Raw genomic sequence first — 107,833 nt, 5'->3', positions numbered from 1 at the left:
GTATGGTATGTGTAACACCCTTGTTCTGGTGGATATGCAAATTCACAGGAATGGTGCACATGCATAGCAAGAAATTCTGTTGGGTCATCACTAATAGTGCCACCCACCAGCAGATCATGCAAATCACCCTGAGGAAACTGAAGCTTCTTTGGAAATTCAACCTTCCATTCCTCTGCACTACCCCCCCTTCCCCAACATAGCAGCACACAGCCCTTTCTGCCCACAGATCCTTCTGGGTCGGCAGTTTACCCCTTTAGCAATTATAATGTTTGGGCACGTTCCATGACATCACAGAGATCAAGAAGCAAAGCCTGCCATAGTTTTTCTTTGAATTCCACCCAGAATGTTTTATAGCTAAGACTTGATTAATTTCAGTGTCAAAGCCCAAAAATAGGTGGTTTTCAACAGTGGCCTAAGTTCATTTCATTGCACAGACATCCTAAAGAGCTGGTGTAGTGAGGGGGATAAGAGACTGAGCTGGACTGTCCTGGTATGAACTTCACCTCTGCCATGAACTCACTAGGTGGCCTTAGGCAAGCTAGTTTTTCTCAGCCTCAGCTGCAACAGAAGGATAATGTTATTTAACTTCTGTTTCCATAAGAACTGTATCAAGTGAATACATGTGTACACTTAGTACTGTCAGAAAGTGCTGTCTATTTAAGTACTGTTCTTAAGTACATATTATCCCAAGCAACCATGGTCACACCCTTAATTTTTCCAAGCTATAGCAACATTCTAACAAAGTTTCCTTTCTACAGTGAGAAGGAAATTACTATTTATTACCCTTAACTGCAATATTCTGCAATACAGTTGCAGAATATAGATCCTACTTTCAAACAACACCAATTTGGAAGTACAAACCTCCGGTGCAACTCATTTCTAACAGCCCCCCTCCCCCCCCAAAAAAGCCAAATGCACGCACACACAGGGGGAGAGAGAGAGAGAGAGATTGTAAATACCAATTACAAGGTCAAATTTATAAGCTGTAGTGTATTGGAATATATTTGCACTTTGCTAAAGGAAAAATAAATCAAGAATCTGGATTTCAATCAAGTTGCGTATGTTTAGGACTGCTCTGAAATGCTGCAAAACTTGAGAAAGACAAAAGAAAGTCAAAGAAACTAATTCGAGGAGGAGACAATATACAGTCAGTTCTCTTTATAAGCGAATTCACTATCTGCAAACTCATTTATCCATGAGGGGCAGAACTGATAACCCCTGCTAATTGGGTAAGAGGCACTTTTTCAAGTGGGTGCTCCTTTTTTTAGCAGGGGGAGAGTAACTGGCCCACCTCACCCCAGCACTGTCTGTTCTAGTGGCTGTCTGCTGGTATTCTTTTTTGCATCTTTTTAGATTGTGAGCCCTTTTGGGACAGGGAGCCATTTAGTTATTTGATTTTTCTCTGTAAACCACTTTGTGAACTTTTAGTTGAAAAGCGGTATATAAATGTTGTTGTTGTTGTTGTTGTTGTTGTTGATACCTTCTCTCGTTATCCATACCTCTGGAAAGCTATGCAGAGACCTTCTGGAGGCTGTAGGGACCTTCAGAATAGTGCCTGTTCAGAAGCTTCTGCATGTCATTTTAAAAAGGTCTGCACTGGTTGCAGGCGCCATTCTGAAGATCCCTGCAGCCTCCGGAAGGTCTCTGTAGCATTCAGAGATATTTTGGCACTTTCTGCAACACTCTGCTGGCTTCCTGAGGGTCTCTGCTGGATTCTTCTGATGGTACCCCTTCCCCCCTTAAGAGTACCCCTTGTACCTAACCCCACTGATCCCATAGGATCAATGGTTCATTATCTGCAAATTCGCTATCCACTGATTTTCTAGGAACCTAATCCTAGCGAATAACAAGAACTTACTATATACAAAAGTCATGGCTGAGTAAAACTACAACCTTATACACACTTTCCTGGGAGTAAGCCTCATCAAATACAAGGGAACTTAGGGTCCAATCCTATGTCCAATCCTTTTAATAAATAAATTAGAGATGGAACTTAGATGAATTAATAAATGAATGAGTGGGCTCATTCACTCAGCCTCTCCGGCCCTCAGAACTTCCTCCAGATGCAATCAGAGCACAGCTCTGGTCATGTTCAGTCAAGAGGGCCAGAGGCTTTCAAGGAACAAGAGGCTTGCTGCGGGCTGCATCTGGCCCCCGGGACGGGGTTTGGAGACCCCTGGTTTAGAGCAGTGACTTTCCAACAGTGACTTTCCAGGGAAGTATGAGGGTTTGTAAGCTTGTGGGCTTCTCCAGAAAGATCAGTGACAACTCACAAGTTTCTCCCCCTTTACAGAACCTCACCAGAAATGTGCGGTTGCACAAGAATATGAACAATTTCTGGGTCTCATTCCCAGGGCCCCAAACTATTTGTTAAAAGTAATTGTTTGCATTAAACTCTGACAGCTACTTCTATAGAAAAACAAGGGCCAGTTGGGAGTGGAAAATTAGCAGACGTTTCCTTCTTAAAACTGCACATGGCCTGCGCAAGAAGAACATGGAGAAAGTCAAAAAAGGGCACCCACAACACTTGCCTATTTTTAGCAAGCTGGTGTTTGCAACATCCTTATTTAGCAATCCAGCATAACAAGGGCTTCGCTGTATGTGTACATCACTGTGTGTATGAGTTTGGAGAGGATTGTGACAAGAGATGGATGCATGGAACAGACTGCTTTGCTTTGCACCAAGAAGGCACTGACAACTGCTTCCCTTATCCTCTGCAAAGGCTTAAGGGGAGCAATAAATAGTATCACTCCAACAGGACTTTTCCTCCCTCCCACCCCTATGGATATCCATGATCTTCTCACGCCCTTGGCAACAGCAGAACAGATAAAGTGTAAGTTACCAACATAGATTGATTTCCACTGCCAGTCCTTTGCAGTCCGCTGGCCTGGAGAAATAGCTGGGAAACCTCATATTTCACAGACAAGATGGGCTGACCAAATCTTATCTTCGAAGTCCTCTTAACACTATTACCCCCCCCCCAATACTTCAAGTATATTGAAGCCATTGTACATTTGCTCACAAGCATCACAGCCATCTGTCAAGACTGAATAATGCTGGCTGACCAGATATAGTTCTGGAAGCCCTGACCCACAAGGCAGAGGCTGAGCAACAAGCAGGGCAGTCAAAGCTCTTCTAAGCATACAACTCCCATCCCTACTCCGAAAAGTCAATGTGTCAAAATGGTTGAAAGCCTTTTGTATAATTATTCAGTAGAAGTTGTGACGTGGGACAAAAATTATACCTGTTGAGCACTTTGTTATTCTGCCTAAAGGGACAGGTCTACCTTTTAGGTTCAGGTATTCTTCCAGATTTATGCATGACTTAAAATACTTTATTTATTGGTAACCAACTGAGAGGGTAAAATACATATTTAAGAACTGCTCTGATTATGCGCTGTCAAAGCAGTTATTGACAGGTCTTATAGCAAAGTACAGCCCTCAGCTTCATCTACAAGCACCACTGTCTCAGCTTCTTTGGGCCCAGATCTAGCTTCTTTGGAACAGGGCAGTGTTCTACCAAATGCTGTCATATGCCTGCACTCTGGAATCCAAATGGACCTTTCCAACAATCTCAGGAATTGTATGACTGATTTCAGAGTATGGGTTGCTATTTTTTTCCCACCTGCCACCAGCCCTTACATTAACAGGCACTGTTATTCCATAATCAGTAATTGATAATTGTTGTTTTCCACAGCAATAAAAAAATAAGTGACTTAAATTGGCTTGATAATCCAATGTTGATATTCAGATGGCAAGCTGTGAAAGATTTGCGTGCATTTCTCTCCTTCCTTAACCACCAAACCAATCTGTTTGTTCTGTTTCTATGCAAATAGGTGACCGGTCCTCCTCTTGCAAAAACCGCAGTACCTCATCAGGTGCTCTTTCCTGTAAATGGAAAGCTCACCTAATTAGATCAGTAGACTATTGCAGACCATTTATTTATGCAATTAACTCTTGTCCAATGTGTGCAAGTATTTTCTATTAACTTGATATAATTTCCCAGAGATTATTGAATTATGAGTAGCCAAACAAACATTTAGTTCATGCACTGTATTGCGCCACCTAATTAGAAGACAACTTGAATTTACACAAGTTCAATGCATCCAGGGAGAATTCCATCCCCCTACACAGTGGCGTTGCTAGGGGGTGCGGGTGGTGCGGGCCGCACCGGGTGACGTGCACGGGGAGGTGATGCGCACGGGGGGGGTGACATGCTAAAATCATGGTGGTTAGGAGTAATACCATCATGTTATATGCTGTTGGATGTGGAATTTCCAGCAGAATGCAATGCAGAAAACCAGAGTGAAATATCTCATTTCTATCAAAAGTTATGGCCAAAAAACCAGAGAACAAAAAATGCATAGAGCCCTATGGAAAGTGAAACTGAGCTGTATCACGCATTTACTCATGAGTAGGCAAACTTGCCTTAGTCCATCAGAAAGGGCAGGCTGAGAGGAATCTAACGACACCAGAATGGACCAGATCCAATGAATACAACCCTCAAAACCACCTGAGAAGGAAGTCCCTCCCTCCAAGCAGACGAATGTATTGAGCCCTATGGAAAGTGAAACTAAGCCTCATGGTCGTGTTTACTCGCGAATAAGCAAATGTGTCTTGGCTGGTGGTCAGGCCAGGAAAGGGGAATGTGAAGCCACAAGAATGGTCCTGAGCTGATGGAACTGGAGCTCAACAAATGCTCCAGTAGGCAGCCTTCCCCCCCCCCCCCCAAGAATCAAAACAGAGGCTTCCAACTTTTTGAGACTTGCGAAGCCAGGTGGATCCTGACAGTGATCTGGTTTAAACAGAAGTTCTTAAATTGAACTGAGCACTGGGTAGGGCTAAAAACCTTACTGATTTTGGAGGGGAAGGGTGTTATTGCAGGCAGGCTACAGAGGAAATTCACTTGGTGGAACAGAGCTGGCTTCTGTTTATTTAATTATTTGTACTTATTTATTTTAATTTGCCTGACGATGTCACTTCCACCATGACATAACTTCTGGTGAGTCTTGGACAGATTGTCATTCTAAAAAGTGGGTCCCAGTGCTAAACGTTTGAGAACAGCAGCAATAAGGTGTTACTAAGTTGACACTCGGGTGTGTGTGTGTGTGTGTGTGTGTGTGTGTGTGTGTGTGTGTGTGTGTGTGTGACACCACTAGTGACCAAAATCACTAAAAATCACAATTTGGAATAATAATACCATCAAGTTATATAGCAATCAATGTGTAATTTCATGCACAATGTGTTCTATCTTTGTTCTATCAAAAGGTACAACCAAAAAAACCAGTGGGGGCAGAGTGATGCCCCGCCCACTGCATGGGGTGATGCGCTGGCATCCTGCACAGGGTGACACAAACCCTAGTGACGCCACTGCCCCTACATAGCAAGGTTAGCTACAGATCCTCTTTGCTTCTTGAATGATGTTTATGGTCTTATGCAAGGGTCTCCAAACCCCAGTCTGGGGGTCAGATGCAGCCCGCGGCAAGCCTCCTTCCAGTCCGCAGCCAGCCTCTATCCCTGAGAGCCTCTGGCCCAGCTGACCAAAAACAACCAGAGTTGTGCTTGTGGCGTGCGGGAATGGGGGTCCACTTAAGTGTGTGCTTTATTTCTTGGGCTGTGTTCGTGCTTGGAGAAGTCCTGGACATTTGAGGCCATTCATTTATTCATTCATCTAAGTTCCCTGTCTAATGTATTTATTTAAATTTTATATTTAATTTTTTTTTACGGCCCTCGACACTGTGCCAGATATTTGATGCGGACCTTCAGCCGAAAAGTTTTGAGGCCCCTGGTCTTAAGGGAAGAAAGGAAGTGCCTGCCATCACACAAACAGATCTTCACACCCCACAGAATTCTTGCTAAGGATACCACACTAGAAAGACTCACCTCTTCCTATTTTGCCATATTTAAAAACAAGCAAATTTTGACAGGTTAGGAAAAAAAAAGTATCTCTCTCTAGACCACTGCATGAATATTCTAGAGCAGGGGTCTATAAACTTTTTGGCCAAAGGGCCGCATCAAATATCTGGCGCGGTGTCAAGGGCCGGAAAAAAGAATTAAATATAACATTTAAATAAATACATAATCGATGGAACTTAGATAAATGTCTGAAATGAATGAATGAATGGGCTCAAATGTCCAGGATTTCTCCAAGGACCAACATAGCCCAAGAAATAAAGCGCACACATGTAAATGTACACCCATTCCCCCGCCCCACAAGCACAACTCTGGTTGTGTTTGGCCAACTGGGCCAGAGGCTCTCAGGGGATCAGAGGCTGGCTGTGGGTCGGATAGAGGCTCTCCGCAGGCACATCGGTCCCCCGGGCCTGGGTTTGGAGACCCCTGTTCTAGAGAATGAATGGAACAGAATGCAAGGGGGACACGAAGAGTACACTACAAAATGTTCTCCATATTCTGCAGGACTGGAAGAAGTGAAGCCTGCACATGTTTCACTTCTGAATTTCTGACAGAGACTTCTGCAGAAAAGCAGAACCATGTGGTTTGCTCACTTCTGACTTGGAACGCACAATATGGGAATTCTAAACTTGGCATCACAGCAAGTTCCCATTTATTCACCAGTCCTGGGAAGTTCTAGGAACTGAATCACAGTTCATATGGCAAGTGTCTTTGGGAAAAGATAGCTCTCCAGAACTTGAGTCCAATAATTCTCTAACTTTCCTTCAAAGAGCTGACAGCAGTGAATGAATGGCTTCTCCTGCACAGCTCAGGAGTAGACTGCTTAGTTTCAGCACAGGATCTTCCTCCAGACAATTCTCAAGAAGCATCATGGGACAGAAAAGAACCAAAATTGGCAGGTACAGTTGCAGCAGCTTCTATTGTGAGCTATGTAAGGCAGTCTGTCCAGAGACTGTTGTAAATGGTTATATGGCAGAACGCACAGCTTGCCACCAGTGACCATTTTGGATCTGCCACTGCAAATGGCAACAGTGTTGGTGGCCCGCTCTCCAGCCAGCGACTGCAGAAGTGCAGGTATGCTGGAACAGGCAGTGAGAGGAATGGGGCGGGATGGGCAAGCATCTGCACGAGAAGTGACAGGAGGCAGGAGGGGTAAATTTTGGTGGCACCGACATGCACCAGAATCCTATCCCCATTCCCTCTCCTGTTCCCTCTCTCTTACTCTCCTCAGTTTTGTGGCAGCAAAATGTGTAATACATGTTGAGTTGTGTTTTCTGAGTATGGTGCTGTGTTCACATGAAAAGTGGCTCTGATCTGGAATGGTGGATGGGATTACAGCTAACAAGGTTGCTCCTCCACCTCCCCCCCCCCCCCCCACTTCTATAGGCAAAGTGAAAAATGCTCAGATATGATAGTGGGTGCATGCACTATCTATTTTGTACCATTGGGTAGACAAACGTAGAAATAACAGCTATGACCTTCAATGAGAAAGGCACATGAAACATGCTTTCTTTACATTGCCCCTAAAACAGCAATTAGTGTCAATGTTGCGATTTGTCATTTTTTCACAAATAAGACACAGATGCCTCAGACAGCGTACTGTTTCTGGAGTTGCTAGGAACTGAGCCTGGGAAATTTTGCATGCAAAGCTCTACCGACTGACCTGCAGGCCTGCCTCCAGGACAGAGGGGGAAAAGGTATAAGGAGCAAGGAGTGACCTTTGTTTTAGCTTATGTAGTTCATATGTACTTTAACTTCAAAGGCAGGAGAAAAGTTGAGAACAAGTAACTGCACAGAGAGCAGTTTATAGCAGCCAAAGATGAGACTGGGAACACTGGACTATGTCAAGGACAATAGAGCAAGATCGTGGAAACAAGTAGAAGCTCTTTTCACATTGGTGATAAGATTCTTGCAGCTGCAGAGCATTTGTTTAAAGATAAAATTGTGAAAGTCGCCAGATAGCAGAGTGTATTTACATTAAGCAGAAATAACACTCTGTGGTTAGAATAGGCGTCTTGTGATGTCACCCTGGTGTCCACATCTGCTAAAATTCTCCACTCAGGTTAGGACTGCCTCACCTGTGATGAAAAAGCCAAGATCCTGTTTGTACGCTTTCCACAACATATACTGTATAGGAACTCTGATGTGTTGGCCAAGCAGCCCAATCAGAATGTGCACTTACAGAGGTGGAATTCCCATGCCACCACCAAAAGTGCCTCTGTGGTGTTGTAAAAAGCGTGCTGCTGCCGGGGCTGTGGGCGCAAATGGCCAGAGACCCCACATGCACACCAGCAGCTTCCAGATGTTGTGCCAGTTCAGGTAAGGTGGAGGGGCATTTTGAGAGTGGGAGGGAGTGGGTCTCAGTGGCAGTAGTGCATACTGGATTCTATCCCCATTGTTCCAGCCAGACATGCCCCCTGCCTCTTCTCAGACTTACACCAGCAGAAGAGGTGGCATAGATCTGAGGACACACATTGACGGCCAGTCGTCCTATGAAGAGGAAAGTAAAAATCCTTACCTCTCCCAGGCTGTCTGGTCTCATAAGAACAGCCCCGCTGGATCAGGCCATAGGCCCATCTAGTCCAGCTTCCTGTATCTCACAGAGGCCCACCAAATGCCCCAGGGAGCACACCAGATAACAAGAGACCTCATCCTGGTGCCCTCCCTTGCATCTGGCATTCTGACATTGTATTGGCAACCTTCAGTCTCGAAAGACTATGGTATCGCGCTCTGAAAGGTGGTTCTGGCACAGCGTCTAGTGTGGCTGAAAAGGCCAATCCGGGAGTGACAATCCCTTCCACACCGGGAGCAAGTGCAGTCTGTCCCTGGTCTGTCTCCCTGGCTATGGGCCTTCCTTCTTTGCCTCTTAGCCTCAGACTGTTGGCAAAGTGTCTCTTCAAACTGGGAAAGGCCATGCTGCACAGCCTGCCTCCAAGCGGGCCGCTCAGAGGCCAGGGTCTCCCACTTGTTGAGGTCCATCCCTAAGGCCTTCAGATCCCTCTTGCAGATGTCCTTGTATCGCAGCTGTGGTCTACCTGTAGGGCGCTTTCCTTGCACGAGTTCTCCATAGAGGAGATCCTTTGGGATCCGGCCATCATCCATTCTCACGACATGACCAAGCCAACGCAGGCGTCTCTGTTTCAGCAGTGAATACATGCTAGGGATTCCAGCACGTTCCAGGACTGTGTTGTTTGGAACTTTGTCCTGCCAGGTGATGCCGAGGATGCGTCGGAGGCAGCGCATGTGGAAAGCGCTCAGTTTCCTCTCCTGTTGTGAGCGAAGAGTCCATGACTCGCTGCAGTACAGAAGTGTACTCAGGACGCAAGCTCTGTAGACCTGGATCTTGGTATGTTCCGTCAGCTTCTTGTTGGACCAGACTCTCTTTGTGAGTCTGGAAAACGTGGTAGCTGCTTTACCAATGCGCTTGTTTAGCTCGGTATCGAGAGAATGAGTGTCGGAGATCGTTGAGCCAAGGTACACAAAGTCATGGACAACCTCCAGTTCATGCTCAGAGATTGTAATGCAGGGAGGTGAGTCCACATCCTGAACCATGACCTGTGTTTTCTTCAGGCTGATTGTCAGTCCAAAATCTTGGCAGGCCTTGCTAAAACGATCCATGAGCTGCTGGAGATCTTTGGCAGAGTGGGTAGTGACAGCTGCATCGTCGGCAAAGAGGAAGTCACGCAGACATTTCAGCTGGACTTTGGATTTTGCTCTCAGTCTGGAGAGGTTGAAGAGCTTTCCGTCTGATCTGGTCCGGAGATAGATGCCTTCTGTTGCAGTTCCAAAGGCCTGCTTCAGCAGGACAGCAAAGAAAATCCCAAACAAGGTTGGTGCAAGAACACAGCCCTGCTTCACTCCACTTCGGATGTCAAAAGGGTCTGATGTGGAGCCATTGAAGACAACAGTGCCCTTCATGTCCTTGTGGAAAGATCTGATGATGCTGAGGAGCCTGGGTGGACATCCAATCTTGGGGAGAATCTTGAAGAGGCCGTCTCTGCTGACCAGGTCGAAAGCCTTTGTGAGATCTATGAAGGCTATAAAGAGTGGCTGTCGTTGTTCCCTGCATTTCTCCTGCAGTTGTCTAAGGGAGAATACCATATCAGTGGTGGACCTGTTGGCTCGGAATCCACACTGCGATTCTGGATAGACACTCTCTGCAAGTACCTGGAGCCTCTTTAGTACAACTCAGGCAAGCAGCTTTCCTACAACGCTAAGGAGAGAGATGCCGCGGTAGTTGTTGCAGTCACCCCTGTCACCTTTGTGACACCCCTGTCACCCTTTACCCTGGGGGCTGGGGGCTAAGAATAGGCCCTCAGTTTGGCTGTACTTGTCGTAAGAGGCGACTAAACAGCCACCGGGTAGATGGGACTCGTCAGCCTAGGAAGGCAGCTCATCTAAGAGAAGGAAACTCTGACCTCAAACCTCCACTGCCTTGTGGCTACATCCAGTTCTGGAAAAGGCTTCAGGAGTCAACCTCGAGGCAAAATCAGGAGCCGGAGTCCCTTAGGCAGTTCATGGCTGAACACAGTCACGTTCTGGCAACTCCTGCGATGCCGCTGGAACCAACCGTATTGGCTTCTGCCTTTCCATTGGACCATTCCAGCGACGTGGAGAGGGGGGATTTGCTGCATGGGTAACAGCCTATCCTCCATACCTTCTTTACCCAGGCTTCGCGCACTGGAGAGGACACTCCAACTTCGCCATACGGCGTCGGCACAACACGGGAAGCAGCAGTTTACCGGTTATAAGTCTTTGCTCGATTGGTGTAGAGCATGACGCCAGGGGCTGCTTCCGATGGTGGGAGAGATCATTGCATCTCATTGGGCAGCTACCGCCCGCCTTAAGCTGGGCAGTCCCCAGCCAGTAAGGTGTTGCCTCGCCACGGTCCGTTAACCTCATGGGGTGCGTGGGGTTTAGGGTGAAAACCGACAAGCGGATCGACAACTCTGCACCATGCAACAGAAAACAGAAAACTACTGCCCTAAAGCTGGGCACCTGGAACGTTAGGACAATGACACCTGGCTTCTCTGATGACCTGCAAGAAATAGACGACGCACGCAAAACAGCTGTCATCGACATGGAGCTGAGCAGACTGCAGATGGACATCGTCACCCTTCAAGAGACTAGGCTGCCAGATTCCGGATCTGTCAAGGAGAGAAATTTCTCATTTTTCTGGCAGGGAAAACCACCAAACGAAACCAGGGAACATGGCGTTGGCTTTGCGGTCAGAAATACCCTGCTGAAATCCATCATCCCACCTACTGTGGGAAGTGAAAGAATTTTGTCCCTGCAGCTCCAGTCATCAGCAGGACCTATCACTCTCATCAGTGCTTATGCACCGACTCTGTCGTCTCCAGCAGAAGCCAAAGACAAATTCTATGATGACCTGGCCACCACTGTCAAGAAAATCCCTGTAAAAGAGCCATTGTTCATCCTCGGCGATTTCAATGCTAGAGTTGGTGCTGATAACAGTTCATGGCCCACTTGCTTAGGTCAGTTTGGCACTGGGAGGATGAACGAAAATGGCCAACGCCTGCTAGAGTTTTGCTGTCATCATGGTCTCTGTGTCAGCAACACGTTCTTCAACACAAAGCCCCAACATAGAGTCTCTTGGAGACATCCAAGATCAAAGCACTGGCACCAGCTCGACCTGATCCTCACCAGACGCTCCAGCCTTCCCAGCATCAAGATCACACGCAGTTATCATGGTGCTGCCTGCGACACTGACCACTCCCTGGTGTGCAGCAGAGTGAAACTGCAAACAAAGCGACTGTATCACACGAAAAAGGAAGGAAGACCTCGCATTGATACCAGCAAGACCCGGGATCAGAGAAAAGTGGAGGAATTTGCACAAGCGCTTGAGGAATCTCTTCCAGGCCCGGCCGACGCAAACGCATCCAACAGATGGGAACATTTCAAGAATACCGTTTACAATACCGCCTTGTCCATATTCGGCAAGACGACCAACAAGGCGGCAGACTGGTTTGAAGCCCACTCTGAGGAGTTGACACCAGTCATTGAGGAAAAGAGGAGAGCTCAAGCAGCATACAAGGCCTGTCCCAGTAAGCGCAACCTGCAGGTCCTCCGAACTGCTCGCAGCAAAGTCCAACAGACTGCCAGGAGATGTGCTAACGACTACTGGCTCCAGCTCTGTTCCGAGATACAGATAGCAGCTGACACGGGCAACATCAAGGGGATGTATGATGGTATCAAGCAGGCCCTAGGTCCAACACAGAAGAAAATTGCCCCTCTGAAGTCTGCCACAGGCGAGGTCATCCAGGATCGGGCGCAGCAGATGGAACGCTGGGTGCAGCACTACTCTGAGCTATATTCCAGAGAAAATGTAGTCACCGAAGAAGCACTGAACAACATTGAGTGCCTGCCTGTGCTGGAAGAGCTTGACAGTGAACCAACCCTAGAAGAACTTCACGTGGCCCTGGACTCCCTTGCCTTTGGCAAGGCACCTGGAAAAGACAGCATCCCTGCTGAAGTCCTAAAATGCTGCAAAGAGATCATCGTCACTGAGCTGCATGAAATCCTCTGTCTCTGCTGGAGAGAAGGTGGAGTACCTCAAGACATGAGGGATGCAAACATTCTGACATAACCCATTTCTAAAATCAGGAGGTTGCGCATACACATCATGGCTTGTAACTTGTAATAGATTTTTCCTCCAGAAACTTGTCCAATCCCCTTTTAAAGGCGTCTAGGCTAGACGCCAGCACCACATCCTGTGGCAAGGAGTTCCACAGACCGACCACATGCTGAGTAAAGAAATATTTCCTTTTGTCTGTCCTAACCCGCCCAACACTCAATTTTAGTGAATGTCCCCTGGTTCTGGTATTATGTGAGAGTGTAAAGAGCATCTCCCTATCCACTCTGTCCATCCCCTGCATAATTTTGTATGTCTCAATCATGTCCCCCCTCAGGCGTCTCTTTTCTAGGCTGAAGAGGCCCAAACGCTGTAGCCTTTCCTCATAAGGAAGGTGCCCCAGCCCCGTAATCATCTTAGTCGCTCTCTTTTGCACCTTTTCCATTTCCACTATGTCTTTTTTGAGATGTGGCAACCAGAACTGGACACAATACTCCAGGTGTGGCCTTACCATAGATTTGTACAACGGCATTATAATATTAGCCGTTTTGTTCTCAATACCCTTCCTAATGATCCCAAGCATAGAATTGGCCTTCTTCACTGCCGCTGCACATTGGGTCGACACTTTCATCGACCTGTCCACCACCACCCCAAGATCTCTCTCCTGATCTGTCACTGACAGCTCAGAACCCATCAGCCTATATCTAAAGTTTTGATTTTTTGCCCCAATGTGCATGACTTTACACTTACTGACATTGAAGCGCATCTGCCATTTTGCTGCCCATTCTGCCAGTCTGGAGAGATCTTTCTGGAGCTCCTCACAATCACTTCTGGTCTTCACCACTCGGAAAAGTCTCTCTCTCTCTCTCTCTCTCTCTCTCTCTCTCTCTCTCTCTCTCTCTCTCTCACACACACACACACACACCCCTGATGTAATCTATGCTCCAACAGCACAGTTGCATCACGTAGGATGGTGGGGGATAGGATGGGACCTTGAGACTCTTCCAGTTAGTGTGCATGATTTAGCATTAGCACTTTCTGGTATATAGGTCCCTCTCTGAACCTAGGACAGTTCACATTATCTGTGCATATGGTTGCCAGAGAAGCTCAGTGGAACCATGGACCAAGTTATGGAAGCAGCAGTAAAACACCAGAAATGGTTTTGCAGTTTGGTGACTGCAACTAGGTAAAGTTCTGTATGAGAAAATTCCACAGAGTTAGCTTTAGAACTAGCATGAACAGTGTTAATAAATGAACCAGTGCAATTAGTCATCCTTTATACTACTATTGGGCTGTATTTGGTAAAAACCCAGCCATCTAGACTCTTCCACTGCTGTCAAGCCCTGATTGTTTTCCTTGTGTGGGTGCCTGCCTCTTTAAAGGAAGACTACAACAACCCTCTTCCTGTTTCTACCTTGTCCTGCCCGCACTGAGGCCGACTGCTGTTAAGAATAGGCTGAATGGTGGATTAAAGTGCTGTGTTTCCTATTGCAGACTCTCAAGCTTACAGTACACTTTCAGTTTTGCCAGGTGCAGCCTGTGAGAAAACAGATGCTGGCACTTCCTCCCTAAAAAGGGTAGTTAACATTGCTGACTGAAGCAGAGACCCCATTTTGACAAGGTTTAATGTGGCTCCTGCTTCTCATGGTCACTGTGTTCCTGAAATCAGTTTGTTTCCTTTGGGCTGCTAGACTCAGGCCTTTCACTTTCTGGTATTTTTTTTGCAGCCATAGCAATTGTTTGCTGGTTTATTTTGTTTTTTGGTAGCACAACAATTGCACTTTAGTGAAAAAATAAACTGATTTTTAAATGAATAAGCCTTGGTTCAGGTAGGAAAAGGAACATGAATAATGAAAGCACAATGCAAAAAAAAAATGCAAGTGGGCAATACGGAAAGGCAGTGGCATCTTCACCAACTACCTCATGGCATACCCCCCACTCCATCAAATGTATGAACAATGCTTTGTCAGTTCACTCTGGAAAGGATAACACTGCAATTGCACTGAAGTCAGAAAGTCATCACAGACAAGGTCTGCAAATGAAAGGTACACCATCTGGATTTTCTGTAATACCTGAAAGAACAGGTATCAATTCTATAGAAAATATCTAGTGTGAAGCAACTCCCCATCTCCTTTTCCCAGCCCCAAAAGGCAGAACCCATCCATCCATGAGGCCAGCTGAAGTAGTTACTTCAAGCCAGCAGATTAGAGGGAAGCTCATATCTGTGCCTGTCCACTCAGCTCCACTTCTCCTCCTTCTCCCCCCATTTCCTATATTGGAAAAGGAAGAGGGAGACAGAGAAGAAGAGGAGGGACGAAGAGTGCTGCCTCAGGTATCAGGAGGCCTTGGGCTGGCCCTGCAAACAGAAATGCACTTCCACTTTCTATCCAGCAGGTGGGGATCTATATCCCAGAATGCTCAAGTAGGTGCTTATGGAGGAATGTATACAGGCTAGCCAACTCTCTGCCCCATTCAATGCACAGCAATTCAGGTGACCTGCACTGGGGCTGCAAGGTGGCCATTATTTTAAGGACATGATTATTCCCAATTTTCATAATTTATTTATAGAATTCATTTCCAACAATCACAAAAGTCACTTAAGCTTAAACAAACTAACCACTCATGAAATATACACAGAGCCATGATAGTTAAGGAGGGATTCTCATATTCAGAGGCAAAACACTTTCACTTATAGATATTGGGGCCTGTAACAGAAGATATCTACCTCCATCATGCTTTGTGATGTTCACTAGGGACATCTGGTTGACCACTGCTAGAGACAAAGTGCTGTGCTAGATAGACCTTTGGTGTGATCGATTCTGATATGCCTACATTTTAAACATCACAGTCTATCCAGGCACAAGATAAAAACTTTATTTCAACATATCGCTCATAAGAACATAAGAACAGCCCCACTGGATCAGGCCATAGGCCCATCTAGTCCAGCTTCCTATATCTCACAGCGGCCCACCAAATGCCCCAGGGAGCACACCAGATAACAAGAGACCTGCATCCTGGTGCCCTCCCTTGCATCTGACATAGCCCATTTCTAAAATCAGGAGGTTGCACATGCACATCATGGCTTGTAAGCCATAATGGATTTTTCCTCCAGAAACTTGCCCAATCCCTTTTTAAAGGCATCCAGGCCAGACGCCATCACCACATCCTGTGGCAAGGAGTTCCACAGACCAACCACATGCTGAGTAAAGAAATATTTTCTTTTGTCTGTTCTAACTCTCCCAACACTCAATTTTAGTGGCTGTCCGCTCATTCTGGTGTTATGTGAGTGTAAAGAGCATCTCTCTATCCACTCTGTCCATACCCTGCATAATTTTGTATGCCTCAATCATGTTCCCCCTCAGGTGCCTCTTTTCTAGGCTGAAGAGGCCCAAACCCCATAATCTTTCCTCATAAGGAAGGCGCCCCAGCCCAGTAATCATCTTAGTTTTTCTCTTTTGCACCTTTTCCATTTTCACTATATCTTTTTTGAGATGTGGTGACCAGAACTGGACACTCACTCATTCACCTAATGGATGCACTTATTCTTTCAGACACAATATTTTTGAAATTCCCACCTGGTCTCCTTTTACATGTGCTCAAGCCATGGCAATGACAGACATTAAGCTGTGTAGTTTGCATAGAAGGTATTGTGCTAAGAAGCATAACTTTTTTCAATGTTACTTGCTTTGTTTCTCCTTCCAGCTAATCTAGTTTAGTGTGCAAGTTACCACAATACCCAAAGGTAGGGAAAGCTGCTAACAGGATATACATACCATTTATGTTTATACCTACTTGCAATACAGATACCTTTCACTTTGGAGGATACGCTACCTTGCCACAGTCCCAACAGGCTGAAGCAGGTGCAAGTGACATGGGGAGGAAAAAAGAATATGGTAGGGGCAGAGAGCTTTTCCTGTTAATCAGTTTCCAGGAGTCAGAGGCCTTCTTGTAAGTAAGAGCACTTCATAATTAAGTCTCATGAATGCCTGCTCATGAGCAAGATAAAGCAGGCTAGAAAACTATATACGAAAAACAGAGGATGCTTTGGGGCTCTCTGATTTTTTGAAAGCTAACCACCTATGCTAAGGAAGAGACCAAATGGGGTAGGAGGAATCCCATTTCCTCTGCCTGCAGCCAAAGATAACATTTTGTTTTAGCCATAATCTGAGCAACCTAGAAAACAAAACCAACTAGAGTGCATTTGTTTAAACAGCAGTTATATGGCTGGAGACCAGGAGTCCCAGTTTCAGTTTAGTGGGCCAGGCTGTGGGAGAAAGCACCATGACCCTCAAGAAAGACACTATATTCCCACACAGGAGAAACTATGGAAGCTTAAATGCTTCTGAAATTATTTACAGCCAGCTAATTTAACAAACTTCTTCTTTAGGAGGCAACAAACGTACACATTTAGCCAGATTCCTCCCAGGCAGGCATTTGCCATTCTTCTTGCTGAGGGAAGGGCCTTAAGGGATGTAACCTAATCTGGCCTAGGGCCCCCTGATTTAAATGGCAACATTTTAAAAACAAACATGTGCTGTAACTCAAGTCTGTAACCACAACACTCCCTGCCATGCTGCTACCCAGAAAGCAGGAAGCCAGCCCTATCAACATACCTAACATGGTTATCGTATTACAGCTAATACTGGGCTGCTCGGAGTAGAAGAGACCACAGCATGAAATGGGGAGCCATTAGCAGCACAGTCAAACTCACACATACCGCAAAACCAGTGGCAGTGCTGCCCTCAAATTCTCTATCACATAGCCCTCCAAGGCCTGCCTGCAACACAATTCAGGCAGACGAGGAGAAGGGATCTATGCAGTATAGAATGTTCCTGACATCTCACTTACATATGGCCTGTGGTCACTTCATGTGCAATGATAACATGTCAATGAAGCATCTGCCCAGACCACAGTTCTCTGGTGAGTTAACAGTGGGCAGGGAGTATCTGAGAACTTGTTTCCCCCTGGTGGCTGTACGGAAGAGTTGAGACAGTGAGGCCTCCTCAGTTGGCTCAGCTGGGACCTGTGCCATTTGGCTTCTCCTCTCCCTCAGCAACCACTCCACCTGTTCACTATATTATGTAACATTATGTAAGGACAGGCATGTTAAGTTGATTTCCTCTTCCCATTTGCATGGTGCCTATTTAAGGGGGCTGCCTCTAGCCGAGGACTGTATGGCATTTTCTTACAAGATTTGAAAAGGACCTGGAACATTTTCAGTGCTCTCTAAGGCAAGAAAGAAGCTACATGCATGCAATGCTAAGTGCTCTTGTTGCCTGCTCATGTTTTGTTTGACACAGAGAGATCAGCATGGCAGGTGAAGGGCATCAGTCCACAACTGACACTAGGCATCATCCTGAATGTACAGCCAATGGCACAAAAAAGACAGAATCTCAAGGGACATTATAACACAGATGTCCTTAACTCACTGCCTTGATTTATTTTCCCCAAAATATGCATTCTTTACAAAGGGCAAGAACAAACATCCATTTCAGCACAGAGCTACCCAAAGCAGTGGCAGAACTGGTGATCTGAAGACAAGCCAGGAAACAGCTGATCAGTTCAGTCAGTGGTCTTATACAGATATTTCCACCCTACTCTGGGCATCTGCTGGCAACATCCCCAGATGTTCCCTACGCATTCAGCACTAGTGAGAAGGGGATTCTCCACAAGCAGACACCTGGGCCTGTACATATAAAGGGTCCTTTTGCATGAATACTGAACACACAGGTGCTGGGGGTGGCAACATCAGGGATACCACCAGCAGGTCCAGTCCTGTTCCTCCACCATCATGCATTTGGGGTATGCATCAGTTCAAGTCTTATACCTGACAGATTGCCCCAAATGAAGAGCCGATCTCCAGTCAGCAACAGGATAGAACCAGGTGAACATTAGCAGATTCTCCTCATGCTGTGAAACTGCTGGTCTTGATACATTAAGGCCCAAATCCTAACCCACTTTCCAGTACTGGCATAGCTGTACCAATGGGACATGTGCTGCATACTGCAGTTGGGCAGCACTCATGGAGTCCTCTTCAAAGTAAGGGAATGTTTGTTTCCTTATCTAGGAGCTGCATTGCCCTTATGTCAGTGTGCCATAAGTTGCTGTTAAAAGACAGGAGAGCAGACCAAGCTGCTTTTCCTTCTGATCTTTTGGCAACATCTTCTATTCAAGCCTTATTCAGAGGAAGAGAGGTTTTGCGGTGGTTATGAGTGGTTTGTGCACTACCAGCCCAATCTGATGTGTGCTTTGGAAGCAAGTCCCAGTTACTCCCATTTCAAAGTCCATAAAACATAAATAAATATTGGTAATAATAAGAAAATTGTGGCTTATATGATTGTGGGATTGTGTGTGTGTACAGTATATAACTTATATATGTTATATACATAACACATACATGTTATATATACACATACATGTGTTATATACATATAATATGTATGTAAATATAATACAGGTCGTGCCTAGTAATCCACTGGAACCCCACATGGGATAAAAAAAAATCAGTGGATACCAAATCAGTGGAAAAATAGCTTTAAGTCATTTCTGTCCAACACTGCACATACAGAACAGGGATCAAATGTGGGGCTGGGCAGACCCACTTCCAGGTTTCTCGCTCCTCTGTTTTTAAATGCATACACACTATACCGCATTCAGATGGGGTGAATAATGGGATCTAGTGAAATGAAAGTTTGCAGTAATTATTTAACAGCCTGAAGGTAGGAAATTGGATTTTGGTACTTTTCTTTCTTGTTACAAGGCATTTAAAGGTGGACCAGTGGTGATACCAGTGGTATCAGTGGTGAGTCAAATCAGTGGATACTGGTTGTATGTATATGTACATATGTATGTCCACATGTATATACATATACTGTGTGTGTATATATATATACACACACACACACACACATATCTATAATGTGTGTGTAATATATATTGCACATACGTAATACAAGCTTGATGTATATTTTCTGCATATGGAAGCATCTCTTTGAGGTGGTGATGTGATGTGTATGTGTCCCGCTGAGCTCCTTGTGAGTGAGAAGGGTCATTTGAATGCAACCAGTCTGGACTCACACCAGGAGACCAGTGGCCGCGGATTCTCCGGCTCCCTCTTGTGGCCACAGGAGCGCTGCGAAGCTCCCTCCCCTCGCCAGCTGGGGTTTCAAAAAAAGGAGGAGGAAGTTTTTGGTGAGGGGCTTCTCTTCGGATACTTACGCCGCGCGGCTGCCTGAGCATGAAGTTCAAGCTGGCTGTTTGCAGGTTCAGTGCTGGGGTATCGTAGGAGGGCAGCGCAGGGGATGGAGCCCTCCCAGTCCTGCGGCGGCTCTTAGCTGCCGGGATTCCGCGGGGCTGCCCTGACCGCGGATGAAGAGGGATGGGCTGCAAAGGAAGCAAAATGGGCTGCTGTGAAGGCAAAAGAAAGGTAAAGGGGGGAGGAGAAGAGAGCCCAAGTTTGGGCAGGAGTTTGCAGGGCTGCTTTCTTGCGCGCGGAGCAAGGCAAGGGACGTGGAGTGCTGCAGGCGTCCGGTCCCCTCGATCACCCCCCGCCCGCCCCATATCTAACCAGTGCGTGGCTCAGAGGAGAGAGTAGCCCCGACGCTACACTCCTGCGTCCGGGAAGCAGAGGGGAAGCGGCTCTTGAGCAACAAAGCCGCAGCACAGCAGGGACGCGGTGACACGCTCGGTGGAGGAAGCTGCGGAGGAGAGCAAGCGCTCTCTCGGGCTACGATCCTATCCACACTTACCTGGGAGTAAGCCCCTTTGACTCTAATGGACTTACTTCTGAGGAGACATGCATAGGATAGGGCACTAGGGCTGCAATCCTATCCATACTTACCTGGGAGTAAGACCCATTGACGATAATGGGACTTACTTCTGAGTAGACAGGCATAGGATTGGGCTCTCAGTTCCACCGAGCGCTGGAGCACGCCCCTTTGGAAAGGCTGGGGAAGCCCATCGGTTCTCCCTCCCCTCCTCCCTTTCCCTCTATGATCAGAAAGTGAGTGCAGCAGGGAGAGGGCCCTGCAAACTTTGGTCCCAGGCTGCTGGCTGGAAATGGAGACACTTTGCACCTGGGCTGTAGCACAGCCCCAGGTGGTTGTGTGAAATGCATGCCGTTGATCCTGAGCTGGAGTACGCGCTCCAGCTCGCTTCGTGCAGCTGGATGATGGCCCGTTATCATTCCTTGCAATAGGACAAGTGTAGCTAAAGTTATCGCTCAGGAGTGATTGACCATATGTGTTCAATGGAGCTAACTCCCTGTTTACTCGGAAGTAAGCCTGCGATTCTTTAAAGCACTTACTCCCATAGAACCGTGCATAGATTGCAGCCTTAGTCATAGAACCACATCCTACGCATGTCTACTCAGAAGTAAGTCCCATTATAGTCAATGGGGCTTGCTCCCAGGTAAATGTGGATAGGATTGCAGCCATACTCTTCTCATGACTTGCATCTAGCACTGTGATTCTAATTTGCATTGATTGCTAACCACAGTGCCAGGAAATGGTAGCTATTCTTCCTGGCTTAGAGGATGGACCCTTCTGTATGCCTAACTTGCTTCTGTTTGCTGATGTCATATGCTGAGTTCTTAAAGCAATAATATATATGTGGTAATCAAAGGAATCTGGTCATATATAATCCTTAAATATTCCTTCTGGTGAATGCATGGAAATTTCATTCTTTTAAAGAAGTGTAAAGACAGGGAAAATGGCACCAGTATTCACCTTCAGTTTAAACACAAAACTTCCTATGAATATCCAGAACCAGGAAGATGCCTAGTGAACCAGGCCATTGATCCATGACACTCAGAGTTGTCAATATGAACTGGCAGCACTTTATTTATTTATTTATTTATTTAAAATTGCCTTCCCTGCCACATTGGGTCACCCAAGGCAAAGTACAATGTAAATACAATAAAATCACAATAAAAATACAGAACAATGATTAAAACCAATACAGGCAGTGCATATGAAAAAATAACACTCATAAAAACAGCAACATAAATAGTAATAGCAACATGTAAATGATTATCCCCACCCCAAAACCCAGACAATATTTTTTTCTGCATACTCAGAGATTGAATGTATTGTGAATCTCTGCATACTCAGAGATTGAATGCACCTTCTGCATACAAAAAATGTGTTCTACCACTGAGATGTGGCTCCTCCCCAATCAATGACTCTAGAATTAAGAATTCTTAAACAGTTCTTGCTGAGGTCAGGACAAATCTGAAATGAGTGACCCCTGCAGTGCTTATTTTGGAGGTAGGATGCACTTGCACAATTTCAGGCTGTTAGCAATTTATCTGGGGAAAGGGGTGGAACTTGTAGCCCATTGCAGAGATACATCCCGTTGTGTTCTGTAGAGCTAAACTGGGAGAATAGGCAATTGCCTTGAAGATTTGTGGCTTCTTGAATTCCAAATGTCATAAGATAAGAAAAATCCTGACATCATTCCTGAAAAGATTATAGTTGCTGATCCTCCAAGCCATTGATGGTTGACATTTTTGAAATCTCACTCAGTAATCTCATGCAAAGTTTGATATTGACTATTTTCTAACACACACATCCTAATTTGAAGTGAGTGGATGGATATTGAAAAATTGGTATGATCTGAGTGATGTTTAGGCCTCAATATTCCCATTTTAAAACATCCTTTATTGTTCTGCAAGTGTCAGACATGTCGGTTGGATTATTAGGCCATTGAGGCTATATAGGTCAAGAGTGTTGAGCAAAGAAATAATTTCATTCAGTCCATCAGTGCAGCTTTTTCTTTCTGTGCCCAGATAAGCTACAGCAAAACACAGCATTTCAGGAGCATTTTACATAACCAATATGAATCCCTTTGTGAATCTTGTACTTTGAGTGCTGCTAATTGACCATAGTGTTAAGCACAACTGTTTCTACTCTCTGGTGACTAAATATTGCTAAAACTGAAGGAGGAGGGAACCCATTATAAAGTTCAATTGTTATAGGCATCCCATCCCAAATCTGCTTGGAAGCCAGGATTGGTGAAATCCTGTTCACCAATCAGAATGGCTCATAGTAAGCGAATGGCAAGGAAAAACACTCTGCATACGTTTTATAAGTCATGCACTTGTTTCTACTCGATCAACATGCTTAATCGTATTATAAAGTACATTGGTCCTCTGGATGCAAGGTCAGATACTTCCATATCAGTTCAGTCAAACCTTTGACAACAATTTCTCTCAATTCAAAAGGAACAGTACATTTTCAAGACATAGTGTACAAGAGGTCCCAGACAAAAAGGAGGGTGAAGAGCCATGTAAGTGTGAAGAGTAAATAAAATAGTGGCTATATTTGGTGCTGTGCCTCTCACTAGTTCCAATCTATTGAAACCTTGGCTAGTGAACATTTTCTGTTCTCCTTATTGACACAGGCACATCAACTCTCTGTTAGATCATATTCAAGAAGCAGATGGTTGTCTGTGTGAGAGTCATTTCACATATTATGTAGCCTTGAGGTGACAGAACTATGAGCTGTACAACTCAGATAGCAGGTGAGGTGCAGGCAAGTAGTTGTAAGGAAGTGGAACTCCAGAACTTCTTCCCCAGCAGGGGTGGTGATGTCATCCACAGGAGTGCCCAGGTGCTGCCTTTGAAGCTCCTTCTTAGGCAAGAAGAAGCATCTGAAGGAGGTAAATTTGCCTAGGGGCATATGTTACAGTCTAGGGCTAGGCCAGGGCTGTCAAACTCATTTCATACAGCAGGCCAAATAGCATTCAGGGTGCCTGCTGAGGGCCAGAAGTGATGTCATTAGACAGGAAGTGATGTCATTAGACAGGTCATAACCAGAAATAAGCACTTTTTTCTCACTTAGCTGCAAATGACAGAAGAAAAAATATGCAAATTTTGATTATATTCCAAGATATAGTAGAGTCCAATTATCATGCGTGCCACCTTTTCAGCAGTGACAGCTTAGCAAGGTTCAGCAGCTGAGAGCCCAAGGGCCGAATAAAAAACCTCTGTGGGCTGCATTCAGCGCCTGCCCTGGCCTTCTGTTTGACACTCTGGTCTAGACCACACTCTTTCCCAAGGGCTATCAGAGAGATAGTATGTAACTCATGTTACATCAATGCTACAATCTTATGCAGATTTGCCTGGGAGTAAGTCCTGTTGAACAAACTGGGACTTATTTATAAGTAAGCGTGCCTAGGCTAACATTGAAATATACCTTTAATATTTATTTTAAAAGAATTTAAGATACTTTCTAATCTCATGTTTCCATTTTTAAACATTTGTTTTAAAGCTGTTGCAATCTATTCCAAAAGTTTGGGATGAAATGTAGTAAGTTTCAAAGTAAAACTAAGTGGCAGGAGAAGAGAACATGAATGAAGAAATGGACAGTTGGTTTTTGTTGTTATTGTGTAGTCTTAGTAGGGTGTGGCTATGGAGGTGTCATGAGAAGCTCTTGCACTTTAATATTTAAATGACGCCACTGGCGAGGAGGTAATTTTGAATGTTCCCCCACCATGTCACTACTAGCAAGCACATCATGGACTTCATTTGTATTGGCAACCTTCAGTCTCGAAAGACTATGGTATCGCGCTCTGAAAGGTGGTTCTGGCACAGCGTCTAGTGTGGCTGAAAAGGCCAATCCGGGAGTGACAATCCCTTCCACACCGGGAGCAAGTGCAGTCTGTCCCTGGTCTGTCTCCCTGGCTATGGGCCTTCCTTCTTTGCCTCTTAGCCTCAGACTGTTGGCAAAGTGTCTCTTCAAACTGGGAAAGGCCATGCTGCACAGCCTGCCTCCAAGCGGGCCGCTCAGAGGCCAGGGTTTCCCACTTGTTGAGGTCCATCCCTAAGGCCTTCAGATCCCTCTTGCAGATGTCCTTGTATCGCAGCTGTGGTCTACCTGTAGGGCGCTTTCCTTGCACGAGTTCTCCATAGAGGAGATCCTTTGGGATCCGGCCATCATCCATTCTCACGACATGACCAAGCCAACGCAGGCGTCTCTGTTTCAGCAGTGAATACATGCTAGGGATTCCAGCACGTTCCAGGACTGTGTTGTTTGGAACTTTGTCCTGCCAGGTGATGCCGAGGATGCGTCGGAGGCAGCGCATGTGGAAAGCGCTCAGTTTCCTCTCCTGTTGTGAACGAAGAGTCCATGACTCGCTGCAGTACAGAAGTGTACTCAGGACGCAAGCTCTGTAGACCTGGATCTTGGTATGTTCCGTCAGCTTCTTGTTGGACCAGACTCTCTTTGTGAGTCTGGAAAACGTGGTAGCTGCTTTACCAATGCGCTTGTTTAGCTCGGTATCGAGAGAAAGAGTGTCGGAGATCGTTGAGCCAAGGTACACAAAGTCATGGACAACCTCCAGTTCATGCTCAGAGATTGTAATGCAGGGAGGTGAGTCCACATCCTGAACCATGACCTGTGTTTTCTTCAGGCTGATTGTCAGTCCAAAATCTTGGCAGGCCTTGTTAAAATGATCCATGAGCTGCTGGAGATCTTTGGCAGAGTGGGTAGTGACAGCTGCATTGTCGGCAAAGAGGAAGTCACGCAGACATTTCAGCTGGACTTTGGATTTTGCTCTCAGTCTGGAGAGGTTGAAGAGCTTTCCGTCTGATCTGGTCCAGAGATAGATGCCTTCTGTTGCAGTTCCAAAGGCCTGCTTCAGCAGGACAGCGAAGAAAATCCCAAACAAGGTTGGTGCAAGAACACAGCCCTGCTTCACTCCGCTTCGGATGTCAAAAGGGTCTGATGTGGAGCCATCGAAGACAACAGTGCCCTTCATGTCCTTGTGGAAAGATCTGATGATGCTGAGGAGCCTGGGTGGACATCCAATCTTGGGGAGAATCTTGAAGAGGCCGTCTCTGCTGACCAGGTCGAAAGCCTTTGTGAGATCTATGAAGGCTATAAAGAGTGGCTGTCGTTGTTCCCTGCATTTCTCCTGCAGTTGTCTAAGGGAGAATACCATATCAGTGGTGGACCTGTTGGCTCGGAATCCACACTGCGATTCTGGATAGACGCTCTCTGCAAGTACCTGGAGCCTCTTTAGTACAACTCGGGCAAACAGCTTTCCTACAACGCTAAGGAGAGAGATGCCGCGGTAGTTGTTGCAGTCACCCCTGTCACCTTTGTTCTTGTACAGCGTGATGATGTTTGCATCCCTCATGTCTTGAGGTACTCCACCTTCTCTCCAGCAGAGGCAGAGGATTTCATGCAGCTCAGTGACGATGATCTCTTTGCAGCATTTTAGGACTTCAGCAGGGATGCTGTCTTTTCCAGGTGCCTTGCCAAAGGCAAGGGAGTCCAGGGCCACGTGAAGTTCTTCTAGGGTTGGTTCACTGTCAAGCTCTTCCAGCACAGGCAGGCACTCAATGTTGTTCAGTGCTTCTTCGGTGACTACATTTTCTCTGGAATATAGCTCAGAGTAGTGCTGCACCCAGCGTTCCATCTGCTGCGCCCGATCCTGGATGACCTCGCCTGTGGCAGACTTCAGAGGGGCAATTTTCCTCTGTGTTGGACCTAGGGCCTGCTTGATACCATCATACATCCCCTTGATGTTGCCCGTGTCAGCTGCTATCTGTATCTCGGAACAGAGCTGGAGCCAGTAGTCGTTAGCACATCTCCTGGCAGTCTGTTGGACTTTGCTGCGAGCAGTTTGGAGGACCTGCAGGTTGCGCTCACTGGGACAGGCCTTGTATGCTGCTTGAGCTCTCCTCTTTTCCTCAATGACTTCACTATGCAGAAGCTTTCTCCCTGATCATACAGGGAGGCTTGTGTGTCTATGTGCAAGAGCATTAGAAAAAAAAAATACACCCAGCTACAGTCTGAAGTTTGTGTAGCCCAAAATTCTGCCACCTCATTCTGTATACGAACGGCTCTTTCCATTCCAGCATTGAGTCTTCAGAGTCTTCAACCTTTTTCTGCCCATATCTGTAGAGGAACAATAATATCATAACTGGATTTTTAATTGTAATACTTCAGTGCATGTATCTAAATGCAAGAATTCAGATTGAGAAACAATGTTTTTTTCCTCCTTGACCCCATACAGTTCTCAAAGAAGAAACAATTATCCTTAGAATGGAGAGGGTTTAGTTGTGAGCTACAAGCCTAAAATTATCTGATCAGGTAGATGTGTTCATTTCACATGCATCCTGCCTCTTGCTGGCATGGTTTCTGGTAGGCCTCAGCCTTTCCTGTCATCTATTTTTGTTCTTTAGAAGAGCTGAAAAGATAAGAAAGCGATTGTGTTGGTGTCACACAGAAGAAGCCTCCAGGGATCTGTAGCAGTAAGAATGTTGGACTAGGCTGCCAGGAGGCTGCAGTGTTACATTTTATCAGGAGTGGAATTCAGATGCTTGGCACAGTAGTTACCGTTTGTGTTTATAGTTTGATCTCTGGTGAGGAGAAGGGCTAAGAGAAACTATCCCATCTTGAAAGATCAGGGCTGAACCCTGGCTTCCTTCCACATCTGGATTAAATATATTGCAAGACCAGGGAAGAATACGTCAACAACCTACAGTTACATAAAGTGTAAGCAGGCAGAACCTGATCAGCAGGCTAAAATATTGCACAGGAAAGAGGAAACACTGGACACAATTATGTGGGAACAGAGGGTGTTTAGAAGGGACTTTTCATGCATTCTTGAGTTACAGTTAAATATCTCTTTGCTGGTTCCTTTGTGATCTGCTCTGACTTTAAACTGGCCACAACCTCTTCCCTGACAAAGACTGTTTGTAAAATGCAGGTGATGAGTCTTCATGGTCTGCCCAGGTATACTTTAAATCAGGGGTCTCCAAACCCCAGCCCGGGGGCCAGTTGTGGCCCACCGCAAGCCTCTTTCCAGCCCGCAGCCAACCTCTTGTCCCCTGAAAGCCTCTGGCCCACTCAACTGAACATGACCAGAACTGTGCTCTGATTGTGTTTGGAGGGTGTTCTGAGGGCCAGAGAGGTTGAATGAATGAGCCCATTCATTCATTTATTCACTCATCTAAGTTCCATCTCTAATTTATTTAAATTTTATATTTAAATGTTTTTTCCGGCCTTCCACACCTTGCCAGATATTTGATGCAGCCCTCTGGCCAAAAAGTTTGGAGACCCCTGCTTTAAAGGACTGATGCAGACTGGCCAGTTAATGTGGATGAGGTCCAGCTGCAAGATTTTTCCATTACTGAAAATAATTACAGTACCGCTGTAATTTTCACCAGTGTGGAACCAGTGTGTTGCAGAGTGGGAAGTAGTGTCTTTCTGCTAATGAGGAAGCTGACCAGGAGTGAAGTCCTAGCTTGGTTCTCCTTGCTATCTGTGGCTGAGCTAAAAGCTTCAGCTTTTAGGGGCAGAGACATGCTACCTTGAAGATTTGCTTAGTCTCTTACTATGGGGTTGGAGGGGCTCCTTGTACATACACATGGTAAGGGCAATGGAATTGCTTATGACTGATGAGCAGGGTAGAAGAAAAAAACAAAGATTGGAAACAACTGAGATATATATAATACACATCTTTGCACTTTGATATCATAAAGCACATTAAACATATGCCCACTGCCCACAGTCTTTTCTAAGACAGAGCTTACTTATTTGGCTCTGGGTTGGATTATATTGGGGCACCTACTGCACACTAGCCAACAGCTGACAAAATCAAATTCTAGATATGCTGATGTGAGTAGGATTGCTGACATTTTACCAGGAGAATCTCTTGCACCTTTTAACAACTGTCAGATAAACAGAAATACCAGCAAGCAGATGCAGTGATGAAAAGAGTTCTCCTGCCACACTGCTTTGCTCTGCAACAGTTGACGACTCAGTAACCTACTCAGTAAAAAGTTGGCAACCAGAAAGAATAGATGGAGACTGTGCAGCTCTTGGTTTGCCAGCAAGACACCAACGCTTTAAGAGAAGCTGCGGTATAAACCTGGACATTTCAGACCTTGATTCCATTAGTCAGATCTCTCTTTTCTGCTGAGGGTGAAAGCAGTCAGGGCCCAATCCTATCCAACTTTCCAGCTCCGGTGTAGCCATAATGCAGCCCCATGGTAAGGGAACAAATGTTCCTATCCCTTGAGAAGCCCCCAGTGGAGAAGCCCTCCACCATAGGATGCAGCCCATATCCCAGTGGCACAATTGCACCAGCACTAGAAAATTAGATAGGATTTGGGCCCTCAGTTCTGTACAGACCAGTGCTGTGCAGTAGTAATGGGGTACCCTGCAGAAAGAGCACATGCTTGCTTGCAGAAGGTTCAATACCTAGTACACTATCTTTGTGTTAGGCTGGGAAAGGCCACCCTGCCTGAAACTCTGGCGAGCCATTGCCAGAGACAATAGTGATCAAAATGGAGCCATGGTCTGACTTGGCATAAGGCCCCTTCATATGTTCCTCCACCCTCTGAACAACTATGGTCCCTATTGACTTCTTATATTCCCTTTTCCATGCTTTGATTGTTTTTCTGTGTGTAGACTGATATGAAACCTGCCTGGAAGAGATTATTCTTCTTTGCTGGAAAAAAAAAGAGGAATCCACAGTTTCGTCCTTTGTAAGAACTGCAGTGAAGACTGATGCCAGAACTAGAGTTTAAAATAATGTCTCCTGAAAGGCTTCTCCTAGGGTTGGGTGGAACAAAAAATGGTTGAGACAGCAACTCAGGGTAGTGAGTCTTCATGATGTGTATGCATTGTGAAATCTCCATGCAGCCCAAATTAATCGATCCTTATGTAGCACCTGCAGTCAATTTGGTGCATGAAATTAGTTGCATCATAATCTTTATGTAGCCAATACCATAATGAAATGGTCCAGGGAGCTTTGTATGTTGGAGCAAAGTCATCCCCACTGGATCAGGCCATAGGCCCATCTAGTCCAGCTTCCTGTATCTCACAGCGGCCCACCAAATGCCCCAGGGAGCACACCAGATAACAACAGACCTGCATCCTGGTGCCCTCCCTTGCATCTGGCATTCTGATATAGCCCATTTCTAAAATCAGGAGGTTGAACATACACATTATGGCTTGTACCCCATAATGGATTTTTCCTCCAGAAACTTGTCCAATCCCCTTTTAAAGGCATCCAGGCCAGATGCTGTCACCACATCCTGCGACAAGGAGTTCCACAGACTGACCACACGCTGAGTAAAGAAATATTTTCTTTTGTCTGTCCTAACCCTCCCAACACTCAATTTTAGTGGATGTCCGCTGGTTCTGGTGTTATGTGAGAGTGTGAAGAGCACCTCTCTATCCACTTTATCCTTCCCGTGCATCATTTTGCATGTCTCAATCATGTACCCCCTCAGGTGTCTCTTTTCTAGGCTGAAGAGGCCCAAACGCCGTAGCCTTTCCTCATAAAGAAGGTGCCCCAGCCCCGTAATCATCTTAGTCACTCTCTTTTGCACCTTTTCCATTTCCACTATGTCCTTTTTGAGATGCGGCAACCTGAACTGGACACAATACTCCAGGAGTGGCCTTACCATCGATTTGTACAATGGCAGTATAATATTAGCTGTTTTGTTCTCAGTACCTTTTCTAATGATTCCAAGCATAGAATTGGCCTTCTTTACTAACGCCGCACATTGGGTCGACACTTTCATCAACCTGTCCACCACCACCCCAAGATCCGATCTGTCACAGACAGCTCAGAACTTTCAGGTCAGAAAGAAAGCTACCTTTTAACCAGCCTGTTTGGCCTGACACTCACATAATATTCTCCTTCTGCAGAAAAATATCCACAGAGGAATATTTGTGAACAAAGGCCTCCTATACTGTAAAAATCTACATAGATTTTGCACGTATTCTCTTGGAGAGTTTCATGGAGGGAAAACATATGCATAAACAGATTTATGTTCTGAGCAGCCAGAAATGCTAGCCCAAGGACGACCTCCTCTACTGTTGCTCCTTCATTTGGATAATCTTTCCATCTGCAGCCAGGGACAGATCCTCATTCTGTATCTGTCATAAAAGAGTTAACAGTCACTAAGGGGCAGGGAAAAAATGGAAAATGATTATTAGCATGTGTGACACAGTCATATCCCACATTTTCTGCAACCTTTTCTTGCTCTCCATCAATGCTGTAAAATGATTGCAGTGCAGCTGTAGGACAAAAAGAAGTTCCAGCAAATGAACTTTGACAGCCACTTGTGTTTGTTATGACTTGTGCTTTGTGCTTTGTGCACTAGAAAACTTGACTGGAGCATGATGTGATCAGGTGTGTACATATGTATACACATTGCAGATTCTCCCTCAGGGCACCCAATAAAATTGTTGCCTCAAAACGTGCATAAAAATGTTTTAAGCACATGTGCAGAGCCAAATGTACAGCACATGCCTGTGGCAAACATTCTTATCCACAAAACCTTCATGGTGATTTTCACAAACAGCAAATGAGGTGCCCAATATGTCTTTTAGTTAGCATTTCAGACTGCATGTGAACATTTGCATGCTGCAGTGTTTGCACATACACCCACATCCAGCACATAGAAAAGTGGCATGTTGGGGAGAAGGAGGTCTAACCATTTCCTTGCCATAATTTTATGTCACGTTTTCAGTGGGGGAATGTCCCCTTGTGTAGCATCAGGCAATAAACTACTTCTTAAGTAGTTAAATTGTCATTTCAAGTGGTCTATGACAAGTAGTTCAAACTACTACTTGTAGTAGTTCAAACTACAACAACAAAAGTAGTTTAACTACTAGCAATAATAATTTCACTATCCACTAGATGAACAATGCCTGTTCTAATAATTCATTATTTACTAACATTAGTGAAAGCTCTGCAGATCACTAGGCAATGAATCAGTCAACAAGAAGAAGAAGACTGGAAGGTCTGTGATTACTAGAAGAGAATGGCAGTTCTCTTTCTATGCCTTTGGACAGCCCCCAGATTTGCACACAACCCCTTCCTCTTAAGGTATAGCACCAGTAGCATGCACACCTCTTGCATTATGGGGGTGAGATATTGTGCCACTGGCATTGATTCTGGGCTGGTTATTTTCTCTATCATATGCCCATAGTAGCAAAAGAGCTAATGTGAAGTTTCCCTAGCACTTCTCCCCCCCCCCAGTCTTCCTCTTCTCTTTAGAAGCAGCAAACCAACTATAAGCAGGTGCTGCAAGAAGAAAATGCCTCTACAGCAGTGGTTCTCACACATTTAGCGCTGGGACCCACTTTTTAGAATAAGAATCTGTCAGGACCCACCGGAAGTGATGTCATGACCGGAAATGATATCATTAAGCAGGAAAATTTTTATAATCCTAGGCTGCAGTCCTACCCACACTTATCCAGGAGTAAGTCCCAATGACTATTATTGTTAAAAGTATATACAGAGTAGCTTGTTAAAAGTACAGGTCTGTATCATTTCCCCAAATACAGTCACATGCCATGGTAGCATCAAGTCTAATATATTAAAAATAAAATATTGAAATGAATGGGGACCCATCTGAAATTGGCTCATGATCCACCTAGTGGGTCCCAACCGACAGTTTGAGAAACTGCTCTACAGAATAGGAGAGTAGGAAAATGACTTTATAGGCTTCTGCTTTGGCTGTTTGACACCAATAGGAGCATTCAATCCAGAGCAAGTTGGAACTGGGCAAGAGAGAGGGCTGCTTTAGGTCAGGAGTGCAGTGAAGCCAAAGCTCCCCTTCCCTTATCCAAATTGCACTAACCTTGCTATTCTTTATTGAGACAAATGTGAGCTTTCAGCCCTAATCATGGCCTTAGTTTGGATTCTCATATGGTGTCTCCGATATTCTGCCAAGCTGGTGATTAAGTGAAGCTTCCATACGGCTTCCCAAACCACAGTAGTAAAGCAAAGGAAGTGACTGGGAGCATTCCAGCTTTAACAGAATCTTGACAGATAGAACATACAGCTTATGGGATAAGACCATCTCCCTCCTTTTAAAATTGCCAGATGTGCTTCATTTTGCAAAGTTATGCATCTTCTACCAGAAGATGACTGCTCCATGAAAGACAAACCCTTTGTCTTGCTCCAAATAAGCCATTGTACCACCTGTCCTTGCTTTTTAATCCATACCACCAAGCCCCGTGGCATAGAAAATAATTTCCCTGTAAAACAGGTGTACTTATACATTGCATAGGTCTCAGTTACAGTAAATAGGATTGACAAATCCCAGTGCTAGATCCTCAGGGTGAGGCCTCCTGAATCAGCAGGTGCAAATGGCAGGCTGGAGGAGGCAGCAAACTGGTGGGGAGGATGTTCTGAACCCTGTGTGTGCCCCCCACCTGCCTTGACCTGTTGCCTGTCCAGTTGCTCCAGCTGGCTGCTGCCCTATCCTCTTATCATGCACTCTCCTTAGAGAGCAAATGAGAGAAGGATGGGGGAGACAGTTTTCCTCCTCCTCCTCCAGCCATGCTGCCAAGGCACACAGAAGAGGAGCTGGGACAATGAAGGAAAGACCATTGCCGCCACTGGACTGCTATAGCCTTTGTTGCTTCCTTTCTTCCTCTGCTGCTTCTTGTAAGCTGGTCAGGTGGGAAGAATGCTGGGAGCAGAGATGTTCCACTCCCAAGGTCCTCTCGGCTGGCCAGTCTACAAGAAGTGGAAGCGAAGGGGGTGCCCTGGCTGCAGTGATGGTGGTGGGTGTGAATGCAGTGGGTGGCAGAGTTTGGCACTGCTTTGGGTACCAGTTGGACTTGAACTGAGCCTAAATATTTGTGTGAAAGAGACAAATATAGGTTTGGAAAGCTGTGCTTCATATCAGTGTACTTCTATGAGCCAGGGTTGTCTGCAGTTTCCTGGTGTGTGTGGCAAGCCTGGATTTGTTGCCATGCAATTTGTGGAACGGCCCTGATACTCCCGTAAATTGCTTGATCTTTTCCTGACCTACTAAACATCTCTGCAGCTACTCCTCAACATCCATCTCATACACAGGAACAAAGCCCAGTGTCCTTTACTGCCCTCTAAACTTGGACACTACCTTTTGATTATAAGCAGACATGATACAACTCATGTATCTCTTGAAACATCTTTCAGCCTGTGCCACATGCACAGTGTTCTACAAAGAGAAAATCTGGCACAGAGAGACTCAAGTAGTTATTGCTCCAAATGTAGGCCAGTGCAATTGTGTCCAGAACAGGCAGTACCCAAAACATTCTGCTTTGTCTTGCTGGGCATCTCTGCTCACATCATTGTGTTTTCAATCCTTTCCTAGCCTGTAGTTTCTTGAAAGTGTTTTGTTCTCCCTTTAGTAACCTAGAAGGGGGGCAGCAAATGCCTCTAATCTGTTTTACTGTGAGCTGGTTGGAAAATAATTTGGGGGATATTCAGGACAATCCCAGCACCAGGTGCTGAACTAATTCCTGCCTGTTGCACTTGGCTTCTCTTCTTGTTCTGTATGTTGTGATGACAAAAGTTCTGGTAGCCCAGGGGCAGGCTGTAATGCCTTTGGCAGCCCAGGAAGGAAGCCAAAGAAGCCCACCTTTCTGGGACCTCTCTGACCTCAGCTTTGGACAGCCATGGCAGGATTCGCCAGTATATGCTCCCTTAAGCTCTAGACATTTGAAATTTTTTTGTCAAACAGGATGCTTGTAATCCATGTCAGAAAAAGTAGGGGTTTTGTAACAAGATTTGGGGAACTATAATCTGACTGGTGCTACTTATGTTGGTCCTTTGGTCCCGGTTTGGCATTTGCACTCATGCAGATGAGTGTGGACATCAGCAGTCAATGATGATGATGATGATAATAATAATAATAATAATAATAATAATTTTTATACCACCCTGCCCCAACTTTCCAGGAGCTCAGAGTGACATACATGGTCCTCCCTCCACTTTTTCTTCTTAGCAACCCTGCAAGGTAGATTAGGCTGAGATGGAGACAGACCTAAAATCACCAAGTGAGCTTCTTGGCTAAGTGAGGACTTCAATCTGGATTTTTCTGTTTCTAGTCTACACTGGTGTCCATTTTGTCTCTTATGTGGATGACACCTCACAAAATCCTTTCTGACAATGCTCTAGTCTCCTTTACAGTATCTTTCACCCCAAAATGAAGAACAGCAAGATGGTTGCTCACCTTTCTGGATCACAGGCAGAGTGCAAAGGTTTTGAAGGACGTGCCTTGATTTTGAAATGACACACGAAAGCTAGCAAGGGGCTGAATCTTCCTTGAAAGGGTGTCTTTGTTCCTCCAGGTTATACCCTAAGAGTTAAGCTACACATTTCAGGAATATGTGTTTTTGCCTCTTATTTTAGGGGCGCTTTTCTTAAAATAGTGTACAGGGTTCCACAAAACCCTGGCAGCAGGAGCAGAGGACGTTAATACTTTGCTTCCACTGTCATTTCAATCAGGATCGTGGCCCCTGCATGTTATTTCCAGATGTAAAAAGCTCCCATTGAAGCTTTTTCCAGATGTATTTCCAGATGTAAAAAAAGGCTTCCATAACACACAAGGGAGGGGTGTACTCCCACTTGGAACCACAACAGGAGCAACGTTATTGATGACCCCTGTTCTCTACCCTGTTCCTGCTACACCCCATGCCTTCTTTTTAGGAGGGATGGGAACATGACCAAAACTTGCAACACACCTAATGTGTAGTTTGACCCTAAAACAAGCAACCCTCTCGGTTCTAATTGCATAAACAAATCCTGAGATAAGCAAGACAAGCTTTGCAAGAACATAGCTGGAAGTCAATGAAAATTTGATCTGCATTGCATTTGCAGTTCTGTCTTAAGCCTACTTACTTGGAAGCAAGTCCCAGTTGAGTTCAATGAGATATACTCTCCAGTAAACATGTTTAGGAGTGCAGCCTGGAAAAAGGAAACAATCATTCATTTCTGTTCCTCTTTACTGCCAGCAGTGTGCTAGAGATAGTTCACCTGGAAAAATCTTATCTCCTGGGTATATTATTGTAATAATGGTAATCGTCTGTTCTAGAAGTGAGTTTGATGTTTCTTTGAGAGAAATGCCCAGTACACATATGCATGCATAAAGTCCCAGGTTCAATCTCCAGCATCTCCAAGAAAGGCAGAGAAAATTTATCTCTGAAACCGTGGAAAGCCACTGCCAGTCAGTGTTGACAAGAGAGGGCAAGATGGCCCAATTGTCTGACTCGGTAAGGCAGCTTCTTAGGAACCGTTAAAGTTCTGTTAAGAGGTCATACCAATGTTCATGTTATCTGCCTGGGATTATGCAGGTTTCCTGTGGGGCTTGAAGGGATCAGGAGGCATCTTTGCACTGAGGAAGCGTTTGGGCCCACGTAGGACTGCAGCCACCCCTTATGTAGCATCTATATGAGTGTCCTCATACACATAAGTCGCCTTCAGGCTGTTACCTCATGTGCAAGCTGTCATGGAGCACTGAATGGGCACAATGTCTGCTAGAGCCTAGGGAAAGGGGCCCTGCTTCCTTGGTAATTTAGCAATAACTAAGTATAGTTTTTGTTCTCTTTCATTGTTATGAGTTCAGATAAGCTTTCCAGTCCAGGGGCTGGAAGGAGGCCTGCCAACGCTAGCCTACCAAGCATGGTCCCAAATCCAATTTTAACATAAATCCCCATTAAAACCAAGGCTGGGATGGAAAATCTGACAGGAGTGCTCCGCTCAAGTGGGGCTGGTAGCAACAGTTGACGTTCTAACAAAGCATTCCTGAAGTGATGATGTCAGAGTTTGAACTGCAGCCTGAACAAGTTTTGCTGGTGCCAGATATTTGGAGGAGTTATTAGGACTGGGCTTTATCCTTGTAATTGCCTCTGATTTATTGCCTTTAAAAAAAAAAGGCCTCATTCCCATACACACGCTCCGTGCCCTGGAACTGGCTATATCTAGGTCTGGAACTGGCTATAAAAAGCAGCATCGGAGCAGTAGGATTGTGGGAGTCACAAGCTCAGGCTTCACCCAGTTGTCTTGCTGGCTGTCCAGCTGCTGTAATAGAACGGGCATGTGTGGTGTGAAGCTTGGGTTAAGGGGAGGTGCATGGCAAGGCTGTTGGAAAGTGTGTCCCACACCCGAGCAGCACCGAGGCGCTGGATACCAAACACACTCCTTGTTTGTCAGTTCTTTAAGCCTCCTTCATATTTTCCAGCTGTTCTTTCCCAGACACCCCTTGAGGGAGTGAGGGGCCTGATTCGCTTAGCTCTGCAAAGGTGAAGGGTGGAGTCAGAATTCCAGCTGCAAGGACGCAGAGCAGAAAGTTAGATACAAGAAGGCAAGGGGGAGGTTAATAAATCTTCCAGCCCCCTCAAGGGAGTAGGCTGGTGCATTGATCTATGGGTGTTTTGAAATATGTCGTGATTTTTAAAAACTCTATATGTCAGTCAGGAGCAAGAAGGAGGATTGTGAACACGTCCTCCAGGACCAAACAGGGGAGATGCAATGTGTGGTGGCAGTGGTGGTGAACATTGTGAATGCATGCCTTTCCCCTGACGGCCGCATATTCATTAGGGCTATTCACATGTGTTTCGTTGTACACATGTGCAAGTATCCATGTGAATGTGTGTGTTTTGCAGATGGTTGTACAGGTGCTCTGGACCCCTTGAAAATATAAAATGCATGCTGCTGTATATGTGTCAAATGTAATGTGTGTACATAGCTCAATGGTCATTTGTACAGTGATTGTATGACAATTGAACAGAATGTGTGAAAAACGATGATTGACGTTTATAATTGCTCCAAGCTTACCGTGGCTGTTTAAGCCATTTTTGCCCAGCATTGTATATAAGCAACAGGGACCAAATGTGTACACACCTGTAGGCCACGCAAAAATGTGTTAAGAGCTGGGGTGCAGGGCCAGAGGCAACTGAATGGCTGTGTTTTTCTGAGCTCTTGAAAGCTCTTGGGAAAGCATGCTGTTTCCTCCCAAAAAACCATGGGTCTGAGGAGATCCAAGGATCTGTGATTAGAAGAGATTTGAACCTACAGATGGTGTACAGTTTCGGAGAAGAAGGGTCCAGCCAGGGGCTGTTTTTCTCCAAGGGAACCTAGCCATCAATGTCGGTGTTGGTGAGGATTCCTCTTGAAACTAAGCTGAAGGCCCCAGGCATAAGAACATAAGAACAGCCCCACTGGATCAGGCCATAGGCCCATCTAGTCCAGCTTCCTGTATCTCACAGCGGCCCTCCAAATGCCCCAGGGAGCACACCAGATAACCTCATCCTGGTGCCCTCCCTTGCATCTGGCATTCTGACATAGCCCATTTCTAAAATCAGGAGGTTGCGCATACACATTATGGCTTGTAACCCATAAAGGATTTTTCCTCCAGAAACTTGTCCAATCCCCTTTTAAAGGCATCCAGGCCAGTTGCCATCACCACATCCTGTGGCAAGGAGTTCCACAGACCAACCACACGCTGAGTGAAGAAATATTACTGAGTAAATATTTTCTTTTGTCTGTCCTAACCCTCCCAACACTCAATTTTAGTGGATGTCCCTTGGTTCTGGTGTTATGTGAGAGTGTAAAGAGCATCTCTCCATCCACTTTATCCTTCCCATGCATAATTTTGTATGTCTCAATCATGTCCCCCCTCAGGCGCCTCTTTTCTAGGCTGAAGAGGCCCAACGGCCGTAGCCTTTCCTCATAAGAAAGGTGCCCCAGTAATCATCTTAGTCACTCTCTTTTGCACCTTTTCCATTTCCACTATGTCTTTTTTGAGATGCAGCGACCAGAACCTGGACACAATACTCCAGGTGTGGCCTTACCATCGATTTGTACAACGGCATTATAATATTAGCCGTTTTGTTCTCAATACCTTTTCTAATGATCCGAAGAATAGAATTGGCCTTCTTTACTGCCGCCGCACATTGGGTCGACACTTTCATCGACCTGTCCACCACCACCCCAAGATCTCTCTCCTGATCACAGACAGCTCAGAACCTCAGACCCATCAGCCTATATCTAAAGTTTTGATTTTTTGCCCCAGTGTGCATGACTTTACACTTACTGACATTGAAGCGCATCTGCTATTTTGTTGCCCATTCTGCCAGTCTGGAGAGATCCTTCTGGCGCTCCTCACAATCACTTCTGGTCTTCACCACTCGGAAAAGTTTGGTGTCGTCCACAAACTTTGCAACCTCACTGCTCAACCCCGTCTCCAGGTCATTTATGAAGAGGGAAAGGGAAAGACATTGGAAGAACTAAATTTGGGTCGTCATGGTGGTGCTGACAACTCACTCCATAGAGAGGGGATATGTGAAGGAGATTATCCAATAGGAGAATTCATAGTACTGAACTGTGCTAAAGAATAATGATTTAAGATCAAGACAAGAATTAACTACCCATCTCACCAATCAGTGGCCTTCCCCAGGAGCTCTGGATATTAATGCTGTTGCCTTGGATACGCAACTTTATGGAAAGCAAAATAAGTAATGGGATGAAAAGAGCTTTCACAGCCTGGATCAACTATCTGCAGATGTTAGCCTGTCTCAGACATCTTTGGATCCAAGTCATTCACATGATGGTGGTGGAAAGCAGGATGTGTTAAACTTACTTAGTGAAGGTAAAGAAGATACTCCTTCATTACTTGGCCTGTGTGGTTCTCTGACTTCAGTAGTAACTTAAAAAATCTCTCACAAATTTGAAATCAAGTGAGTATCTTGCAAGTCCTACAACAGAGATGACAAGTCCTGGACTGACTCCTTTTTGAGCTGAATTATACAGAGAAGATGACCCTTGTGTTCAAATTCACTTGGCATTCCAGAATTGATCTACTGAGACTCTTAAAGGGCAAGTTAAAAAATGCTACTTTGTCCTTTTTAGCAACACCTAAAACCCAGAGACTTGCAGTTGCTTGGGGGAGGAAGATTGTCATTACACTTGTACAATATTCGTAATTTTCAGACAATTGTTGAATTAAGTTACAGATAACTTAAGAAAAAATGTAATCCTTTTAACAGCCAAAATCTGTCTTCTCCGCAAGAGTTGTTCATCTCCAGCTCAGAATATTTTACTGCACTTGTTTAGATATGCTAATCTTTGCAAAGATTACTTATCTTGGCAAAATTTAAGTTTAAAAATAGCCTTCAAATTTTTTGTAAATAGCAAAATACTTGATTTGTATTCTATTATGATGGATTTTTAAAATCAAACTAGAATAATAACCATTTGAATTTGCATTCTACTACATATCTAGTTTTCGTTTCCCTAGGTTACAAATTACTGTCCAGGTACATCTGAGTTACCCACATATTTGGCATCCTGACATACTGAATCAGTTGCAACATATAAAAGGAAAACATTTTGAGATGGCATCTAAATGGCTAAACTAATGGTACAACTTAACAAAAGTAGGGGAGATTTGTAGAGGAAGGTATTGTGACTGTGGTAGTCCCTTTAAAAATTTACCCTCCAAAAATCATAAGTCTTTCTTCTAAACTTTTTTGTTTAATAACTCTGAATAGAACTACTTGCTCTTGTTATTTCCTGTGTCATAAAATTTTTAAATCTGTAAAGTTTTTCAGTGAACATTACTTGATTTGAAGCTGATCTAAACCATGTTAGCCACAGGTTTATCAGCTAAGGCTTTACAGCAGGGGTGCTTAATAGGTGGATCGCGATCTACTGGTAGATCGCGAGGCAAAATGAGTAGATCGCGGAGTGCCGACCCCCCCTTCAGGTGCCTCTGGGAGGAAACGCCGGGAGTAAGGCCCATTGTACTCAATGGGGCTTACTCCCAGGTAAGTGTGGCTAGGATTGCAGCCTCACAGCCTAATCCTAGGCATGTCTACTCAGGAGTAAGTCCTGTTATACTCAGTGGGGCTCAAGATACACCAACATACATTGTACACATAAATGTTATATGTTATGATGGCGCGAACATTGTAAAAAATACTCTGGTAGATCTCCGGGCCTTGCTGGGTTTCAAAGTAGCTCTCGAGCCAAAAAAGTGTGAGCACCCCTGCTTTACAGATTAATTTGTGAAGTGCAAACCTTTTTACTGTGCAGTGAATTGTTTAAGCATTACTAGGAATGGTTACATGTATAATCACAGACAACTTTATAAAAGCAGGGATACACATAGGGCCCCTGAATTTGATGATTATTGTGCCAAAGAAATTCCATACATTGTTTACTACGTGCAGCCATGTAAGTGCGAATCTGTATTTATTGCTTATTTTTAGACTGTCCATTTGATCATTTATTTTGTCAAACAGATGTGCCTCTTGTAAGATTTGATGTAATCTTTGATTTGGATGAGGTGGAAGCAAAAATGGCAACCTGTTCTTTCCCCGTTCCTGTGAAGAAAATTCCTGTTCACTGTATTACATATGCGCAGGCTAAATTTTGAAATAAAATGAGACAACAGTTTTTCTCGTGTACAGCCAGAAGTTGTACACTGGCTACCTGATAAAGTAATTTAATGCATGTAAATGATCACCTATGAAATACGTACTTTAAGAAAATGAAGGGAAAAAATGGAAGTTTTTGATTAAGTTTCCAAAGATATATAATATTTGCAGGTTTATATTTGAATATTTAAACTTTTCCCTTGGGCCAGTATATACTGATATGGAAACTATAATTAGTCACACCAGTTAATGACTGGTTGAAGAAGCTGGGATAAAAATCTTTAGACAACTAAATCTTTTTGGGCATGCATGAAAGCAGTTTAGTCAATATTTGTGCATGAAAAGTTTACCATGTCATGATTCTGAAGTCTTGCCAAGCTTTCAGAATTAATTTTCAAAAACCAAAATTGTATATATTTGTTGCCCTGCTGTATCAAATGTTGCATGTGTATTAAACATTTTGTACCATTAAAAAAAAAAATGTGTAAAGAGCTAATGTGGTGTAGTGGCTGAAGATGGGAGTACACATTACAGGGAAACCCAATGCCACGTTTCCTATGCTGTCCCCACAAGAACGTAAGAACAGCCCCACTGGATCAGGCCAATCTAGTCCAGCTTCCTGTATCTCACAGTGGCCCACCAAATGCCCCAGGAAGTACACAAGACAACAGACACAACCTGGATCCTGGTGCCCTCCCCTGCATCTGGCAACCAGAGGCAGCCTGTCTCTAAAACCAAGAGCTTGCATATACCTACTATGACTTGTAACCTGTAATGAACTTTTCCTCCAGAAATGTGTCCAATCCCCTCTTAAAGGCATCCAGACAAGATGCCATCACTACTTCCTGTGGCAATGAGTTACACAGACTAATTACACGCTGGGTAAAGAAATATTTTCTTCTGTCTGTCCTAACTCTCCCAACCAGGAAAGGACCCTTAGGGGAGTATGGACTGGTGGGTGGTTCTACTTAACCCTTCTTCTGACTGATTTTCCTCTGCAAATCTCAGGTGGTTTATCCCCAGCTGAGAACTGAAACTAGAAACGGCCTTGACTAGGAGGAAAAACTGCTAGGCGGCATTTACAAGCAAGAATCAGGTGTAGCATCCCTCTCTCTTGTTAAAACCCCTCTACCTGCCCTGCTTTCCCATTATTTTTGGGTTAGGAGGACTTTAATTAGAACTGGAACTAGAAAACAGCTTTGTCATTTCTGGCCAGTATTAGGGAATGTTCCACCTGGACCCACACTGAGGCTGCAATCTATGCCTGCTTACCTGACATTTGCTTCCAAATAGATGTGCATAGGATGTACTAACTCAACTGTTGTATCATTTCTTTTGAAGAATGAATTGTGTTTCTGTTTGTGTCTCCTGCACAGAAACAACTCAAAGCTCAGCATGAAAGAGGACAAACATTCTGTGAACTGAAAGCCTTGAAAACAGATAATGGTAAATGAGGCTAAACCATTTTGAATATCTCCATTTTAAAAGCCTTTTGATGTTAGGCTGGTAGCTCTTGGAGAGAGGAACTTCTCAGTGGTGGGGTGGAACATCTCTTTTCATGAGTTTAGCTCTCCCCTTTGCTGTTCTCTCAGGCACCTCTTGACTCTAAATTTGTGTTGCTTTTTATCAGCTTCTGAGTTTTTGTATTTATTTTTTTAAGGGCTTTATTATTATTATTATTATTATTATTATTATTATTATTATTATTATTAACAGTATTTATATACCGCTTTTCAACTGAAGTTCACAAAGCGGTTTACAGAGAAAAATCAAATAACTAAATGGCTCCCTGTCCCAAAAGGGCTCACAATCTAAAAAGATGAAAAGGAATACCAGCAGACAGCCACTAGCCACTTTATTGTTTTAAATATGTATTTCTCACTAACTTGAAACATTGATGAGAAGGCAGAATAGAAATCCTCAATAACTAAAGCAAAAGTATGGAGAAGAGTAACTGTAGAAAGGTAATTGTGTATTTACATGCATAAGAAGGAGCTTGAGAATTCTGGCTATGCCATACTCTGGTGCAGGGGTGCCCAAACCCCGGCCCTGGGGCCATTTGCAGCCCTTGAGGACTCCCAATCTGGCCCTCAGGGAGCCCCTGGTCTCCAATGAGCCCCTGGCCCTCCAGAGACTTGCTGGAGCCCACACTGGCCTGATGCAACTGCTCTCACTGTGATGGCCAACTGTTTGACCTCTTGCGTAAGCTGTAGGACAAGGGCTCCCTTCACTGCTTGCTGTTCACATCTGTGATGCAGCAGTGAAAGCAAAGGAAAGACTGGCCTTGCTTTGTGCAAGGCCTTTTATAGGCCTTGAGCTATTGCAAGACCTTTGTTCATTCATATAAGTTCCATCTCTAATATATTCATTTATGTAAATTTATTCAAATTTGAAGAGTAAATTAATTCTTTTTTTCTCGGCCCCCAACACACTGTTAGAGAGTTGATGCGGCCCTCCTGCCAAAAAGTTTGGACACCCTTGCTCTGGTGGATAGAGGCCCCTTGAGCCAAATACTTGAACTGCATTGGTAAGGCTTATCCTGCCAAAACATAGATGGATAATTAGCATGAGAAATTGTGATTCAAATCAGTATGACCTGGAGGAAAAGAATCAACCAGTCCTAAGGAAAGCCTTCTATGTACATTTTCAAACAATGACTTTGTTCTTCTCCCTCCTTGAACAATACATAGCCAATACAGCCCATTCCCATGAGGAACCAGAGAAGGCAGAGCAGCAGGAGAAGCAGAGAAATGAAATCACAAGACTCCTGCAACAGCACCAGGAGGAGAAAGAGTATCTGAAGGAGGCTCACCAAGTGGAGACCAAGAGACTTAGCCAAGACATTAAAATCCAGGTTGGAGCTGTGATGATCAGTATTGCTCTTATATTTGCCTCACCATGTCTCACTGGTTTTCAGTTACATTCTGCTAGCCTGCTGGTACTCATCAGTATTGTATTGGCTCAGAGTTGCAGAAGATAGTACTGTACTGCAGTGTTTCCCAAACTGTGAGCCATGGCTCCCTGGGGAACTGTGAAAATCAGTCAGGGGAGCTGCAGAATCCTTGCAAATAAACTGCCACCCTATACAATGTATAGGATTGTAGCCCTAATGGGGAGCTGGGGCCAATGGTCCAGTAGATCAAGGAGCCCCATTCAAAAAAGTATGGGAACCACTGTTGTACTGTATAGCGGTTGTTGTTGGCAACAACTCGAGAGACTCGAGAGACTATGGTATCGCGCTCTGAAAGGTGGTTTTGGAACATCGTCTAGTGTGGCTGAAAAGGCCAATTCGGGAGTGACAATCCCTTCCACACCGGGAGCAAGTGCAGTCTGTCCCTGGTCTGTCTCCCTGGCTGTGGGCCTTCCTTCTTTGCCTCTTAGCCTCAGACTGTTGGCCAAGTGTCTCTTCAAACTGGAAAAGGCCATGCTGCACAGCCTGCCTCCAAGCGGACCGCTCAGAGGCCAGGGTTTCCCACTTGTTGAGGTCCACTCCTAAGGCCTTCAGATCCCTCTTGCAGATGTCCTTGTATCGCAGCTGTGGTCTACCTGTAGGGCGCTTTCCTTGCACGAGTTCTCCATAGAGGAGATCCTTTGGGATCCGCCCATCATCCATTCTCACGATATGACCGAGCCAACGCAGGCGTCTCTGTTTCAGCAGTGCATACATGCTAGGGATTCCAGCACGTTCCAGGACTGTGTTGTTTGGAACTTTGTCCTGCCAGGTGATGCCGAGAATGCGTGGCATTCCACTGGCAGCGCATGTGGAAAGCGTTCAGTTTCCTCTCCTGTTGTGAACGAAGAGTCCATGACTCGCTGCAGTACAGAAGTGTACTCAGGACGAAAGCTCTGTAGACCTGTATCCTGATACTTACCTAATACTCTTTAGGAACACTACACACCATCAGGCCATTTGTATATCACATTTTTTGTGTCTCCAAAAGGCAGGTGTGTTCTGAGTGACATTTGGGGGGGGCGGGTCTTCCACCCACTACTTCTTGCATGCAGTTTTATACATTTGAGAGTGACTGTTTTTTCCCCATTTTTATTTCTCCCTGTATGTTCACATTGGAGAAAAGACTTGTTGGCTTCACCAGTGCAGATTTCCTTTACTGCCACCCTTCCCTGTTTTGCAGTGTTTGGCAACATTTGATGTACATGTCCTTGAATGTCTCCCCTTTGCTGTCCGGAAAAATGGATATGTTCAAAGGGTCACCCCCACCCCTTCTCCATCACATTGGACAAGTGGGTGCTTCTCCTCTCTGAGCTCCTAACAAATGAGTCACTCAGACTAACAGAGATCAAACGTTCTCCTCCCCCAACTTACTGTGGGCTGCGAAATATTTAACTTTGTTTTGATGTTATCAAGGAACCTGACAGGAGTAGTAGTACCCACTTGGTCACTCTATTCCACCCCTTGACCTAATAGAGGGGTTTGACTGCCCATTCACTCCTATCGCTTATGAATCCTGGAAGGGGGCTAGCTGTCCCAGACAGAAAGAGAAGGCTGAATGCTCATCCAGCACATGGCTATCTCAGAATGGTGTTTTGCAAACAAAGTCTGCCTGCAAGAGGATGCCTTGCAGTTTTTAGTTGCTGAATTTCACAGGGGTGAAGAGTGAAGGCTTTTAGGGACTTAAAAATATTCAAAAATACAGAAAAATAGGCAAAAAATAGAGGGAAAGACTGGAGATTCATCATATGCTGCTCACTCACTCTTCAGCAGGAAGATGATCAAAGAGCCAAGAGCAGGAAGAGGATCAAAGAGCCAACTGAACAGGATGGAGCAATGGGATGGAGGGAGTGGCAGATAGGTCTGGGGTGTGGCATACCTCTCATCAGTTCACTACTTCCCCCCAACTTGATGCTGTATGTGAACTGTTTAACCCCATTGTGAGCAGGCTGACCCTGCCTGCAGAGGATCCAAGCAATTGTGCCAGTGTTGTTTGTCTGCTATTTGAATCACAGCATCAAAAGACAACTTAGTCCCAGACCCTGCTGCAAGTTAGATCTCTTCCTGCATATACCAGCACACCCTGTGTCTGCTACAGTACACTTTGTGCAGTACACTTTGTGCAATGTGTGTCAGTCGGAATTGGAGATTAGCTCCACCACAGAAAAGCACCTGGAGAAAAAAATAGGTTGACTGCCTCACCAATATGGGGTGTGGCAGCTATTCTTTGTCTCAGTTGTGGTTATGGAGCCAACACACAGCTTTGATGCATGCATCCAGAGACAGAAATGAGTGAGTAAAATAAAGAATTGCTCTGTGCTGTTAAATTTTACTCATATTCATGCATTCAGTTATTATGTTGAAATTCATGCCGAAGTAGACCATAGCTCTAATAAAGGTCACCATTACCTGGAGCCAGATATTGCAATCTTGATAGTGCATACAGAATTTTGATAAGCCTCAGTGCATATATTTGGAAGTGCGATTTCTTTTCTTAAGTTATTAAAAAATAGTCATCTCTTTCTGACATTTAAATAACCTTCTAGGTTGCAGGAAATGGCATGTTTCAATTGTTAACAGTTGAAAGGTTGTCTTTATAGGGAGAGAGAATTGTGCCAGGATATAATTGGTCATATTTTGAACGCTTTTGTTGTATCTGTTCCTTTGGGTGTTACGTTTGGCCAAAACAAGAGTAAATTATATTGAATGCAATGGGAGTGACTTGTTTCTAAGTGAACAATACACAGAAACTTAAGAACATAAGAACATAAGAACAGCCCCACTGGATCAGGCCATAGGCCCATCTAGTCCAGCTTCCTGTATCTCACAGCGGCCCACCAAATGCCCCAGGGAGCACACCAGATAACAAGAGACCTCATCCTGGTGCTCTCCCCTACATCTGGCATTCTGACTTAACCCATTCCTAAAATCAGGAGGTTGCGCATACACATCATGGCTTGTACCCCATAATGGATTTTTCCTCCAGAAACTCGTCCAATCCCCTTTTAAAGGCGTCTAGGCTAGACGCCAGCACCACATCCTGTGGCAAGGAGTTCCACAGACCGACCACACGCTGAGTAAAGAAATATTTTCTTTTGTCTGTCCTAACCCGCCCAACACTCAATTTTAGTGGATGTCCCCTGGTTCTGGTATTATGTGAGAGTGTAAAGAGCATCTCCCTATCCACTCTGTCCATCCCCTGCATAATTTTGTATGTCTCAATCATGTCCCCCCTCAAGCGTCTCTTTTCTAGGCTGAAGAGGCCCAAACGCCGTAGCCTTTCCTCATAAGGAAGGTGCCCCAGCCCCGTAATCATCTTAGTCGCTCTCTTTTGCACCTTTTCCATTTCCACTATGTCTTTTTTGAGATGTGGCGACCAGAACTGGACACAATACTCCAGGTGTGGCCTTACCATCGATTTGTACAACGGCATTATAATACTAACCGTTTTGTTCTCAATACCCTTCCTAATGATCCCAAGCATAGAATTGGCCTTCTTCACTGCCGCTGCACATTGGGTCGACACTTTCATCGACCTGTCCACCACCACCCCAAGATCTCTCTCCTGATCTGTCACAGACAGCTCAGAACCCATCAGCCTATATCTAAAGTTTTGATTTTTTGCCCCAATGTGCATGACTTTACACTTACTGACATTGAAGCGCATCTGCCATTTTGCTGCCCATTCTGCCAGTCTGGAGAGATCCTTCTGGAGCTCCTCACAATCACTTCTGGTCTTTACCACTCGGAAAAGTTTGGTGTTGTCTGCAAACTTAGCCACTTCACTGCTCAACCCTGTCTCCAGGTCATTTATGAAGAGGTTGAAAAGCACCGGTCCCAGGACAGATCCTTGGGGCACACCGCTTTTCACCTCTCTCCATTGTGAAAATTGCCCATTGACACCCACTCTCTGCTTCCTGGCCTCCAACCAGTTCTCAATCCACGAGAGGACCTGTCCTCTAATTCCCTGACTGTGGAGTTTTTTCAGTAGCCTTTGGTGAGGGACCGTGTCAAACGCCTTCTGAAAGTCCAGATATATAATGTCCACGGGTTCTCCCGCATCCACATGCCTGTTGACTTTTTCAAAGAATTCTATAAGGTTTGTGAGGCAAGACTTACCCTTACAGAAGCCATGCTGACTCTCCCTCAGCAAGGCCTGTTCGTCTATGTGTTTTGAGATCCTATCTTTGATGAGGCATTCCACCATCTTACCCGGTATGGATGTTAGGCTGACCGGCCTATAGTTTCCCGGGTCCCCCCTCTTTCCCTTTTTAAAAATAGGCGTGACATTTGCTATCCTCCAATCTTCTGGCACCATGGCCGTTTTGAGGGACAAGTTGCATACCTTAGTCAAGAGATCTGCAACTTCATTCTTCAATTCCTTAATAACCCTTGGGTGTATGCCATCAGGGCCCGGTGACTTATTGATCTTTAATTTATCAATGAGGTCTGAAACATCTTCTCTTTTAACCTCTATCTGACTTAACTCCTTGGTTAGGAGGGGCCGTTCGGGCAGCGGTATCTGCCCGAGGTCTTCTGCCGTGAAGACAGATGCAAAGAACTCATTTAATTTCTCTGCCATCTCTAAGTCTCCTTTTATCTCCCCTTTCCCTCCCTCACCATCCAGAGGGCCAACCGCTTCTCTGGCGGGTTTCCTGCTTCTAACATATTTGAAGAAGCTTTTATTATTCCCCTTAATGTTGCTGGCCATGCGTTCCTCATAGTCTCGCTTGGCCTCCCGTATCACCTTCTTACATTTCTTTTGCCACAGTTTATGTTCCTTTTTATTCTCTTCATTAGGGCAAGACTTCCATTTACGGAAGGAAGCTTCCTTGCCCTTCACAGCCTCTCTAACTTGGCTGGTTAGCCATGCGGGCACCCTCCTGGATTTAGTGGAACCCTTCTTTCTTTGCGGTATACACCTCTGCTGGGCCTCTATTACTGTTGTTTTAAGCAGCCTCCATGCACTCTGGAGAGACTGGACTCTTTTTACCCTCCCTTTCAACCTCCTTCTAACCAGCCTCCTCATTTGAGGGAAGTCCGCCCGTCGGAAGTCAAGGGTTTTTGTTAGAGATTTGCCTGGTATTCTTCCCCCAACGTGCACGTCAAAACGGATCGCAGCATGATCACTGTTCCCCAATGGCTCAGTAACGTTTACATCTCTAACCAGGTCCTGCGTACCGCACAAAATTAAATCCAGAGTCACCTGTCCTCTGGTGGGCTCCGTGACTAGCTGATCCAAGCCACAGTCATTTAGCACGTCAAGAAATCCGGTTTCCTTATCGTGACCAGAACACAAATTGACCCAGTCAATATGAGGATAATTGAAGTCCCCCATGATTACAACCCTGTCCCTCCTTGTCACCTCCCTGATCTGTTTCCTCATTTCAAGGTCCCCATCAGATTTCTGGTCTGGAGGACGATAGCACGCCCCCAGTATTACATCGCTGCACAAGCCTGGTAATTTAACCCACAGAGATTCTACGGTGGAGTCGGACCCACCTTCAATCTCTACTTTGCTGGATTCTATCCCTTCCTTAACATAAAGGGCCACCCCACCTCCAACACGCCCCTGCCTGTCCCTCCTGTAGAGTTTATAGCCCGGGATTGCGGTATCCCACTGATTCTCCGCATTCCACCAGGTTTCCGTTATGCCCACTATGTCAATATTTTCCCTTGTCACCAGACATTCCAGTTCTCCCACCTTTGCTCGTAGACTTCGGGCATTCGCATAAAAGCATTATACACGGAATGCCCCAGGATGGGCTGCTTATTCGCTCCTTTGTCCCCGCATCCTCTCATTGTCCCAAACCGTCTATCACATCCCATCACCCTACCTTTCCCAATTTCTTCTCCTACCCTGCCTTTGTCTTGTTGTTCTCTAACCTCCCCATCCTCATCCCATAGGGATGAGGAGTCCCGAACCGGATGCCCCTCGGCTCCTGTCGGCCTTCCCCCAGGGATCAGTTTAAAAGCTGCTCTGCCACCTTTTTAATGTTATGCGCCAGCAGTCTGCTTCCATTCTGGTTCAAATGGAGCCCGTCCCTCTTGTACAGGCCCCGCTTGTCCCAAAACGTTCCCCAGTGCCTAACGAATCTAAACCCCTCCTCCCTACACCACCATCTCATCCACGCATTGAGACCCCTGATCTCCGCCTGCCTAGCTGGCCCTGCGCGTTGAACAGGTAGCACTTCAGAGAACGCTACCTTTGAGGTCCTGGCTTTCAGCTTCCTGCCTAAAAGCCTAAATTTGGCCTCCAGGACCTCCCAGCTACACTTGCCCACATCGTTGGTGCCGACATGCACCACAGCCGCTACCTCTCCCCCAGCACTGTCTACCAGCCTGTCTAGACGAGAAGTGATGTCCGCAACCTTCGCACCAGGCAGGCAAGTCACCATGCGGTCCTCACATCCGTCGCAAACCCCCCTCTCTATGTTTCTAATAATCGAATCCCCCACTACAAGAAGCCCACGACCCCCCTCCCGCCGAGGAGTATCCTGAGTGCGCTCGGATACGGGCCCATCCCCTGGAGAAGGGATCCCCCCTAGGGGATTGTTTCCGTCCTCTCCAGGATGACGTCCTCCAGTCCCGAGACTTCCCACCCGGGCAGCCGAGGAGCTGCACGCCTGAGGTTGGGACGAAGCCTGATCGTCCCCAGAAGTCTCCCCACGGTCCTCCTCTGGCTGCCTGCGCTTCTCCAGGTCGGCCACCAAGGCTTCAAGGGAGCGGACGCGTTCCCTGAGAGCCTGGAGCTCCTTGCATCGAGGACACACCCATGACTTATGCCCCAGAGGCATATAATCATACATGTGGCACTCGATGCAGAACACTGGATAGCCCCCACCCTGCTGCTGGCTGTCTGACTGCATAGCTTTTTTGTTGTTGTTGTTGTTGTTTTATTTAGGGGTACTTTTAAAAACCGTACACTGGATAGCAGCCCTCTTCTCAAGGGAAGAGGAAGGGCAGCGTATGGGGCCCTGGCCTCCTCGCCCTGCTGCTGAACTCGCCCAGATGCTAAACTCTTGTGCCTTACCTGGCACTTAGTTCCCCAGGCACTGGGTTCCCAGAGGCCACACGCGTCTGCAGAGAGCCTCACGCGATGGCCTGCCTAGCTTTATACTCCTGGCTGGCTCCTCCCCCCTCCTTCCTTCCTGATTGAAAGGGGGCTGGCCTTCCCAGGTGAGTTTACAAAAGCTCAGGAAGGCAAATGGCTGCTGATGGGCGTGACCTACTCTGCAGGCTCCTGAATGGACTGCTTGGATTAGCCTAATGGGGCTCTTAATGGGTTGGGAACTGGCCCTTCCTAGGTCCTTTCCCTCCTAGTTCTGTTCTCTTAGGCTGGACTGTTTTTGTAACCTCAAGCTAGTTTTTATTTGGGTTTGTTTAATTATTTATTGCTCTCTAGATCCTGTGTCCCACTTTACTGACCTGTTTAGGTTATGTTCTAACTTAGATTAGGTTTAACCTGGGTTAAGTATAGGTTTAATTTAAACAAGTAGAAAAAACCTGCTTTCCACTTTATCCTCCTCCCTTCCTTCGATTAAGTGCTACCTTAGGCACAGCTAACTTTCAACTTTGATTTAAATGCCTGACCCTTGGGCTCTTACTCACGAGTAAGACTCTGCTCTTACTCACGAGTAGGACTCTGCTCCTGCTCAGAGTAGCCCTATGTACCTCCCTTAGGTGCTAACTTTCAATTTTGATTTAAGGCTGCTTTAAAGGTAAGGTTAAGGTTAGAAGACAGGGAGTTAGAAAGACAAAGCGTTAGAATGAGTACACTTACCTCCTCCTCCTGCTGCTCCTCCTCCTCTCCTTCTCCAAAACTCAGAGGTCTCCTTGCCTTCTCCTCGCCCAGATGCTAAACTCTTGTGCCTTACCTGGCACTTAGTTCCCCAGGCACTTGGTTCCCAGAGGCCACACGCGTCTGCAGAGTGTAGACTTGACTGTAAATACTGCGAACTTGACTGTAAATACTGTATAGTTTGACATCATTCAGTTTCAGACAATAGGAGTGTGATGGACAAAGTGTATAACGCCTCAGTCAGTTCTGAAAAGGAGCTAGTTACTTTCAGGAGATTTTGTAGTTCTACCTACTTGTCGGAGGGTTGACAGTAACGTATACAATGAGGATCACACTAGTCTTTAAAAATGTATTTGGTTTACTTAAGTTAAATTCAAGATCTAATTGTGTTCCTTCTAGGCTGACTGATTGCCTGTGTGAGTGTGGTGACCCTTATGGAAGAATTCACAGCCCATTTAAAGAAACAAGGCACTATTTTTAGAATCTGTTGTTCAAGTTCTGACTTCCTCTTCACCAGTGACCTGTACAATGGAGCATATCAGTTATAAAAGAGACATAAGCACAAACTTAGAATTTCCTCCCCAAACACCTACAGCAGCGGTTCTCAAACTCTCTGGGAGAGTTTGAGTCACAATAAGTCTTGGTGGGGGTGGGGGGAGGTGGTTACACCATCCCTAGGATTGCCTCACTAAGGGGGGGGTGCAGGGACTGGCATGCACTTACCAGTCCCTGCAGCAGCCTCCTGGGAGGTGTGGGGAGCCCTGCATGACCCTCTGCAAGGCTTCTTGGCCTCCAGAAACTGAAAGCAAAGCAATCACGCCATGCTTATGCAAAACCGGAAGTGGAGCTCTGCTTTCACTTTTAGAAGGCTGGGGTGCCATATGGAGGGTCATGCACGGCTCCTCGCACCCCCAGGAGGCTGCAGCAGGGACTGGTAAGTGCATGCCAGTCCCTGCACCCATCTTAGTGATGTGATCCTGGGGATTGTGTTACTGCCTCCCCCCTGCCCCCACTCCTTAAGGGGGCAGAGACCAGGGCCCTCAGGCTGGAGTTTTGCGATGCCCTGGTTTGAGAAGGTCTGACCTACAGTTTAACTCTGTTCACCTGTCACATGTTGCTCCTAGGCTTGTAAAGCTGTGTGTATCTAGGACCTTTAATAGGGTTTGGCACCTGAATCATGCAGTTTCAGATCATATAGAAGTCCCAATGTGCATACAGCTGTATATGCAAGGGGCACTTCTGTTATCTGCTGAATGCATGGAAATTGAGAGAGGCAGCTGGCACAGTAATCATGGGGATAACAGAATTGGAACCAGTGTGCTACCAGCTGCCATCAATGGCTACTAGTCATAATTGATGCGTGCAACCTCTGGTTCAGAGGTAATATTGCCTCTGAGTACCAGTTTCTTGGGAACAACAGCAACTCCTCCTGTTCTCTTCCTCCGATTCATGAGATTCCCAGAGGTTGGCCCCTGTGTGGGGGGGGGGGGAGGACATGTTGAACTAGATAGATCTCTGGGCTGGTCCAATCGGACACTTCTCATGTTTCTTCCTCCTTGTAGTTGCTGAGTGCAGGAAGAAGGCCTGAAAAACTGTATGTCTATGGGGTTCAAACTTGTCCCTGGAATTCCTCCGAAGGTTATTAGGAATTCCTTAATGGGGACATGTTTCCCTGAAACAGTTTGTGCATAGTCTTTCCCAGAAATTCACAGATGCAGGAGAGTGTTGGATGTGTTCTAAGATGCAGTCTCAATTTGTGCAGGGCAAAAGAGGCCCCTGAGGCCTGGCAAAAAACAAGCCCTTAAGGACGTATTTATACATTCACATGACACTAAAAGTGTCTCTGAGCCTCTGGTCAGTGGCGTCACTGTGGTTCACGTCACCTGGTGCGGGATGCCAGCACGTCACCCCCCATGCAGTGGGTGGGACAACACCCCAGGTGGTGGGCGTGGTGATGTACCATCACTCTGCCCCCGCTGGTTTTTTGGCTGTACCTTTTGATAGAACAAAGATAGAACACATTCTGCATGAAATTACACATTGATTGATATATAACATGTTGGTATTATTCCTCCAAATTATGATTTTAGTTATTTTGGTTACTAGTGGTGCCACACCCCCCCCCAACAGGGTGTTAACCTACTAACACCTTTTTGCAGCAGTTCTCAAACCTTTAGCACTGGGAATGGAATTGCATTGCATTCCACCGGAAATTCCACATCCAATGGTATATAATATGATGGGGTTACTCCTAACCACCGCGATTTTAGCGCGTCACCCTCCCATGTGCGTCACTTCCCCATGCACGTCACCCGGTGCGACCCGCACCCCCCTAGCGACGCCACTGCCTCTGGTATGCTGAGTTTAGAATGTGTCTGTGGGCGGGTGGACATGTATGTAAGGGCCTGTGAATGTTAGAAGAAACATGTACACAGAGAGATCCAGAGAGAGATATATATAATTGTACACAGAGAGATACACAGAGAGATAAAATTTCAATATCCTTTCTAGCGAAAGCTGATTTTTATGTTTGCGTTAACAGTTGTGGAAAATGCCAGAAGTGTTTTTAGCAAGATATGAAAGTCCCTTCCTCACAGAACAATCTGATTTTAAGACTGCAATCCTATGCATACTTGCTTGGGAGTAAGCCCACTGAATTAAATGGGACTTACTTCTGAGTAGGCATGCTTAAAGGTGGGCTGTTAGCCAATTAACAGTGCAGGTCTAGGTCCTTTATAAAAACGTTGAACAGCATGGAGCTCTATCTTGATGCAGTGCTACAGTCTAAGTATGCTATATCCCACGGCACTCCCATGATCAACTAGATTAGTCACCCTATCAAAAAAGGAGATAAGATTATTCTAGTATGACTTGCTTTTGACAAGCCCGTGCTGGCTCCTGGCAAGCACTCTATTATTGCCTAAGTGCTCACAAACATCAATACCAAACAAACGTAATAATCTGTTCTAGGATCTTTCCTGTCTGTAGTTTCCCAGATATTCCAATTTTCAATTTTTTTTAAAGAAAAGGATGAGATTTGCTTGTCTCCAGTGGACGGATACCTCCCATGTTCTCCAGGAGTTCTGAAATATTACAGATGCTATTGTGTGCCATGCAATATAGCAATTAAAATGGACTGCATTTTTTCACATGTACCCTTGCTTATCTTCTCTTGGCTTAACACACTTGCAGTAGGTCCTGTGTATGTTTATTCAGAAGTATCTCCAACTTACCGCAATGGGACCTATTAAGTAATGGAACCAGATAAGAGCTGGTGTGGCATGTTAGCTAAGAAACCAAGCTGCAAATCAGGTTCAAATCTTGCCCCTGCCATGAATTCATTGGTTCATCTTAAGCTCTACATTGTCCTCAGAATTGAGAAATGCACATACGGAGGCCCAGGCAGCACAGGCAATTCCAGCCTTTGTCATTGATCAGCAAAGTATCATTGCCAGGTGCCCTGGAACAGCAGAGTCCAGGAAGGGCTGGCCAAGCTTGTTGATTGGGAGGGTATGGAGCCTTGAGAGGTGGGCTTCCTCAGAAGGGGGAGGACAAGTGAGAGGGGGGAGATAAGGTGGAAAAGAAGATGGGGAAAGGGAGAGGCAGCAGTGGGAAAGAGAGATGGAGAGGCCAGGAGAAGAGGGACCGGAGGAAAAGGAACAAGTGAACACAAGGTGTGAGGGGGACAAGGGAAGAGAGAAGGAGGGGAGCACAGGGGAACAATAGGGGTGAAGAAACAGGGTCCCTGAAACAGGGTTCTGAAATGAAAGCAACAGATAGGGGACAAAAAGAGTGACCAGGGCAAAGAGAAGGAAGGGGGAAGCTGTGGAGATCAGGACAGAAGGGCAAGAAAGACACTTAGTGACTCGGGTTGAGGCCCCTTCAGGAGCACAGGAACTGAGGGCGCAATCCCTAACCCCTTCTGTCAGTGCTTTCCAGCACTGGCATAGCGGTGCCAATGGGACGTGTGCTGCATCCTGCGGTTGGGTGTCACTCACAGAGGCCTCCTCAAAGGAAGGGAATGTTTGTTCCCTCATCTCAGAGCTGCATTGCCCTTATGTCAGTGCTGGAAAGCACTGACATAAGGGGTTAGGGATTATGCCCTGAGGTGCATTACTCTCATGGTCAGTATGCAAAATACAGGGACTGCATTTCAATCTTCATATCAATCTTGGCTGGTGTTCCCTGCTTTGGGGCCCAACCTTTGCTGCCTGAAAGCAGCACCACCTTAATACAAAGAAACTCCATGTGACGTAAGAGTTGAAACGTCCAGTGAGAGTACCTGGGGGAGAGTGAGGAAAAGCACAGCTGTTGAACTGAACACTCAAATGTAAACTACAAATCTGAATAAAACCCTTCCTTCAGCAAATTTGCAGACTAAGAGCTCTGTGCCGTGGACCTCAGTCGCAAAGGCGCCGCAAGGCACGTTTGCGGGGCTTACCGCTGGGCTCCCACCAGAGCTAGCAGCTCCGCACCGCAGATGTCAGTCGCAAACGTGCCATAAGGCACATTTGCGGGGCTTACCGCTGGGCTCCCGCGGCAGTCATCTGGATTCCGCAGCTCTGCAGTCTTCCGGACAACTGGGCTGCGGAACGGGAGGCAGGGGGGTGGCCGGGGGCATGGGGGAGGCGTTCCAGGGAGGGGGGTGGCCGGCAGAAGGTGTGGCCAGGGCAGGCGGGAGGCATGTCGGGGGGAGGGGGAGAGAACGCGACTGTGTCCAGCCATGAACTGCCTCAGGGACTCCGGCTCTGGATTTTGCCTCGAGGTTGACTCCTGAAGCCTTTTCCATAACTGGATGTAGCCACAAGGCAGTGGAGGTTTGGGATCAGAGTTTTCCTTCTCTCAGATGAGCTGCCTTCCCAGGCTGACGAGTCCCATCTACCCGGTGGCTGTTTAGTCGCCTCTTATGACAAGTACAGCCAAACTGAGGGCCTGTTCTTATCCCCAGCCCCCAGGGGAACATTATGTGTACACTCACCCTTATTACCTCTAGTCAAACAGGTTTTGTAGTGCTTCAGAAACCTGCCAAACCTATTTGACAAGAGACAATCTTGATTGGAACAGAAAATAGGTACACACCACAATAAATGATACTTCAGTTAGCTGCCCTTCAACTGTCATCAATATTGTCTGTCTCCAGCCTGCCAACCCTAAATTGCTCTCTTAAGATATTCTGCGCAACACTGATGGTGATATATGCTAAGGTATTAACAATACTGTATACTATTTTTGCTACTGATACTTTTTGCTTTCTTTGTTCTTAGGTAGAAAAGGAAAAGGATTTATTGTGCAAACAGCAACTCTCTGAGCAGTACGATTTGTTGAAGAGAGAGCAAGAAGAGAGACTCAGAGGTAAGAATCAAAAGTTTGGCTGCGATACACACAGGCTTCCTTGGGTTTTCATAAAAGCTGCAACAAGTCCTCTTCCATATCACATACATGATCAAATATTGATACAAGTGAATGCCATGAGGGTGTTGCGACTGCTGCATTTTGTCTTGCTATAAATCTGTGTTTTTGAACAGCTGCATAGCAGGTAGCCAGCTCAAAGATCTTCTGCTGGAGATGACCCTAGGCAATGGTTCAACAGAACAATCAGCTCTGTGGGTAATATTGGTGAAGTTGTGTCTACTGCTAATCTTGCAGGGCTTAATGCTGCTGTCCTTGCTCTGCTGGTAATACCAAAGAGCTTGGTTATGGGCATAGGTGAGCCAAGTTCTTCATAGGGATTCCCAGCACTCTTGTCACTCATGGTTCCATTTTCAAGTCTCACTTGTCACAAACTACTTCTCCTTGAAAAGTGGTGGTAGCAGCATGCTTGTGGGAGGAAAGATATTTGTTGTGGATTTGATAGAAAGTATCTTCCATGGGTGAGAAAGCAGTTGTGGGAGGTGAGAAAGCAGGTTAGCAAGTGATGGAAGGGTAAAAGTGGAGGGACAGGCCACTTTTTCTAAGCACTTTTTCTAAGGGTAACCGTAGAAATGGCCCCACACTGTATACTCAGCATTTACTGGAACAACTGCTTGTTAATTTTTATTTCAAAAACTTGTATCCCATTTTTAAAAATCTTAAATAAAATATTAAAAGCAGCCTATAGTAAGGATTGTTAAAAGCAAAACAATAATTAAACACAATTTAAATTTTTAAAAAGTCAAATCAGACTGAAAAATAAAAGTAGGTCAGCAGTAAAAAAAATAATAGACTTGCAAATATGAAGCAGCAGGTGAAAAAATTCTTGGCAGATAAAATTTAAAACTGCTCAGGCAAATGTAGATGCTAAGTGAGATGCTTAGATCTCTTTGTGGGATGCTTAGCAAGAAAGGTGCCATGTTTATTTAGTGTGTGACATGGTGTGATCTATTAGCCCTGGACAGTACAAAGATAAATCCATGGCTAGATAAACCCATGGCTAGATCAGAGGCAGTGGCGTCACTAGGGGTGTGTGGGCCACACCAGGTGACATGCACGGGGGGGGGGGTTATACCACTGCTGATCAAAAATTTTTAAATCTTGGTATTTTTGAATAATATACCATGTTATGTCATTATATATCAATAATATACCATATTATATCAATATCATGTTATATCATTTGATGCATAATTTCATGCAGAATGCAGTGAAACAAACCATGTTGACATGGTTCTATTCTATCAAAAGTTATAATCAAAAAACCAATGAGGGCAGGGCAATGATGCATCACCGTGCCCTACCCACTGCATGGGAGGAGGTCCATCTTAGGGGTGACACACTGGCCTCCTGCACTGTATAATGCAAACCCTAGTGACACCACTGATCAGAGGAGAGCCTGTGCTTCCTATTACTGTCTTTTGACCAGTGGTTTGATGTTTCCCTTGCAGAGCTCCAGAAAGCACATGACCAAGAGAAGCTGCTCCTGATAGAATCCTACCAAAAGACTCAGTCATCTTTACAGGTGCCACTGTCTATGCTCCAGATAGCAGAGAGCTCCGGATTCAGTATAGCATGTTGAGCACTCAAATAAAAGGTGGCACATATCCTGCTGGCACTAGTTCCTGGTACAGCCATAAGGAGTTTCGTGTGTTCCTGGATACAAAAAACAGGTCCTACAGCAGTTCTTCCCTTGGACAGAATTGCTTGGTTTAGCCCAGTATTTGGATTGTGGCCACATCTGTATGACTTATTTCTCTGAAATTTGTATGAGGAATATTTCACCAGTATTTCCAAGAAGTCTTTCCAGCAGCAGTAAACTGGGCTTCATGAATCCAGGATGCTTGTGGGCTTAACTCCATCCATGCTGCGATGCACATCAATCCTATACCCTCATAATTTTATGTTTCTGGTTTTTAACTTTATTAAGGGCCCAATCGTATCCAATTTTCTAGCACTGGTGCGGCACTGCTGCACTGTTCCTATACCTTGAGGAGGCCTCTGTGACTGCCTCTCTATCACAGGATGCTGTGCATACCCCATTGGCACAGCAGCACTGGCACAGGAAAATTGGATAGGATTGGACCCCAAGTTGTTACTGCCCAGTGTTGTATATACACAACAGGGACCAAATATGTACACCCTTGAGCCAGGCAGAAATGGGTTTAGCTGTCTCATCCCACCAAATCCTTACATTTCCTTTATCATCTCTGGCTCACTGATCAAAGCATTGTAGCTTTGAAGCCCAAACCAAGTTCCTTCATCAGCCAAAGCTGCAAGGGCTTAGCATGGCTAAATGCCCTGTAATAAGTACACATACCTATGAGTCAAACTTATGACTCTTCCAGTGTTGTTTCCCTGATTAGTGTTTTTATAAAGATAAAAATGTTTATCTTTTATAAAGATAAAAATGATTCTAAATTTGCCTACAAGGGACTTGGCCCCAATGAATATAATGAACGTACTTCAAAATAAACCTGCATAGGATTGTACTGTTAAACTGTCTTTTTTGACAATTATCTATCTACCCTTCAGAAATAAAGAAATCACAAAGCTATTTCCTACTGGTAACGAACACACTATGATAAAACAGCACCATCATCATCATATATACTTCTGCTCTTATTATGAAATAAATATGTTTTGTGTGTGCACATTTTCTTTTATTATTGCTTCTAATTGAGTCTCAGGCTTGTAATAATATATTCTACCTCCTCTTTATGCCATAGGAGACTATAGACAGATTAAATTTTAAGATGAAGTCTTTCCAAGAGAAAATGAAACGGGTGGAGGAGTCAATTCTGAGCAGAGACTATAAGAAGCACATCCAGGTAAGCAAAGCTAGCCATGCATGTTGAGTGTGATATCTAGGTTTGTTTATTAATGGAGCTAGTGACGCTGTGTCTCCTCCTTCTCTCGCTGCTAACAAGACAATGCATGCTGGGAGGGGAAACTGGCCAAAGAGCAGGATTTCCTGAACTCAAAAAAAAAAAAAAAAAAAAAAAGAGGGAAAAGCTGCAGCTGGTTCTGGTTTGCTACAAGTAGCCATTGGGCACCATCTAACCATGCAGACCTCAGTCTGGGTCAGAAGCCTCTACAGAGCATACACAGTGCTGCTGTCCTATGGACATTTGCATATTATTCCCATTCAGTTTTAGTGGGTGTTGCTGTTCTGTATTCCAGGTGGAATTCCTTTGGCATGTTCTGTATTCCTCTGCAATTCCTTTGGCATGTGTATGAACTTGGAGGGGTATACAAACATTGAGTACTTCTTAAGACACAAGATGCTTAGGGACAATCTACACATGGTAGGCAAATGAATGTAACAGCGCCCAGGCAGCTTCAATTTCAAAATGGAAAACAGCCTCCAGAGCTTGTGATTTGGAGTGGAGGTGTAGCAGCTCAGAGGATGAGACTTTTAACTATCTCCCTGCTGGCTGTTGTTGGAATGGATTGTCTGTATAGGGGCTGTCCAAGGACTGTACAGGAAATATATGACGTTCTCAACCGTCAGCAAAGGCTGCACACTTCAATTTTCCACCAATTTTTTCCCCTAGGATTATGGGAGTCCCAACCAGTTCTGGGAACAGGAATTAGAGAGTTTGCATTTTGTCATTGAAATGAAGAATGAACGCATCCATAACTTGGACAAAAAGCTGTTGAACTTGGAAACAGTGGTGAGATTGATGTATTAATTTCCACAACTATTCCCAGGAATTAGCAGGGAATGAAAGAGGGGGCTCCATATGCCTTATACCTTAGTGGACCCATTCTGTGCTCCTAACTGGTCATCCTTACTGGCTCTTGAACTTAAGGGTGCATGTCCCCCATGAGTTTTCTTCTGACAGTATACTTTATTTCATTTAACTGCCATGTTCTCCTTATGGAAGAATAAACAACTTACCCCCTGTTTCTCTTCAATTTGCTAGTAGAACAATACATACCTGATGATTCACCATCTACTTCCTATAGGCTTTATGTAGAGGAAGAAACAGGGTGGTAAAACTGCCTTTTAAGTGTATTTTAGGATGAGAGACTGTTATGTAGCATCAGCTTCACACGATGATGCCAAGTCAAGCACTGGAATTAGTCTTGCTTTGCTGTTTCAAGGTTTTCTAGACAGGGCCTTCTAGACAGGGTTTTCTAGGCAAATCTGAAGCGCTGTTCCAACCTTAGTCTCTTTTCCCATGATCCTTGGCTAGCGTTTCCACTGTCTATGGTGACCATGAGATTCACACCCCTTGGCAGCTGTCCATAATGTATCCAGAAATGTTATATATTATTTATTAAGCCTGTTTTAAGCCATTTCTGCCCAATGTTGCATATATGCAACAGCTTACATAGCTATAATGATCTGATAGTCAGAGGGTGTACTTCTCTTGCCGTTCTTCCCCAATAAGGCAGTCTCTGATGTGGTGGGTGGCTGTGGGTGTGTGTAGGAGGGTTCCCATATGAACACATTTCCACAGTGTTTTGTAGCTTTCCAGTTTTTCGTTACTTAATCTGAAGATTTCTGGGAGCCAATGCCTGTATAACACCTATTCCACATCTGATGTTTGATAACTATTCTGGTATTTTTTAGGTAGAGAGAAATTTGTTGCTTGAGGAAAAAGTTAAAACCCTTCAACAAGAGAATGAAGATCTCCAGGTGCGGATGCAGAACCACATGGCAGTGACAAGGTAATATTTAGCCATATGGATTACTTCTTGCTAAATGAGCTTTACTTTTGAGAAAGGGGTCAGGGAGATGAGCTGGGAGGAATGAATAGAAAGAATGTTCAGGGAAAGATAGAGTAAGTAGCTAGATGGACAGAGAAATCCGAAGATTCTGCTATGCTGATGGTCCGCTAATGTCAATGTAATGCTACCTTAGCTGAAATCCTTACAGTGGAATCCTGTGCATGTCTAGTGAGAAGTAAGCTCCATTGTGTCCTATGGGACTAACTTCCATGTAAGTATATGTAGGTGTTTTTTTCAGCCTAAGGCTCTCTAGCTGCTATAGTGGCCTCATAAGATTGTACTATTAGTGTGCCTGACACCCACAACAGAAAGCAAAATAGGGAGACCCATATCCAGTTTCCAGAATGACCAGTAAATTGAAAAAAGGGGTTTCTTAGATTATAGGGAGAAACAATTCTGACAAAATCTTAGGAATAGAAGGTAAAATTATTTGATAGAAGAAAAAGCTTTAGATCCTGAAATAAATGAAATTGGGATTTAAGACCAGAAGTGGTATCATTAAGCAGAAAGTGATTGCTGATTTGGCACAACTTAAAAGAAAAAACGAATTCATCCTCTTCCTGGGAATGCTGATCCCTGTCATGAGTGTGATGACATCACAATGATGTGTAAGGTGATGATATCACAAAGCCACTTAAGAGTGAGGGCAGTGCTTCCTGAATCAGCTTTTGATCTGAGCCCAGCTGTGTGTGAATGCAGGAATGAAGGAGAGAGGGACAGAGCTCATCCTCCACCAACCCCCCGCCCCTCGCTGCACAATTCCTGTTTTTGTGTCCATCAGGATGCAGTCCAATCCTATCCAACTTTCCAGTGCCAATGCAACCATGCCAATGGAATGTGTGCAGCATCCTGGGGTGGGGAGGCAGTCACTGAGGCCTCCTCAAGATAAGAGAATGTTTATTCTCTTACATAGGGGCTGCATCAGTGCTGGAATATTGGGTAGGATTAGGCCCTAAAAGGATCAGGCACAAACTGCATTGCTGTGGTAGTAGCCTAGCCAACTAGCTACTTGTGCTTGCAAAGCATGGTTTCTGCTATGTTCAGAACTCTCCTTCAGTGCTTTAGAGAAAGTTCTGAGAGTAGCTGTTTCAGTAAAAAGCATTGGACAAAACTCTGGTGCCTGTACTCAGACCCCATTCTGTTTAGCATTTGGAGGGCCATTATGTTCTCACACGGTATAGCTTTCATATCAAGGAGATAGATAATGAATGAGAATGTCATAGTGAAAATTGACACTGTTTCTGTCTTGCCACCTGCCCGGGGCTTTCAAAAAAAATAAAAATTCTTCAGCGTTTCTTACTCTGTGCTTCACAGGCAACTTTCTGATGAGCTCCTCACAATTCGTGAGGCCCTGGAGAAGGAATCGCAGTTGAGGGAGCAAGCTCACCGGGAGAAGGAAGAGTTGCTGTACCGAGTGCTTAACAGTGATTCTTCCCACACCTTCCCAATCTCCACTGAAGCAACACTCATCGCTACGTAGCACTTCGAAAGGCAGAAAAGACTGCCGTGGTATGCAGGAGGGAGAGGATAAGACTGTTCCATCCTTCCATTGTAGCCCTTCCTTCATCACTAGAGCTAGTGCTTCATGAGACACTGTGGTGCAAGAAAGGTCCTTGAGGTATCGCATGCTTGGGTTTCCCTGCAATAAGTAACCTCCATATTCTTACACTTGAAAAAACTTGAGACTGGCTTGTCTCAAGAGGGGTCTTTCCCCTCCATGAAGGCCAGCTTTAATGCTAACCAGGAGAACCATGTTAAATCTGCATATGTTTCAATGTATGCCAGTGAGCATTGGCCGCAAGCCTTCTCCCCCCCACCCTGGGGAAGCAGAAGAATTAACTACCTCAGATATTAGACCATATGAGGTATGGTGATGTCTCAATTACCCTTGGTTTAATATTCCAATAGTTATGGTTGTTAAGTGAGAAGTTAGAAAAAAAGAAGAAAGGGTGTCTGTGAGAGAAGTTGCAAATTAATAAATGGGCTAGTCCAGCACTTGGAGTTCTGCTAATTATCAGGGGAGACTGAGAACATTTCCACCACTGCTTTGATGTGAGCTGGAGCTACTAGACACAATCCAAATCTTTTATCAGATTCCTAGAAAAGCTTTGGAAAAGTTGAACAAAAATATGGATACAAACTTATGTAAGGCTGCAATCCTATCCACACTTACCTGGGAGTAAGCCCCAATGACTATAATGGGTCTCATTCTGAATAGATATGCATAGGATTGGGCTACAACTGAGGTGTCCTTTTTGATGTTCACTATGCCTCCCTACCTGCCAGAGAGTATTTTGGCTGCCTGTGAGGGGATGATTCAGATAAACCCCCCAAGTGATTTGGCAATGGCATGAAGGTGCCACAAACTGGAGAAGAGGTGCGTGCCTGTACTCCTTCCTCACCTGTGTAAGAAGGCTAGTTGAAGTATCATTCAAACTGACCCAATGCCTCAGCTGTCTGGGTGGGATCCAATTGCATGGATCTTCTTCCCCACACACATGGTATCAAGAGGTTTTTCTTACCAAAGATGCATATGATCAGGGCCCACCCATATGATTGGGTCATATAAACTTTTTCCCCAGCACCAGGCAATTGCTTACAGAAAAGTGAGTCCTACACAACTGAGAAAACTCTGGAAGGGCAATTCCTCTGATTCCGGTTCTTCTAGAACCAGAATGAACCTTTCAAAAGAAATTGTTCTACCAAAATTGACAGGTTCGTCCTTTGATTTTCTGGGTTTTGAGAGCCATATGTAGGAAATGGCCTTGAAATGAAAGCATCTGGATATCAAAAGGGTATAATTTTATGTGTCCATCTTGTGAAACCGAGAGAGGAGTCTGCCCCCTACTGGCTCTGAGGCAACACTCGTTTCACAGAAACAAGCTCTTGCTGCTTCAGACTGGAGAAACAAATGTAGTGCTGCAAAATAATGATATGAATAAGAATAACATGCATGTAAAATGCATTGTTCTAATTGAGAAGCATTTTAGACTCTGTGCACTGCTTGAAATGATAGTTATATGTAGTACAATGTGCCCCTAGGGTGTAGTGCAAAAAATATTGCTCTTTATGGTAGGGTGGAATTTGGATGGTCAGGGAAAGTAACTGAATTTCTAGCTTCTCTTTCTGGGAAAAATGTAAGACAAGTTTGCACAAACTGTGGGTCACTCAGCCACATGAAGCCTATTTGGTCATCTGTTGTGGCCTCTATGTGCTTGACAAGATGACTTAGGGTGCAGTCCTAACCCCTTATGTCAGTGCTTTCCAGCAATGCAGCTCTGAGGTAAGGGAATAAACATTCCCTTACTTTGAGGAGGCCTCCTTGAGTGACACCCAACTGCAGGATGCAGCACGTGTCCCATTGGCACCGCTATGCCAGTGCTGGAAAGCCCTGACATAAGGGGCTAGGATTGCACCCTTAGAAAATTATTTAAAGTTCCAGGCAGACTGCAAAACCAGGATTATTGTGACAGATTGGCTGTTTGACATGGTGTGTTGCAAACTCTGAGGCCTAAAGTGAAGGGTGGATTTTGTTTCTGCTGTTTGACAGTATGTGAGCAGAAACCTTGGCAAGGCTTTCAAGTTCCTGGAATTATATTTCAGGAAATGAAAATTATCTTATTGAGTTTTGACAAAACTTTAAATGCCAGTTCTCCAGCAATGGGCAGTAGTTCTGCTACTTATCACATAGGTAAATTGTAATTACAACAACCTTAGGAACACACCACATAATTAAACTACTTTTGTTGGTAGTTTACTATAGTTGAAGTACTAACATGAATAATTACTTTCATCCATTAGGAGTAAAAAAAAATCTATTTAAATAATTCATTATTTATTATCATACTGAAAATTTTGTATAAATGCTGCTAGAAATTCCAAATCACTCACTAAGAAGAATTCAGGCATGTCTGCAGTCACCAGCAGAGGGTGCGGCCACCTCCCTTCCATTCACACAGCTTGTTGCTAGGACCATAGTGTGTAGCATTTATAAAGAGGCTGGTTGGCTGGCTGCTGCTGTTATATTCAGAATATGCTGGCACTTCAGTCTGGGCCACAAGGAGAGCAGTTGCACCTGAGGGGTAGGAAGGCCAGCACGGGAGTTTGCTGTTTATAGGCCTGGTTACAATAGTCAAATGTCTTGAAAAGAAGACTGTTCTACATGAGAGAAGAGTTCTTGTGGGCTATTAGGAAGCAGAGCTGCTCTACATGCAAGAGTGTCTGTAGAAAATGGTAGTGCCCATGCTTTGCATGTAGAAGGTTCTGGGTGTAGTCGCTGATATTTCCAGTTAGAGGATCTAGGAAAGATTTCTGCCTGACAGAATGCTGCCAGCTAGAGGAGGCAACAGAAGAGACTGCCAGCTAGAGAAAGGGAAGGTAAAGAGGATCCAGTGTGCATGGCAGCTGTTTAAAACAACAGTAATAGGTTGACTGTCAAAGATACTGTGAAGCTGCCTTGTACTGAGTCAGTCGATTGGTCCATCTAGCCCAATACTGAACATAAGAGCCCCACTGGATCAGGCCAAAGGCCCATCTAGTCCAACAGTGGCCCACCAAATGCTTCAAGACAAGACAACAAGACACAACCTGCATCCTGGTGCCTTCCCTTGCATCTGGCAATCGGTACTGGGCTAGATGGACCAATGGACTGACTCAATAAAAGGCAGCTTCATAGTATCTTTGACAGTCAGCCAAAGAGATTGCTCTTGCACCACAACAAAAAAGCCTGAATCTTCAGCCCTTTCCAGCAATGTGGGAACAGTGGTTGAAAGGTGAGTCAAAGAATAGTTCCAAAACATAAATACTCTTTCTGTGAGACAATAGTTCTTGTGGGCTATTAGGAAGCAGAGGTCACCAAAATTCCTTCTTCCAGAGTTCTTTGCAGTTTAGTTCTGGGCCTAAATGGTACCTTCATGATCGGAACCAGCAAAAAAAAGGGGCTACAGTAATCCTTTGGGGCTTTCAGCTAGGTTTATTAAACAGCTAGAGATCTGGGAAACCTGTTGGAATGGGACATCTCCTTAGCCTGCTAAGCTTGGACATGAAGCAATCCGTATCCAAGTGTTACGCCTGTAGCTATATCCGGTGGTTTCACTATATTAGTTTAGCTGCTGGGCAGTTTGGGCTGGCAGCGAGGAGGCAGACTTCTTCAAAGCAAGCAGTTCTCAAATGAAACTGAGAACTTTCCCTCAGCAGACCCAGAAGAGGTATCTCCTACTGAAATAATACACAGAGGCTGCCAAGCTCCTTTAGAGAAAATGCTAATGCAAGCATATATGAACAGCCCCTGAGTGACTTTGCCCTTTCAGTCTATTTGATTGGTTCTCTAGAGTTACCAGCTGTGTTGCCCACCATCTGTTCTCAGACAGGGTGTTTGCCACTTCCTCTCACAGAAGCCTGACCATCAACTTTGAGTCACCCAACCCAGAATCAGTATTGGAACAAGGCTAAGGGAGAAAAGCAAGAATAAATACATGTGCATTTCAGAGGGGTGAAAGAGCCACTCACACACATACTTCAACACTCCATTATATTTATTCTATCATTCAAAGTGTTTGAAATGAAATATGTGAAGGAGCTAACTGGCATGAGTTTGAGTGCTATATAGTAGACACAATTCAAATTTGAGAAGGCCCATTTGAGTAGCCAGTTTTGGGCAATTTGCAATTATTAACTAGCAAGAATTATTCACTAGCACTTATTTGATGCTAGATCATCTAGTCTAGATGATTTTATCCAGGCTTCAGTTTCCTCATTTTTATATTAGCAATTAGAAAAGAACACAAAAGGGTGGGGTTTTTTTGTGTCTTTAAATGATTATTTTATTCAGCCTAATAAAATGATAACTTTATTTCACAGTAATGTGAAACTTGTGAACTTGTTGCTCGTGGACATGTTCCATTATTGCAAATGAGTCATTTTCTTGAAGTGTGCAAATGAATAAAATGATATTTTTCCCCATGTCTGAAATATGTTTGTTTAAAGGGAAAAGGTCTGTGACGAGAAAATTATTCCCCCTTTCCAGTTCTCCACACTCTTCCTTATACAGCCTTGTCATAACTTTTGATTTATTTCCTGACTTCCTTGTTCACATTGTTCTAAGTGCCCTGTTTTTGACTGTGGAATGATACTCAGATCATGCCTGTAGGGGGGTTTTGATGTGGGACTGGTCAAGCACAGGGGTCTCCAAACCCTGGCCTGGGAGCCAGAAGCAGCTTGCAGAGAGCCTCTCTGTTCGTATGTTTTTTGGAATGAAGAAATGGTCAGAGGGAAACACAATAACTGAGTGATCAAGCAGTACATGTTTTGCATATAGAACAGCCATTTTCAACCACTGTGCCGTGGCACACTGGTGTGCTGCGAGTGGTCCACAGGTGTGCCACAGGAATTTGGGGGAAGGTCATTTATTAATAGGGCCAATGGGAGATGTGAGCCCCCACTGGCAGCATGGTGTGCCTTGTCAATTGTCAAAAACCTGGTGGTGTGCCTTGAGCATTTTAGTGCCTTGTCAGTGTGCCATGAGATGGAAAAGGTTGAAAAACCACTGATATGGAAGGTTGTTGGTTTAATCTCCTGCTGAAAAGATCAGGTACAAGTGAAGGATAGGTTTCCTGCCTAAAACCATAGAGAGCTGCTGCCAGTTAGTGTAGTGATGATACTAGACCAGATGGACCAATGATTTGACTCTGTGTAAGGTAATTTCATACATGCAAGTCATGCAAGGTGGAAATGGTGTACAGAAACACTTTTCACATGTGCTGCCTCCAACGCAAACTCGGTATCACCTGGCAGGACAAAGTTCCAAACAACACAGTCCTGGAACAAGCTGGAATCCCTAGCATGTATACACTGCTGAAATAGAGACGCCTGCATTGGCTTGGTCATGTCGTTCTCACAATGGACAATGGCACCCTACAGGTAGACCACAGCTGTGATACAAGGATATCTGCAAGAGGAATCTGAAGGCCTTAGGACTGGAGCTCAACAGGTGGAAAACCCTGGCCCCTGAGCGGCCCGCTTGGAGGCAGGCTGTGCAGCATGGCCTTTCCCAGTTTGAAGAGACACTTGGCCAACAGACTGAGGCAAGGAGGCAAAGAAGGAAGGCCCATAGCCAGGGAGACAGACCACACTTGCTCCCAGTGTGGAAGGGATTGGCAGTCCTGAATCGGCCTTTTCAGCCACACTAGATGCTTTTCCTGAAGCACCATTCAGAGCGCGATACCATAGTCTTTCGAGACTGAAGGTTGCCAACAACAACAACTTGTAATGTTATTAAATAGAATGTAAATACTTAGAAAATAATGGAGTGATTTCTAGGAGTTAACATGAGTTTGTCAAAGACAAGTCATGCAACACTAATTACATGTTCTTCTTTGATAGACCCTCCTAATAGATCATTGTGGATGTACCTAGGTTTCACTCCCCTGGTTCTTAATATTGCAGTTCAAGGTTTCATTTGGAGTCAAAGAACGCAAGACTATCTCCATAAAGCTCTTAAAAAGCTTTCTACAATATATTATAAACAAAAAGCCACACTTTATCACTGCTTCTGAAAAAACTTGCAATTTAATTAGTAAAACAAGTCACATGAAGAAGAAACTGAAAGATGAGAACTAGTGCAGCCCTCTGTTTTTGACAGTAACCTGCCACCTTTAGATATTCAATAGCACCTGCCTCTTTCCGCTGTACAGGGTGGGGTAGGAAGATTTACCTAGCTTTTGCCTTCTTTGGGGCCAGTGTGCCTGAGAAAACATGGACACGGGTAGACACTGTGGTAGAGCCCTGCAGATTTTCAGCAATGCAGGAGTACAACCCATCATCCACAGCACGTGCTTCATCGATGTAAAGGATGCTCTCGGACTCCTGCTGCACCTGCCCACCATGTCGCACCAAGTCAGTGCGCTCACGGACATACGGTGGTCTGCCAATCTGGAAGCAAAGGATATGGCTTTAGAAAACATGTATCCCCAATTGAATCACGACAGGGCTCCTGTGGAGACAGTGCACAATAGAATTCAGCAACATCTCCCATGTAGCTGGGAAGAAGGGAACCTGAGCTGTAGCTGATGCAAGTGATGTCACCTGCCCCATTCAAAGACTGCAATGGGATCCTTGTGGCATCTGCCTGACCAGGTACAAGAGTTCATAGCCACAGCAGCTTATCTTGTCATGCAGCCTGTGTCCCTGCTAAAGCACTGTAGACAGATAAAAATCAAATAGATCCAACTAAAGATTTGCTTTGGGGTGGAGGGAGGCAGAGATGAGCCAGACTTGTGTATCAGGAATGAGATGAGGCAGGATAGGATGTTGGTATCTCAGCTCTCACAGAAACCAGGCCTATGGATTTGTGGCAGCTGTGTGGCCCCCTTGCTTTTTTTCCTACCATGTTTTGCCGTGATTCACACCATGTGCTACATGGGTCATACTTCTACCACCTTAGAAGACCACAATTCATGAACACTCCAAAAGTAGCGAACTGCATCTTGACACAGAGTGGGAGAGCTGGAACAAGAAGGCACTAAGATTCAGACAGCACAATATCTTGCTAGTACAAAACTTTAAAACTGGCCCACTCTTAATCCTCCACATTTGGTTAGCTTTCAGACCAGCTGGGAGGCCATGACTCTGTTAACAGCAAATAGGTTTCTGGGTTTTGCTGTAAATGATGGACCAATCACACATCCTCCGCCTGCTATTTATAGTTGTAAAAAAAGCTTCTACTGAAAGCCAATAGATGCCTTTTTAAAACTACAAATAGCACATAAGGAGGGGGTGTGTGATCAGGCTAAGAGGGCTAAGTGCTAAAGCCCACATAATCTCTGCTGTGGTTTTGTGCAACTTCACATGCCCTAACTATGGTTCCCGCCACTCTGTGAAGAAAGCAAAAACAATGACAGATCCAAAGCGTGCATTTCCATGTGTGTCCAGTTTGACCTTAAGTATTTCTCACACCATCTGAAGTGCTCTCCAAAGGAAACACTAAACAGCCTTGAAACATTACATAAATTTATGATTCTAGAAATAATAATATTTTATTACTCTATCGCTTTTCAACAAATGTTCACAAAGTGGTCTACACAGCAAAATAATTCCATCTCTACCCTGCCATTTTCCCGTGGAGAAGTATTTTCATTAAAAGATGTCTCCTCAGCAATTACTATCATCCTGAACAATCTGATGCCTTGATTGTGACTCAGATTCATAGTTCAGGCACAGACCCTTTGCATCAAGGTGTTCTCCTATGGCTGGCATGCGTGCCGTTGAAGCTTTATTTATTATTTTTCTATTTACATATGGCTTCTTTGATTAAAAACACACACCAGAAGTATTCAAAATGCCTTAAAATGGACCACAAAATTACTCCACGGTACTCAAATTTCCCAAAAGTAAATAATTAATTGGATTATTTCCAAGCAAATTAGGGTAGTTGGTGAGGAAAGTGTCATGGGCATTGGCAATGTTACCCTCTTCCCACAGTGTGTGGTGGTAGATTGGCATTCACTTCTGTACTCAGAAAATATTCAGGTGTAGGCAAGCCACATGACCAGGTTGCTGGAGGAACAATTAATGTTTTCATTCTGACCCATTCATTCACATACGAGAATGAATTGGGCTCGTAGATTAGCCCAATTACTCAGCTTGGTTTTGTGTCCCCTCATTTTTTGGGTTCATGGGTCATGTTAGCCTTTTGTTTGGATTTCTAAGGCAAAAATGTCACAGATCAGCAATAAAGCAGGAGGACTTAAAGAGAACAACTGTATAGTACAAACCCCTTCTACCCTCCCACGCCCACTCACTCCATCAGCAGGGCACCGACAAGTCACCTACTTGCTGTCCCAGATATTCCCAGCTGAAATCAACAGCAATTTCTGGTTCCCCAAACACTGTGCAAGTGACATTGAAGTTGTCTCCAGCCTGGAGGGTGGCCACTGAAGCTCTGATCACCGGTTTGGGAACCGAGGAGGGATCTGCAGGGTAGGAAATCAGATGACAAGTTCAGTGTGTCGGAGGCTGCCTTATTCTTTTCAATGCTTGCTTTGTTCAGCCAATGTATTTTCAGGTGCCGCTGTCGCAATGCGGAAGTTAACTCTGCACCAGTGGTCTGGGGACTGAAGAAGTGAATGGCAGCATTGGCCAGAGGACATAGGGGCTACTGAGTTGTTTTCTATTTTTATTGTAAGCCCCCCGCACCTGCAGGAATCATTTTGATTGTGATGCAGGATATTAATCTAGAAATAAATCATGGTGCCCTTGCAAGTTGATCACACCAAGGCCACTGGCTTACTAAAATCCCATGGTTTTCCCAGTTGAGACTGAATGGGACCAAGAAAGAAGACACTGTGTATAATGTGTCACACTCTTCCAAGCCCAGAAACAGGTTGCCTGTGAAACCCCACTGATTCTGATTGGCAGTCTTTAATGCAAGTTGAGCTGATAAATATCACATCCATGTGTCATTATCCAAGGAGGACCTTAACCGGAATGTGTCAAGTCCCTGCAGATTCAGTATGCAGATACCTGAAATCCAGAAAATGAGGCCTTAAACACTGTCAGCTTGGAAGTGTCAATACTTTTCTATCCTTTCTTTCAGATCCCCAGACTGTGACTGGCAATCAGGCCCTCTTCCTGAGAATTGGCTGATACAAACTGTTCCGCATCAGGTCAGGATCAGTCTTGGATATATTCTTCTTCAACCTGCCAACTTCTCTGCCTTAAGCAACATAACTAATCTTCTATAGCAGTGTTTCTCAAACTGATGGTTGGGACCCACTAGGTGGATCACGAACCAATTTCAGGTGGGTCCTCATTTATGTCAATAATTTATCTTTAATATATTAGACTTGATGCTACTCCGGTAAGTGACTGCATTTGGGGAAATGTCACAGATCTGTATGTTTAACAGGCTACTATGAAGATGCTTTTAACAATGATGGTAAATGGGACTTACTCCTGGGTAAGTGTGGGTAGGATTGCAGCCTAGCACTGTTAAAAATTGTCCTGCTTAATGATGTCACTTCCGGTCATGACATCACTTCTGGTGGGTCCTGACAGATTCTCATTCTAAAAAGTGGGTCCAGGTGCTAAAGGAGTGAGAACCACTGTCCTATAGCCTTTGTCCTCAGACCTCCCTCCAAGAACAGAAGGCAAAGGCCCCAAAGTTGCAAAACAGGATTATGAAGAAACCCCCCAACACAATGTAAGCTTACAGCAACACTCCAACTGATGCTCTGATTGCCCCTGTTTTCTGGGGACAGTCCCTGTTAGCTGGCATCTGTCCCCAAGTCAATAATTTTTACTATTTCATCCCTATTTTGCCTTTGGAAGAAATGGGGCAGCTCTTTAAAACTTTGACAGTTTGTATACTTGTATATTACAGTTCTCAAGTTCCAGCCCACTTCCCAGATCTCCAGTTAAATATCAGTCAGGGGACCCACTTTATGCATCTCGCTTTAATGAGTATGTATGTAAAGACACATAAATGGACCCTAAATGACCACACACTGCTTGACTTCTACCTTGCTGAGAACCACCTATCGTCTTGGTCAATGTTGTTCAATGTGTTTCAGGCGTCTTATAAGTAAACCTGATCTGCAGTGCTTCACTTATTGGCAACAGAAATGCCTTGAGCCAAATGAAACTGTTTTACGACACACATGCTTCAGGACTAAACCCCGGCATTGAAAATAGGTTTCCAGGCTAAGACTTCAATCCTGTACATGCTTATGTGGGAGTAAGCCCCGCTGAACTTATTTCTGAACAAACATGCCAAGGATTGCACTGTAAGCCATGCTCTTAATGCCAGCTGTCTGCTCTGACTGAAAACTGCTCTGTGGAGCCTCAGGCCGAGGTCTTTCCTAGCACCTGCTACCTGAGATGCTTTTAATAGGGGACACCAAGGATTGAATATAAGAGCTTCTACATTCATGTGTTCTATTCCTGAGCTACTAACCCTCCAGATAAAAAATTAAGCCAATGTCAGAACATTGGCTTATCTAGTTCAGTACCTGCCAGCACCAAGTTGCTGGGGGTCCAGGAGTGCTCCTCACCTACTCTTTGACGGTGTGTTGGGTGCCACTGCTGCTCCCAGTACTGAAGGATGTTTGTTAGACCTGGCTGGGTGGGCCTGTTGATGGCTGTGGGGCCTTAGCCAGTGCCATCCTGGCCAACTCTAAAAGCCACCCCTGCCAATACTTTCTATCCCTACTGGTAGCAGCTCTCCAAAATGTCAGTGAGTTAAGTCTTTTGAAGCAACCCAGCTCTCTGAGGTCTTTCCTAGATGTCAGTCTTGGCTTTTACCTGTGTCTTGCCTCATCCTAACCTGATTTGAAGCATCAGCTCATGACCCAACCCAGCTTCCTGACTTTGGTCTGTAGCTTGTTCAGCTCCTACCATTCAGCCAGAGACAATGCTCTGCTCATATTAATATTTCATTAATAGATATCAGATGATCTTCAAATTCACAATTCCGTTTAGCACAATGGAATTTTTGATGCAATGAGTTTGTTTTGTTTTGTCTTGTTTCCCAAAGAACCTTCCTACTTTTTTTAGCTATCTCGTGCTAAATTAATTTCAATGTTCCAACTACAGCACTAAAACAAAAAGAGCAGGCTGGTCAGCAGACTTTCTTCTCCTAGTCAGGTGTGCCTGTGTGCTTTCCATTGTTACTTACAATTCACATAAATCAGCATATATTTTGTGGATATCTGCCTCACTCCATCCACACTGGCCATGCAGAAGAGGGAACCAGCATGGGACGGTCGTGGCCGGTGGATCATAAACCCTCTCTTCACATCATAGGAAATGTCGATCCCATCCACAATAACTTTTTCAGGTGGGAATTCCCGGTGTAATGTCACTTTCGCCAGTGGATTTGTCACCTGGCATGGCAAGAGGGTGGGGTGGTTTGTACGCAGCTGGATCACTTCATAATAATCTTCTGTGGGCACAAATAGCTCCTGAGGATCTGAGGAGAAAGGACATGAGTAACACAGTGACCTAAAAAGACAGCTTTTCCTCCTGTGGCCAAGTGCAAAGTTATTGTTATCCATAGCCTGTCCATGAAAGCCCTATTCTATCAATGTCAAAAAGACTTTATTCCCTTAATAAAATTGTCAGCTACTGAACTGCAGCAGGCCAGGCCTGTTTTCTATGACTAACTGACAAGCCTATGCAACAATAAATCTAGTTCTCTCAACAGGAGCCCGCAGAAACTCCTCAGTGACCACAGAAATGATTGCTTGTGCATGCGGACCATGCTGAATTCAAGAACAATGAAACAGCACATTTTCTCATTAAGGATAGCTGAGCCTCCAGACTTCCACTGCTTGCTCTTCCCTTGACCTCCTGTATCTCAAACAGTTTTGTTCACAGCACTGTCATAGTTCTGAAGTGCTAAACAATTTGTTCACTGTTATGTAGAAATGCAACGCTTCTACACTCTCAGCTCAGGCTTTTCAACCTTTTTTGTTTTGCAAGTGCTCCCCCTTTTGCAGGTATCACTGTCGCCAGAGACCACATACCCTAGGTTTGTCCCTGCAATAAGGAAGAGCTTATCATGCAGCAACTTATGCTGCTTTTGAAGGGTTGGGCCAGGGCCTCTGAGGGGGGAATGTAGAGAGTACATCCATCGTACCTGAGCCTGGGGGTCAAAAGGGGGCCTGGGGAGTCAAAGAAGATGGGTGTCTCAGGCCCAGGAGGAATAACTAATGGAGAAGGGAAGGGGCCCAAAAGAAACTTTGTATCTCTTGATAAAATTCCTCTCAGGGCCTCTGGGCTGCTACACAGGCTTAACTTGATGCGGTGCTCTGCAGCTCCGGCTATGTCCATTTTTGGTAAGGTCAGGCCAGGCCGAGCAATGTTGTTCCCTCAGCAATGGAGCCAAGTCCCACTATGATACTGTGAGGTACCATCTGTGGTATTCATGGTTGCAAAGCACTGCCTTAAACAAACTTGCAAGTTATGGCATCAAAATGCACTGGGTCTTCCTTCCAATCAAAAGGTCTGAAATGAATCTTCCTGCAAAGCTCATAAACATATACTGTACGAAGATGCCTCCTACTGGCTTAGACAGCCATCTAGAACAGTATTGTCTACTACACTGACAGTCTTTCAAGCCCTGCCTGATGATACCAGGGATTGAACTTGGGGCCTTCTGAATGCAATGCTTGAGATCTACAATGGAGCTACCACACCTTCCCATGGAGACTGTCCCATTACACCAAGGAAAGCCTGACCTGTGAAGAAGATGAATGTTTCGCTCAGCTTGTCTTCTCCATCACGACACTCACTGTCCTGGCAATGGAATGACCAACAGCTATACTGGCCGGTGTCTGCTGCTGCGGAGTTGAGGACTATCAGTTGACTGTGCCTCTCAAAATGTTTGATTCTGAAAGAGATTGTTGGAACGGTTTATTCAGTTTGAGTGTTTTCTTGTTTTTACCATGGCTTATTGTAATATTTTATGAGTGCCTTTTAGCACTGCTTTTAATGCCTTTTATTGTTTGACTATGACAACCACCTTTTGCTGCTTTCTTACCTCTCCATTGGTTTCTGCACCTTGCTACTTTTGATGATTTTGCTGTTTTAATGTTTGCTTTTATAATTTTTTATAGTCATTGTATATGTTGTTAGTCACCTTGGGCTCTCACAGTGAGGGGGCAGGCAGGGTATAAATGTATTACATAAATAATATTTATTAATAACAGAAAAGTCCTTGGAACATTTTCAGGAAAGATCCATCCTCCTCTTCCACAACTAGTGTTTGCTTTTGCTCATCTTTCTACCAATTGTGACTCAGGCAACTAGAAAAGTAAATGTAGGGCTTGTTCAGGCATATACTATCCATGTATAGATAGGAGACCCATTACGGAGTGGGAGGCTTATGGAGGGGAAAGGGGATTTAAGTCTCCTGTCCCCTACGAAGTCTTCCAATCTATCCCACACCCAGGATACAGCATGTTCTTTTCGGCATGGCTACCGCAGGAGGGAATAATAGGATTTGGGTCTAAGATTCCAATCCTATCCAACTTTTAAGCGCCGGTGCAACTGCAATGCAGCCCTGAGGTAAGGGAACAAATGTTCCCATACCTTGAGGAGGCCTCTGTGACTGCCTCCCCAGCAAAGGATGCAGTGCATGCCCTATCGGCGTGGCTTCACCGGCACTGGAAAATTGGATAGGATTTGGCCCTTGGTCATGGCACAAGTGAACATGTGACTGTGGTGGTATCCTACTGGCACTCACCGGAGACGTCTTTCAACATCATCATCCTCCAGGTAGGGTGGATATCTCCATTTGATGGCTTTTCCTTTGCAGCGCAGGTCCAGAGTCTCCCCTGCTGTTAGCACCAAAGTGTTGGGTACCTTCTGGAATTGCCCCTTTGCCACAGCCCGAGTCAGGATGGAGATGGGCTGCTGCCCTTGTCTGGGAACCACAGAGGGTTTGACTCGGCCTTTCTTTGGTAGCTTTGTTGCTCCCTGTTTCACCTTTTTACCGGCCATTGTGGAAAATTTAGGCTCACTGGCTTTCGGCTCTTTCATTACTCTCTTCTCTGTAATTTTGGTGGGCTTTTCTTTTTGGCATTCAGCTATGAAGAGAAATGTTTATATAACATCACAGTAGTGATATGTACCTTTACTTTGACCTGCATATAAACAAGGATTCAAAATAAGAGAATGCTGTTTCCATTTTTGCACTAATTTTTTTTTAAACTTGCATTTTATTTGTGATAAACCTCCTGCCACAACTCTTACCATGTGTTATGTATACTGAATGTGCCTAAGAGCTCAATCCTATCCTCACCCCCCCCCCCTCCACTGGTACAATCAAGCCAAAGCAAGCTTCAAAGGAGCCAAAGGAGATTTAAATCCCCTTACCCCTCTGTAAACCTCCTGCTCCTTAATGTGTCTCCTCAGGCCTGTGCCAACTCTTTAGTTGGCACAAGTCTAAGGAGAGAAAGGGGGTGGGCAGGCTACTGGTTGAGGAGATAGGAACCAGTGTGTGCCATCAAAGAGTTAAATATGACTAGTAAGAACATAAGAACAGCCCCACTGGATCAGGCCATAGGCCCATCTAGTCTAGCTTCCTGTATCTCACAGCGGCCCACCAAATGCCCCAGGGAGCACACCAGATAACAACAGACCTCATCCTGATGCCCTCCCCTGCATCTGGCATTCTGACATAACCCATTCCTAAAATCAGGAGGTTGCGCATACACATCATGGCTTGTACCCCATAATGGATTTTTCCTCCAGAAACTTGTCCAATCCCCTTTTAAAGGCATCTAGGCTAGACGCCAGCACCACATCCTGTGGCAAGGAGTTCCACGGACTAACCACACGCTGAGTAAAGAAATATTTTCTTTTGTCTGTCCTAACCCGCCCAACACGCAATTTCAGCAACTTTCTTCCTATTACATAGAACTTTCCTATCACATATACGCATATAATTTCCTCTGAGAATTACACAGATTTCAATATGTACCCAATATTCCCGTTAGATTTAATGAGGGGGAAAAATACTGATTGTGGAAAACTTCAGAATGATTTCCACTTGATCAGGAGGAAATAGTGTACTTAATATCATTTAAAAGAGATTCCCAATTTGGCTCCATTATACGCTCGCAACTCCATTTAGTTTTTACATTCATTTTTTCCCCTGCGTCCCTCAACTCTGTATCTGTGTATTATATACAGTACTTTAGATAGTAGTGCTTTAGATTATTTTAAATTCAACAGTTATTCAAACAGTAGACGCTGTTCCAGAACCACCATTCAGACCGCGATACCATAGTCTCTCAAGACTGAAGGTTGCCAACAACAACTAGTTGTTAGAAGCTGTTAACTTGCTGTTCTTTCCATACTGTTTTATGAACTGGGCTTAAATACTATTTATATGAAAATTCTGGATTTGCAAAGATCTATTATGAAATATTCCTAGTACAGGTTTATTTTGCCTTTTCTCAAATCCTCATGGGAAGATGATGCTACTGACTGATTTTGAACACCTTGTCCTCTCATCTAGCCCTTTGGAATATGCTTCCCCAGTCTTCAGCCAAAATCTTACTGAGATTTGAAGGAATTCTACACTTGGAAGCAGGTCCAAGGCAAGGCTGAAGTTCATAAGCAGATCAACGCTACACAGCTAGGTTTCCTTTGCTCCTGGTGCACTCCAGGCAAGAAGCAGCTGTATTTTCCAGTTTCTAACAAGGAATTCCTTGTGTGAGAAACCAAGAAATGCACTGCATACTTTGCTAGGAAAGGGAGAGAAATTGTGTGAGCATATAGAGAAGGAACAAAGATTCAAGGGAAAACAAGACTCACCCAAGACAAAGATGAGAAAGCAGCCACTCAAAACAGTCAAGACCTTAAAATTCATACTGGGAAAACCAGGAACAAAACAAGACACCGTGCAGAAGATTCACAAGGTGCAAAGGGCTACCCCAGCTGCAACCTTCGTGGCTTGGAAGAAATCTCACACTGATGTTTTTTCCCCAGAAGTATAGTGGGGGAAAGCAAGGGGCCCGGCGGCGCAGGGTATTTGGGAGATTTCAAAGCACAGCAAATGCTTGGCCTGCCTCTTTAAACAAAATCCCTTTCACACATGGTCGCCACAAGAGTTCAGAATCCTACAGAGAAGGTGAATAGGGCTATTGAGTGCTGAACTCTGTCAGATGCACTCCAGGCAGGAAAACAACAATATCCAATTACAAAATATTATGTTTGAGTCCTTTTCAGATTCATTCCATAGAAAGCAGCAGGGGGAGCCAAGTTAATGGTTCTTGGGTTTAATAAGAGGAGCTCAAAAGAGGGTCAGTGTATCTCTTTGTACAGCTCCAAACATATTAAAGTGGCAAACATTGATGCAGGCCTTTACTGAGATGACCTACTTGGAGAAAGGGCAGCATATGTGCTAGAACATCATTAAAAACCTGTGCTAGATCCCTTCACTATCCTGGATATGTTCTATGTATGTAAATAGTTAATCCACTGTTAGGCTTCAGATGGCTGTTTAGTTAACAACGAATTTCTATCCTCAAGCTTATTTAGTGCTGTCACCCAGCACCGAGCCCTAGCACCGGCCTGCTAGGGCTGTAAATTGTGCTATAAAAAGTTTATAGCACCTGACAAGTAAGGAGCTCTGATACTGGGCCCGCACCAGTCTGGCGCCAGGCCCAGCACCAGCCTGAGGAGAATGCGCTGCCAGTGGGGGTGAGGCCACCAGGTGGCGGTGTGGCTTCTGGGGGCTGGGGGAAGGGTAGAACTAGGGTGGGGAAGGGGGGGAGGAACTGGGACAGAAGGGGGGGCAGCAAGAAGCCCCACGGTGGGGCTTTCCCAGGGAAGGGGAGAAAGCTCCAGGGAAACCACTGGCTGCTTCCTGGCACCCTCTGGATTCAGAGGTAGCCACTTTGGTGCCACTGCTCCAGCAGGTGCCACGGAGCTCAGGATTGGGCTGTTAATTAGCTGCTAACTGGGCAAAGAGGCACCTGTTAAAGTGGTGTCCTCTTGCATTGAGCAGGGAGAGAGCAACTGTCCCTCTTCACCCCAGCATTGTGTCTTTTCCGGTGTCTGTTGCAGTCGTCTCTTTTGTATTTTTTGAAATTGTGTGCCCTTTGGAGACAGGGAACAATTTATTGATTTATTTTGCTATGCAAACCACTTTGTGACCTACTTTGTGTTGAAAAGCGGTCTATAAACTGTCTTATAGCCAAATACTATCCTTCCAACGATTGCTGTTTGCTAAAAAGTGGCACTGCCAGTCTTAAGTGCAACTCTTAACAATACATTTAACAACATACAGTGTAGTTTGGCAGTTGTGTCACTGTTGTCTCATGAGTTTCTTAAAAGTCTCTTAAACAACAACTTCTCCTATTCTTCTTGGGAGGATAAACAAACGGCACCATTTCTTGAATATAAAATATTTCTTTTAATTTTTTTAAAAACATGAATCAAGATATTCACAGACAGAAACATGTGGAGAAAACATCAGTTTTTTGACCATTGACAAGGCACACCCGTAGACAGCAAGGGCCTGCATTTCCCAATGGCTCTACTAACAAATGACCCTCCCCCAAACTCTTACGGCACACTTGCAGACCATCCGCGGCACACCAGTATGCCACGGTACAGTGGTTGAAAATGGCTGAACTAGGGGTCCTCTCCACAGTACTCTGCCTAGATTTAAACTCAGGCTCTGTCTCTTTCTGTCTTTAGATGGAAAGCTAAGATTTTCCTGTTTGGGAAAGCTTTAATCCAGCTGTCAACTGTTCTTATGCTCCAGTTGTTTTATTCACTTCTTTCTGCTGATCTTTTTTTCATGTTGCTATTTTAATGAAGCTGAATTGCTTCTTTTTTGCTGGTCATCTGCTTTATTTCTGAATTAAAAGCAGGACATGAGTATCTAAATAAAAATGTCATTGAAATAGGTATACATTGCATTTAAAGCATTAGAAGTATTTCACATGAGTTACTTCAGTAATCCCTCCAACAACAGCCCTGTAAAACAGGTTGTTAATATAAGCCCTGTTGCTGTTGGAGGAGGGGCTGACGTTGTAGGAATAGAAGCTTCATTAAGCTACACAATGAACTTGTGGTGAGGGCAAAGTCTGAGCCACTGTGCAATACACTTCTTTCACTGGCCATGAATTTCACATACATCAATGATCTGCATCAAATCATTCATTATACTATTTATACTACAAATATGTACAAACATTTACATTTAAGACATGGAAGAATCACTGTCTTGTCAGACTGTTAATATGAAGGTCTTCTGTCATTAGAATCAATAGTCCCACTGCATGGTTTCTTTGGAGTTATCTTTTTCTAAGTGATACTTGCATCTGAATCATGCGTTGCCTCCTCCTGTGGAGATGGCTCCTTGTCTGTGTGTCTCTCTGCACTGTGATGGATCCCATAGCCAAAGTAAATCAGGAAGCCTACAATACAGAGGGAAAGAAGCAGTGAGCAATTTCTTTGCCCTTCAGAACCAGGAATGACCAGAGTTTCTGTCACTGGGATGCTTCCAAAGGAGAGGGAGAGGAGGGCAGCCCAATCTAAGGTGACTTCACAGGTGCTGATGCAACCACACCAGTGGGGCGCGTGTTGCATCCTGAAGGGGAGTTTCCTACCCCAGAGGTCTCCTTGAGGTAAGGGAAAATTTTATCCTTTGCCCCAGGACAAGCCTTTGCTGCTCAGAGTCTACTCAGATCTGTGCCAGCTATTTTGTTCGAACAAGCCTGAGTGTACCAGGGTAAGTGGATCAAGGCCAGGAAGAGGGATAGGATACTGGCAGAGCTGCTCCCACTGATAACTGCCCCTTTCCTGCCCTTGATACGCACCCCTACCTGCTTTGGTCCCTGCTCATTTCCTCCCCCTCCCCACCCCATTCTGCTGACTACCAGCCCCCTGTACCAACCATTTGGTACTGTACCAACTCCAGTACACACTTCCCCCACCCTCCCCTGTCCTCCCCAAACCCCTACACCAGCAGCCTGCCGGTGGTCTGAACTCACCTTCGCCGTGGCACATTTGTGACACTCCCAGGCTGGCGTAAGGGATTTATGCCAGTCCAGTGCAATGTTAGGACTGCGTTCTAATACATTAAATTTTAATTAACATTAAAATTAATATGCATTAATACACTGCCTTATGGGTTCACAGAGCTCTGCCATGTGGTACTGCAGTCATCAAATGATCCCCATTGCTCTGCTCTCTTCTTCTTCGAGCAATAAGCAGTATAAACAACAAGAGGACAAAACGTCCTTTACTTCCTTTCTTGATCAGTTGTACAGGGAACCAGGCATTTATCTGCCAAAGAGGAATGGTCATCTAATTAGTTGTTATGTGACCTAGGTTGTAATCCTATACACACTTTCCTGGGAGTAAGCCTCATTGAACAATGGGACTAACTTCTGAGAAGACAGGCATAGGATTGGATTACTAATCAGCTCTAGGAAGCTAAGAAGCAGATTGCACTGTCTTGTCAGATGCCACTGACTTTACAAGACACACCTGATTTACACCCTTCCCCAAGTCCCACCTCTAAATAGCACCTACGTTCTCAAAGGCTTACCGATAAGTATCCACACCATGTACCGAAGCCAGGTGTCACTGCCGAGCTGGGCCATTAGATAGCTATTGGCTAAGATGCTGAGAATGGGCAAGAATGGCAGGCAGGGAACCTGAGTTTTAATACAGACATATGCAGAGATTAGATTTTAGTACCATGGAGCATTACTCCATATGACAGCCCTAGGTAACTGTCAGACCCTCCAGAAATTAAACCTGCCATGAATGGGAATTTAGCTCCAATACCATCATGTGCTAGAGCTGAGTTGCTTGAATTACCCCCCCCCCCCCCACACACACAAAATGCACAGGCTGCCTGAAGCATCAGGGTGGGTCAAAGAGGAATAGGAAATCACTCTACATATGTCATTTGAGAAGTCAAGGCAGCGGGGGGAGGTGGAGCTTACTCCACAGCAGAAGAACATGCACCTGTCCCTGTTCACAGATGCATCTGTATGCAACCTGAGTGTTAAGTGCTCTCTCACACTCATTTGACTTCACAGTGACAACAGGGAATTTTCTTGCTTACCAAGAAGTCTGCTTTTCTCTGGCTCTGAGGTTGCCTCCAGATAATGAGTGATGCCACTAGAATCCCCAGGAGGAGGAGAACGAGGCAGGCAATGCACCAGGATCCTCCAGATAAGAAACATGGCAGTCCTGCTGTGGTCAGCACACTCACAGTGCAGACTAGAACAACTGGACAGAAAATGGTCTGTGAAAAGCATGCTGGGAAACAGTTGATGAATGTGGTGGCGGTGGATGCCTTCCTTGCACATGACCATCCCATGGGCTACCACATGGGAAAAGACTAATAAAAAAGACACCGATTGCACAGATAACATCATGAAATGGCTTTTCCTGTTTTGTCTCAAGTGGAGTCCAGACTCTCTAATAATTAAGTAGGAGAACTTTTGACATATAGCCATTCCCAGCCTGTTTGATTTCATCTTGTCCACTTTATTGCTTATACAGTAGCTATGATAGCTGTTCCAGTACCTGTGCTGGCACCTGGTTACTGAGGACCCAAGGACCTTGGATGATGCCCCAAACCCACAATCCAATGGTGCTGTGGATACTACCACTTCTGTGGGTTCAGAATTTGACCCAGCCTGGTGGATCTTATAATAGGTATGAACCTCTCAGTCACTGCCCACTTGCCTGAGCCCTGTTGGGTCTGCAAGCCCTGCCCAGTACTCACCAATTAGAGATAAAGTATGAGACGCCAGGCTGGATGATCTCTGACATGGCATTGTATCTGGCTGGACTAGGCGTTTCACCCAGAGCATTCTGCATAGACTTTTCTGTTCTGATGGGTCCAGAGAGCTGGGATCAGGTTGATACCTGCAAAGAAAATTATCGTAAAAGACATATGCTGGTATCTTCTTTCTCTCCAATTGCCTGTCTACATCCCTGGAATGACAACAGAGGTAGGCTTGGCTGTACCATGCTCAGGAGATATTCAGTGTGAAGAAATGAGAACAGCGGGTAGAGACAAAGTCAAAAATTTAGAGATTCTGAACAAAGGGATGGGAGGGAATTTCTTGCAAACAATTTTCTGGAAGCTGAAGAATATCAGAATGGCAGTTTGCAGTTAAAAGATCTATGTTACATGAAATTGCTGTTTTTCTGATTTGGTTAACAAATTCAAAGATCATTCCCACAGACATCTTAGCAGGAACCTGTCTTTAATCATATATGTCCTTGCCATTTCTTATAAAATCTGTGACATATTTCTTATGTGAAGATGTGAACATTGCACCTTTCAGTAAGTTATGAGGTGCAGATGGATGTGTGTTAATGAAATGTGTCCTGAATGTGGCCACATCTGTCCCACCTCTTTGTATACTTGCTCTGTAGCAGGGCAACATGGCCAGTTTCCCCAAGTGTGGGAGAAAGTGAGCAGAGAAGGGAACTTATCATATCATACTGAAGCCTGGCTAGTATGGCTGTGACATCATGACTATTGCCCAAGTAAGAGGGGATATTCCTGTGGAATGGAAGTTGGGTTTCCCATGCGTTTATGGGTAGAAACATATACTCAGGCATTCGGGGGAGGGATGCTGAGAAGCAGACACACTGGTTAGTGATGGTGCTTGCAGAAAGGAAGCAGCTGTGGGGGCCAGAACAGAGGAGGAGGGCAAGGTGACAGTGATCAGTCCCCTTCCCTTTTTGCCTGAAGCCCTGGGTTTATTGAAGCATGTGAAGCACTAGGTTTATTGATGTCTTCATTGAAGTAGCACCTGTCCTTCCATTAGAAGTGAGTGAGCAGTTCATTACCTGAGGAGAACAACACAGATTGCTACTAGTGTGTAGGCAAGCAGCGTCCCAATGGACATCATGTCAACCAGGGCCTTCAGATCAAAAAGGAAAGCCATCATGGCTGTGAAGACAAGAAAGAGGGCATACTGAATTGAAAAAGTTTTCTTTTCATCCTTGTCTCCCTCTATATGTAGCTCCTTTTAGTAAGGATCAATTGTGCGATTGCTTTTTGACACACACACCCCTTTTTGCCATCCATTGTAATGTTTTTTGTCAACACAAGTAAAGTGGAAAGGACAGAGTGCCTTCATGTGCCCAGTTTAGTGATCCATCACAGCATTCTTGAAACACACATTAGAATCTGTGGAGCAGATTCAGATGGGACATCTCATGACTTCTTTATCATATCCACATTCAGTCCTGGATGACTGATTTTTAAAAAAAATCAGTGCAGATGGGAAATAGCTCCAGCATGGTGGGAAGAGCTGGACCTTAATGAGATACAAGGAACTGGGCCTTAATGAGATCTAAAGGTTTAACCATGTCTTTGTTAGAGTCTCTTTATGTCTTATGAATAAAAAAAATTTGCATTCTGTGCACATTGGTACAGTACATACTTCCAGTTCAGTACATACTGTTACTGGGAGTGCTGCCTCCTCCAGCTAATTCAAGTATGTGAAGATTCTTGCACTCCAGCATCCCATAAGCAACTTGGTTTAAACCAGTGTTTCTCAACCTTTGTCCCCTTTTGTACCCCGTTTCTACCACTTCGCATGGTCCACCTATTGGAAGTACCACTAGAAGTAACTAGTGATGATGTCATTTCCAGTTACTTCCAGATTGGGAGGCCGAATGCAATGCAACAAATACTGGAAAGAGGCTCGGGGGGATGGGAGGGTTTTTTCAAGCATGCAAAAAGCTCACGCTGGAGCTCTGCCTGCTAAGTCAAGCCTCCTACTGCTGCTTGTTGCATTGCGTTGCAGGTTTTGCTGCCAGCTGGCAGGGAGCTGGGGATCCCAGACACCACTTCAAGTACCACTGGTGGTACAGCTACCACTGGTTGAGAATACTGGTTTACACTGTTCTGAAATCCTAGCCTCTATTAAGAAGTAAACTTCATTATCCAGTGTAAAAATAATCTCATGTTCGCATTTTTCTAGAAAGAGTGTCTTGGACTATGCATATACCACATTTCAGCTTTCTGAGTGGTCTGGAAAGACTGTAACCATTTAGATGTACAATTTGAATCTTCCACTTCAAGTGAAATCTGTACAAATGTACATCTTTTGAACTTTCCTAATAATCAGTGTCCAGTTCTACTGCATTTCAGAGTGTTGGAGTTAAGCATATCAGTGGGCAATCTGAGTGCCTCATGAGAAAGAGTAATGTAAATATGTTTAATTTTCTGTTTTTTTCTGTTCTTTCACAATGGAGAGAGGTGAAAAGCGGTGTGCCCCAAGGATCTGTTCTGGGACCCGTGCTTTTCAACCTCTTCATAAATGATCTGGAGACAGGGTTGAGCAGTGAGGTGGCTAAGTTTGCAGACGACACCAAACTTTTCCGAGTGGTGAAGACCAGAAGTGATTGTGAGGAGCTCCAGAAGGATCTCTCCAAACTGGCAGAATGGGCAGCAAAATGGCAGATGCGCTTCAATGTCAGTAAGTGTAAAGTCATGCACATTGGGGCAAAAAATCAAAACTTCACATATAGGCTGATGGGTTCTGAGCTGTCTCTGTGACAGATCAGGAGAGAGATCTTGGGGTGGTGGCGGACAGGTCGATGAAAGCGTCGCCCCAATGTGCGGCGGCAGTAAAGAAGGTCAATTCTATGCTTGGGATCATTAGGAAGGGTATTGAGAACAAAACGGCTAATATTATAATGCCGTTGTACAAATCGATGGTAAGGCCACACCTGGAGTATTGTGTCCAGTTCTGGTCGCCACATCTCAAAAAGGACATAGTGGAAATGGAAAAGGTGCAAAAGAGAGCGACTAAGATGATTACTGGGCTGGGGCACCTTCCTTAAGAGGAAAGGCTACGGTGTTTGGGCCTCTTCAGCCTAGAAAAGAGACACTCGAGGGGGGACATGATTGAGACATACAAAATTATACATGGGAAGGATAAAGTGGATAGAGAGATGCTCTTTACACTCTCACATAACACCAGAACCAGGGGACATCAACTAAAATTGAGTGTTGGGAGAGTTAGGACAGACAAAAGAAAATATTTCTTTACTCAGTGTGTGGTTGGTCTGTGGAACTCCTTGCCGCAGGATGTGGTGATGGCATCTGGCTTGGATGCCTTTAAAAGGGGATTGGACAAGTTTCTGGAGGAAAAATCCATTACGGGTTACTAGCCATGAAGTGTATGTGCAACCTCCTGGTTTTAGAAATGGGCTATGACAATGCCAGATGCAAGGGAGGGCACCAGGATGCAGGTCTCTTGTTATCTGGTGTGCTCCCTGGGGCATTTGGTGGGCCACTGTGAGATACAAGAAGCTGGACTAGATGGGCCTATGGCCTGATCCAGTGAGGCTGTTCTTATGTTCCCCCTTGTAATTACAGCATCACGACTAAGTACTTTTCAAGACCCTAGGTTACGGGAAAGTACCTAATAACATTATTCCTTCCAAGCTCAAAGAGACTCTGATGAGTCAATCAAGAAGGGATCTTTCCATCTTGCAGTTATCATTATTGAGCCACCCTATCCCTGCTAAACTTTGAGATGGTATATAGGTTCCATATTTAATAAAACAGATTGAGTCCTAGATGTAAGTCTGGAGTGTTAGCCCTGCTCTCAGGCCCCAGGCCTATTCAACATGAGGTCTTCTTACATATTTACCTGCAACAGCTCCAGATACCAGAGTGGCAATCACTGGGCTCTGCCGGCTGCTAACTTTTGCCAGAGGTTGAAAGAGCAGTCCATCCCTGGCCATGGCAAGTAAAATTCGTGGCATTGGAAACATAGAACCCAACAGGCTATAGAAGAAGACAAGGAAAGAGGAGAAAATGCTGAAGAACTCTTTCACCCTTCTCTTAGTCCAACCTCTTATACACCAGGATGTATCAGGGAAGCTTGCATTGCATGCATTGGATGAGACCTTTAAAGAGAACAAGTGTCCCTCTTCCAAGACTCTACCGGTGCTTTGTTGGAAATGGGTCTTTGAATGATGGAGTTGACATTATGATGGTGGTACAAAAGCCTCTCATCAAAGACTCCTAAATAACTTTAGCAGACCTGGGGCAACACATTCTGATCTTCCCATCTCCAAAAGGCTATTTTACAGTTGGAGAAGGTGTAGAAAAGAGCAACTAAAATTATCAAGGGATTGAAGCACTTCCAATTGGGGGAGGGGCGGATTGGGAGGCTTCAGCAGGGAAAGAAGATTGAAATCCCCCTACCCCCTTGCAAGTCTCCCAACTGCAGTGAGTCTTCTCACACCTGTGCTAGGATTTTGCAATTCTCTAGCACAAGTCCCAGAAGAGAAAGGGGATGAGGAGGCAGTGAAAATGGAGGGTAGGATCCAGTGCATGCCATTGTCACCATATCCACCCCCTCCAGCAGCCTCCCTGCCCCATCATATCCCCTCTCCACCCTATTTCACCCCTTTGCGCCCCCATTCCCACTCATCAAACCCTCTCTCTGCCCCCTCCTATTCCCCATGGTTGCGTATCTGCTCCTGTGGACAGCTGGAGTTCTGGTAATGGAGGCAGTAAGGATCCACTGGGATCAAGAAAGCACGCTACTAAGCACTTTTTCAGCAGTGGCTGATCACAGAATTCCACTGCCTGCCAGAGCTCATTGGATTGGGCTGATAGTTTAATAAATAGACATTTAAGGTGAGAGGAAATTACAAGATCAAGGCTTGTAAAAATATGCAAGATGGGTTGAATGCAGGGCCGGCCAGCCATGAAGCCAACTGATGGAGTCACCTCAAGCAATAGATTGATTGGTGCTCATCTATGTCTGCCTACTTGCCTCTACAACTTCTTCTCCTTCCACACCTTGGATCGGAAAAGAAAGAGGAAACAGAGACAAAGAGGTCATATGGAGGGGAGTGCTGAGGTAGAACACTGGAGAGTGGAAGAGCAGAGGCTGGCACATTATTGAACAAGGGGAGGGGCAGCATTTGGCATGCCGCCTCAAGCATCAGGAGGTCTTGGGCCAGCCCTGGTTGAGTGTATATCATTTTCTCCCTCTTTCTCATAATATTGGGATTGGGAGTCAGTTAATGACATTGATAGGTAGTAAATTCAGGACAGATCAAAGAAACTCATTAACAAAATGCAACACCTGCATTTACGGACTTTGCAGCCAGCAGATATGTTAATTAATGGCTACTGACTCAGCAAGCTGCTAGAAGGGGGTTTGACAAATTCCTAAAGGAAAGGTCTATCAATAGTTCCTAGGTATTAGCTATGTATCTGGACATCAGTTGCTGGAGGGCAACCATGGAGAAGGGCTGCAGCTTTTATGTCCTGCTTGCAGGCTTCTCAGAAGCATCCGATTGGCTGCTGTGGGAGACAAGATGGAAACTGGACTAGCATAGCCCTTTGGACTGATTCCCTAGTATTTCTCTTCTGTACCTGAAGAATTAGAAAATGTGTATATATTTCTGCAAATAACAAGCTGTCCTTACCTCGTGGTCAGAGCACATAGTGACCCCACAGCTACAACATACTTGGCCATGCTCCAGCCAATATATTCAAAAGCCACTGGCAGGGGACTCATGGTATCCAAAAGGTGATAGGGCATCATCAGTGTCAAGGCAGCTGAAACACCAAAGTAGGCTAGGAAACAGATCAGCAGGGAGAGAACAATTCCCATCGGGATGGATTTGTGAGGGTTCTTCACTTCTTCCACTGCGGTAGACACAGACATCAATGGTCACATTCCTCTGAAATTACAGCTTTCCTCTTACAAGCAGACTATGATTTCCCTGAGGTTCTTTTAATAGCATGACAGCAGGGCCAGCCTTAGGAGCTGCAGGGCCCAATGCAAAAAATTTTTGCAGGTGCACCCACTGCCGCAGGGCTCCCCTACTCATCAGGATAAGCAGCAGTGATAATGCACCCAGCAGCGGTGTCACCACCAACTGCTTCTGGGGGATGGAGCAATTTCAAGCCAATCAGACCCAGGGGCAAGTTGGAAGGAGGACTCACCATGATCTCCTCACAGTGCCTCGGCAAGGAAGATTCCATGCTGGAGCATCAGCTACAGAGGGAGGTGCTGGCTGTGGGCACTCTGCTCACCACCCCAGCGCAGGGCCCCTCTAGGCATGGGGCCTAATTTGGCCAAATTGCCCTAATTTGTCTCTGTCCCTGCATGCAAATTGTCCCTGCATGAAAGTGCAGCACTCTGGGTCCCCCAAAAGAACTGTGCAAGGATTATTGTTCCAGTAACACTAGGGCCGAAGATAGCATTGTAGAGCATTTACGAAAGAGAACTGGTTTCAGGGCACAGATCAACCTTAAAAATGACTGACCCACCCCCATGAGATGATGTCATTGGACCATTCTGCCTCGTTCTTCATTTGCTGCTGGATGGCGTTATCAACAATGCATGCTTGTACCGGTGTCTCTTCTTACTGACCTGTAGTCGCGATGCAATCAAACCCAACAAAAGCATAGAAGCAGGTTGCAGCTCCCGACATGGTCCCACTGAAGCCATAGGGCATGAACCCTCCAACCCCAAACTTCCAGGTGCTGTTGCCAGTCACAGACTGATTGCTTTGAAGAATGAGAGATAAGGACAGTTAGTGTGAAAAGGATTTGACTGGATGTCACTGGGAAAGATGCATGCATAGAAAGTAGGTGGGAATACAGCCGAGGCTAACTAGAAGGGAAGGCGCTGGAGTAAAAGAAAAAAGTTAAGAAGCTCTGTTTTCTGTGACTACAATATATTGGGAATTTAAATCCCTTCCCCCCCCCCAAAAGCGAGCAAGTCCTGTTACTGCAGCACAAGAGCTGATCAAACCATTCCCATACCCAATCATAGTTCTTTGGAGCTCATTCTCAGTCAACCTCCAGTTCTTCAAGTCTCCTTTGACAAATCCACTTATGATTATGAATAGGAGGACGAGGATATTGATAGCTGTGAATGCTTTATTCACAGTGGTGGATTCTTTCACCCCTATGGAGAGGAGTCCTGGAGAGTCAAGCAGGAGGAACAGCATTTGCAGTTAGTACCCAAGTGCTGAAAAGGTCTCTTGGTGCTTAACTTCTTACACTGTTAACGCATCACATTTGAATGTGTAAGACAAGTCTGAGGTCTGTGCATATCTGAGGCAGTGCCCTGTTGTAGAGGGGCAGTGGAGGTACAATTGCTAATACCATATCAGGATCCACCATCTGAGATGGGCTGCTGCTGTCAGAAGAAGAGATAAAGACCGCTTCCTACATTAATTGTTCTTACACTCTTAAAAGTATGCAGGCAGGGAAGTGGCTAGAAAATAGCTAGAGATGTATATCTTTATCAAAGTTCAATTTGAAGCAATCTTACTCCAAGAACAAGTATTCAACTCCAGGACTAGAACATGTGACGCAAAAATAAAAGAATATGTGCCACATGCTCTTATGAATCATACAACTGGAAGGGGTCCTCAAGAGCATCTAATCCAACTCCCTGCTTGAAGCAGGAAACTTCTCATTTAAGCATCTCCAAAACGTATCTGTCAAGCCTCTGCTTGAAGACCACCAGCAAGAAAGAACTCATTACCTCCCTTGGTAATCATCAGTTCCATTTTCCTGCAACTCACTCACTTTTAGGATTACAGGTACTTCGTTCCAGAGGTCCACTGCATGTGGATTTCCTAGTCCTGTACCTTGTTTGGTTTATGCTGGGAATTTTATTTATTTACAGTTATTTTCCACCTATCTTCCATGATGGAACTCAAGACATTGTGCATGGGATTCTCAAGTGAATATATGAAGCTACCTTGTACAGAGTCAGATCATTGGTCCACCTAGGGCAATATTGTCTACACTGAGTGGAGGCAGCTTTCCAGGGATTCAGGTAGGGGCCTTTCCCAAGAGATGCTGGGAACCTTCTGCATGCAAAGTATATGCTTTACCACTGAACAAGGTCCCTAGCCCTTGAGCTATAGTCCCTCCACATCCAGGTGGTTTCTCATCCAGGTTCTGACCAGCCTCAGATCTGCTTAGTACACATGAGAGGCTACATCATGAGTCCTCTGACCATGCCTGGGATCTAGCATGTGAACATCCTATAAAATAGGTTAAAGAAGAATAAATTTACAACATTTTTGAGAACTTGCTCAACACCAAGTATAGTATGTACAAAAATTAATACACACCACCTCCTAACAACTGAAAATCTGAATGACCAGCTTTGAAAATGACAATTGGAAAACAATTTTGCTTTGACTACCAAAAGCTGGCACACTTTCTTAAATAGAACCTGGTTCAAATAAAAGAAAAATTACAATAGTAACAAAGATACCAGTGATAAAGAAAGATGAGTTATTAGAATCAGCTTAATTTTCAAAAAAGACACACAGTGTTAAAAATGAGTGAGTTCCTTTTGAACTCCAATTTTTGAATAAAAACGTTCGTCTTAAGGATTGGATGATAAAGTACAGGAACATTTCTGAATTAGAATTAGGAATTAAAGAAGGCAAGAAAGGGGGACAAAGAAGATAAGGTAGTGGGTTGCTGAATATCCTGTAGGAAAAGTGAGAATAGATTTTAAGAACAGAACAAGCAGCTACAGTGCAAATGACAATGGCAGTGTTCAGAAACCATGACTAAGAGGTCATTCTTATTTTGGCTTGATTAGTTGGAGTTGTGTTACTCATCTAGTAGGAACTTTTACAGTTAAATGATCAGTCTATAATAACAGCTGCATTTCTGGAAAATTACAAAATTCAATGAAGAACAAAGAAGCACAAACATACCTGCAAGTATGATAATGAGACAAACAGCAAAGATATCAGGGTATTCAGCCAAACCTGGAGAGCTTATAGTCATATGAGTGCGGAGAAAGATCTCCATTCTTTTGCCCAGGAGTTCATCAAAAGTAGCACTCCAGGCTCTGGCCACACTGGAAGTACCTGCAGAGAATCAGTCAGTTAAACAAGATGGCACTGCCACACATATGGGTGAAATAAGTCAAATGGAGTCCTACCAAATGTTCTATATGCATGAGCGTGTGTAGGAATGGTCAGCTTACAGGATTCATGGGTCCCTGACGTGGACTTCTGTGGAACAGCAATGTGCTCCAGTTTCAGATGCCCATCATGTTCTGTGAAGTTGAGTCCTTCTAAAATTCTCTTCCAGAGGAGGTATGTCAGCCTTTAACTTAAACTACAATGCAAGGCAGAATAGATCAGCCTCTTTGTTTTCTCCTTGCAATATCAATGGTTTCCTCCTGTCTTTTCTTCTCAGTTCTTAGGTTAAGTTCTCACAACTACTTGCCTATATGTAAGCAGACCCAGGTCACTGTGCCTGAGATGAAGCATCTTCTTGCCACCATACATACACTTCTCCAACAAGACAGGCCACCTCTTCCCCTATAAGCCCCTTGTGAAACCTGTAAAGAGGAAAAGAGGCGCTCCCAATCTACACTTCCCAGGCTTCAGAGGACCTCTCTGATCTTCAGGAGCTCTACTCCTGCAAGTTTTGCAAAGGATGCCAGACCAACAAAAAAGGTGCTGATGGTAAGAGACATTCGCCACTTCCCCTAAACTGCTGCCTGAGATGACCACTGCCTCATGGGTGAGGTGGCCCTGTAAGGTGTGGTGTATGTAAGATGCTGGAGATTCTGAGCAAAGTAGTAGGTACTCTAGCAGCAAAGCCCAGGTACCACCTGGACAGCTCAACGGACTGTCAATGTGGGATCTAGCCTTTTCCTAGGCAGAATCTAACCAGCAGCCTTTCTTTGACAGTGTCTGTGACCTCTGGCTCCAGGAAACTTGTCTGCCTGCAATTAAGCTGGTCCTCAGCCTGTCCAACTCTCCTGGGCCCTGACACTATAAAGATTTGATTACACTCTTTCAGATCTGATTACACATCACCTACAGTATGTTACTCATAGTGAACTGGCTAAATTAAGGTTTCTACAACAGGCTCAAGACACAGTTGGGTGCTCCATTACTCAACCTGAGATTTACAATTATGAACCCAAACATGAGCCTACATCATAGGGAAACTGCAGAAAAAACACAGTGTGCGTGGACGAGAGAGAGAGAGAGAGAGATGCACTTCTAGACAAAGTGATTATGAGAATCCGACATCTTGTATCATCTTGTTACATACTAAAACCTTTTTCCTGGTTGGCTTTTCTTTGGCTTATCCATACAACCACAATGACAAAACCATAAACAGAAGCCCAAGTCATGTTTATACCAATTACATAGGAGAGGAGCAGGTTCCAGCCTGTGATGAATGCCCACAGCTCCCCAACTGTTATGTAACTATAGAGATAAGCAGATCCAGTCAGAGGCACCCGGGCTCCAAATTCAGCATAACACAATCCTGCAAGGATGGATACCAAAGCAGCGATCAGGAAGGAGATGATGATACTGGGGCCAGCATTGGTCTTGGCTACTTCTCCTGCTAAGACGTACACCCCTGCTCCCAATGTACTGCCCACACCCAGTGCCACCAAGTCCAAGGTGGAAAGGCAGCGGCACAAGTTTGATTCTATGTAGCTACTGGTTTTTATTGTTTTTCTATGGGAAACCATACGAAAGACAGAGTGTAGGAAGTCCTGAACCGTCATCTGAAAAAGAAAGAAGCAGGAGAGACATTAATAACAGTGCAAAACAAGTGCATTGTACAAAATACAGTGTGTGAAGCATCCCCAAGAAAGGGGGGGAGAGAAAGAGAGTGAGATGTACTGTATGTTACAGAAGAAAAAAATGTGGATGCAAAAGGAAGGACTGCCTTGGCACACATATGTTCAAAAGACTGTAAACAGACTCTATACACATACAAATTTTAGGCTGCAATCCGATGCATGCTTTCCTAGGAGCAAGCGCCATTGAACACAATGGGATTACTTGTGAGTAGACATGCATAGGATTGTGCTGTTAGACTTGCAGGACCCTGCCTTTTCAGCATTCTTGATTGTGTGCATGCCCTTGTACATGCATAGAGTTGGTATGCACAGTCCGCTGAATGCATTTGGGCTGGGCGTAGGGACTGCCGCCACAATCTCCACCACTGCACACATTCACAAACACTGGCTGTGTTGTGTGAAGGCGGCTTTGTAACAGAAAGGAAGATATGCTGCCTCACCTATGCGTTGTTGACCAATTGAGTTCTTATAAACGTATGCTCCATTTTAAATCCATAATAAAATTCCAAATATATCTCTACATGAATATTCCTTCTTCTTGTGTTCTACACCAGCATATTCTTCAGTGTCTGAAATGTAATGGTGCAGGAAGCTCTCTCTTCAGAGAGATGGTGTGATCGAGAGGGGCTCACGGGGACTGTTCAGATAACCAAATCTCTCCACTTTTTCCCCATCCCAAGGTGATTTTTCAGGCCAAACTACACATGTTGTTTGCCTCTCCCCCCTCCCCCCCCCTTAAAATGGAACTGCAGCAGAAGGGGATATCCAGACTGGGACTGCAATGAGGCAAGGAATTTAATCCTTTCTCCCATGCCACATTCTCTACAAAAATCAAAACCCTCCAACCCCAAAGTTTCTATTTGCCCCAGGAAGGAACCTGTGGTATCTGCTACCCTCTTAGAACAAATTGTAGTTTGGTGATTGTGGAGATTTGTGAAGTACGGGTAGAAAAGTTTAAAAACCCTGCAGCTGCTTTTAAAGGAAAACACATACATAGAAGCAGAAGGGCAAATGTGTTTATTCTTAGCTAAGCATCCAGGATAGTCCACCTGCATTTGAAAAATTTTCAGACAGTTCCACATTAATTTGGATTGGTGATCTGTCCAAACAAGTAATTATACAAGATCACTATGTATGTAGATATCCGCTGTTAACTACCGGTACGGATGCTTCCCTGGAAATAAGCCTCACTGAAGACAGTGGGCCTTGCTTTTCAGTAAACATGAACAGGATTGTGCTACAAGTGCCTGAAAAACATCACCTGCAGTGGAAGAAGAAAGAAAACATTACCCTAAGCATCCACTGGTGATGAATTAATTTGGTCCACTTGTTAGATCTTCATCCCCGCAGGTGAATCACTGTCGGTAGTCCTAAACTCACTCTCTTACACAGAGTCCATTACTTACCATGGGGCCTGCTTCTTGGTAAGAACTAGGAGGCTTATGACTACTGTCTAAAAACAGCACAATTTCTTCATAGGCTAGGGTTGTCTTCAGCCTGAAACTCTCCCTTTAGCATTTGGTACCTCCAAATTCTCTGCTGTTAGCTTTCCTTGTGCTAAATTTTTTGTTTATGTGGTTCTGTGAAGTGCACCATCAAGTGTTTGTTTTTATGTGGACAGATGTAAGCCACAAATCTGCAAGACCGCACAAGGACATGTGCTTGCTTTGTGTGACAAGAATACATTTTCACCATGGATAGTTACATGACTATCAATGCCCATAAATAATTCTTTTAAAATTTCCAAGTATCAAGCAATTCACTCAATATTTTCCTGTTTTAAAAGTGTCTCTTTAGGATTTGTTCTTTCTTTGGGTCTGAAGGAAGCATTCCTGCTTTTTACATGCACATCCATCATTCTGCCCCCTGCCTTCCCCCCCCCCCCAGCTTCTATGCCCAAAGTGATTTATCTCCCTCCTATTCTCACACTTCTACAGGATGCTACAGGGCACAGCTGCATTGCAAAAGAGTGACTTGTATCTCCCTCACCGTTTACAAAATTATCTACTTACTTTTGCACACTTACAGGAAACTTGCACCAACTCCACATAAAAAGCATGAGAAATGCCCAGGGGGAGGCAAATCTTGAGTCATTGGGTATGCTTGCAGCCTCCTCATTTAAACGTACTGCACTGTAGCCCATCCCGCGGTCTTTCCGCCCGCCTACCTCTGCCCTTCCTAGCCACTATCTTTGGTCATGTGGTACTGCCGGCAGAAATATTTCCTTTTCCCACACAACGGTTTCCAAATCATGCCCACATCACACAATGTCTTGAATTAATGTTTGAGAATTGCTGGGGCTGGCAGAACACAGGGAGTCCCATCTCTTTGTCCACAGTTCTTCCCTCGCTCTTCTTTTCTTTCTGCCTCTGTTCCCTTGGCATAGAGAGCGTGAAGCCTTCAAGAATGTCAAGCGCTACCTCTGATAGGACACATGGCAGGAGTGGGGACGGAGGGGCTGAGCAAGAGGGAGAACGAACACATGCAAAAAGGAGAGAGAACAGTGGAACAGTGCAGGCAGGTGGAAAAGTGTGTGCAGCCAAGCAAGGGTGGAATCGGAGAAGACCAGAGTGGTGCTGGGTAGCGTGTACTATAGCTGTTTGAATGTTCTGAGTCAAGGATTCATCACTGTGGTGTCGCAAGGCATTCTGGTAACTTAGGCAAAAAAAAAAAAGATCCAGTTGGAATCTACTCATCGTGTGTGGGAGAAAAAAAAGACAATTTGCTGCCCTTTAACAGTCCATGCAGGCCGTCCCTGCCTTAAGGCAAAGTCAGCCCTGTTCTTACGTGACCACCTCTGTTGTAACCGCCTTGTTTTCTATCTAGTTAATGGTTGGGAAGTCATGGCAAAACAGACTGAGAGCCAAACTTTGTCCAAAGAAACCAGATGCATGCATCTACCAAGAAAAAGGACAACCCCTCTTTTGTGTGCACTACATCCCCCCTCCCTCCCTGCCCCCAGCAAAATATGATACAGTTTCAACTCCAAAGTTTTCAAGCTTGAGCAATCCACTTCTTTTGGACATTGTAGACAAAAGATATAAGCTTCCTTACAGGCTGCTATCCAGGACGTCTCTCTCTGGCAATGTCTCCCAACATTCAAGCTGCAGTCACTGAGGGTCCAATCCTATCCCGTTTTCCAGTGCCAATGCAGCTGCAATGCATTGAGGTAAAGGAACAAATGACTGCACCCACCACCGCAGGATGCAGCTCATGCCCAGTTGGCATGCCTGCATTGGCGCTGGAAAGTTGGATAGGATTGCATGCTCAGTATACAAACTTATTTAAAGCAACAGCCCAAGAAAATAGAAGGTAAAGGAATAAGGAAACAGGAAATGGAAACTCCCTTCTGGCTTCTGCCTGGCCGCCATTTATAGACAGAAAAGTGAACAAGATGGAAGACTGATTTGGGCTTCTCAACTTCTTATATCCCTCCAACTTGACACCATGTAGAGAAATTTGGTGTTTGGGTGCACGCTTTTAATTACCACAGACATATAATAATAATAATAATAATAATAATAATAATAATAATAATAATAATAATAATAATAATAATAAACTTTATTTGTATCCCGCCTTTCTCCCTAAAAGGGACCCAGGGCGGCTAACAACATGTAAAAAACAGATTTAAAAAACATAAATTAGCACAAATAGCAGATAAAAAAACATATTAAAAGCACATTAACAGAGACCATAAAAACAGGGGAAGGCCGACAGGAGCCGAGGGGCATCCAATTCGGGACTCCTCATCCCTATGGGATGAGGATGGGGAGGTTAGAGAACAACAAGACAAAGGCAGGGTAGGAGAAGAAATTGGCAAAGGTAGCGTGATGGGATGTGATAGACGGTTTGGCACAATGAGAGGATGCGGGGACAAAGGAGCGAATGCGGAGAATCAGTGGGATACCGCAATCCCGGGCTATAAACTCTACAGGAGGGACAGGCAGGGGCGTGTTGGAGGTGGGGTGGCCATTTATGTTAAGGAAGGGATAGAATCCAGCAAAGTAGAGATTGAAGGTGGGTCCGACTCCACTGTAGAATCTCTGTGGGTTAAATTACCAGGCTTGTGCAGCGATGTAATACTGGGGGCGTGCTATCGTCCTCCAGACCAGAAATCAGATGGGGACTTTGAAATGAGGAAACAGATCAGGGAGGTGACAAGGAGGGACAGGGTTGTAATCATGGGGGACTTCAATTATCCTCATATTGACTGGGTCAATTTGTGTTCTGGTCACGATAAGGAAACCGGATTTCTTGACGTGCTAAATGACTGTGGCTTAGAGCAGCTAGTCACGGAACCCACCAGAGGACAGGTGACTCTGGATTTAATATTGTGCGGTATGCAGGACCTGGTTAGAGATGTAAACGTTACTGAGCCATTGGGGAACAGTGATCATGCTGCAATCCGTTTTGACATGCACGTTGGGGGAAGAATACCAGGCAAATCTCTAACAAAAACCCTTGACTTCCGACGGGTAGACTTCCCCCAAATGAGGAGGCTGTTTAGAAGGAGGTTGAAAGGGAGGGTAAAAAGAGTCCAATCTCTCCAGAGTGCATGGAGGCTGCTTAAAACAACAGTAATAGAGGCCCAGCAGAGGTGTATACCGCAAAGAAAGAAGGGTTCCACTAAATCCAGGAGGGTGCCCGCATGGCTAACCAGCCAAGTTAGAGAGGCTGTCAAGGGCAAAGAAGCTTCCTTCCGTAAATGGAAGTCTTGCCCTAATGAGGAGAATAAAAAGGAACATAAACTGTGACAAAAGAAATGTAAGAAGGTGATACGGGAGGCCAAGCGAGACTATGAGGAACGCATGGCCAGCAACATTAAGGGGAATAATAAAAGCTTCTTCAAATATGTTAGAAGTGGGAAACCCGCCAGAGAAGCGGTTGGCCCTCTGGATGGTGAGGAAGGGAAAGGGGAGATAAAAGGAGACTTAGAGATGGCAGAGAAATTAAATGAGTTCTTTGCATCTGTCTTCACGGCAGAAGACCTCGGGCAGATACCGCTGCCCGAACGGCCCCTCCTGAGTTAAGTCAGATAGAGGTTAAAAGAGAAGATGTTTCAGACCTCATTGATAAATTAAAGATCAATAAGTCACCGGGCCCTGATGGCATCCACCCAAGACTTATTAAGGAATTGAAGAATGAAGTTGCAGATCTCTTGACTAAGGTATGCAACTTGTCCCTCAAAACGGCCACGGTGCCAGAAGATTGGAGGATAGCAAATGTCACGCCTATTTTTAAAAAGGGAAAGAGGGGGGACCCGGGAAACTATAGGCCGGTCAGCCTAACATCCATACCGGGTAAGATGGTGGAATGCCTCATCAAAGATAGGATCTCAAAACATATAGACGAACAGGCCTTGCTGAGGGAGAGTCAGCATGGCTTCTGTAAGGGTAAGTCTTGCCTCACGAACCTTATAGAATTCTTTGAAAAGGTCAACAGGCATGTGGATGCGGGAGAACCCGTGGACATTATATATCTGGACTTTCAGAAGGCGTTTGACAAGGTCCCTCACCAAAGGCTACTGAAAAAACTCCACAGTCAGGGAATTAGAGGACAGGTCCTCTCGTGGATTGAGAACTGGTTGGAGGCCAGGAAGCAGAGAGTGGGTGTCAATGGGCAATTTTCACAATGGAGAGAGGTGAAAAGTGGTGTGCCCCAAGGATCTGTCCTGGGACCGGTGCTTTTCAACCTCTTCATAAATGACCTGGAGACAGGGTTGAGCAGTGAAGTGGCTAAGTTTGCAGACGACACCAAACTTTTCCGAGTGGTGAAGACCAGAAGTGATTGTGAGGAGCTCCAGAAGGATCTCTCCAGACTGGCAGAATGGGCAGCAAAATGGCAGATGCGCTTCAATGTCAGTAAGTGTAAAGTCATGCACATTGGGGCAAAAAATCAAAACTTTACATATAGGCTGATGGGTTCTGAGCTGTCTGTGACAGATCAGGAGAGAGATCTTGGGGTGGTGGTGGACAGGTTGATGAAAGTGTCGACCCAATGTGTGGCGGCAGTGAAGAAGGCCAATTCTATGCTTGGGATCATTAGGAAGGGTATTGAGAACAAAACGGCTAGTATTATAATGCCGTTGTACAAATCTATGGTAAGGCCACACCTGGAGTATTGTGTCCAGTTCTGGTCGCCACATCTCAAAAAACACATAGTGGAAATGGAAAAGGTGCAAAAGAGAGTGACTAAGATGATTACGGGGCTGGGGCACCTTCCTTATGAGGAAAGGCTACGGTGTTTGGGCCTCTTCAGCCTAGAAAAGAGACGCCTGAGGGGGGACATGATTGAGACATACAAAATTATGCAGGGGATGGACAGAGTGGATAGGGAGATGCTCTTTACACTCTCACATAATACCAGAACCAGGGGACATCCACTCAAATTGAGTGTTGGGTGGGTTAGGACAGACAAAAGAAAATATTTCTTTACTCAGCGTGTGGTTGGTCTGTGGAACTCCTTGCCACAGGATGTGGTGCTGGCGTCTAGCCTAGACGCCTTTAAAAGGGGATTGGACAAGTTTCTGGAGGAAAAATCCATTACGGGTTACAAGCCATGATGTGTATGTGCAACCTCCTGATTTTAGAAATGGGCTATGTCAGGTGCAAGGGAGGGCACCAGGATGAGGTCTCTTGTTATCTGGTGTGCTCCCTGGGGCATTTGGTGGGCCGCTGTGAGATACAGGAAGCTGGACTAGATGGGCCTATGGCCTGATCCAGTGGGGCTGTTCTTATGTTCTTATGTTAGTAGTCAGATTAAAAGACAGAATAAAAAGAGCACAAAAGAGCAAGTCACAGAGGAATCAAGCCTGTAAAAAACTAAAAGATGTATAAAAAATGTTAAGAAGGCCAAAAAAATCAGAAGGCTTGTATAAACAGCAGTGTCTTCAGGCCTCGCCGAAAACTCTCAAGAGAGGGAGCCATTCTCAAGTCAAGGGGAAGGGAGTTCCATAACGTTGGTGCCACTACTGAGAAGGCCCTATTTCTTGCCGCCGCCCCCCGGACCTTCTTGGGTGGAGGCACTTGTAAAAAGGCCTTCTCTGATGACCTAAGAGGATGAGCTGGACTGCACGGGACACCCGCCTATAAGTCGACCCCACAGATAAGCCGAGGGCAGGTTTTGAGCCAACAATCATGGAATTTTCTATGACCCTCGGATAAGTCGGGGGTTAAACTTAGGGGGGTGTCTGACTATAGTTTTGTCTGATTTTACTCGAGGCCAGTTCCTGAAAAATAACCCACCACTAATTGTTACCTAAGAACTGTAGTCTCTAATTTATTAAAAACATAGTAAAAGATCATAAGATACACTTTTATTCTTTTTAAATTCTGGTCTTCATCATCTTTTTGTAAGCACTTTTTGTAGCACCTTTTTAAGTGCACTGTAATCAACATACCAGTAAATCAGTGGTTCCCAACCTGGTATTCATGTACTCCCAGGGACACTCAACAGGACCTTTAGAGGTACTTGAAAAAGAATGGAATAATGGTAGAAAAAGGCAGGTCATGCTCCAGAATGCCTTGCAAGACAGGAATGCCTTGCAAGGACCAGTAAGGCAGGAAGGGAGGTAGCTAGTTGGCTGTGAAAGCCCCACCAATAGTTAGTTTTTGGTCATCAATTCATGTATGAACCAGTGATTGAAAACCAGCACAGTAAAAAAGCTGAAACATAATATGGAAATTGATCAATCACCCAGAATTTCTCAGCACACTTCTGGTGCAAAACAGTGCAAAGGCAGAGTCTTCTTCAAACAGATAAAAAGAGAACACACTGTGATAAATACATGAAGTCTGGGCTTTCCTATAGATGACATGAGGGTGTGCATTATTAATTACAAACATTTTGCTAATATGAAGGGTACAATTTATGGAAATGGGCTGCCAAGGGATATGCAAGTGAAAAAGGTTGAACCATGAATCAAATCCACCTTTAAGGTGTCTGGTGTGTTAAGCCAGAAGCTCTACATACGACATACAACCCATAACACATAACTGGTAGTGTGCAATTCAATTCACAGCAGAGAGATGCAGCTGCATATATTTGCAACCCTTTTTACTCTGAAGTAGACCCACTGCTTTTCATTGGTGTTATTCTTAAGTAAGGGTGCATTGAACTGTAGCCTGCTTCAGATGGAAAGGAGGATTCCCATCCTGGTGTTTCAAAAAACAGACCTGCTTTGCAAGCATTTGCCAAGCAGAACCAGGCTGCAGCAGAAGGAAGGAGAATAAAAGGTCAACAAATTGCTTCTAAGGAGCTGTGCCTGCCTGCTGCTTGAGAAACTTGGCGCCTGCCTGTTTGCAGCTTGAGAAATGAAACTTTTCAGAGTTGAAAGGCTTTGCCCTCTGATTGACCCGGAGATAAGGTGAAGTGAGAATTGGAGCTTGATTACTTGGCAAAAATTTCATGTGCTTTAGGCTACTATCTAGTAAGTGCCCTTTGCTGCTGCTTGCAGTGTTTAGCCATCTCTTTTATAATTCCCCTTTTTCCTGAGAAGTTCATATTCCTGGGCAGTGTTATAGTCTTGAATTTCCTCAGCATGTCTACCACACAATATGCCATCATGCCCACTTGTACAAGACAGTTTTCTGCTCTTCCAGTTTCTTCATTGTGAATGAAATACTTTTATCAGTCAATAATTTGCCAATAACTTCCACATCACTATGCAAAAGAGCTCTGAAGCAAAAATCCTCACGTTGGGGAACACAAGTGCTACTGGAGTTAAACATGTATGGAACTGTATGAACGGGATCGAATGAATTCATTCAGTGCCATCAAATTAGAACTCAGTCAACACACAAGCGGCCCCATCCAGTATCCCCCTTCCTGTAGTTTAAAACAACACCTAGAATCAGAACTCTCAGGAAACAAACTTATTTAGCTTTTGGAATGAAAGGAGAACCCTTTCTGCAGTGCTTGTTAGCAAAATATTTGCCTTTTGTGTTTGTTTTCTTTGTGCTGGTAAAATTCTATCTCAAAAAGGGCAAGAGATACATCTTCACAAGGAACATTTCTTAAAACACTGACCAGCATCCCACCACCAAGAAAGCAAGAGAGAGTCACAGGAGAGACAGCCTGTGCATGAGCCACTTCATCTTGTTATAAAGCCAACACAAGACACAAAATCCAGTTAGCATTTTTTGTGACATCCATAAGGCAGATGCTGCCAGTGGAATGCTAGTTCCACCAGCAGTAGTCCCCCAACAGGATTGGGCTGTTTTCCACTATGGCACACCACAAAATTCATCATTTGATCATCAGAGATCAAAATCATCTCTTACCATAAAGGTGCTGAGGCCCTTAATACAGTTCCTTACCAGTCCTCCAGCTTCTTTAATCAAAGCCTTCATGAACTGGAGGATAAGGAATTCCTATTGGGTTCAGTATTAATTGTTTTATCATGTTCATTGGTCTGGCACTCATCATTTGTGCCCAATGGTCAAGCAATGTTAGAATGCTGGCAACATAACTCTGTGAAGCAAATATTTGGCTTTGCTTTCCAACAGACGGAAGGAGGCAGCCTGATCCTGTACGTGTGTGTACAATCACTTACAATGCACTGATTGTCTGGTACATTGTTCCCACATGAGCCATTCTGTTTCAAACACAGCAGATTATGCCAACAAGTAAGCATATGACACCAGCCAACCTTGCTGCCATAGAAGGCAGGACTTGCAAACCAGACGGTTGCAGATCTTTTCACCAGTTATTCTCATGATCATTGCAGCAATTCCTTTTTCACCTTCCCCAATCAAAATAATTGCTGCTATGATTACTCACTTCATGTGTCCTTTTTGTTGCTACAGAGAACATAAGAAAAGTCCAGCTGGACCAGGCCAAGGCCCAGCTGCAGTGGTCCACGAACAGTCTCTGGGAAGCACAGAAGCAGGAGGGAAAGGCATGCTTCACTCACAGCTGCCCAGTAACTGGTAGTTCAGAAGCCTACTGCAGCTGAAACTGGAGGTAGCATGTAGTCATCATGACCAGTAGCCACTTATAAACCTGTCCCCCATGAATTAGTCCAATCCCCTTGTGGTGGCTCCCTTCCAGCTCTCTCTCTCTTCCCAAAGAGGTTGTTCTATATTCCATATCCTGGGTGTGGGATGGGACATCCTGATGAAATAACAATTGGACTCATGTGGACCACACAAAATACCTTTAGTTGAAGCAGCCAGAAAAACTCCCCCCCCCCCCAGAAGGGTAACACAAAAAGATGGTCTGCACCCTGGTTTTCAAAGTGCCATTGTGGCCTGGCAGGTGACACTGCCAAAGTCAATCCCACCCCTTCCCAGGCCTAATCCACCTCCTGGTGCACTTTAGAAGAGGATGAGCTTGAGAAGATGCTTCCAAAAGCAAACCACAGCTTAATAACTCAGAGCAGGAAAAATACTGTACACTGTGAAGTAGCCCAAGGACTTATTTTCCCCAAAGGGTTGGTACCTGGGAAACTGAGTCAGTTGCTTCTCTTTCCTTAACCAGCAGGTGGCGGAATTGTGTTACATATGGAGGTGGACAGTGTTGGCAGACCTACAGCAGCTGCTGTTTCTGAACCATCTGTTCTTGCTCTAGTGTCTATTGTTAATGGAATCCAGAATACTGTCAGCTCAGGCCAGACAATCTTATGTTCCAGCAATGCATGTGCCATTGTAGCTCACATACTTTTCAAAGAAGCCATTTTTGCTACTCACACTTCTGCACATTTTTAAAAAATCCCCTTTGAAGTTTTGGATATACATAAGACCTACATAAGAACACTGATGGTCAGGCCCATCTAAGCCAGAATCTTGTTTCCCACAGTCACTTGCTGTTGGTCAGCTGATAAGCAGAAGGGACAGGCCTTCTCTTTGGTAGTACTCTACCATCCTCTCTGTCAGGGTTAGAAAACAACCTGGGGAAATTTGGCCTGGATAAGGTAGGGCCTAAGCTGTGTAAAATGCTGAATCACCAAGAGTCAGGTGAAAAGAGAGCTCACTAATTGTAACAGGTGTTGAGCTGCCATCAGGAGGAGGAGACACCACCCTTCCTAATTCACGCACAGTGCTTTAAAAGGACTGCAAGAGCCCTCGTGTGGGAGGCTGGTGGTCATGTATATTGTGCTGTCTTTATGTTTCTTTGCTATGCTGCTGTTATTTTCTGTTACCTTGTAACTACAGACTGAAATTAATGAAGGATTTATGTCTGAAGTGCTCTTTGTGTGGGCTGAGTCTTTGAGGCTGCATTCTGCAGGCAGCAACAGATAAGAAGCTGCTCCTTCCTCCACACTCTCATTCCCTGCAATCTACTGCTGAGGCAATTGCATCACCTCACCTAATGGATAGTCCCCTTCTCTCTCTCTCTCTCTCTCTCCCCCCCCCCCCCGTTGGGATGCCTCTATCATGTCCCTGAAGGTCTTATTCACATACCTCTCTGACTCACTCAGCTTCTCCACATTAGCTGCCTTGGCTTCAAGGGAACAAACTAGGTTCCTGAGATCAGGAGCTCATTGCAGGAGAACATGTCCACAACCTCTGCCCAACAGGAAGAGGGATACATGCATGTGGCACTCCCCCCCCACTTTAACTAATTGCTTGCTTCTTTTTCTTTGGGGTGTTTAAATGGCTTGTTTACTTGGAAAGTGAAGTCTTAATTTGTATTTTAATTCTGTATTTGATTTTAGAGTCCTTGATTTTGAGAAGATGGGGGTGTTAATGCCCTGACTTTTTTACCCTCCTGCTCACCTTCCCACGGATGTTTAACTAGCCAGTTTCCTTCCAGTTTACCTTCATGCTTTGTCCCTGCAATGCTTTGTTAGTTGAGGTACTTGTACTTCTAGACCAGGGGTGCCCAAACCCTGGCCCTGGGGCCACTTGCGGCCCTCAAAGACGCCCAATGCGGCCCTCAGGGAGCCCCCAGTCTCCAATATCTGGCCCTCCAGAGACTTGCTGGAGCCCATGCTGGCCTGATGCAACTGCTCTCAACGTGACGGCAACTGTTCGACCTCTCACATGAGCTGTGGGGTGAGGGCTTCCTCCACGGCTTGCTGTTTCACATCTGTGATGCAGCAATGGTAGCAAAGGAAAGGCTGGCCTTGCTTTGTGCAAGGCCTTTTATAGGCCTTGAGCTATTGCAAGACCTTCACTCATTCATATAAGTTCCATCTCTAATATATTCATTTACGTAAATTTATTCAAATTTGAAATGTAAATTAATTTTTTTCCCCCGGCCCCTGACACAGTGTCAGAGAGATGATGTGGCCCTTCCTGCCAAAAAGTTTGGACACCCCTGTTCTAGACAAATTGTCCTAAAACCTGTCATCATGATCAGTAGCGGACAAAATGGGTGGCCAGGGAAGGGAGCTGGCCCTAAGAACCAGGCCGCAAGGGGTGTCAGCAGGGCAGTGATGTTCAGGGGGCAACGGGGTGATAAGCTCCCCCTCCGCAGTGCTCTGGATGTTTCCTGGGCTCATTGCGGGGGGCGTGAGTGCAGTGCTTGTCGCTGAAAGTGGCGACTGCTGTGAATTGGGCCCTCCCTTGGCTCTGAAATACAGCCGTTCTGGAAGTGGGGGGCATGTCCAATGCAGGAATAGGGCAAAACAATGATGTGGGGGGTTACATTTCCGTGTCACTGTATTGCCTAGCCCCAGGAACTAGGATGCTCTGGTACTCCTCTGATCTTGACAGAGGCGCTTTAGACTTTTTAAATTCCCTGTTTCTCAGAAGAAGCCACTGATAGTGATGCATGAGATCATGAGCCCTGCCAGTAGTTGTATTCAGTCCAAGACTACAATGACTGCTGACTGCTCCCAGGAGCTGCCTGTGGCACAGAGAGGTCATCATAGAGTGCAGCAATCAGAAAACCAGTAGAATAAAATGACAGGCTTTGACTCTAAAACCATTTCCTAGGCAAGTTTCTTGAAAAAATTGCTGAGAGATCATATCTCACTGAGCAAGAAGGAGGAACCAGTGGGTTCTTCTTTATTTTATATGCCTTATATAGCCTGAGGGTCATGTTATACAAAGGTTGCTTTCCAAAAGAGCCAGTCACATGGCCTCACAGAGTTCTTCAATTCCTGAGAACTGCTGTTACCATCACAAACTCAGTTCCTTCCTCAAGCTGC

At 44.9% G+C, this 107,833-nt stretch overlaps 3 protein-coding genes across 4 annotated transcripts; 1 reads left to right on the top strand and 2 right to left on the bottom strand.

Annotated features, from left to right (window-relative positions):
• Positions 1–19,686: 19,686 nt before the first annotated feature.
• Positions 19,687–67,552, top strand: CCDC69 (coiled-coil domain containing 69). Of its 2 annotated transcripts, none has more exons than XM_066615132.1 (9): positions 19,687–19,930; positions 42,068–42,137; positions 43,382–43,545; positions 56,707–56,794; positions 58,303–58,376; positions 59,581–59,682; positions 60,409–60,528; positions 61,438–61,531; positions 62,906–62,993. In XM_066615132.1, exons 1-8 carry the CDS (start codon positions 19,883–19,885, stop codon positions 61,525–61,527), a joined length of 756 nt encoding a protein of 251 aa, XP_066471229.1. In that variant the 5' UTR covers positions 19,687–19,882; the 3' UTR covers positions 61,528–61,531; positions 62,906–62,993. The 2 variants fall into 2 exon arrangements, with proteins under 2 accessions (XP_066471229.1, XP_066471228.1); XM_066615131.1 differs by having other exon boundaries at positions 19,689–19,930; positions 61,434–61,531; positions 62,906–67,552.
• A 1,746-nt stretch (positions 67,553–69,298) lies between these two features.
• LOC136638907 (platelet-derived growth factor receptor-like protein) lies at positions 69,299–78,965 on the bottom strand. Its single transcript, XM_066612934.1, has 6 exons — positions 78,911–78,965; positions 76,833–77,175; positions 75,826–75,977; positions 74,262–74,555; positions 71,420–71,559; positions 69,299–69,520 (listed from the first exon to the last, which is right to left on the bottom strand). The coding sequence occupies exons 1-6, from the start codon at positions 78,963–78,965 to the stop codon at positions 69,299–69,301; spliced, it is 1,206 nt and encodes a 401-aa protein (XP_066469031.1).
• Positions 78,966–81,412: 2,447 nt separating this feature from the next.
• LOC136638906 (cationic amino acid transporter 2-like) lies at positions 81,413–94,656 on the bottom strand. The gene is made up of 11 exons (XM_066612933.1): positions 94,281–94,656; positions 92,831–92,986; positions 90,903–91,062; positions 90,508–90,644; positions 89,555–89,777; positions 87,757–87,893; positions 84,935–85,037; positions 83,856–83,998; positions 83,187–83,353; positions 82,662–82,770; positions 81,413–81,525 (listed from the first exon to the last, which is right to left on the bottom strand). The coding sequence occupies exons 1-11, from the start codon at positions 94,654–94,656 to the stop codon at positions 81,413–81,415; spliced, it is 1,824 nt and encodes a 607-aa protein (XP_066469030.1).
• Between the last annotated feature and the right edge of the window lie 13,177 nt (positions 94,657–107,833).

The sequence above is a fragment of the Tiliqua scincoides genome, chromosome 2 (genome assembly GCF_035046505.1).
Source record: "Tiliqua scincoides isolate rTilSci1 chromosome 2, rTilSci1.hap2, whole genome shotgun sequence".
NCBI lineage: Eukaryota > Metazoa > Chordata > Lepidosauria > Squamata > Scincidae > Tiliqua > Tiliqua scincoides.
The sequence above is the reverse complement of the archived record's forward strand: the minus strand, read 5'-3'. Positions and strand labels throughout refer to the sequence as shown.

Bases quoted from the DNA above. Each gene is read 5' to 3' on its own strand.
- CCDC69 (XM_066615131.1), top strand. From the start codon at position 19,883: ATGGGCTGCAAAGGAAGCAAAATGGGCTGCTGTGAAGGCAAAAGAAAG. The intron at 19,931-42,067 runs GTAAAGGGGGGA...TCTCCTGCACAG, and splicing joins GCTGTGAAGGCAAAAGAAAG to AAACAACTCAAAGCTCAGCA. The intron at 59,683-60,408 runs GTAAGCAAAGCT...TTTTTCCCCTAG, and splicing joins ACTATAAGAAGCACATCCAG to GATTATGGGAGTCCCAACCA.
- LOC136638907 (XM_066612934.1), bottom strand. From the start codon at position 78,965: ATGAATTTTAAGGTCTTGACTGTTTTGAGTGGCTGCTTTCTCATCTTT. The intron at 74,556-75,825 runs GTCAGGCTTTCC...CTTTCTCCTCAG, and splicing joins AACATTCATCTTCTTCACAG to ATCCTCAGGAGCTATTTGTG. The intron at 71,560-74,261 runs GTAAGTAACAAT...CCTACCCTGCAG, and splicing joins TATGCTGATTTATGTGAATT to ATCCCTCCTCGGTTCCCAAA.
- LOC136638906 (XM_066612933.1), bottom strand. From the start codon at position 94,656: ATGACGGTTCAGGACTTCCTACACTCTGTCTTTCGTATGGTTTCCCAT. The intron at 83,999-84,934 runs GTAATGAACTGC...TTTTCTTTGCAG, and splicing joins ATCTGTGTTGTTCTCCTCAG to GTATCAACCTGATCCCAGCT. The intron at 83,354-83,855 runs GTGAGTACTGGG...TTTTCTGTCCAG, and splicing joins TCATACTTTATCTCTAATTG to TTGTTCTAGTCTGCACTGTG.